The sequence below is a fragment of the Gopherus evgoodei genome, chromosome 9 (genome assembly GCF_007399415.2).
Source record: "Gopherus evgoodei ecotype Sinaloan lineage chromosome 9, rGopEvg1_v1.p, whole genome shotgun sequence".
Taxonomy (NCBI): domain Eukaryota; kingdom Metazoa; phylum Chordata; order Testudines; family Testudinidae; genus Gopherus; species Gopherus evgoodei.
Genome location: NC_044330.1, coordinates 103546493 through 103668388, shown reverse-complemented (window position 1 = coordinate 103668388; position 121896 = coordinate 103546493). Strand labels below are relative to the sequence as shown.

General features: G+C 41.9%; 1 protein-coding gene and 1 non-coding gene across 5 annotated transcripts; one reads left to right on the top strand and one right to left on the bottom strand.

Annotated features, from left to right (window-relative positions):
• Nucleotides 1-455: 455 nt before the first annotated feature.
• Nucleotides 456-66478, bottom strand: MAP7D3 (MAP7 domain containing 3). Of its 4 annotated transcripts, none has more exons than XM_030574490.1 (22): nucleotides 66354-66404; nucleotides 54189-54315; nucleotides 44715-44816; nucleotides 43829-43909; nucleotides 41591-41754; nucleotides 36988-37102; nucleotides 34537-34566; nucleotides 30824-30925; nucleotides 24881-24979; nucleotides 24337-24435; nucleotides 23069-23194; nucleotides 20933-21078; nucleotides 20335-20465; nucleotides 19893-20143; nucleotides 12023-12158; nucleotides 9788-9947; nucleotides 8327-8431; nucleotides 7961-8014; nucleotides 7504-7591; nucleotides 6758-6971; nucleotides 4662-4957; nucleotides 456-1953 (listed from the first exon to the last, which is right to left on the bottom strand). In XM_030574490.1, exons 2-22 carry the CDS (start codon nucleotides 54262-54264, stop codon nucleotides 1946-1948), a joined length of 2583 nt encoding a protein of 860 aa, XP_030430350.1. In that variant the 5' UTR covers nucleotides 54265-54315; nucleotides 66354-66404; the 3' UTR covers nucleotides 456-1945. The 4 variants fall into 4 exon arrangements, with proteins under 4 accessions (XP_030430350.1, XP_030430349.1, XP_030430352.1 ...); XM_030574489.1 differs by lacking the exon at nucleotides 66354-66404 and adding an exon at nucleotides 64468-64488; XM_030574492.1 differs by lacking the exon at nucleotides 66354-66404 and adding an exon at nucleotides 64468-64488 and having other exon boundaries at nucleotides 6758-6884.
• A 26859-nt stretch (nucleotides 66479-93337) lies between these two features.
• On the top strand, nucleotides 93338-93526 carry LOC115658135. The gene has a single exon (XR_004002170.1). It is a non-coding gene; the product is annotated as a U2 spliceosomal RNA (small nuclear RNA).
• The last annotated feature ends 28370 nt before the right edge of the window (nucleotides 93527-121896 follow it).

Here is a 121896-nt window from a genome sequence, read left to right as displayed (position 1 = left end):
CAAAAGACATTTAACAAACTGAGGTTACTATGTGTATTTAGATCTCACAGCAGCAAAATCCACCGGCAACAGCCATTTGGAAAAGCAAGATGCATTGTCCAGTAATGTTCCCAGCAGTCACTGCTTTCCTGTACTGAGCATAAAGTGCTGCAAAAAAGGAAGTCAGAATGTAAGTCACGGGCTTCTGTGAACTTATTCTTTTCTTTTTTAAGCATCAATAGATTTGTACATGTGCCGTTACAGCACCTAGCACAAGAGGCCCACCAGGACTACCCAAAGAAAGACGACTCTAACCATTCACATTTTATTTTAATAGCAACACTTACTTTATGGAGTCTATTGTATATTAGAGTGGTTGTTTTGGTCAACATTTGACTGCATCTCCAGGAAAAGCAGTTGGGGAAAAGTTTTGAGATCCCTAGTAACCTAATGTTCAGTACTGCAAAAACCAAACACATTGTTCAACTGCAAAGTTTATTTAACAGTGCACACATATTTACATACAGCTGTAACAGAGCATTCAACAAATAACATCTGCACAGAAAAAAATATCAGCATCTTGTTTGTTAGAATGATTGTCTCTGCCAGAAACAGCTATTATACAAAAATACATGTCTTTTTACCTAAGGCACTGCTCTAAGTCTAAAACAGTTCTACTATACTTGGAATAGCAAAGGGTTGAGATAGTAGGAAGGATGAGGGTTTCCTGTTTTAACTGAGGTGTCAAGAAAGGAACTCATTTAGTTCCAGCAAGAACATTCGCATTTTAACACTGAAAACGCAGCTGCCATTCAGATGATTAATTGGTACTGAAGTGTCAGCTAAGGATTCAAGCAGGGTTTGAAAAAGCAATTCTTGAAAAGAAATCATTGTCCCGTATCTCTTACAAAGGCATAAGAACAGGACTGCACTTACACTTTTTGTAGCAATCATTTGCAAAAGATACTCAGTTAATCTCTTCATGCTGTAAAAAGCAAGTAACTGTAGATGTAATTACTTAATGCAGCCTTTAGGAAAGGGAATACATATGCTATTTGCAGTCATTGTTATAAAGCTAGCACAGGAACATGTAGAATAATTAACATGAACAAAAAAATAGGACTTGAATGGCCTAATACTGTTATGTACACAACATAATACTTACATGAGTTTAGATAAACTTAAATATGTAATTCAAATGAAAACATTTTAAAAAGCATGACAAATGTTAAACTGCACTATAACAAACACGTTTAGGTACTCAACATTTTCGCAGTATATTAGTGCATACATACTTGTGTATATTGTAAAATTTTAGGATGTTCCAGTAATATTAAAATGTATGAATGATTGTACAATACTGTATTTTGAAGCTACTAATATTTCATATTAGAAATAATCAAAACAGTTTGCTTAACCCAGTGTTGGATCAAAGAGATAACGAACAATTTAGCTTTTCTTAAATATCCTATTAGTACCACCAACTGTACAGAGATGTTACAGGAAAATAACACAGATGGGATTTGGTTTTAATATGCATGGAATGCATAATTTTTATTTTAAATTTGCAAACTGCCACTTCAGAAACACGCAAAAATATTTGTCAGTGGACAGCTGGTAGATTTTCAATGGCACACGGGGATTGTACATCACACTAATATGAAAATAAAAGGACCTGCAGACAGGTTAGCGGAGATTTTGTACAAGAAGAACAAGCAATATTTAACAAGGAAAGCTTGTCAAACAGTCCGCTAAACAAATGGAAAAGGAACAACAGCAAGGAAGGCTCCCTGAAAGTTTTCAAGGTGCAAATGTAGAAGTTTATTATTCCTTCCCTGCTGGTCTTTTTTGCAAGCTTGAAGACAGGTAAAAGGTTAACAAGCAGCTTTTCAAAACAAGGCCTTCGGTACTTGATAAAATACTGGATTACTGAAGTGCAATCAGGTTATTTCCAGGACTCTAGTGTTCACAGTTCTGTCCAAAGAGCAAAGAAGAGGTGGTTAATGTTCCCATGCTGTGCAATATGTACTGCATACAAGACACCAATACATCTAAGTATGTAAATATATGTACATACCTGCTACATCACACTACCTCAAAACATATGCAGCTGAACAAGGCCCAAAGCCCAGCCCAGAGACTGGGGTTTCTTTAATGAAATATACTCATCTTGTGTTTAACTGCATTCGTTATTAGCAGGTTCAAAATACTGCCATTCTATTTAGACTAACTTTCAAAATGCAGTAAGAATCTGGGGTAAACATTTCAAACCTCATTGGGGTTTATGGAAGGAGGTGTGAAAGCACCCACATCTGATGTCCTCCAATTACCCACAGAAGCAATATAGCGCTGGCACTGTGTAGCCAGCTACTGTATCTGAACTCCAATCTGGAAGGACCATAGCAGGAGCAAGCCCTTCGCTCCATTTCCATGGCCCAGTCACAATCTTTGGTCTCTCACCTAAGTGGTAACAAGGGTGCACACTGCAATGGCATATACAGGTCTGTTGCATCTTAGGCGCATTTAACATGCGTGATTTCAGCTTTGTGGGTTGGCAAAAACAAGAGAAAAAAAAAAGAAAAACAACAATTTAAATACTGTTTCTGTAGTGCAGGCGATTCCGCCCACCGTTACACTCAATGTAATTTTCACTATATGTGATTTTTGCTTTACGCGCTGACTGCAGAACGTAACCCCAGCGTGAGATGAGACAGACCTGTATGTGACAAGTACATGAAACACATACACAAACATGGACATCTCTCCTCTGGGAACTGGACACAGCAGACAGCTGTGAGGAGTTTGGAAATGTTAAAAGCTCTAATTTTTGTGTCATGTCTGAAGAGATGACTCGGGTAGTGTAATCACCCCATTTCCACTACACAGCTTTTCCATTATGAACACTTGTCCACATGAGTTGTGGGGGAGGGATAGCTCAGTGGTTTGAGCATTGGCCTGCTAAACCCAGGGTTGTGAGTTCAATCCTTGAGGGGGCCACTTAGGGATCTGGGCCAAAAATTGGTCCTATATCAGCTAGTTTCACTCAAGTCTCTGACTCACCACCCTAATGATCAGTCATGGACATGGATAACTACAAATGATCTGTGATAAGACAACAACTTTTGGAGGATTCCCACTATTAGACTGGTAATTCTTCTCTCCCTCACACTTCACACTCAGGCCTGTCAACTTGATGTCTGTAGACTCTGGTTTCTGTAAACCTGTTGTGCAATTAAGATTTGTTTCAATAACCTCAGAAGTGTTGCTCGGGATGAAACACTGATTTTGATATAGCGGTCTCTGCATTACAGATCTCTAACCAACCACTTTTAAAAATCAATGCATTCTGTACTGAGTTTACCGGGAAGAAATCACAGTTCCAGTCCAGCAAAGCACACCACAGTTAACACTTCCTCCCTACTGCTTATTGTCTAGTGTTTAGAGGGGAGGACTGGGAGTCAGGACTCTTGGGTTCTTTTCCCACCTCTATCACTAATTCACAGTGTGACCATGGGCAACTCTCAACTTCTGTCCACTCATCTATAAAATCAGTACAACATCTACCTCAAAGATGTACAAGACTATTCTTAAATGAAATGCATCAAGTGCACAATATTAATCAAATAATCATTTGCTCTAGAAACAAACGTTCATTTTATCCCCATATTAATGGAACATCTTTCATTCAGCACTAGCACCAAGAGTACGCCTACTGTCATGTCTATTCAAGCTCACACAGCTTTAAGCTTGCAGTGTCAACTTGTGGAACTCCTTGCCTGAGGAAGTTGTGAAGGCTAGGACTATAACAGCGTTTAAAAGAGAACTAGATAAATTCATGGAGGTAAAGTCCATTAATGGCTATTAGCCAGGATGGGTAAGGAATGGTGTCCCTAGCTTCTGTTTGTCAGAGGGTGGAGATGGATGGCAGGAGAGAGATCACTTGATCATTACCTGTTAGGTTCATTCCCTCTGGGACACCTGGCATTGGCCACTGTCGGCAGACAGGATACTGGGCTAGATGGACCTTTGGACTGACCCAGTATGGCCATTCGTATGCTCTCCCAGAACATGAAGAATTATTATTATTATTTTACAATTAAAAAAAAACAGGTGTCAAGTGGACGATTGTCCTGCCACAAGTGCCAAGTAGCTAAAAGCCCTACAGCCTTAGAAGAGGTAATTTTTAAGACTCAGAACAGCTCAGCCCCAGCAAAGGGCAAGAATATACTTAAATGGAAGGGCTTAAGTCAGAGAGGTCTAGCTCAAGAAGGGTTTTAATAGTAACCAGCAACATTTCAAAAATTATCTTTTTTTTTAAAAGAAAAGATCACTGTAATCATTTAAGAGATTTAAGAACAAAAACAACAAATCAAAAAACAATACAATAGAAAAGTTGTAGTCCTTGAGGGAGGTGCAGAGGCTTCATAGTGATTGAGCTGTACTTTTAGAAGAGCACTCAGCGGGTGTGTTAACTAGCTGTAGCAGTTAAGTCCCTTCAAAAGTCATCGACTAGTTACTCCTCTGACAAAAGGAAAACAACAAGCACAACAGTAAGAGCCTGTTGCTAGTTTAGAGAATGAGAGATTCTCAAAAAAAAAAGGCACAAATATACAGTAAATATTGAACAAAGCGACCTTAATTTAGTGGGAGCAGGAGGTAGAAGGGAAATCAGCATACATTACCTGACGCAGTCTCTATAGGTTTGGTAAAGGAATTCACTGTGCCATCGTCCTCAAATGCCAATTTTGGACTAGAGAGAACCGTAGCAGCATCATTCAAGTTTTCATTACAGTTATCAGCAGTGATGCTGTCTGAACTCAGTTTGGTTGACTTGGAATGTACTCCAAGATCAATAATTTCTTCAAAAGTCCATGCATTAGATTTTCCATTGAGATTCTGTATAAGTCCAATCGTACGATCAGCTTCATTAACGTGTAATATTTCTGAATCCTGGATAACCATTTCTTTTGCTGAAGGACTGGAGAAAGAACAAACACATTTGTTAAGAATGCTGGACCCCTGACCCTTATTTACCAATAGAAAAGAGGTCAGCCAATTAGAAATCCCCATATTCTCCCCAAAGAATATTTTTTGGGATAAGCTGCCCTACCTGCCATGCGATTGTTATAGAAATCAGATCAGAAGGAACAACTGCAACAAGATCCATTCAGTCACTTCTGCACCAATAACCATCAGATAAGAGCACAACTCCACAGAATTGGTATAAAAAAGTCACAGGATCTATGTCCCTGCTTTAATAGTCTGTGTTTCTGCTTTGTTTTCAGATTCATTTCTGATAAACACATGCATTTACTGAGTCACAGACTACTCTGTAAAAGTGTTATATTCAAACCATCAGTTTCAAGTCATTTCTGAAGTCATGAAACATTAACATTTTATATGCAGTCACTAGACACATGTGGCAAGAACAGAAACTTAATTTAATATCAGAGAATTTTCACAATGCAAATTCTAAAGCATCATTAGGATTTGGACAAGCAAACAGAATTGCCCATGAATCTAGAGATTCTTCAGAGGACTGGATGGAAATTCTCTCTTTAAAAAAAAAAAGATGAAAATGAGAAATGTATTGTTAAAAACTTCACTTGGTGGGAATTTTAGTATTAGTTTTTAATACTGTTTTAGCTGAATTGAAGGTGTCTTAGAGAATCGTGTAGATACTCTCCCTTCTCCCTATTCCAGGGGTAGGCAACCTATGGCGTAGGTGCTGAAGGCAGCATGCGAGCTGATTTCAGTGGCACTCACACTGCCTGGGTCCTGGCCACCAGTCCGGGGGGCTGTGCATTTTAATTTAATTTTAAATGAAGCTGCTTAAACATTTTAAAAACCTTATTTACTTTACATACAACAATAGTTCAGTTATATATTATAGACTTATAGAAAGAGGCCTTCTAAAAACGTTAAAATGTATTACTGGCATGCGAAACCTTAAATTACAGTGACTAAGTGAAGATTCAGCACACCACTTCTGAAAGGTTGCCGATCCTTGCTCTATTCTTGTTTGGGGATTTAGTAACAAACTGTCATCCAACCTCAGGGAAAACAGTTTAGGTTGTTGCTTTGCTTACCAGTAAGTTAGCCATGTTTCTGTTTGTTTGGCAACATCTCAGTCCACTTACCACCACCACTATTATTGACATGGCACTATCAAAAACAAGCAGCTTATGCATTAAATAGCAAACTGACAGTGTGATCATGCAATGCACTTGAGGCAGTGGGCACTGATTCATAACGGAAAGTTTTAAACTGATATTTTTCTTTATCAAGATACTGATGCTTTAGTAAGTTTTGAAGCAAACTAACAAAATCTCTGGATTTAGTTTCTGTACATCAAAGTAACTGATCAGCTGTGGGCTGGTTCAATTTCACACCAGATTTACACCGAGCATATCTCCACTGACTTCATTAGTGTTACTCCAGACTCACATTAGATTCAGAAGAATCACAGTCAGCTCCAAAATACAACAATGTATAATTATACAAGAAGGAATAATTTATATTTTATTTTATAATTTATTTTTATGTTTTATATATTTAAAGTGGCATATATCATTTTTTAAATACTAACTTGAAGTTTTGCCTAGAGTAAATCAGATGTTTCCTGACAACTACAACAAAACTGGACAGTCTCAAATTAAATTTTTGGCAACCTATGATCAGTACTAGCCACAAACTATATGAAGTGTATTTAAGGATTTATTACATAAATTACAATCAGATGCAACCTTTACATTAGGACACCATCACAAAGGCTCACCTGTAATCCTTTAGCTGCATAACATGCAAAGACCCCTCATTCTTCTTCTTCTGATAAAGGTCTTGCTCATCTCCATTTATAAGTACTTCATCTGCCTCCATTTTTGACATATCTTGCATTGAAGATTCTGTAGAAGTCAAATCACATGCAAACTCAGAACTATATTTTCTCTGCACCTTGATTTCTTGAGACAGATCAACACCATTTATCTTTTCTGAAAGAAAGAGTTGCAATATATTATAGTTCCTATTCCAAATTAACAACACACAAATAAATGCCTAACTGGTCTCTCTCCTACCTGGAATGTTCTGAACATACAGGCTCATAAAACAAACATCTCTAATGGGAAATTGGCTATAATGATATGGAATAATACATGTATTTTTAAAGTGCCAAAACAAATCTAAAACATTTTTATTGCATAGTCATTTTCAAATCATACATTTTTAGTTAACAATTTTGCCTGTCTTCCACACAATGGAATAAATAATCTATTCTCATTTTTATGCACAATGCTTCCACGGCAATTGTGGAAGTGGTGTACTCAAAACATCATACATCAGCATGAAAATTACAGTAAATATTGCCAACTGCTGGAAATGGAGTAGGGCCTTTCAGAGGATGAGTGAAGAAATAAAATCCTTTGTTTATTAGGGAGTTCGGATCCCATTAAGACAATGACTACCCTGCTTTAGAGTATAAGTGATTTTAACCACTTTGGACCTCATTTACCAAACGCTGTTTACCTGGTTGATATGTTTTTTCAAGGCTCAACTCTTCCTCCTCTTCAGCATCCTCTTCCTCTTCAGCCTCATTAGCAGACTTCTCTTCATTCTGTAACAGAAATCTGTATTACTGCTGACTTAAACTGTTGTAAGTAACAACACCACCACCCAATATGTATTGTGAACCGCCCACATATTATCACATAGGCCATGATTCAATACATTTTAAAAGATGTACATCCAGCTTACATGCTGCAGAGACCCTCAGGAGTATCTAAGAATTGCCCTGAGTATACTGAGAGTTACTATCAGTCATTGCACAGGATTGTTGTGTTATGGCTGGAAGCCATTTCATTTCAGTTAACAGAACATAACGATGTATGTTATTTTTCTGAAAGTGAAGCATTTAATGGAAAGGTTCTGAAAGCAAAACACGAGAACTCCTTGAATCTATATAATGTCACATATAAACAAGTACCTTGGCTTCATTCTGATCTGACTTCCGAGTTCTTTTCATTATTTCTTCAATTCTCTGTTAAAGCAAAAAAAAAAGTGAATTTGTCACAACATGAAAAAGGCTAAACTTTGATCATTTGGCTTCTTGTATCAACTGTTGTATTTAAAAGGATTTAAGAATTCCTTACTCTATTTACCACTTTAAATTGTCATTTTTTAGAATAGAAACCAAAAATATACATTCAAAAACACAATTTGATTTATTCAAATACATGCGACTGTTCCCAGTTCAGATAGTTTGTTTAACTTTATTCACCAAATTGCTTTAACATTAGAGTCTCAACACACTTTAGGCTCACTTAAAGGCTTGAAAGCAAGAACTATGCACCTTTTTCCTTTCAAGTCTCTCCTGCATATTTTGCTGCATAATTCTCTCTCGCTCCTGCCGTTGTCTTTCAGCTTCTTCTTGGGCTTTTGCTTCAGCTTCCTCTCTCTAAAATTAAGGCAGAGTATATGGGATCCAATACATAAATCAATTTTAAGATGTCAAGAGAGCTATTTTATCAATGGTTATTTTGTAGATGAAATAAATGATTCATACCACCACTTAAGCATCTAGCGTGCAGTACATGTAAATACAGATTATCCTAATCCTGAAAATCTGAATTACAGATTTGCCACCTGATTCTGAAATTCACAGAAAAAATACTTAGTTAAATGATTATCCAAGTTTTTTAGATGGCCCCAGAGCTATCTGAATAGTTAGGTCCATTTAAGGAAGATACTTTAGAAATCATGAGGAAAGCAGTTAAATTGCAAATATAGCAAAATAAATTAAAGACATTTGCAGTCAGATATTTCTATTTAAGATAGTTGGCACTGAATATCTTAGTGCTCCTATTATAACGGAATCTGTTTCTCACTATGATTGCAAGCCTTGATGGGGAGATAACAGGATTCTTAACACTAGCTTACTTTTATAACAATTGTTCAGAACAGTAAAGTATGACAGAGACGGAGAATAAAAAATTTACACAACAGTTACAGAGACAATATATACCATAGATACAAATAGCTGTTATAAATTCACCATACATTGAACAAGGTCCATATAGCATGAAAATTAGCATATAGCATGTAATTTAGCATATAGCATATAATTAGCATATAGCATATAATTTCTTTCATTCATTAGGAAGGATACTTTTTCCAGGTTATATAGACATTAATTATCCATGAAAGGCTATATTTAGGGGTTGTTAGTATTTTCATTCATAGTTTTTAGGGGCCATGGATCAGCATTCAAGTCACACTGCGTGCTAGCCCCTGGCCCAGGAAAGCTAATGATCCAACCACTGGACCAAATTCAGTGATGAATCCTGGTCACGAGCCACCCGAGGCACATTGCACATACACTAAGAAGTATTTTAAAATCTGCTGTATCAGTCTTTTAGCTATTACCATTACCTTTTATAGAGAAGTTACCTCGCACAAGGTGCCCCAGACTCCTCTCTGATCTTTTAAAACAGGAAGCTCTGTAAGTGGCCCCAAGAAGATTATGAAGAAGTTCTATTATACTTTGGCTTTTACAAAGTTCCTTGCATCTTACCTACTAAGCAGCTTTCAGCCACCAGTGCACTGAACATGACTAAATGGTTATGAAATATTTGCTTCTTTCCCAGACTCAAAAGCCACACAATTTAGGAAGATTTCAATAGTTTTATCTATGGTATCCTATGTCCCTTTATGACTGGGCATTTTCCAACGTGAACTGATTCAGGATCTAAAAAGAATTAGTTAACAAACAGAGTCATGTTCTACATCTAGCAAGTAAACCTGTTAAACCTACTAGTTTTTCCTGCTCCTCCTGTTCTTTGCGAACTCTCTCTTCAGCTTGTCTTTGCTGTTCTTCATCATCAAGCCTTTTTCCTTCCTCCAGTCTGCGGAGTTCCTCCTCTCTTTGTGCTTTATCTTCAATCATTTTCTTTACCATTTCCTCTTCTCTGCTCCTAGTATTTCCAAGAAATGGATTACACACTGGATATTATTTATTTGAAGTGTGAGAGTTTAAAGCTTGTAAAAGATGCCAAAAGGTAGGTCTACACTGCAGCTGGGAGCATGCTGTACATAACAGCGTGGACATTGCCACAGGGCTAGTAACACAGGCTTGGACCCAGGGGATCAGGCGGGCTTGCTCTTGGGCAGCTAGCAGAGCCACAACATCCACACTGCTATTTTTAGCACACTACTTTGAGTGGAGCTAGGGCAGGTCTGTCTACCTGAGTTGGGAGGCACACTCCCAGCTGCAGTGTACACATATCCAAACTCACAGACAGCTATAGAAGATTCCACTTATTGCCAACAACCAAGGGGTTGCCAGCAAAAAATTGCCATTAATTGGCAGTTACCAATAAGCTGAAGGCAGGTTTGTGGGGCTGCAGCTAGGGAAGGAAATACTGGGACATGTCTTGCCAACTTGGTTGCGAGCAGAGCAGCAGCCAGGAAGAGGTTGCAGTCCAAAAGCCAGGGCTTACATGGGGAAGGGAAGCTGCAGGCAGAGCAGCAGCCAGGAAGAGATTGCAGTCCAAAAGCCAGGGCTTACATGGGGAAGGGAAGCTGCAGGCAGAGCAGCAGCCAGGAAGAGGTACATGCAGCTCCATGGACCTCCCCCACCCCAAGCACTCCTGCTCCCCATAGAAAGCCCTGGCATCCAGGCTGCAGCCACCCACATTGCCCTGCCACAGCCCCCTTCCCAGCAAACAGAACTGGGACTCCAGCAGAGGTTACCCCATTGGGTGGAGATGCTGAGGTCCCTGCCTCTTATCTCCTGTGTAGTCCAGGGTTGCACATAGATTTATGGGACTGTAGCTGAGGAAGGAAATGCTGGGATGGGGTGAGGTCCAGCTGCAGGGAAGTCATGTCCCAGTGCTTCCTTGATGGCAGCCAGGGCCTTTCTTCCAAAAAAAGTTTTCAATAAGTGGCATGCTGTTGCCAATATCTGAATCTCGTTAACATTAAAGTCAACAGGATGGGATTGATTCCCGGCAAAATGTTGCTATTAAGTGGTATCCACCCTGTCTAGCCATAGAAGAGATAAACATTAAGCAGCAAACTGTAAAAGTTTACGAACAGCGCCATCCCACCAGTGTCTCTTTCAACTGTGAGCTGGAGGAACAGAAAGGTAATTCATCCTTCCTGGACAGTTAATTCTTTGGACACTAGTGATAACAGATAATAGTCCAGCCTCAGTACAGAGAGCTGGACTACATGACCTATTGAGATCCCTTCCAGTCCTACGTTTCTATGATACTGTCAAGAAGGGTGCCAGCTGTTCTGGTGATGTGGACACTTGTCCACTGAGAACTGGACTAATAAGAGAAATGCATTGCATGCAGGCTATCTGCCAACCATCATGTGGCATCTCAGTCATCATCAATCTGGGATGAATTTAAACTGGGAACCTAGAAGTCAACATGTCTCCCAAACTTGCCAAAGAAGAGTTTAAGAGGAATACAGTAGAACCTAAGAGTTACAAACTGTCTGGTCAACCACACACCTCATTTGGAACTGGAAGAACACAATCAAGTAGCAGAGACAAAAAAAAACCAAATACAGTACAGCACAGTACTGTGTTAAAGGTAAACTTCAAAAAAATAAAGGGAAGTTTAAAAAGATTTGACAAGTTAGGAAACCATTTGTTTAATTTAAAATAAGATTGTTAAAAGCAGCATTTTTCTTCTGCATAGTAAAGTTTCAGAGCTATATTAAGTCATCGTTCAGCTGTAAACTTTTGAAAGAACCACCATAAATTAAACGTAACTGGAGTAAGAAGCATCTCTTATATTTTTAGTAGTAGAATCACTGGAGACTTGAAAGAAAGAGAAGCAGTCTGCCTAGAAAGTGACATCCCATTTCACACAGACTTCTGACATTCACAAGGATACGTATTTCCAGCAAACTCTGCCATATGTACCTGCCTCTCTGTAGAGTCTCGCACGTGTAGCTACAATACATGCCAGCCAGGTTTACATGCCAATCAAATTTGCATGACAGAAAATATTGTTTTCCGGTATTTACAAGTTACCTTTCCTCCTCTTCTCTCTGAATTCTTTCCTGGCCCTCACGCTCTCTTTGCTCCCGTGCAAGACGTCGTTTCTCTGCTAAGATTTTAGCAGCTTCTTCGGCTGTTGTGGTTCCTGGAATATTTTTGCTACTAGATTCTGTAATTTGAAAGAAGGTGGTTATATAGTACCATCCACTTCAAAACACGCCTTCACCACTGTGATATAAGAGGTGAGTAACACTGCTTTGTCCAACTGCCCTACCATCATCAACGTAAGTACTCAACTAGTCAATCAAAGCACTCTGTATTCAACACACAGAGAAACTGGAAGAAAATCCTAAACAGTTGAAAGAAAGCAACAATAGGAGCCCATTACCTTATTTACATTGCAGACATACTACACTAACTCCTTCCACCAATACACCTTTGGCTGTTTTCAGATAATGTAACTAACTGAAAGTGCATTGTGGTATTCCAATAATTTGAAGACCACTCCATTTAAATGCAAACAAGAACAAACTTTATTCCAGGGGTCTGACTGGCATCCCCTCTAGGTTTCTCTTCCTCATAACCCCCATTGCAGTGTCTTCTCCTCCGCCTCCTGGTTCCACTTCCTGGTCTCTTAAAGGAACCACACCTCATAAGCAACCATTCCCAAATACTTCATGCATCTCTGCTACAAATAATGCTGTAATAATCATAATAATCCAAAGAATATTTCAAAAAACTAATATAACTGCGTAACCTTCAAAGAATATTCTATTAGTGCTTTTAAAAAAAATCTGGAGAAATATTATTGTATGAGCAATAAGCTTGTTAGTCTTCCTTATAATGAACAGGAAAAACATATTCTGGGCTAAAAGAGGAAGTATCAGTTTTAAAAATCCATTTTTCAAAATTAGCAGTATTTTTAGAATATTAACAACTATGCCTTTGTTTTATCAGACAAAATCAACTAAAGGACAACACACTAAGATCTTAAATCATGTCCACACAGTGACATTGCTACATTCTCATTTTACATGGAGATCAAAACATCTCTAATCAAACTTCTTATATAATATCCACAGTTATAATATATTACAAGGCCTACGGGCACAGCCAAACTCTCTCTTACAACCCCCCCCCCCGCGGTGTTTGAGTACAAGAAATATGTTCATAAAAATATTCTGAAAAGCTACTTGACTAATTTATACTGTAAACAACCCTCTTGTTTTTAGGAAGTATCCCCATCTTCTTGAAGTTTAACTGGTTTTAATGTAACTGATGTCTGACCTTGAGAACATTTAGGGCCTGATTTTCAGTGGCTGTAAGTCAGCACAGTTCCACTGAAGGCAATATGCCTATACCAATTAATATTAGCCGAGATTCTTCCCTTAATTTATTTTTAACATCCTTATATAGGGGCAGACAACTGCAGGTGTAACACTGATAAATCCTTCAAGTCCAAACGATTAACAATTGGAAAATTCTTCAAATGTTACAAATATTAGACTTATTTCAATAAGCATCAAAATCAATGTACTGACAAAAGTATTTCGCTTCTAGCCTGAAAAAAAACAACACACATTACTTCAATATAATGGGCCAATTTATGTGAAATTCAGCCACTTTTTATAAGTTTAAGACAGTACAGTGGGAAAGATTTTCCATGAGCTGGGTATGGAGTGTGAATGTGAAGTCATTGTCCACAAACTGTAGCATGAAAGCATCAACGGCACTTATACAGCTGTAGAGTCAATACAAAGTTTGTGCACAAAAATTGTGCTTGCAAAACTGAGGGAGTGTAAGTGTGTACACAGGATTCCAATTTCCCAGCTGGCATTGCTGGAGAGTTTTTTTTCTATGTATTTAAGATTTATACAATCTCCAGAGCCTCTCCAGGGCTTTTACTACCTTTGATTTAAGAAATGCAATCATACCGTACAAGCAAGAATAAAACTATATCATTGCCAAACCTAGAAACAAGGCAATCCAAAGAATACCAAAATACTCAACCTCCCCAAGCAACACCAAACCACACAGACCATCCCTCTGCACATACCTACCTCCCAAATTGCACAGGAGAGCAGTCAGGACAGGTGCAAAGACTGGTTCTGGTACCAATCATCTACCTTCTCAAATAAAAGCTTTGTCTGCATAGCAGGAAGATTGACTCCATTAAAAACAATACTATGGGAAAGTATTTTCCTTCAAATAATCTTAAGCTATTTGTTGTATGAAACATTGGGAAAGAAAACACTTAAGTTGATAATACACAGAGCACAGCATGTATGGGCAAAGAGTCAGCTTTCTAAACCTCACCGAGAAGCTACTGCGTGCATCAGGGACTGACGTTTTTGAAATGGACCTGGGGATGCAAACCTACAGAGGTAAGGGGTTGTTCACTTCTGGTCATGAAGTCTGGCTGCTGCGGGCTAATGTATAGGACACTGGACTGGGAGTCAAGACACCTGGGTGCTAATCGCAGCTCTATCACTAGCATGCTGTCTGACATCAGGCAAGTCATTTCAGCTCTGTGCCTGTTCCCTTGCCACCCTTGATCTGCCTCATCTGTAGGCATCATAAGCTGTCTGAGGAAGGTACTGTTTCTTACTACAAGTCTGTACAGCACCTAGCACAATGGGCCCTGATCTAGGCACTACTATAATATAAACAATAGCAGCAGCTGCTAAGACAACGGGATTCTTACACCTGCTCTGTTTATACACAAAGCCAAGTCAATAAAACAGCGATGCCATCAATAATCAATCCTTAAACTTGGGCAAACTTATCACAAAACTGAGCCTGACTATGCAGAATGCAGGCCCTCAGTGTAAAATCTCTACCTGAGGCAATACCATTTTAGGATTACAAGCTACACGCTTCCACATAAAATACTGTCTGAGTACGCAGTATCAAAAAGATAAAGGAAACCAGTCACAGTAGTGTTCGGAATAGCAGATTATTGTGATAAATCAGGATGGAGAAGGAAATAGGAAGAAGATGGGAAGCCTGCAGGGTGGGAGAGATGAAAGATGTGTATTTTCCCTCTTGAAGGTAGATCATAGTTTTCTGTAAGGATTTCAACACAAAACTCACTCTGTGCACTCAAGATTAGGAGCACACATTTCTGGGCATACAGTAGTGAATGTACAAACTTTGGAATACCCAAAATCTCAGATATGCATGTACCAACATCATTTGGTGCATGGGTAAAGTATGCAGACACATGGGTACCTGAATTGTATGTGGTCAGTTTTGGGGCAAAATTTAAGTCTTCCATGATCTCTGTCTTGCTCAATTCCTCCATCTGCACTACTTGGAGTTTCTTGCGTCTGTAGAGCAAAAGAGGTCATTTTCCAACTCAGGAAAGTGCTTCTTCAGAGGGCCTGTATAATCCTCCTCTGTCTTCGCATCAGTGGGGATGGAAGATGATGCACTTCTTATACTCCTATGTCACATATTCCATGTACCCACAGCCAGAGTTTTAGACAGATTTAATCGTTACAGAATGGCCCCCCCCAACATGAACACGTGCATTAGCAATGTTCTCCCATTGTAGCTTTGTGTGCTGTTTTCCTACAGTGATATTCCTGACCATCGTCTCATTCCTTTGCTGTACTTTTAAAAACAAGCTGCTCAGGATTTAAAATTAATCCAACAGGACTGCTGTTCAGTTGTTGGTGTCACTCGCTGTCAGTTTGTGGATTGTAAGAAGCATTCCTTGAAAGGAAGCAGAAATTGTGACACTTCCAGCCCCATTATGTGTGTAGGATTCCTTCAATCAACTCCTTCTCTGAGGATTCACAGTCAGCACTACTTGACCTGTGTTGGTTAAGGGGTGGAAAGAGTGTGTTAAGCAGGGCCATGGAACTGTTGTCTTGTGAAGAGCTGGTGGTGGTTTACCCTCCTCTCTAGGTCCAGTGAAGTTAGTTTCCTGTATGATGGATGGAAGAATGTTCCACATTACAGCTGTCTAAGGAGGAGCCTGCAATCTCCTCACTGGAATTTGGTTTTTTTACCTAGCCACTAAGATAATGTGTACCTGTGCTAAAACAGTGTGATGTGTGGCATTAGATCAGGGGTTGGTAACCTTTCAGCAGTGCTGTGCCGAGTCTTCATTTATTCACTCTAATTTAAGGTTTCATGTGCCGGTAATACATTTTAACATTTTCAGAAGGTCTCTTTCTATAAGTCTATAATATAGAACTTAACTATTGTTGTATGTAAAGTAAATAAGGTTTTAAAAATGTTTAAGAAGCTTCATTTAAATTAAAATGCAGAACTCCCTGGACTGGTGGCCAGGACCCAGGCAGTGTAAGTGCCACTGAAAATCAGCTAGCGTGCCATCTTTGGCACACATGCCATAGGTTGCCTACCCCTGCATCAGACAGAAGGTTATCACCCATACCTCAATGTGGGCTATTTGTTTTATTTTTATGCCCTCTGACTCCTCAACAACCCAGACATATAATTATTACATTCAAGTTTATTACTCATCATAGCACACAAGGTGACAACTCATGAATGAGCATTTCTTATGTTTTTAAGTTGAAGCAAGCCTTTTAACTCAGGAAGAGAAGCTGTGTACGACTGCTCCAAGTCACTGAAAAATAAGACGTGTTTTATTGCATAATAGCATATTTTAACTACCTACCAATGTAGACACAAAAGGAAACAAGCAAGACAAGGAGTGTTGATAGGCAATCAAGTCCACCATAGGTGGAAAAGTGACATGAAGATCCAAGTGTGACGAATTGGGAGATACCTGCATTATTGTTATGACTATTATGTGTTTCCCTGTTCAGTTTTGGATGGCTGCCGTCTTTAACTCCAAAGCTGAAGCCCAACTGGAGCTGGGGCTTGGCTGAGGCAGGAAACAAAACAAGGACTAAGAACTAAGACAACCCCTCAGGTACACTTTTCAGGCCAAGTTAAGTATTCAGTGGGGGCTTTTACTGGGAGATGCCACTGCCAGATACCAGCAAAGCTAACAGGACTTGTTTTGCCAAGGCTATCATAAAGATCAAAAGTTTAAAAAGGTTCCCCTGGCAGAAAGGGAGAGAGAAAATGATCAGCAGGCCATGGGGCTGACACAGACTGGGAGAGAGATAGGAGCTGTGGGGTAGGCAGTCTCACCTTACGCAGGGCCTAAGCATCTGAGCTAGGATCGACCTGCTGAAGTAGTCACAACTGGTAACTCGGGGGCTTTAACCCAGGTTCTAGTCTAAAAGTGGGTGAACTACAGAACTCTACCCCAGCAGAGATAAAGGCTTGAGGTCTGACATCTGTGAGAGGTGCACTCAGTGAGACCCCCAAGAAGGGACAATGGTGCAGCTAGTACAGACACCATGACACCAAGTACACTTAAAGCTACCTTGAAATTAAGGTTGAGCCCAGGACTTGATAGCAACTCAGGAGCCACGGGACAACTCGGTGGTGAAGGCCAGTGTCTTTGCGCGGAAGCCTCAGGAGCTGGTTGGGGTATGTTATTGTGCCAAAGCAGTGAGGTAGCCTGGCTAGATGGCCACTCACTGCCCTCAGTTCTTGCCCTCTGATTTCAACTTCACAGCACATGATTTCGAAAATGTGAAGCAACTTTTCCAGAACAGAGGGATCTGCCTCCATGTTCACAGGTAGGGCATTCACGGAGACTGTCTGGCCAGGAGTGGACACCCCATACTCACAAGGAAGAAAGAAACCAACACCTCTGTGTTGACCAACTTCCATACTATCTCTCTGCCTTATAAACTCTACAAAGAGTTAGGTAGAGAACTACTCCCAGTCTCCTACTATCAATGACTGCAAAGAAAGCGATAATCTAGTGAGCAGCAGAGCAAGATGGAAGGAGATGAGCTGGGTAAATACAGTTCTAGAAATTAGCATGGGAAGAGAGAGAAGAAGTACCCAAGTAATGAGCCGAAGTGGCAACATGAGATTCAGGGATGAGTTCCAAATACAGTTTAGAAGAGGCAGCAGAGAAGGCGGGTCAAAGTCCTGGCAATGAGAATGTAAAGCTTCAGAAGATGAGAGGCCCAGAGATAGACGAGGATATAGCAGGTGGGTCTGTGAAGGACAAGGATGATTCTGTAAAGGAAAACATGCATGACTGAAGCCAAAGAGTAACTGGCAGATACCTGTGAATAGGACAGACAGCAGGGATCAAATATCAGTGATGTGGATTACTGATCTATTTCTCATGCTCTAGACAGGTCTAAGATACACATTTATTATAATTAGGAGCAAGGGACACTGTTGAAAGATTGGTATACAACTCCATATGACACCACCACGACGACATCTAGCTATCTTTCCACAAGAACGTGTGTGTGCAAAGCACAGTACAACATATGGGATCCCAAAGAAATTCTTGCCATATTTCACACCCAGTTTAAAGTGTTAACACAGGGAAATTTTCAGACATTCCCTCAAACTTACACACATTCAGGAACACACAAGTATCTTTACATGCAGTGACATGCATCAGGCATATGATCCCACTTACCCATGGTATTTGAAGGATTTTCACCCTCAGTATCGCCACCAGTTGCCTGTTCAAACTCCTTTTTCTGTTAAGTTTCCCCTATGACCTTCTCCACAGAGAAGTGCATGTGATACCTCATCAGAAGTCTTTCCCAGATTCTTTTCTGGAGATTGTAGAGAGTGTTCTTCCTGGTTGGAGGGGTAGAGGATGTGCTCATTTGGCACAATGAATGGGGTCAGAAGATTTATTTCCAACCTGAGAGAATTATGCCTGCTTTATTCTCCTCTGTGTGGCTCATTGTCTCCTGATGCTCTGGCGATTGCACATACATTGGAATAAAAATTTAGGCAGGTCTCTAACCATTTGGAAGCTAGGTCTCATGTATGCTACGATGAATGAGCTGTTGATTTTTCCTCCAGGCTAAGGCATATGCACGCAATTTTTAAAGTGACAGCTGGCTCAATTTCACAGGTATCTGGTTTATAGAACAAGGTTTCAAAAGTGTGTGCTTTAATTTGTATGCATTGCCTGCTATTTGAAATCACTTTGCATGTGTGTCTTGGATTTGAGAATCTAATCCAGTATTTCTAATATACAAAGCGGAACAGGATTTAGTTTAGAAGTTACACTGTAAACAAGATTAAAAGTCAATACCTTTAGCTCTCTAGTCAAATGAACTGAATACTATATATGGTATAACCCAGCAATTTATAAAGCTACTGTATAATTAACAATTTGCAAATAACATCTTTTAACCTGAAGCATCCCAAAATCCCCTACAAATTGTTTTACAAACTACAGTATAAAGGGACTGTTTCACTCATCCTTGAAATGCTGTCAATTCTTGGGTAGAATAACCACTATTCAGTTGTATTCAGTGAAACTACAAGAACTGAATATCAATACTTTTCACTTCTATAGCGCCTTCTCTCCAAGAAGTTCTAAATATTTTACAAATACTCATGAATCTCCATTTTACACATGTAAAAGTCAAGGCACAGAGACGTTCCAGATAGAAAGGCATGAAGCAAGATCACACAAGAGTTTCGCAGAAAGATCAGAAACAGAATCAGATATTCTGACTCCAAGTACTCTTATTCAACCATAGAGATATCCCTTCCTCGCTCTGAAGAATACTGTAAGAAACCAGAGATGCTGGAGAAATTTAGGAAAGGAGATGGAACTTGGCTAGGACTTTTTCAGGAATTGCCAAGTCCTCTTTAGTGTCTGCAAGCAGTCAGGAACACAATTTGTGTCCATTCCAAAAGATGTAAGTTTCTTCTAGATTGCTTTAAATTTTTTTGCATACTTACAAAGATCTCTCTAATGCTATTTATAGGTAATTATCATCATTAAACTTCGAACTGTAGTGGACCATCATCAAGATAAATGGAATAGACAAGTGGATCACTTAAAGGCTCCTACCTTCTTTGGTCTTTGCAGCAATTGCGACAGTTTCCCTCTCAGAGGTTGGAGAAGTGCCATATTCTTGTCCTGCTCCTTCTTTGCAATTGTCCTTTGGTTTGCACTCCATTTCAGGTTTCTTTCTGGTAATATTCATAACACTTGGTGTGAGAGGCAGGCGTTGAATAGGTGCTGGTTTGGAGACTGTAGTAGGGGATGATGGCCTTTGTTTCAATAGACTAGGTGAAGGTGGACGGGCCTTTTGATTTTGTCTGCAGAGAAAGGAACACTTATTAGGGCTTCACTGAAAGCCTGAAGTATTTAACTGATTTTATACACATAGCAACAATATGCACCTTCTGCATTCATACTGGACAGTATCAGGACACCAAACCTGTGGCACAGAAAGTAGTGCCCATTTTGTTTTGAATATGGTTTAGGATGAACACAGATTTAAACATACCTAGCTGTAGAGGGAGATGAAGGACGTTTTGCCAAGTTAGCAGGGGACGGAGATCTTCTACGAGCTGACACAGATAGCGATGGAGGGCGCCTCCCAGCAGGACTTGGGGACTGCTTTTGTGTCGCCGATTTCTGATCAGATACACAAACAGCGGTAATGTACACCTTCTAAAATGCACAGTCTAGATCCAAGCTGATTTAGGTTTGGCTTTAAACACCCTGAAATTCTGGGGTATTTGAAATTTTGGTTTGGAGACACCCTAAAATAAAACTCTCTTTTTTAAGAAAAGAAGTGACTTTTTAGTATACCTATTCTTCCATTTGGAATTATTTTTACTAACTTGCATAATTAGTAACCAAAGATTATTAAAACTTTAAAAAGAAACATCAACTTGCTCTTATCATTACAATAGTATTTTGTGACATTATCTAATGTTTATCTACAATGCAAAATAAAGAAATTTAACTAACATTTAAGTGTTCTGATGCAATAAATAGTGCAGCTAACCAGGATTGCAAACTGTTATAACATGTCCCTAATCTGACCTGTCCAAAAAAAGAAAAAAACAAGCCTTTTGTAAAAGGAATTTTCAACAGACCTGTGTGGATTCTGGAGAGCTGGTGTCAGATGAAGATACAGTGGTCTTCAATCTGTCGATGCTACGGCTGCGCACGGGCACTTTAGGAGTTTGGTTTGGAGAACTGATGGAACTGGCTGAAGCTGAACGAGGACAGAGGTGAGATTCTATAAAGTTAGGAATTTGACAAGACAAAACAGAGAACCAAGTGCACAGCATCAGAACAGGAAAAAAGGAGAGAGAGAGAGTGAGAGAGAGAGAGAGAGAGAGAAAGAAAGAAAGATTGTGTGTGTTAGAACCCATACAGAGAAAACACCACTGGAAGTGCACATTGCAACAGGTCATGGACACAAGACACCATCACCACAAGATTAGGAGTTCAGAAGCCACAGCACCAAGAATGAAACCATTCCGAAAGCAGCAGTCAAGTGTAGATAAAAAAATAAAGTGCTTTTCCAAACTCTGTCTACATTAAATTTTCAATACCTAAATGTAGTTTCCAATTTAGTCAAACTGTAGCTTGGCATGATTATTTCTAGACTAACAGAACTCTGATGGCCAAACTCTTGCACAGGGTGAAGAAGCGTATCTCACAAATGCTTCACAATGCGTAGATAATGCCGTCCTAGTTATAAAATGTTTTGTTTTGTCCAACCCACATGGAATGATTTTTCATAAAACATTGTGTGACAAACTGCAGTTACTATATCAAATATTTTAACCTTGTTTTATGCACTTCCTTATATATCAAATGCCATATAACAGCATTGGTTATTTTTACTTTTTTCCCCAAATCACACACTTTATCCACATTAACAAAACAAGATTAAAGTATGTGAAGAAACTAGAAGTGTAAAGGGTTAACAGCCAATTATAATTACTTTACCATCTCCAAAACTGTCAACCTCTTCACATATATTAAGATGTGATGAGAAAATATGATCACTGTATGGATCCTTCACTAAACACAGTAGTTCATATATAATATACAAGAAGTGTATACAGTAATGTAAATTGAGATATTTGCAAACAGATTAAAACTAGCATATCTAAGATTTTAAAATATCTAGGGATACAAAAATCTAATGACAGATGATAGCTCTTAATCACTGTACTCTTATGGATAAAACATTTTATTTAAATATCTACAGCATTCTTGTAGAGAGAACTGCATTCTTATGATATGAACTAGAATAGATCAAGGATATTACTACTGAAATTAAGTGTTAATGCTATTGAAAGTACCATAAGTTTGCTGATTGTTAAAGCAAAAGTCCTGAACTTTTGTTTGAATAACACTGAGTCAGAGCCACATCCTGCCTATCAGTACAAAATAAGAGATTTCCCTCATATAAAGTGAAGTAAAACATTTTGTGGAAAAATAAAATGCACACAAATAGCTGTGCAAAAACATGAACATAAATTATGAATCAGCAAAAGCAAGGATTAATTACAGTCAGGTCAGCAGTGTAGAAGTCTTGTCACTATTAGTGAGGTCAGTTAATTAGCTTAAGTTATACTAAAAAAATAAAGATGGAGGAATGCATTTGAAAGGATAAAAGGCAAACAAAATGTTGATTGTGAGTTGAAAGATTAAAAAAAAACAAAAAAACACACGAACAAGGGGAATGAACTCCAGTTAGGTGCACATTACATTGAACATAGTACTTTCACTGGAACTTTCTTAGATTCAGTAAAAGTCACAGGTAACCTAGGTAATTTTTTTACCTGAAAAAATTGCTCTCCCTCAGATAAGTCAGTTTGTGCCCCATGCTTACTAGTCTCTTAGGCCTCCTATGAAATGTTACTAGTTTTCCAGTTCCTCCTCCTAAGCCGTCACTTAAATTCAAATACAGATCTCAGAGACAGCTCAGTGCAAAAATAAATACCAGTATACAATTCCCTGCAGAATGAATGAACTGGTATTGTAGTTTAAAAGCCAATACTATCCTATGAAATCTCAAAATAAACATGCAACATAAAATATGTATTGCATTTATTTTACCAAAGTAAATGTTAGTGAAGTATTATTCATAGTGATGTGTTAACTAAATGTATGAATTGTGTTGAAAGGTAACATAGTTAGCAACTGTCATATCAACTCTTGCTTTGAAAGCAACTACTATTGCTTTCAGGCTTTTACTGCACTCCTGTTACCTGAGGGATCTTGTCCATCAGCCGATAATGTAGCAGCACTTTTACTCCTAGCTAAGGAGGCCTGTGTGGGGGCGAGGAGGCGACTGATTACATTACTCTCCAGAGGACTGATCTGGGAGCGACGAGCTGAATGATGGGAACAAATCAAAAAGGATTCAACATGAAGTCATATAATGAAGAACGCAAGCATCGAAGAGAAAAGGAGCTTTGGGAGTATTGTTGCAAATCATAACATTTTCAGAAGAAAATATTAAAGTAATGAAGAGGGAAATACATAGTAATAGTATAGCAGGATTAAACACTGCAATCAGATATGATTGCATTTGTTGTCCTTGATTTATTACTAATTGCTATGTGCAGAGAATGATATGCAAACAGACATAAAACACAGATGGAGTGCTGAAATATGTCAAAACATGGAAAGCTTTGGATTCAGCTTTGCAGAACTTAGGATGCAACAGAGGATATTACAACAGATTGGTGGCACAAACCAGAGAAAAACCTTGGAAATTATTGCCAACAACTGTTAGCTATTGTTAAGTCTTATTTGCACACACAAGCTCTCATATATAGTAATCATTGTCAACTCAATATGAAAAAGGGTTCCAAGCATTCTACTGTAGTTTCTTATCAGGGCAAGAGCTGCTAAGAAGGAAAATTTCAAATATGTTAATTGAAAAGGAGATGTTTGTTAAAGAAGCTGGCATCCATTAGTTTCAAGTAGAAAATAGTTATTAGAAAGAAGTTCTTAATAAAGAGGTGTCTTGTACTTTAAGGATGGATGTAAAGAAAAGCAGAGACACATATGAGAACAGATTTCCCCCCTAACTTGGGGGCACTAAACTCAGTCCAGCAGCAGGAACAGAGAAGTTGCTTGTAAACTGAAAAACTAACAGAGCTTTTAAAGCCAAACAGAAAAAGATACAGGAAAAAAATATTAACATTTAAAGTGAAATGATTTCTTCAGCTAAAATTTATCAAGACTATCTTTCTAAGCTTTAGCTCTTTGACTTGTATATATAATGGTTTTGCTCATCTACTTCTAGCATGATTAAGTATAATTCACAAAAACCCTGACAGGATTTTTTGTCAGAGACAAGAAATTTAAAGAATTTAATCTTTACTACTAAATAACTAGAATTCTCACTAAGTTTCCAGATGTAGAGGAACCAGAAGAAACTACTCAAGTAACGTAATCCTATCCAATTTTACTGTGCATTGCTTTTAAATAGCAAGATTAGGATTCAGTTTTATAAATAGCTAACCACCTGGTCTTTCTTCCTTTTTCACCTTCTCTAGTTCAGGAGAAGAATGAGGTTTACTACTTATTCTATTCAAAGACGTGCTCCTCTTCTTTTCTGTTCCTCCTAGAGACCAAGCGCAAAGGAATATTATTTTTAACAAGAGATTTGCATAGTTGATTTCCTGAATTGCCCGCTCCCTTTCTTTAAAAAATATATATATTTTGCCAAAAATACCTATAAACCAGAATTGTTAATCATTATGTAATACTTCGGCCACACAAGTTGTACCTATTGGTTTACTTCTCACCCACCCCAAGTACAGCTTCAGAGAAAACACACTTGCATATAGAAACAGCAGAATTCTGGATACAATGTTTGATATTGCTAGTATGTGAGTAATGATACCAAAGTTCAAATGGTCACATTATATGCACAATAGTCTACACTGTTCAGAGTGAAAGTATTTCTAAACAAAGTTTGGAAATTTCAGTTTAAACACAATTTAAATTTAAGAAATACTCAATTTGCTAACCCCTAGTTTAAATTAAAAAAAAAAAGTTTCCTGCACCTTTCTGTTCCACCTGTGAACCTTTCAGTGGTGGCTGTTCAGACTGAAGAGAAACTTTGTTACTCAGTCTGTTTAATGAAACACTTCTCTTTGTGGTACCTGTAAGTGACAGTGCAAATTATATGATTACATTTTATATAGAATCCTAAAGTGTTCCTTTAACCACCTACCCCTCTTTTCTATATACAGTATAAGCCATAGTAGCATAACCAAATCTGACTGATTTATGAACCATACAGAACCACCTTGTGGCAAGAAATAAAAAGTGCATCCTCAAATAATTGGAGAGCACAAATAATCATTTTGAATCCTTAAATTTCTAATTGATACACCAAATTTCTGTTAACAATAAATAAAGAAAGACAGACAGACACAAATCAATCAAGATTCAATAAAGTAGTATATGATAAGGCTCTAGATAAACTGAAGACAAATGTGTTTGATTGAACTGATTTAAAAACAAGTTAATTTAAGAGTATAAAAATATCTATCTGGCCACTATTACCAGGAATATAAAGAGTGCTTAAAACAGGAGAAGTTCTACATAAATACATATAGGTCTTAAAGGCATAAAACAAGGTTCATCTGAATTATACTATTACATAGAACAAAACTGCTTTGAGAGCACATCCCAGTGTGCAAAATGGTTGTTATATTTTGACAGCTGGGTTCTAGTGGTGGGAGGAACTTGAAATCTCATATTTCATATTTTCCCTAAGTACGTACAGTTAAGGCAACTAATAAAGAAAAAATGTTAAATCAGATTAAAATTTTTTTTAAAAATCCCAGCATCTCAGACGACAATACATCAGGCTGGGCCCAGCACACAAGTTACAACCATCCTATGTGGGCACCTCTCTGAAGCTGTGATGGGACATAGAAGAGTTACAGCAGAACCTGAAGAGCTGTGCACATTCCATGCACCATTCACCTAAAGATTAGCTGCTCTCTGGAAGCCAGATCAAGAGTGTAGAATTGCTCTGACCTGTTCGGCTGGTATAAGCAGAATCTTGGAGTCTTGATCTAAATCTCTCTTTGTTGTTAGAGAAAATAAAGGTGAGTACTGGACATTTTCCCCAAAGAGTCTGAATATTCACACCGTTTCAAGGCAATTGAACTTGTATTCCTACTCTGTGGTCCACCAAGGGCACCCACTTAATATTTCCGGCTCTCAGTCATCACCTCTCTTGGGCAGAGACCCACATCTCACTCTCCTATAACCAGAGATTATGAAGCTGCCTCACTCTGTGATATCCCCAGCAAGTCAGACTCCCTAAAAGGCCAGCATCGGTGCTTTCCTTTTCTCTCAGGGCTTGGCTACACTGAAGAGTTACAGCACTGGTGGTGGCTTTACAGTGCCGTAACTTACTCCCAGTCCACACTGGCAAGGCACATACAGCGCTGTATTCCCCTCGACAAGGGGAATAAAGAGAACAGCGCTGGTGCTGCAGTGCCAGTGTAAACAGTGATTAATATTACTACGCTATAACTGACCTCCGGAATTTTCCCATAATGCTTTTAAGTAAAGATAACATTCTCTGTTTTGTTGTGAACTTGGGGCTCCCGGAGCTGCTTATCTAAAAGACAAACACAGCTATTCTTTGCTCGAGCAAAGGCAGGCAGGGGGATGAATGTCCACAGCTAGTGTTTGCTTGAGCAGAGAAGCAGCGCGGCTTGCGGGGGTGGGGTGTCCGTTTCGGAGCAGCAGCTTATCTGGTCTGTGAGGAAAAAAACCAAAAGGCTATTACATTTAGTGAATGAGAGAGGGGTGGGGGAAGGGATCGGAACTTGCAAGGCAGGGAGCTGACACACAGTGTCAGCTCCAAAAATCCACTTTGTCTCCCCCACACGCCCTATCACACTCCACCCCACCCCCCTCTTTTGAAAAGCACGTTGCAGCCACTTGAATGCTGGGATAGCTGCCCATAATGCACCACTCCCAACACAGCAGCAAATGTGGCCACACTGCAGCGCTGGTAGCTGTCAGTGTGGTCGCACTGCAGCGCTTTCCCTACACAGCTGTACGAAGACAGTTTTAACTCCCAGCACTGTACAGCTGCAAGTGTAGCCAAACCCTCAGATGGCTTTTACCAATGTATTGTCCGCAATTACAAGATACCACACAGCTCCTTCTAGGCATGCATATTTATTCTTAAGGTAAAAGCATTACAGATAAAACATTAAAACAATAAAATAATCTTCATGCATGTAAAAAAAACCTTACCACAGGTTACCCCCAACTCCTACTGCAACCTAGGGCTTTGATAGGTTTTAGTCCTTCAAAACCCACAGCTGGGTTTTCCCTGTGGTTACAAGTTCATCCATTTTAGATCCAGAACCAGAAAGAAGACTCCGAATCAGTTTAAGCACCTGCTATTTATCTAAAAGTCCTATTGTAGTCTGGTGATATCTAGAGAATCCAGTCTGAACCAGACTATGCAAGCCTTCATACGACATGATATCTCTCTGGAAGTGTTATAACCTGAGTGATTTGCAATAATTAGCCCCTACTGTTTTCATTTTCTGAAATAGCTGTAGTACGTCATTTAGGAAAGAAAAAATCAAATGCATAACTACAGAATAGGGAATAACTGCCTACTGCTTCAAAGGATCTGTGGGTTATAGTGATCTACAAACTGAATATGAGTTATTAATATGATGCAGCTGCAAAAAAAGGCAAATATGACTCTGGGGTGTATTAACAGGAGTGTTGTATGTAAAACACAGGAGATAATTGTCCCATTCTACTCGGCACTGGGGAGGCCCCAGCTGGAGTACTAGGTCCAATTCTGGGCACCACAGTTTAGGAAAGATGTGGACAAATGGGAAAGAATTCAGAGGAGACAACAAAAATGATGAAAGGTTTTAAAACCTGACCTATAAGGAAAGACTGAAAAAAACTGAGCATGTTAGTCTTGAGAAAAGACCAAAGGGCAACCTTATAAAAGTCTTTCAATATGTTAAGGGTGGTGATAAAGAGGATGTTGATCAATTGTTCTCCATGTCCACTGTAGGTAGGACAAGAAGTAATGGGCTTCATCTGCAGCAAGGGAGATTTAGGTTAGATACCATGAAGAACTTTCCAACTAGAATGGTAGTTAAGCTCTGGAATACGCCTCCAAGGGAGGCTGCGGAGTTCCCATCATTGGAGGTTTTTAAGAACAGGTTAGACAAACACCTATCATAGTTGCTCTAGGTTTGTCCTGCCACAGAACACAGGGCTGGAATTGATGACCTCCAGCCCATTTGCAGGATTATATGATTTCTCTTAACAAGCTTAATATAATAGTGTTTCCCAAAAATACTGGAGGAAGTTGCTCTGTCAGAGTTTCTGTTACAGAACGGCAGTAGGTTTAGTAGAATCCCTTTTGGCTGATAATTTATTAAATATTTTTTCCTTTCTGTGCTAGAGTACATATAAACCAACATTTTATAAACCTCTTGGCTTCTGGTTCATACCTAGAGCCTAATCCTACAAACAGAAATATTATATATTATATATAAAAATAAAAAACACATAATTCTATTTACGAGTAATCCCAGTTGAAGTCTGGGACAATCACACATGTAAAGTTACCCACATGTATATCTGTTTGCAGGATTGAGCCCTTAATCTGTCTTCACGTTAGGCTTCAGAAAAAAATATTATCCTTTCTCCTCAACTTATACATGATTTTTGGAACAATACAGGGACAGTTATTTCTGGAAGGAGGGAAGCAGTCCGCTAGGACTGCCCTCTAAACATGTTAGCATAGCATTGCAGAGGGTTCAGAGAAAGAGAGATTCAGAAGGTTAGCCTTGAGAACATAAAAGAAAAAGGACGTTATTTGTGGTGGTGGAATTAATTTTTAATTTTCTCCTCTAAAAGCAGAATAGCGACCTTCCTAGTATTACTATCAGCTTTTTGGTCTGGAAAAGGCATTATGACACATACTTCATAGGAGGATTGCAGTCAGACATAGAACTATAGCATTATTGGTAATATTTACTGGTGCTTGTTCAGTTTGTTTTTTTTTTAAATAAATCACTTCTGTCTGAAAACGTACTTAATGCTACACGTAACACTTATGCCCCCTATAAAAAAAAAAAGGAGAAACATTAATTCCATTTTCCCAGTTTGTTTACTTTATGCATTTGATAGTATTTCCCCTATTGGTATGATTTTACACAGCAACTGGAGAAAACCTTTTAAAAATATAAAATGACTGTAAAACCACTAAAATTTGCAGGGGGACACTGGAATAAGCGTTATATCAGCAACTCATTTTTAAAAACTGAGTGGATTTCAGGTTGATTACGTCCCTCAGCAGTAGTAGGCTCAGCAGTGTTTACCCCAGGGTTTTGGAGAGAACAAAGATAAACATCAAGAAAACAAGCAATGCTCCGTCCTGGGAAAAAACCAAAAACTTATGTACATCATTACAGAGTTTGTAAGGTGCTGTAGTTTAATACAGTGGATTTCAACCTGTGGTCCGCAGACCCCGGGGGTTTCACAGACTACGTCTAAGATTTCCAAAGGGGTCCACACTTTCATTCAAAAATTTGTAGGGGTCTGCAAATGCAAAAAGGCTGAAAATCGCTGGTTTAATACCTTGGAACTAATGGCATAGGCATTCTGCATGGCTAGTATGAAGATACATCCCATGAAACCACAATCCCCAAGGTCAACGTGAAAAAGGGAATAGCAGAATTTTCACACTTTTTTGCCCGTTTTATGATACAATTGTACATCATACAAAGTATCAGGGCTCTACAATATGTAAAGCATGAGTTCAGGGCCTGCTACAGATTTTTAATGCCAAGATGCAAATTTATTTTTGTTGTGAATATGCAACCAAATATCTGAATTTATTTCACTCAGGAAAATACTATATATACTCTATCACAACCCTCCCCAGATGGATAAGCAAAAATGGAAAAATTTTTATAAGCTGTTCATAAGCCGACCCTATAATTCAGGGGTCAGCAAACTTTGGCTCCTGGGCCATCAGGATAAGCCACCAGGGGGCCGAGATGGTTTGTTTACCTTGAGCGTCCGCAGGCACAGAGGTAAACCTAAGTAACAGTGTCCCAGCGTGCCAGCTGCTTACCCTGATGGGCCAGGACAGCAACTGGTGGGGAAATTTTTTGAGGGGTGGAGAGAAGCTGGGAGTCAGGAGAGTAACCCCTGTGACCACCCCCCACATGACCTCACCCCTAGCCTAGGACCCTAACACTCTCCCCATTCTATCCCTTCCCACTTTATCCGGGGAGGGTCAAGGCAGGATGTCTCTGAACTGGCCACAGTCGGCTCAGGTGGGCTGGGCCGCGCAGCGCGGCCCAGCCTGCCAGCCCCGGAGCTGCAGCTGCTTTGGAGGCTGAGGGGAGAGCATACTGGCCAGAAGCGGAGAGACTCTGGCCCCGCCTCTTCCCTTCTGTCTCTGCTGGCTGTGCTGCCTCTCCTTGCGCCCTCTGTTTGGGGGAGGGGCTGTGTCCCACCTCTCCCTCTCTATACCCATTCATAAGCCGACCCTCTTCTCCTGTGCTTCCCTTTTTTACTACAAAAAATTTGGCTTATGAACAAGTATATACGGTAGTTGTCTTCTGTGCAATTTAAAAAAAACCCCAATTACTATGTTTAGTATTATCTAAGTCTGAGATTTAAGGCATGCAAACCCTTAGAATTGGTGTGAAACGGTTAATTCATAAATCGTTCATCAAGATTTGGCTTTAATAAAACTGAATCCTAGAAATATGAAAAGTGATCTTTACTATTATTCTCCTGCTGTAACATAGAGATCACAACCAAGGATTGGGTCAAAGACCTGCACAGTTTGCTGGATTAATAAATTGGGTAAAATGCATTTGAGATCACATGAGCAATGAATTAACAAATAGGTCGGAGGAACAGTACACATTATCTACCTTCAAGAAACTCCCTCCCAAAAACCTCAACACACTTACTCCGACCAGGAGAGTTTAGAAGTGCTGCAGAAGATGACAAACGTTTGTTGATGACAGCTTCTGTTTGTTTGAGGTTTGCTGTGGATGTGGAACGTTTGTTGGCTGCAGAAAGAAACGTTTATTTTAGCATTCATTTTCAGTCAGAAAAAGTGTCCTTTAACATATTTCTCTGGCGATAAATTTGGAAGTGCAAGTATTACTTCCCAAAGCCATTTCCAGTTCTACTCCCATTCTTTTACACAGTACTTCCCACTCAAGGATCTCAAAGCACTTCAGAAACAATTCATAAATCAAAAATCTTTTTGAGGTAGGTAAGTATTTCCTGGTAGTGCATGCTAAAAGTAGCACAAACCAGCATGGCAAAATCCTAAAATTCTGCACATTATGTTGCATGCATATCAAATGTTAATAGCAAAGCTGGTTAACTTATTAGCAAATAAAGCCATACTAAAGGGAAAATAAGGATACTAACCTTGGAAGGAGCTTCTTTTCCCTTTTCAAAAGGCTCACTCAACATGCTATGGCAGTTTCCTCTAGAAGCAGCCAATATATGAGAATCTGACTGGATTGGCCTGCATGTATGTATGTGAGTGAGCAAGTGTACAAACCCCAGAACTGCTACATTGCTACCCTCTCTGATACACCAAGAAACTGCTTTAAGGAGGTGCGAAAGGACAGCAAAGTAAGAGCAGACTGAGAAGTTTCCTTTTTTAGGACATTGCACTCTCACAGCATGATTTGAAAGATCTACTGCATATCACCTGAATAGTAAATACCAGAAATGGAGATTTAAGTTTGGGATACTTTTTCTAAGGCAGACACAAAGGTTATTTTATAAGGGAAAATGGCAGAGAACTGGGATAGCTGCAACTGCTTTTGGAGTTTTTAGATGAACTTCAGGAATTTTCTAAGGGAAATTACATCCATGAATAGTTATTTTCTATCACTTCCTTGCTAATCCCCTTTCCTTATTATTATTATTTTTTTAATATAGGATATGTGCTAGGAGTGGGATTTTCAAAAACACATCGCAATAGCCTGACTATTCACATGAACTTGTTATCAAAAAGTCAACTGACTCCAAGTATGAGTGATATACAACATTGTAAAACTAAACCTTATTAGGAACAAGGGGATACCTACGTGGTATTTGCATTTCCATTAGCAAGAAAGCTTTAAGTTACACTGATCGTTTAAAATTCTAATGAACTCTACTTAACCTGTCTGGCCGACACAATTTTAATGACTTGATAAATGGCTTCAATTATTTAGTCTGGCCATTAGCAGGAAGAATTGCTTCTGAAGTCCTCGGTAATTATCTGAGAAAAAATTTTCATTGTATCAAATCAATGGTTTCTTAATTACTGGTATGACTTCCTTCTGTGTTTGTAGGATTTTCTTTGGAAAAAGAGTTATAAATCATTTATATATGAAAAATTGCAAGAACTGCGGCAAGTGTGCAACATAATGCCAGAGTATTTTTTCAATGTGCACACAGGGCCTACGTGGGTACTAGAGAGTGTGGCATCAAACTTCATATTCTCTAAAGGCATGCACTTTTGTGTCTCAGGCACTTCATCATCTGGTTTTGTGATAGGGAACTGTTCTCGACTGCTGGGATTTCGCCATCAAGGACTATGTATTTTATTATGCAATGTTGCCATTTCTCCCAGGCTTCCTGACAACAGAATCTAACCCTGCACCAAGTGGAAACCTCTATAAACTGGCATTTCTCCCGCACTCAAACTCCCTCCCAGAGCTTGCATCCTCCCCATGCCCAAACTCCCTGCCTCTTAGTTAACCAGCATTTTTCACTTATTGGTCCCCCCCCAGCCCCTGAACATGCCGGATAAAACAGCTTTTACTGTAAAATGCTTGATTGTGGGTTTGTTTTTTTTTTAAATTCATTTCAAACCACCAATGGGGAGTAATCCTGAATCATGTGCATTATCTCAATGTACATTATTTTCTGTATATAGGATTTTATCTTCCGTATGTTCTTGAAATGTCTGATTATATATGGTGTTCTTTTCAGTACACTTGTGAATCTACTGCTATCTCAGCCAGAGATTTACCTTGCTTGATCAAGAGTTCTAAATATTTATGTTCACATGAAACCGATTCTGATCATGACAGAATGTGCCTGGAAAGAAAGACTGTTGGGATACATTTTCTTGGATCATGAATTATTAAACACAGAAGGCTTTTCTGCAGTATCTGGAATAGCTTTGGTCTCCCAGCATATTTAAAACCTCATCAACCTATCTCTGAATATGCCACATGAACAGACAGACAGAAGAGAATTTTGCAAATATTATATAACTCTCTTCTAATGATGTTAGAGAAACTGAGACATTATTAATCAATAATGTGATAATACTATAGCAACAACAACGTTAGATACTGGGAAACAATTGGAATTAATACATATACTCAGGATCAAGTTTAATAGAGGTGAACCAATCCAATCAAAACTGGTTAATTTTGGAGAAAACTTCCAATCCATGCGGAGGGGAGCAGGAGAAGAGGGAAAAAAATGTGCTATGGCTGCCAGAATAAGCTGTGGCACTTAAACCACGCTCAGTTAAACTTTCATTGAGTTTTCAAGTCTCATATGGTCAGCATTATGAGACAGCTGGACTAGATTAGTATAGCTATGAGCATGCACAGATTTTTCAGTGCCGATAGACTTAGCTGGGTCTCAGATGCAGGGGCTGTCATTTTAGCCCTCAGTTACAAAAATGAAACATCCCTGATTACACATAGCTATGCTGGCAAAGGTTTGGCGAGGACATGGCCTATGTCGCTCAAGGGCATGAAGATGCATGATCCCTGATGGATGTAGATGTGCCGACAAGAGTGTCTAGTGTAGATATAGTTCTACCAGGCAATTATTTTGCTGGAATAAACTATACCAGCAAAAACAAGTTTGGCTGGTGTAAATGATGTCCGCATTGAAAGTGCTTTTGCCAGTTATAATATACCACCAAAGCCCTTCAAGTGTAGACCTGGCCTTAGAAACCATGTGAATTGCTTATAAGTTAGTCTATGAGTGTGTCTCAACCTGTTCCACAGAAGGTGCTAGAAAGTCAATGAAAAATGAATTTTAAAAGTTTGGAATCACTATCGCTCATTGGAATAGCTGTCACTCATTATTTTTGCAAACTCCTTCCACAGAAATTAAATGTAGTTAAAGGAAAAGGTTGCCCTATATATTTATATCATGAAAATGTACCACGTGTGAAACGTACTAAATTCGTGCACTGGAGAGTTTCTCCAGCCATTGTTTAAACTGTTTGCAAAGTAAATCACTGTTTACAAAATTCTGGTTTACAGAGTACCATATTAATATATAGTCAGCATATATCCAGAGCCAGAAAGACTGCCCAATTTTTCCCATGCTTTATATCCTCATCCTTGAGGCACTAAACTGCAGATAATACCCTGTCTCAGACTCGATGATGATCTCGTCAATGGAAAGGCCCATCTTAATTGGCTGGGAGGAATTGTTAAATATATAGGGCATGCTCTCCACAGAGGACCCAGTGTGCTGCTTCTGCAGTGCTCTGAGCCCTGCTGGTCCAGATCCAGCAATACAGCTATATCGAAGTAACTCCCCTGAACTCCAATCAGTGAACGTGAGAATTCCAGTTCAAAAGGTTAGTGGTTAGTGTAAAGTAACAGCAAAAGGCCATTTTGGAAATCAATACTACCAGCTCCACCTTCATCTGCAGTCTGTGGCTCTGTAGAAGAACAAGGTTTGTAAGATCAATCACAAGGCTGGACACTACTTAATGTAACAGATATGGGGAAAGTAGAAATAATACTTATAATTAAGGTAATTATTATTTCAACAAACACTTTATAGGACTTAAGCTCTAGATAGAGCCTGATAGCCAACACCACAATTAGTTCCAGACTGAGCATTTCTGAAACAACTCCAACACTAGAGCAGAAAGCAAAAGTGAGCTCAGGTATGTTTTTTATTTCTGCACAGTTACTTTTAAAATTCCCATTGACTCGCATGTATCTCTGTCCTTACAACCTCCCTCTCTTCAACCGGAAATTGAGACGTTGTTATTAACAACTCACTACACCAAATCTGATTTTCCCTTAAAATATTTTTATTGCTCACGAAAGTCAGGGCCTGATCATGATTAGTGCCATGCACTGTGAAGACCTCCTTTCAGTTCCCATTATTTTCAATCCATTTCAGTCATAGATGCCAAGGCCAGAAGGGACCACTGTGATCATTTAGCCTGACATCTTCCATAACTCTGGCCATAGGACTGCCCCAAAATAATTCCTAGAGCAGCTCTTTCAGACAAATATCCAATTCTGAATTAAAAACACTGAGTGATGAAGAACTGACCACAACTCTTGGTAAATTATTTCAATAGTTAACCACCCTCACTGTAAAATGTATGCCTTATTTTCAGTCTGAAATTTCTCTAGCTTTAACTTCCAGCCACTGAATAATGTTGCACCTTGCTCTGCTAGATTGAAGAGCCCATTATTAAATATTTGATTCCCATGTAGAACTTAGACCAATCAAGTCAACCTTTAGCCTCTCTTTATTAAAGAAAGTAGACCAAGCTCCTTGAGTCTCTCACTATATGGTTTGTTTTCTAATCCTTGAATCATTCTCGTGGGTCTTCTCTGAAACCTCTCTAATTTATCAATATCCTCCTTGAATTGTGGGCCCCAGAAGTGGACACAGTATTCCAGCAAAGGTAGCCAAATACAGAGGTACAACAACCTCTGTACACCTACTCAAGATTCCTGTTTACGCATCTCAGGATCACATTAGCTCTTCAGCACATATCACCACACTGAGTCAACACAGCCTTGTCGCTACAAGTCAGCATCTATAAACGCTCTCTATATTTTGTCAGCACTTTTGCTGATGAAATGTTTCCAGCGCCATGAGCGGCATTAGCTTTGTCATCAGGAGAGCGCTCCTGCCTACAAAGCCGCATTCACACTGCCATTTGCGTTGGCAAAACTTTTGTCTTTTGCATGGGGGAAGGGAGGGGAGCTTTTTTAAGTATCTGTGAAAGACAAAAGTTCTGTCGACAACATTTCAGTGTACACAAGCCCTGTGTCCTTCCGCTTCCCTTATCAATTTTCTAAAATGCCTAACTTCTGATTTATATGCATTACTATCAATTTCACCTCTCTTCTATTTGTTAAATATTATTAATTTTTTTTTAAATAGCTGTCTTCACTTCCCTTCTAAAGCAGATTGATTAACCAGTACAGCCATCTTCCTCGATTGTGGTTTTTTGTGTTCTTAAATGACTCCCCATTATCATTCAGTTTCCAGACCAAAGCCTTCGTCCCAGCTGATCTGGCTCATAATTATTTTCAAGCTTTGTGAAACTTGCCCTTATAAGGGACCAAGTATACATACTACTGGTCTGGACTTAATTTAGCTTGTATATTATAAATCTGATCTAGTCATGAACACTTGTACCTAAACTGCCATAAATTTTTGTTCCATGATCAGTTCATCTTTATCTGCTAGGACAAGGTATAAAAGAATTCCCCTGTGTTGGTCACAACACTTTTTGAGTTAGGAAATTTTCAACTATAATGTTTAGAAATTCCAAACATGTTTTGATACTGCCTGAATGAGACCATCAACATGTGTCATTCAAACTCAAGTCCCCCATGATCATTCAGTTTTTTTCCTATAAATTATAGATAAGTGATTAAGTAGGCAGGTCATCCTGTTCTACTATTCTAATGTTGGGCTTCTGATCAGCAGAAATTGCTAATTATGTCAAATTACATGATGGTTTAATAAGGACCTGTTTGAGACCAAGTACATTTAAAATGTGTAACCTCGGTGGTATTCAGCACGGACTCCAAAGCTGAAAAGTTTGAGCATTAACCCCGTGTCATCTTACCCATTTATTCTCTATTTAAAATATGAGCATCATCAATTAGTATTCAAAGCAAGTCTATTAAAGGATGCATTTTCAAGGCATTTTACATGTCATAGCTGCATATTCATTATATTAAACAATAACAGTATTAAATAGAAATAATTAAAACAGAATTATAAATACTACTTTTGAATTAATCTTCAAGGCATCTTAATTATAAAATGAGACAACACTATAAATCAACATATTGCACTAAATTTTAGCTACCCTTACCAGTCTTGCAGTCCGAATTTGAAGTTACAGACCCTCCCCATGACCATCTCTTTTGTCGTGTTTCCAGCCGTTGGCTCCGCTCCAAAGTACGATGCACAACTGCTTCATATCGCTCCTATTTCAAAATTATATCTCTATAAGGCTACATAAACCATTATTAAGCACAACTATGTTCAACACAAAACAATCTTTCTTCCCCAGAGAGTTTGAAATCTATCAAAAACATCTGTTTTACCTGCACCATGTGACCATAACTAATTCTAAAACAAATTTAATGGGCAAAAAGGCTGAAGACACCAATTAATCATTTTAATATAATGCACAAATATTCCTCTAATATTTCACACAGAGATGTGCTACACTGAAGTGAAATTGGACTTTTAGGTTTAACACATTCAAAGTGCATTTGATCAACAATCTGGTGTAGCAACTATGTATCAGTTCAGTTATATTATACAGAACACCACTTATTCACAGGTGTCTTGATTACCAGAGACTTATAAATAAATATAAAGTGGGAGGAAGGATTATAAAATCTCAAGTGTTTAAACTGTCAATTCTAGTTTTCCAACGAAGCAACCATTAAGGTATGAAACTTCAGAATTCTCCTGAAATAAATTACAATTGTTTAAGTGTTCATATATTAAACAATCTCAAAAATATTTGAAGTAAACTAGTAGAGATCTTTCTCTGTGAAAAAAGGCCTTTAATTAACATCCCACTGGGCTTTAAAAAAAAAAAAGTTAGAATGTTGGCTAGAAGAAGATTTTTTTAGAAAAATAATTAATTCTCTTGTAAGAAGAGAACTCATGAACTTCAAAGCACAACTGCTGACAGAAAATACTGTTGCTAATTGAAATATCTAAATAAAGTACATTCTTTTTTAAAAACTGTTTAAAAGTCTGCATTAACAAATATTAAGGACACTATCTTTTCAAAGTACGATACAAACATTAACCCATCTCTCTAAACATGAAGGAATTTTGCCATCGACTTCAATGGAAGCAAGATGGAACCCAAAAGAAGGTAAAACTTAAAAGGAAAACTTTATGACAAGCTGAAAGTCCGTTTTTACTTGTAAACTCTGGATATCAGCAATAATTGTTGACATGACTAACATCTGGAACAGCACTGGAGTACAGCTCTCCCCTGTCTCAGGTATTTGTATCAATTGGCGGAGAAGGAAAACAAAATGCAGAACACTGAACTCCAGTCCTATCATATAAAAAGGGTTACACAGTTCACTTTTTAACAGACCTCCTCTTCACCATCCTCAGGGTTTATAAGCATATGGGACTGCCTGGCTATGAAGATCAACAACAGAGTCATATCCTGGAATAGCTACAATTGAGAGCTCCTTCGTCAGTATTTATCACCAACACGCTACAAGATACCAAGGGACCAGTTATCCAAACAATTCTCTCTCCTTGGGACAGAAGGCTTCCATTCTCTCTTAACATGCATTTCATAACAACAGTTTAAAAGTTTTTGCATGCACTTTAGGGTTTCTTCAGTGACAAAAAACTTGGAAGGAAAGGATAAAAATGCCCCAAGCTCTGAAGAAACAGGAGGTCTTGTTTGCCATGCAAAGCTTTCCAGAAAAATATTACACTTCTACCTTGATATAATGCTGTCCTTGGGAGCCAAAAAAATCTTACCAAGTTATAGGTGAAAGCGTGTTATACTGAACTTGCTTTGATCCACCGGAGTGCGTAGCCTGCCCCTCTGGAGCACTGCTTTACCGCGTTATATCCAAATTCGTGTTATATCAGGTGCCGTTATATCAAGGTAGCGGTGTATTTGGACTGCAGATTATCTACCTCTAAAGAAAGATAAGACAACTCCAATCTGGTTTATTTTACTGACTTTTGGTACAATCTAGGACTGATATCCTGTAATCGCATCCATGTGGACAGAACTCTAAGGTTCAATGACCAAAGTATCTAGACAAGGATCTACAGAACACACTGTTCCTGAGATTCTTTGAATTAATTTTATTGCAGCAGAATTTAAAGGTCCCAATCGGGGATCAGGGCCCTATTGCACCAACATAATGAGAGTATCTCAATAAGATTACAATCTAAGCATGGCTGCACACACAACCTATATATTTTGCATAGCTAGTAACAATGCACTTGAGTCTTAATTATTGTCATTAAACAGAATAATGTTTTTAATCTTAGTAATGAGGCTTTCATGATTAGTCTCAGGCAGGTCGCAATTAATTCTTCCACCTGTTCTCACTATGGCGATTCCTTTTTTAAGTTACCTGTGGGAGGTGACTAATCAGAAATGATTTGGCTGAAACATAAAACAAAGAACGAAAAAACATAGTTTGCTATGTCCTTTATCATCCATTGTGCTCGGTAAATCTTGAAGTGGAGGAAGAGGTCTTAAATGATTTATGTCAAACGATCTGGAAAAAGGGGTAAACAGTGAAGTGGCAAAATCTGCAGATGATCTAAAACTACTCAAGATAGTTGAGTCCTAGGCCGACTGTGACGAGCTACAAAAGGATCTCTCAAAATGAGTGACTGGGCAACAAAATGGTAGATGAAATTCAATGTTGATAAATGCAAAGTAATGCACATTGGAAAACATAATCCCAACTACACATATAAAATGATGGGGTCTAAATTAGCTGTTACCACTCAAGAAAGATCTTGGGAGTCATTGTGAATAGTTTTCTGAAAACATCCACTCAATGTGCAGCGGCAGTCAAAAAAGCAAACAGAATGTTGGGAATCATTAAGCAAGGGATAGATAATAAGACAAAAAAAATATTGTCTCTATATAAATCTGTGGTATGCCCACATCTTTAATACTGCGTGCAAATGCGGTTGCCCCATCTCAAAAGAGATATATTGGCATTGGAAAAGGTTCAGAAGAGGGCAACAAAAATTATTAGGGGTATGGAACGGCTGCCATACGAGGCGAGATTAATAAAAATGAGACTTTACAGCTTGGAAAAGAGATGACTAAGGGGGGATACGATGGAGGTCTATAAAATCATGTCTGATGTGGAGAAAGTAAATAAGGAAGTGTTATTTACCCTCTCTCACAACACAAGAGCTGGGGTCACCAAATGAAATTAATAGGCAGCAGATTTCAAAACAAACAAAAGGAAGTATTTCTTCATACAATACAAAGTCAACCTGTGGAACTCCTTGCCAGAGGATGTTGTGAAGGCCAAGACTATAAGAGTTCAAAAAAGAACTAAATAAGTTCATGGAGGATATTAGCCAGGAGGAACAGAGATGGCATCCCTAGCTTCTGATTGCCAGAATCTGGGAGCGGGTGACAGGGGATGGATCACTTGATGATTACCTGTTCTGTTCATTCCCTCCGGGGGACTTGGCATTGGTCACTGTCGGAAGACAGGATACTGGGCTAGATGGACCTTTGGTCTGACCCAGTACGGCTGTTCTTATGGGTACATATCAAACACTTTATTTTAAATAATTTTCTGATCATATTTCTCATTTTCCAGCCCCTGCCTTCACTTCTTGGTTGAACGCAGTTTGTATGGGTTAGACTCTCATCATTAGGCAAAACTAGAAGATACTCTTCCAGGTGCTAGGTTCTGTGTGTGTAAATGTCTGCATCTGATCCTCTTCTAAGGAGAGGATCTGGTGAAGCTCAGGTTAATATCAGTCAGGGACTGATTTGTCAGGGATTATTTCCTGATAATCAAATAAATGGTTTCACCAAAAGCCACTGGTGTTGCCTTCAGGCTAAACTTTCTTTGGAGAAAGTCTGAAGCTAAAAACAGTGCTTTTGTGTTCCAAGAGATGAAGTTCCATTAGACTGCAATTCCATTTTGAATCACCAACAGTACAGGACAAACATTTCTGCTTGTTTTTCAGCAATGTAAATTATTTCTTTAGCTGCTACACTGAAATACCTGGGACTTAAATTATCTTCAAATAACATGAGCGTAACAGCATTCAAGTTAAAGAGATGCACAAGAGGAACATCGGGTAGCTGAAAATAGCACAAAATGTAAGTGTAACCAGTGTAGGATGATGCTTCTAAGAGTGCAGAATGCCCATATTAGATCAGAGGGAGGACAAAGTGACAGTCATAAAAGGATGGCCAATACATAGTTCAAAGTTGCAGAGGATAACTAGATAAGGCAGAAAGTAGTCTGATCAGCAGCACAAAAGAAGGCATCATGAGTAGTAACATAGGAGAACTGAGAGACAGTGGGAACCAGCCAGAACCCAGTGGGAAACACATTAAGTCAGAAAACCATGTTAGTTTACTAAAAACACAGCAAAACTGGTCTACAAAATGAAAGTGAAAATGTCAGGGATATTTTCACACTCTATGTTAAAAATGATTAAAGAACAAACTAAGATAACTAGCTAATGTTCCCTTTGGTACAGGGAGAGCTAGGACCAACTGGAATTAACTGTGAGACTAAATAATGGATCACCATTGAAAAAGGTAAAGTGTGTGCTTTGAATACTGGAGTAGGAATTCCAACAACTTTCAAAAGAACTGATCAATGTACTTTATACTATCCTTAACTAATCTATTTCACAATAAGGATATAATTTAGACAATTTTCACAATGTTACATAATAGCCATGAACAATACCTTTTCCGCCTCTATTTTTTGTTTTCTTTTTTCTTCTACTGCAGCTCTTCTCTGTTCTTCTTTCTGTTTCTGTTCTTTCAATTTTCTCTGCTTTTCTTCCATCTGTTTTTCATACTGGAGTTTTGCTTTTTTTTCCTTTTCAAATATCTGTGTTTCTTTGGCAGCTATTCATGTTAAAAAAAATTAAATAAGTAAACTTAAATCAAACTTTAAAAAGTATTCACAAATACTACAATTGACAAAGATGAAAAGTATATTAGTTCACCTCTACAACATAACACTCTAGCTGATCTAATTCAGATGTATAGTTAATCTTACATCTTAATCAAATAATGTTGCATGTGACCTAATCTTCCATTCCATTGTGTCCCCACCTCTGGGAACAGACTGGAACTTTTTCTGAAGTATTACACTTTATGATCAGTATGTAAGTTCATAGAGAACATACCTTATACTATGCATACTTTTGCGGTGCTGTCATAATGCATTTACCAACATTGAATTTCAAAGTAATGCATACTGGAAAACAATCTCAACGACACATATAAAATTATGAGGTCTAAATTAGCTGTTACCACTCAAGAAAGAGATCTTGGAGTCACTGTGGATAGTTCTCTGAAAACATCCACTCAATGTACAGCAGCAATCAAAAAAGCAAACGGAATGCTGGGAATCATTAAGAAAGGGGTAGATAGGACAGAAAATATCATATTGCCTCTATATAAATCCATGGTATGGCCACATGTTGAATACTGCATTGTTGCCTCATTTCAAAAAAAGATATATTGGAATGGGAAAAGGTTCAGAAAAGAGCAACAAAAATTATTGGGGTACGGAACAGCTTCCATATGAGTAGAGATTAATAAGACTGGGACTTTTCAGATTGGAAAAGGGATGACTAAGAAGTGATATTATAGAGGTCTATAAAAATCATGACTGGTGTGGAGAAAGTAAATAAGGAAGTGTTATTTACTCCTTCTCAAAACACACAAACTGGGAGTCACCAAATGAAATTAATAGGCAGCAGGTTTAAAACAAATGGAAGTATTTCTTCACACAACACACAGCGAACCTGTGGATCTCTCTGCCAGAGGATGTTGTAAAGGCCAAGACTATAACAGGGCTGATAAAAGAACTAGATAAATTCATGGAGGATAAGTCTATCAATGGCTATTAGCCAGGATGGGTAGGGATGGTGTCCCTAGTCTCCGTTTGCCAGAAGCTGGGAATGAATGACTGTTCTGTTCATTCCCTCTGGGGCACCTGGCATTGGCCACTATCAAAAGACAGGATACTGGACTAGATGGACCTTTGCTCTGACCCAGTATGGCCGTTCTTATGTTCTTAATATTAAAGCCTCACTAGGAACCTGGGCATCAGAGGAAAACTTAATATGGACTTCTGTGTTGCATTTCCCACCCATTTATTGCAATAATAAAAAAAAATTCTAAATCACTGAATGAGAAAATGAGAAAACATGGCAGTTAACACGTCAGAGTTCAGACTACATGTACTTTCTCAAAAGTTCAGAATTTTCAACAACATACTTCTGGAAATTACTGTACAGTTTAAAGGCAAGCCCACAAAATAAAATAAATGAGCCCCAAACTGAACACAATGGCAGAGAAGCCTGAGGCCAGCAGGAAGATGTTAACTACATGGATAAGCCACTGTACTAGTACGCAGACCGTCTCTGAGCTTTACCACACTTGTAGATGCATGGCCCACATTTATACAACTTTTCCTGGATGAGACCCTGGATTCTTATCTAAAATGAAGTGCAATACAAATTTATTTGATAAGGACTCAATCCAGGAGCCTTTTATTCTTTCTAGAATCTTAAACAAGAGATAACGTTGAAGGCCATCAAGCAGATGGCCAAACGTTTTTGGATCATCAATAATATTGTCTGGATGGTATTCTATACACAATATAAACACAGAATCCGTCAAGGGTCTTTTGTCTACCCTGATACTTTTCTCAAAATCTCTCACTCACCAATACCGCCGCATTGGTGGGTTGTAAAAGTGGGGACTGGGTGCTTGCAAAGATTGGCCACTAACATTTTACCACTATGTAATCTACCCCACACAGGCTGGAAGTGGAAGTTTAAGGAGAGCGCCACTGTACACAAAGACAAGACGACTTTGGGAAAGAACTAATGTGTGGCATTGTATGTAACTTATACCACAAGCATTAATACATATTATTTTAACACATAATTAAACGTGAATACACCATTTTGCTTTTCACGCTCTTCTCTTCGCTCCCGAGCTAGTCTTTGTCTTTCTTCTGTTCTCAGAATGGAGCCATCTATCACTGTCAAAAACAATGGGTTGTAATTGTCAGTCATTTAGAACACAGATTTAAAAAGAAACAAGCTGTTTTAAATATAGATTGTTGAAATAATTACTGAACTCATTCTGAGAGGCACTCATTCACCACAGCATAATGTACTTCATGCAGGTTAGAAGATTACCAACAAGCTTGTCCTCCAGTACAGCATGTACTCTGGAACTCCCCCCCTGCTCCCCCAATAACTAATCCAACAATTTTAAGAGGCCCAGCAAATACCAGACATAAGATTAAATGTCCCAAGACATGAAATTAATAGAAAGCCTAAACAAAGAGGTGGGCCCTGCATTATGCTCTAACCACAGCCCATTATTTCTGGCAGGTGTAAATTCCAGAGGTGAGAGGCTGTGACCAAGAATGACCTGTCTCTGGCTCCCACAAAGGTTACTACAAATGCAATTAGCTGAAGTGCTACAATTATAAAAACCACGTGTTGTGAAGAGCCAAGGAGAAAATGGTCTTTCAGTTGAGCAGAGCCCAGACCATTTGGGTCTTTGTAGACAGTACCAACACCCTTAATTGCACCTGGAAGCGAACTGGCAACAAGAGCAGAGTATAGAGCACAAAAATTAATTTGCCCTATTCAGAGTGGGCAAGCTGCTAACTGAATCCTGGGAAGGGCAAGAGTGGAAGCCTGAGTGATGTCCTAAAGTTACTGAGTTATCTAAAGGAAGAAAGCAAAGGCACTTCAGAACAATCCTATCCAACCCTGTCAACTCCCACCCGTGAGGTAACAACTTTCAAGATCAACAGTAGCCAGAGATTACACCTGGTTTAGTTGCAGTCTGTAGGTTTACTGCAGTTTGGACTGGAACAGGGCTAATACCACTTTGGTTTCTTCTTTCTTCTGCTATTGCTTGGGCTGCAGCAACTGTAAAAAAACAAAACAAAAACTAAAAACAGTTTAAAGAGACAATTACTACCAATACAATTGTCATCAACGGGCTCATTTATTTATTTTATTCCTGAAATCTCTGATCAGGTTTTCTTTCCCATCATTTTGCATGGATACCCCTTCATGTCACAAGCTGTAGACTTGCCTACAGCTCAACTGCCTGTCCAGTATAAAGGCTGGTCAGGAATGTGGACTTTTGCAGTCTATGACAATTATCCTATCCCCATGCTACTGGGGGAAGACTTGGCCAACCAGGTGAGGCGGGCCAAGAGAGTGGGAATGGTTACCCGTAGCCAAACCAGGCAAGCTCCCAGACCCATTCCTGTTCCTGAGCCGTCCACAGAGGCCCCGTCTGTGTTACCAGAAACCCAGACAGAGGTAGTGGACCCGGATTCCATGCCTACCACTGAAACAGCCACAGCATCTCCAGTCCCAGGCCTGGAACTGGAACAGCAACCAGCACCAGCAAGTGCAACCACATCTTCAAACTCAACGCCAGAGGGCGCCAGCGAGTCAGAACTGGCAGAAGCACAAGACAGCCATACCCAAAAGGCTCAGCCAGAGCCTGAAATACCCTCAGGTGCACCAGCGGAGAGCGGTTCACCAGCAACGGAAACAACCCCATCACCTACATCGCTTCCAGAGGGACCAAGCCCAAGTCCACAGTCTGAGGAAGAACTGGTGACCCCAGCCTCAAGGGAACAGTTCCAGACTGAGCAGGAAGCAGATGACAGCCTTCAGAAAGCTTGGGCGGCGGCACGGAGCACCCCACCGCCTCTCAGCTCTTCTAATCGATCCCAGTTTGTTATAGACCAAGGACTTTTATACAAGGAAATTCTTTCTGGTGGACACCGGGAAGAATGGCAGCCGCAAAAACAGTTGGTGGTTCCAACTATGTACCGGGGGAAGCTCTTAAGCTTAGCCCATGATCATCCCAGTGGCCATGCTGGGGTGAACAGAACCAAAGACCGGTTGGGGAAGTCCTTCCACTGGGAGGGGATGGGCAAGGACGTTGCCAAGTATGTCCGGTCTTGTGAGGTATGCCAAAGAGTGGGAAAGCCTCAAGACCAGGTCAAGGCCCCTCTCCAGCCACTCCCCATAATTGAGGTCCCATTTCAGCGAGTAGCTGTGGATATTCTGGGCCCTTTCCCAAAAAAGACGCCCAGAGGAAAGCAGTACGTACTGACTTTAGTGGACTTTGCTACCCGATGGCCAGAAGCAGTAGCTCTAGGCAACACCAGGGCTAACACTGTGTGCCTGGCCCTAACAGACATCTTTGCCAAGGTAGGTTGGCCCTCCGACATCCTTACAGATTCAGGGTCTAATTTCCTGGCAGGGACCATGGAAAAACTGTGGGAAACTCATGGGGTGAATCACTTGGTTGCCACCCCGTACCACCATCAAACCAATGGCCTGGTGGAAAGGTTCAATGGAACTTTGGGGGCCATGATACGAAAATTCATCAACGAATTCTCCAATAATTGGGACCTAGTGTTGCAGCAGTTGCTGTTTGCCTACAGGGCTGTACCACATCCCAGTTTAGGGTTTTCACCATTTGAACTTGTGTATGGTCACGAGGTTAAGGGGCCATTACAGTTGGTGAAGCAGCAATGGGAGGGGTTTACGCCTTCTCCAGGAACTAACATTCTGGACTTTGTAAGCAACCTACAAAGCACCCTCCAACACTCTTTAGCCCTTGCTAGAGAGAACCTAAAGGATGCTCAAGAAGAGCAAAAGGCCTGGTATGACAGACATGCCAGAGAACGTTCCTTCAAGGTAGGAGACCAGGTTATGGTCTTGAAGGCGCAACAGGCCCATAAGATGGAAGCATCATGGGAAGGGCCATTCACGGTCCAAGAGCGCCTGGGAACTGTAAACTACCTCATAGCATTTCCCAATTCCTCACTAAAGCCTAAAGTGTACCATGTTAATTCTCTCAAGCCTTTCTATTCCAGAGACTTACAGGTTTGTCAGTTTACAGTCCAGGGAGATGATGCTGAGTGGCCTGACGGTGTCTACTACGACGGGAAAAAAGACGGTGGCGTGGAAGAGGTGAACCTCTCAACCACCCTGGAACGTCTGCAGCGGCGACAAATCAAGGAGCTGTGCACTAGCTTCGCCCCATTGTTCTCAGCCACCCCAGGACGGACTGAACGGGCATACCACTCCATTGATACAGGTAATGCTCACCCAATCAGAACCCCACCCTACCGGGTGTCTCCTCATGCCCAAGCTGCTATAGAACGGGAGATCCAGAACATGCTACAGATGGGTATAATCCGCCCATCTACCAGTGCATGGGCATCTCCAGTGGTTCCGGTACCCAAACCAGATGGGGAAATACGCTTTTGCGTGGACTACCGTAAGCTAAATGCTGTAACTCGTCCGGACAACTATCCAATGCCACGCACCGATGAGCTATTGGAGAAGTTGGGATGTGCCCAGTTCATCTCTACAATAGACTTAACCAAGGGGTACTGGCAAGTACCGCTAGATGAACCTGCCAAGGAGAGGTCAGCATTCGTCACCCATGCGGGGGTGTATGAATTCAATGTCCTTCCTTTCGGCCTTCGAAATGCACCCGCCACCTTCCAGAGGCTGGTAGATGGTCTACTAGCTGGACTGGGAGAATTTGCAGTTGCCTACCTCGATGATGTGGCCATTTTTTCAGACTCCTGGCCCGAACACCTACTACACCTGGAAAAGGTCTTTGAGCGCATCAGGCAGGCCGGACTAACTGTTAAGGCCAAAAAGTGTCAAATGGGCCAAAACAGAGTGACTTACCTGGGGCACCAGGTGGGTCGAGGAACCATAAACCCCCTACAGGCCAAGGTGGATGCTATCCAAAAGTGGCCTGTCCCACGGTCCAAGAAGCAGGTCCAATCCTTCTTAGGCTTGGCCGGATACTACAGGCAATTTGTACCACACTACAGCCAAATCGCTGCCCCATTGACCGACCTAACCAAAAAGACCCAGCCAAATGCCGTTAAGTGGACTGATGAGTGTCAAAAAGCCTTTACCCAGCTTAAGGCAACGCTCAAGTCTGACCCTGTACTCAGGGCCCCGGACTTTGACAAGCCATTCCTAGTAACCACGGATGCATCTAAGCGTGGTATAGGAGCAGTGCTCATGCAGGAAGCAACAGATCACAACTTCCATCCTGTCGTGTTTCTCAGCAAGAAACTGTCTGAGAGGGAAAGTCACTGGTCAGTCAGTGAAAAGGAATGCTATGCCATTGTGTACGCCCTGGAAAAGCTGCGCCCATATGTTTGGGGACGGCGGTTCCAACTACAAACTGACCATGCTGCACTAAAGTGGCTTCATACTGCCAAGGGGAACAACAAGAAACTTCTTCGTTGGAGTTTAGCTCTCCAAGATTTTGATTTTGAAATTCAGCACATCACAGGAGCTTCTAACAAAGTAGCTGATGCACTCTCCCGTGAGAGTTTCCCAGAATTCAGTAGTTAAAAAGTGTTCTTAAAATGTAGAAGTCTGTTAGTTATATACTTAGGAGTATATGTAAAGGTGCATGTGCTGTATTAATCTGTTTATTTTCAAGTTCTAGAAGGAAATCGCCGCCAGTGAGCTTCCCCACTGTCTGCAATTTGGGGGGCGTGTCATAAACAGATAGCTAAGGGTTAATGTCTCTTCCACCTGAAGCACCTGACCAGAGGACCAATCAGGAAACCGGATTTTTTCAACTCTGGGTGGAGGGAAGTTTGTGTCTGAGTCTTTGTTTTCTGTCTGCCTGCTTTCTCTGAGCTTTGGAGAAGTAGTTTCTACTTTCTAGTCTTCTGTTTCTAAGTGTATAGACAAAGAGATCAGATAGTAAGTTATATGGTTTCTTTTCTTTGGTATTTGCATGAATATAAGTGCTGGAGTGCTTTGATTTGTATTCTTTTTGAATAAGGCTGTTTATTCAATATTCTTTTAAGCAATTGACCCTGTATTTCATCACCTTAATACAGAGAAACCATTTGTATGTATTTTTCTTTCTTTTTATATAAAGCTTTCTTTTAAGACCTGTTGAAGTTTTCTTTACTGGGAAATTTCAGGAAAATTGAGTCTGTACTCACCAGGGAATTGGTGGGAGGAAGAAATCAGGGGGGAGATCTGTGTGTGTTGAATTTGCTAGCCTGATTTTGCATTTCCTCTGGGTGAAGAGGAAACTGTTCACTATGGTGTCATTCTACACTTAAACTAGTCACTCTTCTTCCCGCTACAGTGAAGCAACTGTGAATGGGCAAGTAAATGCAAGGGGAGAAATATTCAAAGTTAAGGACAAACAACCTATCCCCATATCTCCACACACAATTAAGAGGGAAAGACCCCTTTCAGGAGTGATCTGTACAATACTCCCAATCTTCCCACATGTAAACCCCTACAGCCAAAGTAATGAACATAGAGCTAGAAGACAGTTTGTCATCTTTTGGTTCCTAAAACAACCCAATATCGAGAACCACCACCAAGAAACTAGAAACAAACATGTAAGACTTCATATACATGAAAATGTTTTTTAAAAAAAATCTATACCCATTTGTAGTAAAAGTTATCCTAGTCAAATGATTTAAAAAGTTTATAGTTAAGGATGGATGATTATGAAATTTGGTACTTTTCCTGAAAGAAACAGCATTGTCAATGGTCTGTGGCTTTCCTTTAATTGGGTACTACAAAATGCAAAGGAAGGAAGGAAGGAAGAAACACTTCTCTTCTCCATGACAACGAGTTCTGTCATGGTAATAATCCTTCCTAAGACTGTGCCCAGGAACATTCACCTCAAAGTGTGTAATCTCACGTGGTATCAATGATAAATGCTGATTACAATACTTATTCAGCAACTCTAAATTGACACCCACAGCTGTTGCCGGCTTGAATACCTCACTGCAGCAGCAAACAGCCTTCTTCAATCCTACCTATGCACTCTATTACATCTTTGAGGGTCTTTTAATATAAAAAAGCAATATCACATATTGCAATACGATATTCTGGTCAGTTGGCAAAGTATAAAAATGGGTACGATGCAATTTCACTAAGTACACTAAAGATTTAAAAATCAAAAAGCTAATTTTGTACACTGTGGCATTTGGCATGCAGAAAATATTAATCCAACTCAAAGCAGTGAACAAGGAACACAATTTTTCCAACCACACAAGGGCTAACATGAGAAAGAGGCATAACACAACATAGGGTATAGCAGGCATATCTGAGTATAGGCACAGATGCAGCAATTACTGCACCAGTGAAAATGACCACAAAAGCCTTCAATGAATAGAAGACTAGAATTTGGTCAATCTTACAACACAATTGAAGAATAAAATTGAAAAGCCTTTTGATAATGATACCAAGCTACATATCCTCATCTCTCACAGAGACAAGGATGAGGGGGTATGATGATTTGTAAGAGGTAGATCAAGAGAATTCAAAATTAGTACAGGTGGGAAATGAACATTGCAGACCAAATCCAACGCTGGAACAAAAGGTTAAACATCCTATGACTTCAATCACACCAAATTATGTACACCAAGATTGACATTTTTACCTCAAGACTCCAAAACGTAACTTAAACAATCATTCTGCTGTGTTTTGCCTTTGGTTTCAAAACCTCATTAAAGATACATCTTAAATGTTTTAACATCAAGTATTTTCCATAAAATCTATTCATATACTCAATTTAACTTTTATGAAGCTGAAATTAACATATGAGAAAAGTTGGTAAAAATAGGACTACATAAGTATCACAAAGTTATTAGTTCTACCTTCTCCAACATCTTCGCATTGGCATCTTTGCAAGTGAATTGTGTCAACAATCTCTTGAGCTGGTATTTTTGTCTCGCTCCGCATGAGACACAAGAAGAGCTGTTTTAACTTTTAAAGAGGAATATTTGGGGCCTAGCCACAGTAATGCCACATTCATAAGTTTCCAATGTGCACATTTAAGATCCTATCCACTTCACCCATTTATTTGCATGAGCTTTTGGGGGGAATGTGAGGAAACATGGTTATTGATCACTGGTATTTTTGTGCATTTTCCTTTAGATTAATTTCTTCTGGTTAAGTGGCTGGAGCCAGGCTGCTACATTTGGGAGACAGCTTGGTATGTATTTCTAAAGGTTTGACTAGGGCATACAGAACACAGGATAAGCACTTTTAATCTTATATAAAAATCCAATTAAATGTATTCCCTAAATGGTTATTTTTAAACAAACACTTAATTGTTTAATGTAAAAATTAATTATCCTAGTATTTTTCCATGACACCTATCACCAGTATTCTAAGCACATTTTAGCCATGGCAAACTACTACCCGAGATTATCCTCTTTTTTCCCCAGTATGAAAAAGGCATTACAGGACAATACTCCCTAATAATGAAGGAACTAGAGACATTAATTCTTCTTTCTCACAAGTACAAATTCCTCTTAAGAATAGTCTTGACAAGTTTTCCTTAGTGCTAAATAAACAAGCAGCTCCAAAACTCTATCAACACTCCCGCAGTATTTCTAAAATTTCAACTGAAGTCACTTGTTTTTAGAAATGTGTATTTTAATTTAGCGCTGGTGAAGGTACCTGGGGAATAAAGCCCTCTATTCCACACAATGTGCCTCCTAATTATGATCTGGAGCCACCACTTCATACCCATTCAGCTCTGAAGCATCTCAGCAAAGTTGTTAACCACGCTGTCATTTAGTATCAGTGGAGTGGTAAGTTAGTCTCTGCGCAAAAGGGCCACTTTTCCCATTGGGAAGTGTGCAATAATCTAAACTATCCAGATTATAAAAGCAAGGATCAGAGTATCAAGGTTTGCATCTGAACGGAACAGTGGCAAAAACATCATCCCAGTCAATGCTGCTATGATTGTCTAACACAGGGGACCTCAGACTGGGGGTCGACTCTCTTTAGGGGGTTGTGAGGTTATTATGTGGGGGGGTTTAAGCGGTCAGCCTCCACCTCCAGACCTTGCCTCACCTCCCGCATTTATAATAGTGTTAAATATAAAAAAAAATGTGTTTTTAATTTATAAGGGGGGGGTCACACTCAGAGGCTTGCTTTGTGAGAGAGGTCACTAATACAAAAGTTTGAGAACCACTAGATTAACAGAAGCTATGGATTCAACATCACTTCCAGGTTAGAAGTTAGTTACAAATGGTGGGAAAACACTCTCAATTAAAGGAGCATATATAATTGTTGCCCCGTCTTCCAATTCCCTCCTCCATCCTACCAGTGCAACTTCGTTCTTACTCAGATTACACATCAGCTGGCTAGCCCTCATGCGTGCTTCCCTCTCTACCAAACAATAAGTAAATCATTTTCCACACTGGCTGACCCAAGACAGAGGGCTTGTCTACATCAGAAAGTTGCAGCGCTGGTGAGGGAGTTACAGCGCTGCAACTTTGAAGGTGTACACATCTGCAGGGCACCACCAGCGCTGCAACTCCCTGTTTGCAGCGCTGGCCGTACTCCCGTTTTGTCTCGGGTGTAGAGGATCCAGCGCTGGTGATCCAGCGCTGGTAATCCAATGTAGACAGTTACCAGCGCTTTTCTTGACCTCCGTGGAAGGAGGAAGCCTCTGGTAATCAAGCTGGTTTCCTTTCCCGGTTTGCTCTCTCGGTCCCGGAGCCAGCCAGCAAACCGCAGGGAAGGAGACCTGCTTGCTCGGGGTTCCGGGTCCGAGAGAGCAAACCGGGAACGCCGCGGTTTGCTCTCTCGGTCCTGGAGCCAGCCAGCAAACCGCAGGGAAGGAGACCTGCTTGCTCGGGGTTCCGGGACCTAGAGAGCAAACCGGGAACGCCGCGGTTTGCTCTCTCGGTCCCGGAGCCACCCAGCAAACCGCAGGGAAGGAGACCTGCTTGCTCGGGGTTCCGGGACCGAGAGAGCAAACCGGGAAAGGAAACCAGCTTCGCCGCGGTTTGCTCTCTCGGTCCCGGAACCCCGAGCAAGCAGGTCTCCTTCCCTGCGGTTTGCTGGCTGGCTCCGGGACCGAGAGAGCAAACCGCGGCGTTCCCGGTTTGCTCTCTCGGTCCCGGAACCCCGAGCAAGCAGGTCTCCTTCCCTGCGGTTTGCTGGCTGGCTCCGGGACCGAGAGAGCAACCCGCGGCGTTCCCGGTTTGCTCTCTCGGTCCCGGAACCCCGAGCAAGCAGGTCTCCTTCCCTGCGGTTTGCTGGGTGGCTCCGGGACCGAGAGAGCAAACCGCGGCGAAGCTGGTTTCCTTTCCCGGTTTGCTCTCTCGTCCCGGAACCCCCCTTGAAGCCGCCCAACAGCGCTGCAGTGTGGCCACATCTAACACCACTTGCAGCGCTGGTTGCTGTAAGTGTGGCCACTCTGCAGCGCTGGCCCTATACAGCTGTACTAATACAGCTGTAACAACCAGCGCTGCAAAATTTTAGATGTAGACATGGCCAGAGAGAGAGGCAGGTGCTACCAAATTTGCTGCAATTACTGGAGTTCCATGCTGCTTTACTAATCCACCTAGGAGTCCCATATAAACACTGAACAATGAGGTGACAAGCCAGAATCCCACAAGAGAGTTTTCAGCACAGAAGGGTAATTGACCAAGCTATATTTTGGGAAAAAAACTCTCCAAAATATGAGTATGATGCCACAGAAGGGCACCCTGTCTACACTAACTATGGTTCTCAGGCAAACTGTTGCAACCATCTGCATGAAGCAGAACTGCAGCAGACACTCTTCCAGTTGTTCCCCATTTCCTTCTTGGCTCTGCTTCAGCCCATCCAGCCTCTCTACTGTTGCCACATCCACTCTAGTGCCTCTCTCAAATTTAACACTGAGGCTTTGCCTCTAATACTGCATTTGGAACGTGTTCCAGTTTTTCTATATTCTGACATTAGACCAAGTGTCTTAATTAAATCCGATTTACAGAGCACCGGGTTTTTCTAAGGTATTTGATATGATAATGTATATAATAAATAAAATATATAACAAAGTATTTTAAGAGGGCAACATCTTCCCCTCCAAATCCACACATACCTCTTCTAAAGGATTGGGGAATATGTAAAATAAGTTATTAATAAAAAGAATTGCCAAAGTGAGAGGGGAAAGTAAGTTTATTGCATTCTGTTTACAAACATATTTATCTATGCACCAACCTTCTGCTATAATTGAAGGTGGCCACAAAAGAATACTCAGCCCTACAATCCCAACAGTTTCAACAGCAAATGGCCATGCACTATATAATATTTCTTCTTTGTCTAAAAGCATAGTGTGATTTAAATGATGTTACAGGGAAGCAGGGAGAATTGGACAGGTTGACACTGTTCACTGTGCTTCTTTGTGAAAGAGTGATTCATCAAGAAACATTTGTACTCTACATGAGATTCTTCACTAGAACATACCAATATTATAGAAGACAAAAAACTTGATCCAAAGAGGATGCTGTCCCACACAGTTTCCATGGGTCAAAAACCACATAAGCCTCTTGTTAGCTAGAAGTCTCCCACCAAAAGCCACTTTCACCTCCCCCTAAAATAAACAAACCACAGTCACATTACATACTTTTAAATGTGTCTTTTTAAAACAAGATACCAGATTCCAACATAACTATCCTTGCACAACAAACTTAAATTCAGTTGGGATATATCTTCATTACAACTATTTATGTCATTTACATACAAAAATAGGCACAGTCTAAAATGCCCTAGTTCATTAATTAGCGTGAAAACAGTTTATACACTAAAACCACACATTATTACATCATTTCAAATTGCTTTAAAAATAAAAGATGAAAAGTTACTACCCTACAGTACAATAATTAAGGGCAATATATCCACAGAAGTGGATCAGACCCCTCATACTTTGACACTGTAGGACACCAACTTAACAAGTGCAAGGAGGAGCAGAAAGTTAAACTGCAAAAGTTTAAACCTCAACTCTGAGTGTGGAATTATTTTTAATATTTTTGGGGGTTGTGTATGCACTCAGATTCACTTAACTCTTACAGATGTTTCAGGCTCCTAATTCTATTCTCTTTACAACACTATTTCTTGTGCATATTTCTCACAGTACGAGCTTGTCTTCAGCACAGCATGAGCTCAAGTTATTTACACTCAAATTAACTAGAGTTAGGCCAAGTGAGAGCAGTCACAATGCAAAACACCACCAGAGCCACACAAAATGACTGGATTAGCAGCAATAAGTAACCTGAATCCCAACTGCATTACTAGCTCAAGTGTCAGCAGCACTCAACACACACACCTAAAAGTCAGCTAGCTCCAGTTTAAAGCAGCACTTAACTCAAACATGAGATTTACACACAGCTGCAAGTCAGACTGGGGAAACGCTCAAGCTATACCCCAAGCTAACAGCGCAGTGAAGACAAGCCCCATGATCAGGAGCACCGCCAGCTTTTTTGCCATCCTAGGCAGCAGAAAGTCCCGCCCCCGAAATGCCATCCCCGACAGAGGCGGCTGAAGATTCAGCCGCCGCCCCCAAATGTTAGCACCCTAGGTGACCACCTAGGTCGCCTAATGGGTTGCGCCGGCCCTGCTCATGATAACTTTCTGCCTCCCTTTCATATCTATTTTTCCTTTGTAACATCCATTTACATTTTTCTTCCCCATAGCATTATCTTCAGCACAGGGAAATGGGCTAGCTTCCTCGCTTCCCACTGTCTCCCTTTCCATCATCTGTCTAGTTTCTCCTCTCTTGCTCTGATTATCCCCTTCTAAATGTTGTTTGCATGCTAGTTATTGTTTAATACATGAGAACTCAAACAAGCAGCCATCTGTACAACAGAGCCTAGCACTGCAAATCACAAGTGATTCAAGTCAAACTCTGTGAAAGCTGAACTTTGAGCTATTCTTAAAGAGAAAACAATGTCTCCGTTATGTGATATAAGTGAAAACTACTACTAGTGCATTTTTAATCTTTATCCCATCTGGTCCTTCCTTATTAGGGTGACTACACTACTTGTTAATGTTATTTTTGCTTCTCAGCAAGTGAGCACGAGGTGCTACACAAGCAGTGCATCCAAGATGTACAAGAGGAGGCTAGATCCCAACACTCTTCTCCATGCATGCAATACCGATGGGCTTAAACCCAGTCATGCATCAGTATGTCCTTCATGCTGACCTGTTACTTTTTTATAGTTTACATTGTCCTTTTGCAGCACCAGAATAAAACATTTGCTTTTCATTACCTTCTGCAGAAGAGAATGATATGAAATTTAAAGAATTAAACTCCAACATTTATTAAAACTGAAAATCACTGCACCCTAAAATCTTTGTTAAGGTACAGTTTAGGTTGCAGGCACATCTTATTTCTAATACAGTTACACTTACAGACCCCAAACACGTAATAAAGAGATGGTCTCCACCCCAGAGTTTATAATCTGGATGTGTGAAAAGACGACAGGAAAATGAAAACTAACAAGGAGAAGAGGACAAGGGAACACTTAAAAAAAGCATGTTTTGCATAATAAATCAAGGTCTCAGTTCACCTTGCCTAGCCATTGTCAAATAGAAGAGATGAGTCTTAAGGAGGAAAACAAAGGAGAATAAGGTGATGTCCGCCAGTTTGGTCAGGGGATTGATGATCAAGGCCTATCATATCTAGAATGTAATACAGACCAATAATCTGTAATGTAAGTCAAAGCATTACATTTCTTTCAAACAAGCTTGAGAAAGCTAAAGTGAAAGGTGAAAATTTTCAACTATAACAGGAAATTTGTTTAATTACTGGTATCTACAGATATATATCTCTGTAGATTCCAACTCCTGGGTCTGATGCCAATGGAAAATAAGTCAGGGGTTCACACTGTTTTAAATTGCAGAGTCTCTGAGGCACCTTAGTCAGAGAACGTAGTTATATGGCTACTGCAATACCTATGCACCCCCTTGAATTCCCAGGGCGGCTCATTTCAATTGCAAAAGGTGACATGCTCAAATTAAAGCCCAGTAAAAGGTACTAGGAGAAAAATATTTTCAAAGTTCTCTCCAAACTCTGAAGGAAAAAAGGTGGAAGAGCTGTAAACTAGAGATGGGGTATCTTCTAGGAATAACTACTAATGATAAAAGCGGCAAAGAGTCCTGTGGCACCTTACAGACTAACAGATGTTTTGGAGCATGAGCTTTCGTGGGTGAATACCCACTTCGTCTGATGTATTCACCCACGAAAGCTCATGGTATTCACCCACGAAAGCTCATGCTCCAAAATGTCTGTTAGTCTATAAGGTGCCACAGGACTCTGCTGCTTTTACAGATCCAGACAAACACGGCTATCCCTCTGATACTAATGATAAACTAACTGCAAAGATAACTCTCTCTGTGGATCCCTCTCTTGGATATCAAGAGCTCAAAGAATATTTGAAAAATAAAATTCAATAGAAAACAGACACCATGCAAATAGAAGGTTAACTTGCTTTAAACAGAAAACAACAAATGTATGTATATCATAAATTACACACATACATACCACATTGACATTTATCATGGAAAACGAGGGTATTATTACAGGTATTTCCAATGCCAACTAAATGATTACAATTTTCAAATAAAAATACACTGAGTGATAACTATGATTTTCCTTTTCTTTATGTGTAATTGGCTGCCTGTGCTCAGACTCAACACTACTGCTCTCACTTACACACCAGATATTACTACAAAGGTCTGTGTGATTGGATGATCACGTGTACACCCACCAAAAGCTAACCATGAACTAAGAAATTATCTCTGGTATCCAGTTGGAAGTATTACCGAACCTTGAATTTTAGCTGCAGTAAACTGGGAAATTGAAATGTATGGAAAAAACCCAAATGAAACATAATATATATTATAAAAACTTTTTTTTTCATACTTCACATTTTAGAATGACAGGTGTTGAACTGTATTATAAAAACATAACAGGGACTTTTTCTTTTACAATTGAACCTATGGTTTCTGAGAGTCTGACAGGTATTAGTATTTACTCATTTTAGGTAATGACTTCAGGAAGACAAGATCTCACTATTGCACTGCACAAGCCCAAACCCCTGGCAATGTACAATACAATGCTAGTTTACTTAAATAGGTATCATTAGCTACTGCATAAATATTGATGCTACAGATAAACAGGTTAAAAAAACAACAGGTGTGTGATAACTATGGCATCTTCTGACCATTATATAATCATCATCAATAACTGGTTATAAAAAGTATAAAGTTTAATTAAATGTTTACAATAAAAACATTACTGATGTGAGCACATCAGAGTCCAGGACATACTGAGAACAACCTGGCAACTAACCTTTACATGAGGTTTTGAAGTGCGCAAGACTATTGACTCAAAAGACAACTTGAGCAGTACTTCACTGCCACTTCCCTCTGAACTTTGAATTAGACTTAGCTAGGCAGTTAAATTCCATGATTTGGTTTAGTAAAGGGTAGCACCCCAACAGATTTACAGATTGGAATAAAACCAGATATATTTTTAAATGGTATCCAGCACAGCATTCTATGGTATTTTTCCTCACAACTGCAGGAGGGTTTTAAATTCTCAAACAGAAATGCAATAAATAAATGCCTCCCAAATGTTGTGAGATTTTTTGATAGTAAATGATAGGCATGAGAAACAGATGGAAACACTGAACACACAACTGATTTACATCTTATTTATTCTAGACTATTTTGGATCCACAATTCCCAATACCAACAGAGGCAGAGATCCACCAATGACAACACCAGCAGAATGTACAGTTTAGACAAGATGAGACCAGAGTCTCTTCTAAACTACTGCTCCATTTAGTACTATCACTGAGAGACCCACAGGAAATTATGGATCTGAAAATTCTAGTATAGATGAAGCCTTAATGTGAAGGCAGAATGGTTCTGCGAGGATCAGTTAAAGAAAAACTGAATTAAGATTTAAACATTGTTAATAATTTCACTTGTCACTGAAGAGCTATTTTAAGCCTTTATTTTTATTTATGCTCAGCTGTGGTAGAATGTTATGTCACTTTGAAACTATTTTTCAGTCAGGCAAAATAAATAGCCTTTCATAATTTGGAGCAATTGAGGGAAAAACTTTCTATTTGCTATTTAAATAAGTGCTATTTAAAAGATAGTTAAGTGAGCTAAGCTCTGGGTAGACATTGCTAAATTCTATCCTATGCATTTCTGAAACTTGTACTCAATTAAGCAATTGATGGGTTTACAGAAATCCGTGCACAGTTCGCAAGCTTGTTGGTGTTTTCCCTACCCCCCAGAAGTACAGATCTCCAAATCTGCAATCTATTTACACTCTTACAAGAGCGGGTAGAGTATGGCCTGCAGGGTGCAGATTTAGTTAGATAGGTTAATTCTGTGTGCAGCTCCTACTGAAATCAATGGCAGAAGCTGGCCACCAATAGATACTACGGTGACAGATGTGCTAAATCAGGCCTGCACAACATGCGGCCTGTGTGGGCTCACTGTGCGGTCCACAGGGGGTGAGTAGGTGGGCTCACTGTGGGGGATGAGTAGGCAAGCAGTGGGTGAGGGTGTGGGGCTGAAGAGGTGGGTGGGCAGCGGTGGGGGGTGAGTAGGTAAGCCGGGGTGGATGGGGGGCTGAGGAGGTGAGCAAGGAGTCAGTGGTTGACCTGTTCTACTAATCTGGTCTGGATCCCATCCCCTCTCCAAGGGTTGCAGCTGTCTGGAGGTGCTGCCTTCCACACCTTTCTCAGTCACACCTCATTCATTCAACAGGGCAATTGATTACAAAGTTGGGGGAAGATCTTATTCTACTTCTAGCAAAAAGACATTTTTCTTTTACTTTTATTACACTACCTTAGGGGCCCGCTATAACATAATACCAAGGTTCAATACCGCTGTTTCAGTGGGGCAGTGCTGGGGAGGGAGGGTTTCTTTCCGTGTGGCGGGCAGTGCTGGGGGGGGGGGAGAGTATTTCGAGGCGACTGGGTGGCATTGGTGGAGGTGTTGTGTTTCGAGGGAGGGCTTGGCGGCGCTGGGACGGGGGTTGGCAGGGACGGGGGGGGGATTGGCCCTCAGCTGTTTTCTTTGGAGTAATATGGCCCTCGCCGTCTTACGAGCTGTGCAGGCCTGTGCTAAATTAATTATAGAAAAAACCTGAAATTGAGTAAATTTACTCAAAGTTTTCCAAGTGGTTGGGACCCAATTATGAGGGCATACTTTATAAATTTTGACCTTAGATGGAACAATCTGTATTTGAACTGCATTCTCGGTATTTTACCCAACAGGAATTGTGCCACATGTGTTCTAAATGCCTGATTAATCAAACGCACATTTAAAGAATTAAGTACTTAGGGATATCACTGTAATATTGACTGCAAAGGGATATTTCTGTACATATACAATATATATCCTAGAATTTATCATCCAAGTTCTCAGATCCCATTCATGAACATTTACGCTCAAACACGCTGTTGTAGGCATTACAATTTCTATTTCAAAAATGGGTGTGCTAAGAAAGAGGACAAGTGACCTACCTAAAGTCATCACCAGAGTAGGAGAAGTAAGCATAGGACACACAGGTAGTAATTTATACTGCTGTGCTTTTACCACATGACATGCAAGACTAGTGGTCTATAAATCTAACACAGTAGTCTATTGATGACGTTACCTTTTTAAATAGGAGATGGATCAAATCTTGATCGCATACTTTCCATTTTATGTTACTTTCAGAGAACAAGATGCAGAGACAGGCATTGGAATTAGTCAGAGGAAGGCCTGCCACCCCACCAAAAAAATAAATAAATAAAATAAAATAAAATTGGAGGCTTGAATATCATCAGCAGGAGGCTGGCAGAGGGGTGTGCTAGAAGAGATCTGGGAGAGGAGCACAGAGAAAGTTTTGGAGACTGCTCCTCAGTGCTCTGCAGAAGCCAGCAGGCTCTGGACAATACAAAACAGAAATAGCTCCTTCCCTCTTCAAGCAGCAGCAGATTGTGTGGAGATTAATTTATCGAACACCGAATAGCCAGGGACTGATCTGTAAAATAGAGCCCAGAGCCTAAGGCCTGGTCCACACTACGCTGTTAAACCGATTTTAACAGCGTTAAATCGATTTAATGCTGCACCCGTCCACACTACACTGCTCTTTATATCGATTTAAAGAGCCCTTTAAATCGATTTCTGTACTCCTACAAAACGAGAGGAGTAACGCTAAAATTGATATTACTATATCGATTTAGGGTTAGTGTGGACGCAAATCGACATTATTGGCCTCATTCTTTTACAGTAGCTACCCACAGTGCACCGCTCCAGAAATCGATGCCAGCCTCGGACCAGGGACGCATACCACCGAATTAATGTGCCTAGTGTGGACGCACACAATTGACTTTATAATATCTGTTTTATAAAATCAGTTTAAGCTAATTCGAATTTATACTGTAGTGTAGACATACCCTAAGACAGAACTCCGGTACAAATCTCATCATCCTTCCATTTTTCAGTTGCAGTACTTGGACAGCTCACTGGAACACTGCCCTTGGAATTCACTAGTACCTCTCTCTCTCTTTTGTATACACCTCTGACTTGTTTCCACGGCAGTAAATTTTTCAAATCCAACTGGAAGTCATAAGATAGATATGAGAATTGAGGTCAAACAGGGAATTTGATAGCCTTGTGTGTTCTGGACTACCTATCTGAGCACTGCAGGTTTAAGACTAGTTATACATCCTTCAGACAATTATCTGCGCTATAACTACTGAAGAAGTTAATAGAAAATTTGTTCTGAGGTAGACAGACAAAACCAGGCACATAACCATCATTCTGTGCTTCTGAAGTACAGTTCTACTACGAAAAAGGATTATGTAAAAGTGACATTGTTAAGTTAAATATTTATGTCAGTGATTCCTGAGGAAATTTGTTCAAAGCATTTTTTTTAAACTAGCCATGCTGCAAACTAAACTTAAGATTAAAGTTAAGATGGGGTGTCTTTCTTTCTCACACATCTACAATAGTACCAAAAATGTGCTGGTTAAGTGGAGCTGCAAAGGTATAACTAATTCCTTTCAGTTGGCCTGGACAGACAATTTGACCTTGCAATTTGAACACAGGCCCCAAGCCTGTAAATTACTCTAGGCTGGTGTACCCCTTCCTGCACCTACACAAAATTCCACTGACTTCTATGGAGGATCCATTCACGTATAACAGGGGTCGGCAACCTTTGGCACGCGCTCTCCAGGATAAGCACCATGGTGGGCCAGGATGGTTTGTTTACCTGCTGCATCCGCAGGTTCGGCTGATCACTGCTCCCACTGGCTGCAGTTCGCCATCCCAGGCCAATAGGGGTGGCGGGAAGCGGCGGCCAGCACATCCCTCGGCCTGTGCCACATCCCGCAGCCCCTGTTGGCCTGGAGCAGCGAACCACGGCCAGTGGGAGCCGTGATCGGCCAAGCCTGCAGACGCGGCAGGTAAACAAACCGGCCAGGCCAGCCAGGGTGCTTACCCTGGAGAGCCGCGTGCCAAAGGTTGCCGACCTCTGTATACATGAATGGATCCTCCATAGAAGTCAGTGGAATTTTGTGTGGGTGCAGGAAGGGGTACAACAGCATAGAATTGCCGATCCCTGACACAGAACAACCTGCAGGATCAGGATCCTGGTTAGTATACATTCTGTTGATAGGTGAGAAGCAACAGAAGCCAGCTCATTCTCCAATTGCGCTGATTCTGCAGAGGTAATTGGAGGGGGGGAAATAAACTTTATTTTTATGTCACTAACAAAGAGATGATAATACACAAATGGAGCATATTTTAAATGCGCTATTTTTATTCAGTCACTTTTCTGATTAGAACCTCACATTTTATTAGCAATCCACATGGAGCAAATTTATGGGTTAGATATTGAATGACTTTACTAATTTTTTTTAGTGGATATAAGCTCTGACCATATAGGTCTTGACTAGCCAAGAGAGATGAAAACTGTGACCACAGCAGATCTGTCAAAATATATTCACAGGAAGAAGGCACCGTGCTGCTGGCCTAACTCAAATTTGCAAAGATTTCCCACTTGAGCATACAGAGCTCTGAAAAAAAACAGAATTTGGCACTTAAAAACAAAACAAAAACACCAATGTAATAATACCCATTCACACATCACGGAGGGACATTTCTCAATGAAGCAGAGGTGAATGGCCCCAAGTTCTTGCAATGTAACAGCCAGTTGCCAACAAGATCACAACAGTCAAGATAAAGCATTTCATGACTCTAATAGACTAAAAAGGTAAAAGCAGCCTATTATAATTTAAAATAATTTCAAATATTAATCTGATTACCATATTATTCAAGAAGTAAATGCCTTCTAACAGATTAACGCCCTCTCTCAAATCTGCGCGAGCTCAGCAGTGCTTACAGAATTAAAATATCAGTAAAACCCTTTTGTCCACATAATAAGAGGCTATAACTTTGAAAATATCCAGAGATCAGATCAATGGAATTAGGTGGTGCCATTTATATGTAGTTGTTTGAGTATAAAATCATATTTTAGATCTAAGTTTAATACATTTCCTGGGCAGGCATCATTCACTGAAGTGTTAATCAAATTCTATTTGCAGGACAAAATTCTGTTCTCATGCTGTCTGGCTGAAGGCAACAGGCTGGACAAATGAAGGAACTTTGAACACAATGGAATTGCAGACCTGTTATTGAGGGCATGATTTGGCCTGCATGACCTCTTTATTCTAGGCAGTGCATGGAGAAAAAGCATGCTTTCCCTCAGATTGTGTAGGCACGGTTGAGAATGAGAAAAACCCATCGCTTTACTTTAAACTTAAATGTGAGAAGGAAGCTATTGAGAAATAAGAAGATCAGAACCCTATGATGCCAATTTTCAGAGCTTGAAACAGTGACCAGACTTCTACCAGCCAGAAGACTAAACCTACAACCAGAGGTTGCTATGAAAGACTGGAGGCATGGAAGAAGAAGCTAGTAAGGTCCAGAGTAAATGTTCTGCAAAGAAACCCAGACTCCATACCAGCAACTAAGAAAGAGGAGGCTCTTTGGTTTCTTGGCAGGACGCTGTCCATACTGCATATTAGCATCTGGCTACCAAGTATTAGATAAATCTGTAGCTCCTCTCAATCCTCTGTCTTTTGGAAGGCAGAAAGTTACATTCCTGCACTCTTCCCTTTACACACACTATCAACGAGCCTCTTGAGGTCCTCTTTGTTGCTGTGCAAATGCTGGAATGGGGATAGGGCAGAAGGGTCTTCGTTACTCTATTGCTCCTACTGCCTCCTAGCCTCCTATTTTTCAGTCCTCATCTGCAAATAGCTTCTGTGTCTGACTTGGTTGCAACTCACAACTTTGTCAAACAGCAGAAATAAAGTGTCATGATTCTTGTCAATATCACTGCTTCCCACAGAGTCCTGGATATAAAGCAACATCACTCTAGTCACTTGGAAAAAGCCATATTGAAATTGTCTGTTTGCAGACTCAAAAACACAGCACTATATTAATTCATGTTAGTTATCTTTGTAGCCAAAGTACTAAAATATGTTTTAGTTAAAATTCAGATTCTGCTCCATCAATTTTCACCTCCTATGGGAAAAATAAGGAAGAGGGTTTTTCAAGCCCTGCCATTTTTAGTGTCACATTTTAATTTGTTTTCTTAAAGAAGATCTTCACTTTAGAAAGGGTACCTAAGGCTGGACGGCCCTAGGTACCCTTCCCTTCTGGTTACCTGCATCTAGTCCAAGATAGCTGTTAAAAAGAGTGGATGCCATCTGCCTGGTGGTCTCTGGAAGGATTTTGATGGTCTCCAGTTTAGTTTCCATCAGATGAGTGTCCATCTCACAAAGCGCCATAAAAATTAGTAATTTCAGCAGAGAGAACAAAAACAAAGTGGACTCATAAAATAAATGACCCTTTCACTCTTAGTTAAGGTCCCTTCAGGTCAGGACTGAAAATTATGCTGGTGAAGCTGTGTTGCTACTACCTGTGCTCTCTCTAGTCTGTGGACAAACAGGTCTTGAGTCTAATGTCTTCTGTCAAATAATTATCTTCCACAAGCACTACATTCATCTTAAAATACTGGAAAGGGGAATCAACACACAGACAGACACACACAGAGTCCATATCTGACTTCTGCATCAAAGGAGGAAGAAAGACTTCCAGATCTGAGCTGAAGATTCAAGATCTTAAGACCAATTTGTAAGAGTCACCAGAACTCTTACATCAGTAATGGCACTGGTAGTCACAGAAACAGACCGATCACTTTACACACTGACAAAGTAAGTTTGCACACAGTTTAGGTTAGTTAATTTTTACATCAAACCAGAAATCATAACTCTTTCTTTCCTTTAGTCACTTCATTATGCTTAGTCTGGAATTATCAAAATGTTTTCATCTGTATTGAGTCACCCACAAATCTACTGTGTGCACACATGCACCTTGACAAGCAAAACACTCACTCTACACAGAACACAAAATGGATTAACAAGGACTCCAATATACATAACAAAATCTCCAACAGAAAAGAACAAACCAAAGCAGTTTCTAACAAACTAAATTGAAATATTTTTAGCCTTTACTGGAATCTTAATTCCAAAAAAGTGTTAAAGCAGCATTAAGAGCTTGATTAGGAAGCAACATTTCAGAATTCAGACCGTCCTGTCATGCCAACTTTGCAAGATACTGCAGCAGACACTGGGCATGACAACTGTGATGAGCTGTCTGCAAAAAATCTAGAAAATTGAGGCAAGACTCATTATAGAAATATAACGGTTTGGACTTTCAACAGATCACAAAAGGCAGACAATTCATTTTAAGATGAAGTCCTCAAGTGGCATTCATTCCTGTCTATGAATTGCAGATATCTCATATCAGCAGCTAAAGTCTTGTAGGAAAATTACATGCTGCAGTTTTATAGGCAAATGAGGGTGAGTGTAAGGCAGAGTAGGTATTTTTTTTTAATGTAAGTCAGACCCTGCCTATTAATACAACATCTATGCATTGGAGGGAGAAGAGGAGGGGGGAGAGATTTGTGTTTCATATTCCACTCAAGAAATATTTTGAAGTTAAAACCCAGGCGTAGGAAGGCCTGGGATTTTAAAGCTGTGAGAGACTCAGCAGAAGCCCTCGATTTCTTTTCCAGAACGCCCTTCCCATTGCAAAGCCGGCCCTGTGGAAGTGAGCCAGACAAGCAGCTCAGAGAAAGGAGCCGGGCAGGGGGAGATCAGAGGCAGGGTGGGGGGCAGCACAGACAAGTAGGGAGGAGTGGGGAACCCACAAGAGGGTCATGGTGTGGGGGGTGGGAGAAGGGGAGTTAGGCTGGGACAGGGTGTGGGGCTCAGGCCAAGGAGCGGAAGGGGGGACAGACACGATCTCCCCGAGGCCCTCTGCTCCCCATTCACCCCAGGGCCAGCGGGGGGCTGGGATCGCGGACCTGGCTCTCTGCTCCCGGGGGGGCGGGGGGCTGGGCCGAGAGGAGCCCGCCTGAGGGCCGCGTCCCTGGCCTGCTCTCAGGCCGGCCCCACGGGATCAGAGGGGACCGCCTCTGCAGCCCGGGACCCCGCTCCGCCGGCTGCAGCCAGAGCTCCGGCCGCGAGGTGCGCTGCCAGCTCTCACCCATCTGCTCCCGCAGCCCCTTCAGCGACGAGCCGCCACCCTCCGCCATCTTCAGCCGAGTGAAGGAACCGCGGCCGGCAGAGCCTCGGAAGAGCGGGAGCCGCAGTGCGCAGGCTCCGGACTGCCCGCGCCCGGCAGCGCCGCCGCGGGGGGGGGAATAGCGCCCGGAGCCGGCTCCTCCGCCCCGCCCCTCAGCGCCCCGCCCCCTCCCGCCGCCCCGCCCCCGAGCTCCCGCCATGGCCCCGCCCCCAGCTCCCGCCCGTCCTCCTCCCCGCCTGAGCCCCTCCCCCGCCCACTCAGCTGCCGCCCCCCCGCCCCTTTCTTTCGCTCTCCCACCCCTCCCCTTCTCCCACCCTTCCCGCCTCTCCCGTAGCCCCCCATCCTTCCCCCTCCTTCTCCCTTTCCTCACCCCCTTCGCTCTCCCACCCCTCCCCTTCTCCCACCCTTCCCGCCTCTCCTGTACCCCCTTATCCTTCCCCATCCCCCTCCCTTTCCGTTTCCTCACCCCCTTCACTCTCCCACCCTTCCCGCCTCTCCTGTACCCCCTTATCCTTCCCCATCCCCCCTCTCCCTTTCCTCACCCCCTTTGCTCTCCCACCCCTCCCCTTCTCCCACCCTTCCTGCCTCTCCCGTAGCCCTCATCCTTCCCCATCCCTCTCCCTTTCCCTTTCTGCACCCCCCTTCACTCTCCCACTCCTGCCCTTCTCCCACCCTTCCCACCTCTCCTGTACCCCCTCATCCTTCCCCATCCCCCTCCCTTTCCCTTTCCTCACCCCCCTTCGCTCTCCCACCCCTTCCCCTCTCCCACCCTTCCCGCCTCTCCTGTACCCTCATCCTTCCCCATCCCCCCTCTCCCTTTCCCTTTCCTCACCCCCTTTCGCTCTCCCACCCCTCCCGTTCTCCCACCCTTCCCGCCTCTCCTGTAGCCCCCTCATCCTTTCCCATCCCCCTCTCTTTCCTCACCCCCCTTCGCCCTCCCACCCCTCCCCTTCTCCCACCCTTCCCGCCTCTCCCGTAGCCCCTCATCCTTCCCCATCCCCCCTCTCCCTTTCCTCACCCCCCTTCGCTCTCCCACCCCTCCCGTTCTCCCACCCTTCCCGCCTCTCCTGTAGCCCCCTCATCCTTCCCCATCCCCCTCCCTTTCCCTTTCCTCACCCCCTTCGCTCTCCCACCCCTCCCCTTCTCCCATCCTTCCCACCTCTCCTGTACCCCCTCATCCTTCCCCTTCTCCCTCCCTTTCCCTTTCCTCACCCCCTTCGCTCTCCCACCCCTCCCGTTCTCCCACCCTTCCTGCCTCTCCTGTCCCCCTCATCCTTCCCCATCCCCCTCCCTTTCCTCACCCCCCTTTGCACTCTCACCTCTCCCCTTCTCCCATCCTTCCCGCCTCTCCTGTAGCCCCCTCATCCTTCCCCCTCCCCCTCCCAACCCTCCCCTTCTCCCACCTTTCCCGCCTCTCCTGTACCCCCTCATCCTTCCCCATCCCCCTCCCTCTCCCTTTCCTCACCCCCCTTCATGCCCCCTCTCCCCCTTACCCTTTCTCCTACCCCCCTTCCACCCTGCCCCGTCTCCACAGCCAGAGGAAACCTCTTCCCACCAGCTGCAGGATGGGCACAGTTCCTGCCAGACGCTTGGGGATCCTTTCAAGTCTAGCCCCCCTTTGCTGCACGTTTGCAGCCAGAGCAATCTCTGAGCTGCCAGGACAGTAGGTGCCATTCTCCCGACTTACGGTATAGTAACTGCAAAAACCGTGACGCTGGGGGCCCCAAAGCACAATGTGGGTTAACAGTTATAAAGGTAAAAGCAGCAAAGAGTCCTGTGGCACCTTATAGACTAACAGGCGTATTGAAGCATGAGCTTTCGTGGGTGAATACCCACTTCGTCGGATGCATGACATAAAGGGGGAGGGGGTTATTTGTTGGCTGGTTTCTGTGCCTGGCTGCATGTTCTGCAGCTTTTTCCCTGCAATTCTGAAGACCAGAAATGTCTGGGTTTTTTTTAATGAAAGCGGAGATTCCCCATGCAATCTCTTGATTCCAGCAGTTGGGGCTTTAGAGAGACACCAGCTATCGAGAGGCTTGTGATAAAATCATGAGCTGGCACCAGGTCACATGGCAATGTCACTAGTTATACACTAGCACTGATCTCCACTGGAGGGTGGGGTGAGCCTTTGGGAAGAAGGCAGGTCCATAGCACACAGCTATTTATTGGCTTTAACAGCAAGGAATAAAACAAGATTATTAACTTTGGAAAAACAGTTGTGTTATTATGGGCCTGATCCTGAAAGGTGCTTAGTGCCCCCACATACCAGTAAAATCACCACTCAGGTTCGGTCCCTATATAGGTACTTGTGGTAATAGGGTCCATATTGGCAGAATTCATGAACTGTTCAATAGCAGCAGTGAACTGTAAGTCTAAATATAGGCAGCCATGTTGGTTAGTTTCTGCTTCACTAAGAATACAGGAGGGAAATTAATGTCAAACGAAGAAGTAAACAGTAAAAAATAAGAACCCTGTTAAAAAGAAATTATACCTTTGATAATGTTACACAGGTTTATACAACCCACATCAAAAGCTTTTTGCAAATTAGCTATGTCAGCCATCAGTACATGACAAGCATCAAGGTTTTGAACAGCATTAACAAATTCAAAGAGCTGTAGATGTACCCTTATTAGGTCTAAAACTTAATTTTTAATTAATTAACTTATTTAAATTATGAAGTCCTTGCATGTGACCCACACTTTTAAGCATTTGTATCAAATATTATAATATATGGTAATTGGATTATACTAATTGTAATAAATGTCACACAATTTTAGAAGCCAATAATCTATACAACTAGACGTCCAGATATTCTGGACAATTCATCTACCGTATTTGTTTCCCACAAATCTAGCTTTTCATCAATGAGACTAAATGAAAGCAAACATGAAACAGGATAATTTTTAGACAATGGGCCAAATTCACTCTCAGTTTACGTAGGTTTAAATCTGTAGAAACTCAGTGGAGTTACACTGGTATATTTAAGAGCAGAATTAGCTAAAGATTATAAAATACTTAGCCAACTGGAAGACCTAGTACGAATTTGTAGCCGTTGGCACTTAGGGTACCTGTGGCCTAGTTAAGCATTGGGTATTTCTCACTGACAGAAACGGGGTACTGGACTTGATTGACCAGTGGTCTAAAATGTACATATCTCTGATTTGATCAAGCATTCTGCATTACTGAAATGTAGGCTGATTGGAAGGTAACTCTGTGAACTGAAAAATCAACAGCCACAGATGTGTTCAGTCTTTAGAAACATTAAAATACCTGGAAGTAGTTTACAATATATAGTGGGAAATGAGCACAAATGTCATAGATGGGTTAGTATGGCCTGGTCTACACTGGGGGACTGGGGGGAGGAGTATCGATCTAAGTTATGCAACTTCAGCTACTCACTGTGGTGTCTTCACTGCAGTGAATCGACTGCTGCCGCTCCCCCGTCGACTCTGCCTACACCTCTTGTGGCAGTGGAGTACAGGAGTCGACGGGAGAGCACTCGGGAGTCAATTTATCACGTCTTGACTAGATGAGATAAATCGACCCTCGCTGGATCAATTGCTGCCCACCCATCCGGTGGGTAATGTAGACATACCCTATGAGTTCTCCAAATTTGCCAGTCCAGCTTGAGGGTATAAATCCTACTAGCAGAATGAAGTGAAAAAAGCAAAGAATCATTTTCTCTGTCAAAGATGCCGGCAGGCAGACCCTGCTCATTCCTAACATTTTACTGTCTTTTAGAACAGTCTAGGTCAGGCTGGGCATCAGATCTCTGGCCATCCAGTGACTGAGAGCCTGGTACTGAGAACTGAATCATGATCCTGTGGCAGCACAGAATACTATCACCACCATACTACCTAGTGACAGCATTATGGTTCTTGTGGGTTCCCTACGCAAGAACATGGCCTAAAGCTGCTGGAAGGGAATATCAAACCATGGGTTGCTGCCTAGTCAGGTAATTTTACTAGAGGGGATGGGTCTGGTGGATGGTGTTTCTGCCAGTGTCTGCTCATGAGTTGCATTATTTCCATGGAATAATGGGCCAACAATATAGGGAAGACACAAGAGACTGCTTGCTTTGGGATTAAGACTAAACTCTATCCTACTGAGCTGGTCAAAGTTTTTTAAACAGAAGATCTCATAATCTGAAAATGATACTGCACTCAGTAGAAGAGTTGTCTGCTCATGGATTTGATTGTGCAACCCATATTTTGGTGGGCACCTTACTGTCACAATTAGTACCATATCTCCATTGACCTCAGTGAGACTGCTCAAGTGAAAAGGTGCTCACCAACACGAGTCAGAGTTGTACAGTCTTGTCCCATATATTTAGCATTGCTGTTTGTACACGGTTCCAAATGAAGAACGAGGTCTGAGTAAAGAAGTGAAGCCATTCTGGTGATATTACTCAGGGGCAGGCCTACACTGAAAATGCTGTATCAGCATCGTTGCACTTAAGTGAATAGACTCCTATGCCAACAGAAGAGCTTCTCCCATCTGTGTAGTTAATTCACCTCCCTCAGAGGCGGTAGCTATACTGACAGAAGAAGATCTCCTGTCAACATAGCTCTGTCTACACAGGGGGTTAAGTTAGTATATCAATGTTGCTCAGGGGTCTTTTTCACACTCCAAAGTGACATAGTTATACCGATATAGGTCTGTATTGCAGACCTGGCCTCAATAGCTTGGTTTAGTAGAACTGGCTTAGTCCCCTAATAATATTGCTATCCTACAATAGGTCAGGGTTCTTTTTCACCTGTTTGCTGTTTTGCTGTCTCTTTGCATATTTATTTCTCTGCTGGCATAATTTCTGCACAACTTGCATCTGGGTTGTTACTACTTGGGAAGAGTGTAAGGATTGTATTGTAGCAGTGCCCACATTAAAAGGTAGACAGACCCTGAAGTTCTGGTGGGAAATCTGCCTCAGAAATCAGCAAAACTTGAAACCAGGGCGAGGTTGGCCTGCCTGAGAGCGACTGGTTAGGCCATAAATGGGAGAAGTGGAGAGGAAGCAGTAATTAAATAATGCAGCATTTCAGAGGTGACTGCAAATAGAATGGTTAGAACTGTTTTACAGATAGGCTCTATCTTAGCATTAGGATTCTGAGAGCAGATTTGCCTTTGTGTTATTCTTTGTTAATGTTGCTTTCCCCTCTCTTATTGTCTGTGCATGTAAAATTACACTCTTTTGTTTTCTTTGCCTCACTTATTTCTTCTTGATTTTATACAATGCCATTTAGTATTTGTTTTCTTTAATAAATGGGCAATTTAACAGTGGGAGAGACCAGAAAATTACTGAATTCCCAAAGATATTTTGATGTTTAGAATACGTAATAACAATATTTTGAATTTATAGATTGCATGCAATTTGAAGATCTGAGAGTGCTTTACAAACATTAAGGAATTAAATCTCACAACACCACTGTGAGATAAACAATTGCAGTGCATTACCACCATCTTCTACAAATGAGGAAACTAAGTCACAGAGAGATTGAAGTGTCCTACTTGACAAAGTCACCCACAAAACAGCATAGTGACAAACAGAACCCAAGTATCCTGACTTCCTGTGCGGGGTTCTTCTATTTTTTCCATCTTTCCTTTCCTCATAGCTATTGTAGAAGATTTCCAAAATGTTTCTATGAGAGTTTTATATAATATCACAATGGGGAACTACAATGGTGGGACTATATGTGATTTAATCTAAATGTCTTCATGTCTTTGCAAGTCCTCTGAGTAGCATGCCACTGTGAGGGTGTGTTTTCATATGTCTACTGAATGTTCACAATGAATATTCACTGTGCATTTGAAATCATAGAATCATAGGACTGGAAGGGCCCTTGAGAGGTCATCTAGTCCAGTCCTGGGCACTCATGGCAGGACTAAATATTGTCTAGAGGCCAAATGCTACTGTCCTCCACGTGGACATTCTTGTAAGGCATTGTGTAATAAAATGGAGAAAATATCACTATACCCATTTTTGTGTAACCCTTCTGCCCCTCTGAGTTGGCAGCAACAAGGGCCGGGTTCAGTATCCAGGGGTTCCATTTCAGTAACACAATGCATAACCGGCTCGAACCCCCACCCAGTGACCTGGGACACTCACATACCACACCCCCCTGGGCGCCTCTAGGAGGCAATACTTCCCCTCTCGCAAGCACGGAGTCTGAGTGTAGCAAAATCTTTTAATAAAGGAAGGAATTAATGCGGCATCCCATTGGAGAAACACCACAAACAGGGTTATAGCACAAACCATAAACAAAAACCCACCTCCAAGTACTTTTGGCACTGTCCTTTTTCCCCTTAGGGTTTTAAGTCCAATCACCCCAAAGTTCAACAACCCAAAGTCTCTGGTCAATGCCACCCCAGAGTTCGAGAGTTATCTGTAGAGGTCCTCCCCCCAGCCTGGATAGAAAGGGGGCACCTTACGTGGTCCTGGGCCAACTGCCCTGCCTCTCCGTGGGTTTCTGCTTCCGCCTTCTCCACGAACTGCTCCGCTTTACCAGCCGCTGTACGCTGCTCCTCCAGCCGTCCTCAGAAACTGCTCCGCTCCACCAGCTGCTCTGCTCCTGAGCTGCTTCGGTTCTCTCTGCAAACTGCTCGGCTCCGCTCGCTCTGTGGGCCGCTCCACCTGTCCCACAGCTACTCCGCTCTGTCAGCCACTCTGCTGCCACCAGCCGTCCCCACAAACTGCTCCACTCCACCAGCAGCTCTGTTCCACAGTATAGCTTTGGGCTCCCCCCTAGTTAGCACCATACTCAGTGCTCTCAGCTCAGTGATTTTGAGCTCTTAGTGATTCCAGCTCATAGTAGGAGAGCCCCAGTGCTAGTGCACCATTAGCCCAAAGTGAGTTCAGCTCAGTAACCTGTATTTAAATTCTTGAGGGAATAAAAAAATCATCTCTGACATTCCACAGTGGAGAGAGGAGGGGGTGCAACTGGTGCTTCTAGCTCCACAAGGAGACTGCACCACCAGGCACAGATACCTGTCCCCAACCCCTCTCAATTCTCTGGGTTTTGGAACCCATGTCCCATGTCTAGCCAGTACCACCCACTGAGGGTGAGCAATTTGGTCACCAAGCAATCCCACAGCTTGGGAGTCTGGGATAGTGTGGCGTACTTATGCAAATACACTCTCTGAACTTCCTTCCACAGATGTCAGTGTAGAGCTTATCCTGACTCTGCTTACATTTGTCTTCAAGGAAAATATCCCAGGAAGAACAATTCTACTCTAAGAAACTCTTGCAATTATAGAACATGGAAGAGGCACACAGAAAGTTTTCATATGAGATGGCATCTTATGCTATTCTCCATTCAATAGGCTTAACACATCCCAACTTTAAAATAGTGCCTACAAGTTTTCACATCTAATTTTTTGCACACAGAAATGTCAGATTTGAAGGTTCAGATGGATGTATGGCTATAAACTGGGGAATTACATCAAACCCAGTTTGCACATACATATCTGAATTTTTGCATACACAAAAACTTAGATGTGAAATATTGTGGGCAAAGTTTGAGAGTCTGGTTTTACTTTTAGGTACCACAATCCAGTTTTTATGCAAAAGGGAAAATATCAGATAAAACCCACAGTTGCAAGTGTTGGATATATTTCCACATGTGAACAACTTCACGCCTATCCATACTGCCTGCTATACATGGAATGAATGCCCTCTCAATTCCAGTTAACTAGGATATCACCTGATATTCCTCCTCAGAGCCTAAGTCTTACACAATGTCCATATTTTAATTATAAGTGGAGAAAAAGGGAGACAAAAGTCTGTATCCTCCTGCGTGCTTTTCCCAGTGCATGCTGCCTCCTTGTGTATCTTTCTTTTAGACTGTAAGCAATTTGAGGCAATGATTGCATTTTTGAGTGTGCATCTTGTACACCAAGCAAATTGTTGGTGCTAAATAAGCAACAATAGTTGAGGTGACATGGCGAAATTTGCAAAACTGGCTGCCTAAACTTCATATGTAAAGCCAGCATCTGTGCATGCAAACTGCATGCAAATCTGTGCATCCCAGTCATGGATGCCTTGTGCTAGGCACTGTGCATATACCGAACAAAAATATGTTATTTTCCCAAAGAAAAAACAACCAGGAGTCCTTGTGGCACCTTATAGATTAACAAATTTATTTGGAATAAGCTTTGGGGGCTACAGCCCTTCATCAGATGCATGGAGTGAAAAATACAGTAAGCATATATATATTTTACAGCACATAAAAAGATGGGAGTTGTCTTACCAAGTCGGGGGTCACTGCTAATGAAGCCAATTCAATTAAGGTGGAAGTTGCCTAATCTCAACAGTTGACAAGAAGGGGTGAATATCAGAGAGAAAATTACTTTTGTAGTGCTAATGAGGCCAAGCAGTTAAGGTGTACTTTGCTCATTCTCCACCGTTCACAAGAAGTTGTGTAGTTGCTGGTGAGTATTTGCCCAACTAAAACCTCTCCAACACATCATCAGAGTCTACAACCTATCCTGAAGGATGATCCCTCACTCTCACAGACCTCTGACTCCTCGTGTTTTTGCCGTTACAGACTAACGCGGCTACCACTCAGAAACCTTTCCCAAAGAATTTACAATGAGTAATCGTTGAAGACATGAGTTGTAGGGGGATTTGTAGTTTAGGTGGCTAGTTTTGAAAAAATGTCTCCCCATGTCTGTTGCTGTGATTTGGAGTAGTACATTCCTCAGGTAAATAATTAAAGTGAGGAGACTTAATTGCCTTAGGGTGCAAATCTCATCACCCTGAATGACTCTGCAAAGACTGCATTTGAATGCCTGCTTTCCATCGTCAAGCTCATTCTGGCATTTCTGTTTGCTCTGCAATGCAGTTTTACTATTTTTTTATCATTGCTAAATTAATCCATATTTCTATGTGATAGCGTGTCAATGCATTGAGTGATAACAGTTTGACAATGTAAACTGTGATATGGTAATCTTATCATCCTTAACTCCATACATTGTTAATGTCATATCATGTTCTGATGAGATAATATATTCCAGGCGTGGTATTTTATTAACGTTATATTACTTCCTCTGGTATTGTAGATGATACCATTAGGCAGATTACAGGGTTTACACTAGCATGCTATGGCTCTGATTGAGAGGGGCATTTTCATTTGAGACTAAATTTCATTAGCTTGTAAGTTTCCTCAGATCTGCCTAATGGTTGAAAAATGCTTGTTCTCATCCAGAGGAGAGTACTTTATGGGAATTTATCATGCAAAGTATTTTTTTGGTTACCCGAGCATGAAAATATATTTTTCTATCAAGATTGTTCAGACTTTCCCCTTTGAATAGCTCAAGATGGCTTCGTTTGAGGGCCAGGTTCCAAAAGGGCTTCCTAAGTTGAACAAGAAGCAGGCACTTGTGCAAATCAGTGCCTGTTTGCATGCACAAATGCATGCTTTGTATCTACAGATCTCATGGGTGGCAGTTAAGGAGATTTCCCAGTAACTCTGCCTTGTTGTTACTATTGGAAAAGTGGCAAGAAGACAGAACTTAATGGCCAGATGTAGGTGGGCCTGTGGAAGGCACAGAGTTTGAGCCCTTGTTCATGGACTGAAGCTGTGACTGGTACCTGTGTCCTCCTGAGTTTGTTGAGGAGGGTGGCTTGAAACCTCTGATAGAGACTCCAGAAATTGGACTTGTCAGGAACAACTCCTAATTGCCAAGATCCATGCAAACTCTTTGCCTCACACAGCCACCTGCTTCCGCTGGCTCTCCCCAGACTTCTTGGCAGTGCTGGGTTTAAAAACCTTGTTGCATTATCTTCATTCTCTGTGTGCAGTTTCAATGTACTCAGTATGAAGTCTTGTGCGTGGGAGTTCCCATGCCAAAAGGAAGATGGACTCCAGCCAAAGAGAAAGGCATTTCTCTTTTCATTGAGATCATAATAACTTGTTCACAAGAATACTAACTATTTCTGCAAAAGGCAGGCGTTATTTTAATTCTTGTTTCAACTCTCCTAAATGTTTTGGGTGTTGTCTACCTGAGCAACTATCTTTCCATGCTGTCTTACTCCAGTTGTGATCAGAGGAGCTGCTCAGGTACGAGTCCATTGTTATAAATATCAGGGCATTTGAGGGGATGTTCCCTCAACTTGCAGCTTGCTCCCTATCTGGTTTGGCCTAAGCCAGGCAAACTGTGGTTACCTTTTCTTTCCAACATTTGGGAGTGAGTGGCTGGTGCCTGGGCAGATGAATTCTTGTCGGAGGCAGTTGATAAGCCTGGTCAGAGATGATGTTTCTGGTTAGAATGTACAGTACTGAACAGAACTGTAAAATGTGTTCATGTGAGTTTAACACTATTAGAGCTGCATAAGTACAACAATGAATGGGACTGGCATACATGGATACCTATTATACTTAGAATGGGCCAAATTCACGAGTAATGTCAGCAGGGCACATCTCCATTGCTTTCAGTGGAGTTGCAGTCTGCTTACTTTCATGGTGAATTTGCTCTACTCCATTCAATTAGCCCAGCCCCATCGGATTCAGCAGAAATGAAGTTTGGGAATGAAATATAGATCTTGGCCAGGATGTACTGGGACATATCCTAGCTGGTTTTTTTTCTGTTTTTCAGATGACTGATTTCATTTCATACCAATATAAACACCACCTTGGCAAATAAAGCAGGTCCTATTTGTAAGAAATATATTTAGAGCAAAGGCCTCAGCATTACAGTTGTTACTTTAACATACAACCCTCCTTCCTGTTTTGGCTTGGAGGTCACTGCTTTGGCAATTCCCTTCTGGCTTCTTACGTGGTTTTGAAAAACCCTAATTTTACAGGCTGCTCTTCCATAGACCCTACCTTGTCCTTGCATGAAATGGGCCCTCTACTCCTGAGCAGCTGAGGCAGATTGGAGGGGGATCCTGCAGATGAACTCATCAGGGACAAAGTGGGGCCCTCTCCACTATTTTATACTGAAATACTGTGAAGGTCCTGTGTTCCAGTATAAAAAGATGGCAAATAGATAAATGACTCTAGTGTTTGTTCATTTTGCTTAAGAAGCTTCCTTTTGTTAGCCTGTTCCACACAATTATCCTTCTTTCAGAGGAAAATGGATCCCTTGTGTCTGAATTTAAATCCCAATATATTGTTATATGTTCAAAAGCTAAAAATACTTTAGAGGCATTATCTAAAAGCTTTTACAACTTCAATCAAATATTTCTTCCAGCTCCCCACTCCTACATACATTCACATAGGAACAATAAATATAGGGCCTGATCCTGATCTGACATGCACCAGTTTTACTCTGGAATTACTCCTGATTTAAACAGATGCACCTTAAACCTCAGATTCAGGCCCTTCAGCGGATCCTCAGAACACTATGTAGCTCAGGAAAGAGTATTGTAAGAGAACAAGGCTGTGTTATCTGTCCAACCAGCTCCTTAAATTATTAAAGATATTATAGGCAATTAGACCTGAAATTGTGGCAGAGCCTTAAAAAAACAAGCTTCAGTAGATCTGTGGCTGATTTTCCTGCCTGTTGGACTTATTTTCAGAATTCAATGCTACAGAATCACAGAGTGATATTCTCTTTCAACTGTGCACTGCATTGCAGGGATTGACGTACCAAATTGTTACCATTTGCTATACGTGAGTCTCATTCATACCTCTATCTGATACATGTACTGTATCAACCTGGATTTCACTTTTCTTTAAACCCTGAATGATGATGCAGAGCAGAAGAGAAAAGCTAGGTGTTTCTTCTTGATTATTACTAAACATCTCGCTCTCTTTCTCTCCAAAACAAATAAGTCCTATGATTCCTTTTTTTTTTTTTAATTTCAATTTTGGATAGGGGCATAGTTTGCCGGGTGGCCAGGAGATGTTGCCCTCCCAAACTGCAAGCCTCAGGCAGCTGTGGAATTTGTCGCCTCACACGTGCCCCGTTGGCCTGACAGGAGCTGCCCCCCAAATATATAAGTCAAACTACACCTATGATTTTGGGTATCTTCAAGGTCAAAACATTAAAGGAAGTACACTGCAGCTTCTAACTGTAATAGCAGGCAGCTCTTTGCTGTAGTGAATGGCTGCAGAATGTATATTCACTTGGGAGCATGCACACAGTTTCCCTTTGTAATCAAAGGGATGTTTTCCCCTAACACTATACATTCTCCAAATGCATCTGTAAGCTGCACAGAATTACAAATCCTGTGCTAGGCTTTCAACCGCACAGAGAAGTGCATAATTCATTTATAAACAAGGGAATTGGTCAGTGACATTTATTTTCTAAACAAAGCCCCAAACAAATAACAATTGCAATTATTATTATACAATTATCAACATTAACATGTACAAAATATTGTACTCATGAGTAGTTGCCTGTGGGAAGTATTTGTGTGCAGTCCGTAAAGCTTTCTATAAAAGTAATAAAATAATACAGATGCTAAAAGTATTACAGTACCTACCTTTTGTGTGCACAATAACCAAATCATTCTATCCTAAACAATTAACTCACCATCAGACTAACCAACCACATGCTTTGCAGCCAGGCATCTTGCTTACATGGTTCCAATAAGAACTTACGAAGTCTGTTGCTTGATGGATGACTGTTTAGCTAGTATTGACTTTAGTTCTGGGTTTATTTGTTTTTATGGCTTCTCACATAGGAAGCGAGTCCAATCCTGTATTTGCAAATGCAGTGTGCATGTCTTGCAAGTGTAATTGTTATTGAGGGGAGGGTGTGAGGCACTGGCCTTACCATGTGCTCTTCTTCTCCTGCAAAGACCTCACACACCACTCCTTAAAAGTGGACATGGCCACATGGCACAGACCTCACCATCTGGTCTGTCAAGTGCAATGAGTTCCCAGGTTTGCATGCTTGAGGTGTCTTGTACCTGAGGATGGGTTAACCCTTAGAGCAGGTTCCCATGCTCAGTTGGCTTTAGAACACTACTTTTGATATATGGAAAACCTCTGTGCAGACTGCATGTCCGACCAGCAAAAGCTGAGCCCTGATGAGCATATCCTCAATGCCAGAGACTTGATACTTCTCAAGATCTTCTGTGTTGGGCATCCTGTCCTGCACTTGATGTTGCAGATGGATCTTAGGCAGTGAAAGTGGAAGCTCTCCAGCTGTTCGATGTGGCACTGATAGAATGTCCATGTCTTGCAGCTGGAGAGGAGTGAGGTGAGTACAACAGAGTGGTAGATTTTTGTCTTGGTTTTGAGGCAGAGTCCACTCTCCCTCCAGAGCCCGTGGGTGAGCCTGCCAAATACCAAGCTGACCTTTGCCTGGCGGTGAATGATCTCGTCATCTGACATGGCCTTGCTGGAAAGTATGCTACCCAGGTAGCAGAATTTCCTGACCGAGTTGAGGGGTGTATTATTAATTGTGACAATGGGATCATTGTGCTCATGATGCTGATGTCTGGTGCTGGCTGGTACATGACCTCCGTCTTTTTCAGGCTGATTGTGAAACCAAAGCATTTGAGGCTTAGGCAAAGTGGTCACTAAATAAGCTGAATGTCCTTGAGCGTGTGTGCAATGAGGGCACAGTCATTAGTAAACAGGAGCTCTTTTAATAGCTGTTTAATTACTTTGGTGAGGGCCCTGAGTTGCTGTAGATTGAATACACCCCTATTCAATCTAAACCTGATGTGTGCACCTCTGTCAAAGTCTTGGAATGCAAACAAAAACATAGCTGAAAAGACAATGGCAAAGAGGACTGGAGCCATTACACATCCTTGTTGGTAGTGTTGGTGACAGGGAAGGCTTCTGATGAGTCACTACACTCCATCACTCTAGTCATCATGCCACTTGTGAAACGAGTGATGACAGCAATCATCTTCTCTGGGCAACACAATTTAAGGAAGGGGTTTCCATAGAGGCCTTTGCAATTCACCATGTTGAAGGCCTTGGTCAGGTCAACAAACACTTCGTATAGGTCCTTGGTCTGTTCACCAGCCTTCTCTTGTATTTGTTGATCTGCAAAAATCATGTCCGTGATGCCATGGCCTGCACAAAAGCCACACTGTGACTCTAGATATACTGAGTCCACGAGGTGAGAGACAGCCTGTTGAGAACAACCCATGCACGGATCTTCCCCGCTATAGACAGCAGTGAAATTCTATGATGGTTGTCATAGGAAGATATGCTTCCCTTCCTTTAGTATGGATGGACTATAAAAGCATCATCATACGTCTGGGGAACAGTACCCTGTTCCCATATAGTCTTGAAAAGGCTGGTGAGTCTCCTGACCAGGTGGGCACCTCTATATGTATACACTTCCGATGGAATGCCCTTGGGGCCTGGAGACTTGCTCACTGACAGCTTGTTTGAATGACTTTAGTAACCTCATCTACAAAAGGAGTCCATGGACAGTACCTCCAGACAGGACACTGGCGGAGTAAGTCAATAGCTTCATCAAACACCATGAATTGACAGTTCAGGAGACTATCAAAGTGCTCTGCACTGCAAGAGAAAATATCACAGTTGTCTGTGAGCAGCCAGTTACCATCTGCTGTGAGAACAGATGCTGTACCATTAGATTTTGGATCATACACAGCACAAAGATCTTCACAGAAGGCCTTCATGTCATGCTCGTTGACTGCTTCCTGCAGTTCTGCAGCCTTCTGTTCCCACCAGTGATTCTTCTTTAGCCTTAATCAGGCTTGTAGTGTATATTTGGCCTGATGGTACTTTGCCTTCTTCATTGTTGATTTCTTGACCCATATGTAGACTTATGTAGGTCTCTAGAAGCCAGCCTATCTCAGGATCATTCTCATTGAACCAGTCTTGGTGTTTTCTGACTTACAAAGCCAAGAACCTTGAATGCTGTATTATATGTGATATCTCTGAGCACCTGCCAGGTGCTTCTGTAGCCCTGATGATGTATGTTACACATGTAGACACAGTAATGGTCTGGTTTTCTAGTAAGTGGAGGCTTTCAGTACTATTGCAATTAGGACAGGTCTCAGATAGGGCCACCCTTATTACAAGTGACAGTGAATGGAGTTTGTCCTTTATGTTATTTGCTAGAACTTCTGCTTTCAGATCAGACGTTTCCAGGTTCAAGTCTCAGTCGTGGTAAGCCTACAAGTGGTTTGAGAGCCTTCTGTGGCAAACAGCATGATATAACACACCACAACTACACCTATCATGAGCTCTGCAGGGAGGGCTCTTTCTTATCTTTGTGCAGTTGAAGTCTTATGGGTTGTCCAGAGGAGGGAGGGAATGGGGGTAACTCCATGGTTTGGCCTTGGGAGCCTGGAGACCTGCGATGATCCTTTACCTCAGTTGGTACAGCTCCTGCTCTTGGGTCCTTTGATCTCCAGTTAAAATTGATCCTTCAATGCTGGATCAAATCAGTCTGCTCATATGATGGCCCTTTGAAGCTTGATCTTCTCTAGAGAAGAAAAAAAGAATTAGCCAGTGCATAATGTGAAGAGATTTGAATGTGTACTCCTTTCATTCTACCAGCCCTACTTACCATTATTTTATTCATCTGTATAGTGACAATAATATACTCAGCCTTGGCTTTTGTGGCACTGCCTCATGTCAATAAGATATATTGAAATGAGGCAGTGCCTGGGGTATGATTTTTAGAGATGCTGAGCCCTCTTGACTTTAGCTGAGTTTGTGAGTGCTCAGCCTTCTGAAAATCAGGTTGCTGGTGATTTTGCAGCTTTGCCAACTTTGCCCAGTTAGCAGATGGAACCCTGTATGTATATATATTTCTCTACGTAAAGTGGTACCCACTAAAATGCCAGCATTTGCCACTATTAATGCCTAGTGGTATCTGAGCTACCCTAGTTATTTCCTTATACTAAGCATAGGGATATAACCAGGGCTGGCCTTAGGATTATGGTGCCCTAGGCGAGATTATTAAACTGGTGCCCCTGTTCCTGAACCTGCTCTTAGCAACCAAACATAAGCTTATAAGTATTGGAAAACTTGCCACATTCGCATTATTAAAACCAGTTTAACTTAATTAAGCACACTGTAATGCTGATGGACTAGCACTAAAGAAGAAGCACTATAGAAAAATTCTGATATGACAGAATGATGCAAATAATATTTTTTTTAATTTATCAAAATTTATTGGAAATTTATATGAAGAGGTAATGAAACAAGGGTTTGTTTTAATTAAAGCAATCTTTCAGGCTTTTTGGCTGCAAAATCAGTAATAATGTCATCGTATGACAAAGACAAAGTCATGTCTTGTTCGATCGCAAGAATAGCAAGACCAGTCAAGCGTTCCTGACTCATTGTAGAGCGGAGATAGTTTTTAATGAGCTTTAGTTTTGAGAAACCTCCGTTCTCCTGATGCTACTGTTACAGGAATTGTCAGTAGAATACGAGTGGCAATGTACACATTAGATATATGTCAACAAGTTTGCGGGTATGAATAAACTGTACAATGTCCATCACCGATTTTGCATGTGGCAACATTGATGACAGTGTACTCAATTCTTCGTACAGTTCAAGTCCATTTAAATCAAAACTATCACCGTGCTTCAGGAAGCTCTCTAGATTCTTGCACTTTGTCCTTAGTTGCTCTTGTTTTCCTATTTCGTTGAATTTAGTTATGTCATACAAAAATCCAAACTGTTCATGGTGTACTTGCAAGGTATTAAACCTTTCATCAACAGCAGATACTGCTTTATCCATCACAACATTAAAAAATTCAACCTCAAATTTCTTTCTGGATCGTCTATGGGCATGATCTGCTGTACAGATTCTTCACAAAGAAGTGTCCCTGGCCTTTTAACTCATATTAACTATGTATTTACTTTATGAAAGTTGGAGAAAACATTGTGAAAACGTAAAACATTGGCTGCCCAACTTCTGGGCTGGCAAAAGTTATACTGACTCACAGGGAAAAAAAAAAGCAGGTGAATCTTAGTACAACATATGGTCACTCTATACCAGGGGTCGGCAACCTTCAGAAGTGGTGTGCCAAGTTCACTGTAATTTAAGGTTTCTCATGCCAGTAATACATTTTAATGTTTGTAGAAGGTTTCTCTCTATGTCTATATTATATAAATAAACTATTGTTATTATCTGAGGTCTTGGCCACCGGTCCTGCTCAGCACTGCCAGCTGAGTAAATGAAACCCCAAACCGGCAGCGGGCTGGTGGCTGGAACCCTAGACAAGGATCCCAGGCCCTGCTCAGCCCGCTGCTGGTCTGGGGTTCTGACCACCAACTCCTGCCAGCCAGGATCCCGGCCGCCAATCCCCCCATCCGCTACCAGCCTGGGATTCTGCTCACCCAGGCTGACAGGAGGCAGAGTGGGGCTGGCGGCTGAGCTCCTGACTGGCAAGGGGCCAGCAGCCGGAACCCCGGAGTAGCAGTAGGCTGAGTGCTGCTGGCACCCCAGACTGGCAGCAGACTGAGCCACTCAACCCCCCACTGGCCCTGCTCAGCCCGCCACCAGCCCACTCAGCCCGCTGCTGGCTGAGTGAATGGAACCCCAGGCTGACAGCAGGTTGAGTGGTTCAACTGGCCTGCTCACCCACTGCCAGCCTGAAGTTCCTTGGGGGTCCCCAGGCCAGCAGCAGGTGCTGAGTGGGGCCGATGGCTGGTATTCCAGCTGGCAATAGGGCAGCAGCCGGAACCCCAGAACAGTGATGGGCTGAGCCGCTCAGCCTGCTGCTGCATACCATCAAAAATCAGCTCACCTGCCACCTTTGACACGTGTGCCGTAGGTTGCTGAATCCTGCTTATACACTAGTAAGGAGATGAGCATATTACAGTTCCTAACTGTCAAAAAAAGTTCCTAACTGTCAGGGTAGTTAAACACTGGAATAGATTGCCTAGGGAAGTTGTGGAATCTCCATCTCTGGAGATATTTAAGAGTAGGTTAGATAAATGGTCTATTAGGGATGGTCTAGACAGTATTTGGTCCTGCCATGAGGGCAGGGGACTGGACTCGATGACCTCTCGAGGTCCCTTCCAGTCCTAGAGTCTATGAGTCTATGAGTTGTTGGAGGGCTCTTATCAGGAGTCACAGGCTATAGGAAAGTCAGTCAACATTTTTTGTTTCTCTGATGAAAAACTGACCCACTCCCTGCCTCAAACCAAACCTGTCACTAATAATTGTCAACAACTTAATTTTCTGTTTTTGGCTAAGTTATTGATTTTTAAAAAAAAATATTGAAATTGGATTCAGGATTGTTAGCAAGAATTTTTGGCAAACAAAGTTGTTAAATGACAATCTAAATGGCAACACAGTACTGCTTTCATGCTTGGTTCACCCCCCAGCCTGCTGGTCCAACAGCTGCAGTAGAGGAGGAGACAGGTGGAAAACTGCAGGACCCCAAAATCTACCTCTTGGGGTGCAGAGTGGCAACAGCAGCAGCAAACCCTCAGGTCCAATCACACGCCAATGGGCACCACCGCCAGCCCAACAGACCATGGTGAAGTTAGCACAGCATCTGATCTCAGGGACGGGGCACCCATGGAGCCACAGCAGCTCATCCTGCCCTGTGCAGCTCCCCCTGGATGAGATGGATCGCTGGCAGCTGCCAGCCCGGGAGAGAGGCGCTCCCCAGCTAGGGTGGCCAGATCCAGATGTCCTGATTTTATAGGGCCAGTCCCGATATTTGGGGCTTTGTCTTATATAGGCACCAATTACCCCCACCTAGAGTGACGAGACAGAAAGTGTGTAAAATCAGGACAGGGATGGGTGGGGGGGGGGGGGGTAAAAGGAGCCTATATAAGAAAAAGACCCCAAAATTAGGACTGTCCCTATAAAATAGGGATATCTGATCACTGTACCCCAATCCCCTATCCTGATTTTTCACACATCTGGCTAACCCCAGCCAAGCCCTGTGTGACATTCCAATTCTGGCTGCCTGCCGAGGAAGTGAGTTACTTTCACTTTCATTCCTCAGCAGGCAGCCAGCTGCCTCCTCTCCCCCCCCCAGCACCTCACCCAACCCAGCCCTGACGGAGGGGAGGGAGGAGAGAGAGAGGGGTGCTCCTGGGGAGGAGGGGAAAGGAGGGGGTGCTCCATGGGGGCAGGGGGTAGAAGAATGGATGTTATGAGAGACAACAAAGGATACTGGTTCCAGAGCCATAGAGCCTGCCTCACCTCACCTCAGCCGGTGGGAAAGAGTCACACTCACAGGTGAGCTCCTTCCCCAACCCCCACCCCCTCCCCTTCCCAGAGATCCCAGCAGCCAATCCCATCCCTCAGACTGTGCTGCATTCGGCTCTCTCTAGGACCCAGCAGCCCTGCTTCTACACTGTCTGGGCTGCCTGGAGAGTGGTGCCCACAGGCAGAGTGAGGCCCTATGCGGCTGCCTATTCTGCCTATGCCTAAGGACAGCCCTGGATATAACTGCGGTAGTTCAGACACCACTATAACTGTTGGCAACCACTGCCTTTTTATGATAACCACTCCAGCAACTAACAGGGATGTCCACAAACCTTAGTTAGTTACAATTTGTACAGTGTTTCTGGCCCTGTAAAGCACTAAGTCCTTTGTATTATTATGAAGTCAGCTACTGAACAAATGGGAGCTTCTGTATACAGCATGGTATTGAATTATAGCTCACAAATGCTGCATTAGTAACTTAACCCAGCACTTTCTGTCCCAAAGACACATGTCCCTACCATGAATTGAAGGAGAATCTCCATTCGCGCTAATTTTCTTCTAGAGATCCTGATCTAGAAAAAATGTAAGCGCATGCATAACTTTAAGCATGTGACTAGTTCAATTGAAGCAAATGGATTACTACATGCTTAAAAGCTGAGCACTGTATAAGAACTTTACCATGAGAGGTGCCGGTGTGAACAGCGCTTTTTCGGAAGGAAAAGCTGCTGCCGCTTCTTGGGGGTGGAATTTTTTGGTCGGCAAGGAGAGCTCTCTCTTGTGTGACAAACAGGTGCTATACTGCCGCGTTTTTAGTGGCACAGCTGTAATGACACAGCCGTGTCGCTAAAAGCTGTGTTGTGTAGCCATAGCCTTAGTTATTGTTTTAGTTTTCAGACGCAAAATGCATATCTGCAGACTCCCTTTGGACACTTTCTCTAGCACGCTGTCACTAGAAATGGCTAACTTAAAACAAAGCTAATTTCCTGGTAGTCCTTTGGATGATTTGTTATCTGAAGCTTGACGTTTATTTTTGTGCCAAATGGTATTTCTGTTGTGTGCATTTTCTTGTTCCATTATCTGTGAATTACTCAATGTGCATAGTGTGGGATCCTACTGAAAATAACATTGATTTTCCTAGGAAGTTCATGAAAGAACTTTAATAGGTCCACCAATGCTCTGTCAGTGAAATCATTGTGTCACAGCAGTATATTAACTATTGTGACTAGATAATGCTGTAGGTTGCCGATCCCTGTTGTAGAGTTAGAAATAGGCTCAAGTGCAAAATTTGGATACAGTTTCTGAAATCCCCAGACACTACAAGTGTGAGTATCTGGGAGGTATGGGTTGGTCCATTACAAAGATTAAAGTAGGGTGACCAGATATCCTGATTTTATAGGGGCGGTCTCTATATTTGGGGCTTTGTCTTATATAGGCACCCCCACCCCCTGTCCTGATTTTTCATACTTGCTACCTGGTCACCCTAGATAAAGTACATTTTGCAAAAGTCAGATCTGGATTTGTATTTCAAACATCTCCATAGTCTGGAAGGGGTAGACAACTTATGGCACGTGTGCCGAAGGCGGCAAGCAAGCTTGTTTTCAGTGGCACTCACACTGTCCAGGTCCTGGCCACCGGTCTGGGGGACTCTGCATTTTAATTTAATTTTAAATGAAGCATCTTAAACATTTAAAAAAAACTTATTTACTTTACATACAACAATAGTTTAGTTATGTTATAGACTTACAGAAACAGACCTTCTAAAAACATTAAAATGTATTATGGGCAGGCGAAACCTTAAATTAGAGTGAATAAATGAAGACTCGGCACACCACTGCTGAAAGGTTGCCGACCCCTGGGATATAGTTTGGCTCAGGGCCATTTATATCTAGAATAGTAGGAGTTGAAGGTCATGCTGCATGGTATGTCACTGGAAAAATAATTTCCCTTATATTTAAAGTCTCAGATTAAATTAATGACCTCACTGTCACAATAATGTTGGGATTCTGCATGCACAAAGGCTGGACTTTAAATATCATTAGCTGTAAATTGTGCCATATGTCTTTTGAAAGGACATTTTCCCCAGGTTTGCAGTAAAGTCTCAGATTTGAACTGTGGTCTCCATATCAGGATTTAGCAACGATCCTGGACATGGATCCACATTGGCTCAGAAGTCATGCATGAATCCATATACAGGACTCATCTCTGATAGTAAATTTTATAGGGCACAGACTATATATTATTTGTACAGTACCGCACACAATGAGGCACTGATGCAAACTGGGGTCTTTGGATGAAGATAAAGTTGATGATGATAATACAAATAACTGGTATCCTTAATATGCCTTTTTTTCAAGCAGGTATCTCTACTAGTAAACACCTAATTTATTATGTACATAATAACAATCTTAGATAATAACTAATTAAAAAGCTAAACCAATACACATAAAAAAATTGCAAAGAAAAATTGATGTTTTCCTGGTGCAAAGATTAAAACCTGCTGAAATCAGCCACTCCTCAAAGCCCTGCTTTATTGTTTCAGATAGTTTGCTATGTCAGAATTATTTCAGAAATATTTCAAACATATGGTTCTCCCAAATATGTTAAAGATGTTCTCAAGCTATTCAAAACTTCATGCATATTTACAGATAGCTGCCTCTGCATATCTACTTTCTTTATCTTGGCCCAAATTTAAACTATACTTATGTAACAGAAAAATTGGATGCCTTTGAGAAACAAGGCTTCAGTGTGACTTTAGCTGGTGGTATTGATTTTATGGACACAAACACTGAAACCCAGATTCTATTTTTAACTGTCTCTCTTGGTTAAAAAGAAAACATATCAGGACATTTAGAAAATGTGGAGAGGAAGTAATGTAGCTCAAACTCCGGGGACTGTTAAAGGAAATGAGTCAGCGAGTTGCTAAGTAAGGGAAGTTGTCTGTTTACACAGGAGTTAAAAGAGTTAAAGAGCCTGTTTATGAAATTTCCAATCTGCTTTTCAGACCAAAGCAGATAGAATATTAGGATACATTTGGGATAAGCGTGTCCAGACCCCTGAACCTTGTGAGGTTTGTCTATTGCTAGCACAGACACCAAATATATGATCTGCCACAGACATGGGCAAAAGTCAGAAGCCACCACAAGACAAACTTTCCTGACTGTTAGCAAACAAACAAATAGGTCATGAAATCATTTTTTTTCCTTTGCAGATCATCTTTAACCCTGTCCCAGGGTTAGTACCTGCAGGAGTGATGAGAGTAGTTGTGTATCCATGGCACAGTCTCTAGCCTTTTCTTTAGAAACTGACAGAAGAGGATCCATAAAGATGAGCTGAGGTGGAGTATTTTGAGTGTGTGAGATGGACACCTCTGCGTGGGAACTGGGCTGAGACTGTCAACTCATTATTTGGTCTATGGCTAGTTAAAATGTTACTACAGCTTTAAGGCACTCCTTATATGCCTTAGTCTCAAACATGAAAAAGGAGAAAGGCTTCTTCTGCTGAAATGGATTGAATTCAGACTTTGGAAAAAATCTTGGCTATGGCACATGTCTATTTGTGATCCAGTCTTCTGTACTTTCATAGCGGAATAGCTCACATAGTTCAGTCAGCAGCCCTGATTTCCCAATTGGAAACAACAGCTAGTGAAGAAATCCTTCCCGTTAGTCTGAGAGAGTTGCTGCAGGAATTGTATGCTGCTGTCTTTCTCAGATCCACAGTCAGATGTTGATCTGAATACTGCAGAACTGAGAATTGAAAGTAGCCTTGTCCTAATGATTGTTTTTTCAGGCCCCATAGCTGGCTCTATTCATAAGTGTATAGTTTAAAAAGTCTAACAGAGCAGGACGCAAAATGATTAATATTGGAACTGGTTTACTGTCAGAACATGAGAGCATCTGTTATTTTGACCAGCTACTCCTTGGCCACAGCAGAAATCCTGCCATTAGTGCAAATATAGTTTGTGGTCCCTATTAGTGCAAATCACAAAAACTAAAACACACTTCAGTTCAGCAACTCGACTCGAGGAAACCCATGGCTTGGGTGGCAGAAGTGGAGGCACTTTGGCAGAAATGGCAGGAAGTTTACACAGCACTAATACAGTCAGCAGTGCAGTCCACGATCACAAATCCAGACAGGATTTAGGGACTACTGTGTGGTGATGCTAGAACCACAGTATCATAGTGTGCACTCACCCCTAGAGTGCTTCCTTGGGTCTCTAGCACCCCCTTGTGTCCTGGTTCCACAATGGTCTGCCACCTCTGCGGCCTACTCCTCCACCCAAGTCAGCTTTCAGTCCAATCCCCTTCCAGTATTAACAGCAAACACATTAAATCTTAACTCAAAATAGCCACCTGGGCGTTAAATACCACTCCTTCGTAGAGATCCAAGGTTAAGCCCCTGATTAGGCCAGGTCCCCTGGGTTAGGGCAAGGACAGCAAACCTTCCCTGTCCTGACTTAATCCAGAATGGGCCCATAGTAAAAGCAGATAGTTGTTTATATCGGGCCTGCTGAGCTCTGAGTGACCTCTATCTGCTCCCGGCCCTTCTAGACACCTGAGGACCAACTCTCAGTGGGTTTTGTCTGCATCTGCTCATGGCAGGACTCCTTAGACAAGCCCTGGAGATCTGAATTCCTAGCCAGACATCCAGAGCTGTCCCTTGGGTAGGCTAAATCAAAGTGACCACTCTGGGCCCTGCGTTGGCACGGTCAGTCCCGGAAGAGACGAAGCCATCCCTTCCGCCCTGGGCCCCGCATCCCCCTAGGGATGGCTCTCAGGCATCTTCATAGGATGGGGTGTACCAAGGCAGTGGCTTATCTGATAAGGGTAGCAAATTCCTGGTACACCCCATCACATATAGGCTTTGGAATTATAGCACCAAAGAGAAGGACAAGGTCTCAGCAGCCTAAACTAAGATCTCCTTTTACTGTGGAGTCCTGTCTCTCCTGACCCCTGCTAGAACGCTACTATACTGTATCTGCACTCGCTCTGTTTGAGGGCTGTTGCTCCATCACTTTCACAAACACTAAACGTATCCCTATGTCTTTACACAAATGTGTGAGTAGGTGGGGTTTTAAAGAGTGAAGAAACTAAGCTTAAAGACATTGGGCCAAATCCCTGGTGTAACCCCATTGGTTTGTAACTTCTGCAGGATTATATCAATTGATGAATCTGGCCTATTGGCACCACTGATTCTGAAAATGGCTTTAAAAATTAATATTGTAATGCAGTTTATAGCAACATTTGCTGCTATTTTTGAAGAGGTTGCTAGTGAATTATGGGGAGTAGTGGTAAAAACTGTTGACTCCGATTGGTTGGGAAGACAAGGGGGCTACTGTTGTTGGCTTATCGTCTTACATGTTGTGTTTGATTTTTACTGTTCTTGCACCTGGAGCCTGTGATAGTGACAGCTTAAAAATGAAATAAATCCTGTCCAGGTGATGAGATGGATTGTATTGATGCAATGCAGATAACAGCGGGGCTGCAGCCGGTCTCATTTTGTTGATGAATCATATCATGGACTGCCAGTGATGCCTGAGTGGCCTTTTAATTGTCTTGGGCTTAAGCAATAACTCCTACCTGAGAGATCTGTGTTATGTGATCTGTTTCTAGTACATGTCACTTGACAAATACTATGTTTCATAGGGTGGTGAGAGAGTAGTGTAGTTGGATTCTGATTTCATGCTGGTGTAAAGCTGGAGGAACTCACATGAAGTGACTCTGAATTTGCCTCCAGAGCAGAATTCACCCCTCATTCTTTGAAAATTAACTTCCTAACAGCCTCTTTTTTCTTGACTTGCTTTCCTTTTTTTAAAAAACAGTTTGTTTATTTGGCTTTTATTCTTTCTTCCATTTCAGTACTTCCCTGGCAAAAAACATCTATTGGGCACTTAATAAAAGTTCTTTCAGCTATAATTGTGTGGGGAAACAGTGACACCCAGTGGGTACTAAGGTTAGTGTATAATTCATAAACATCCCCTGGCTATGGTCTATTTTCCCATTTTCCCATGCTGTGTGTTGGACAGAGTAACTATTATCCTGGCACATTTTGTGTAAGGTTATAATGGATAGCTCCAGCTCTAACAATGCAAGGATTAGCATCCCTTCAGAATAAAATAAAAATGAAACCCCAAGAAATATTTTTCTTTGCATACATAAATGCATTATAAGAAAAAGCCATTACTGATATTTGACACAGTTATATTAAAAAGAATAAACAAACTGCTGCTTTGGTTGCTTATATATACAATGCTAAACAAATATACTGCCATCGTCTGTTAAGGCGATCTTGTTAAGATGGAAACTCTTGTACTGCATGTTCTGATCTCAAGGACAAATGTCAGGGCCTAGAGAGCTGTATCTAAGGTCTGCCTCACAGTGCACTTAATTCAGTCACTTGCACAGTAAGAAGAGTTGCCACTTTTTCCTAAAAGCCCTAACTGGGCTGGTGCCCAGCCTCATGGCCACCTTAATTCAATGCCTCTTCGTGGACGCACTCAATGGATGGGGCTGAGGTTCAAACCCCTTGGTAAGGGCCTTGAGATCCTGCTGTTACTCCAGTAGCAGAACAGCTGTGGCAGTGTCATGGGCTAGCTTCCTAAGTACAACACCTCCTCCACATCCTCAGACTTCCAAGCAGCTAGCATGTGCCCCAGCTCATGCTGCTGTAGCTACACCACTGTTATTATAGCTACTGATCGAGCTGATCGAAGCCAGCTCAGATATATTTACATGAGCTGCAATTATACCTCCTGATCACCTGAAGACATACATGCCCCTAGTGCCACACTGTGGAGTGGAAGGTGGTAGCCAGCATACTCTGGGAACTGGGCCAGCTGGCGTAAATCAGAGTAGTTCAATGGAGGTGTACTGATTTATACAAGGCCTCTTATCTAGATTGCTTCCATCCCTCCTACGGAACATTTCCTCCATTTAAACAAAGTCTAAAGCTAGTGCCCATCAATCTCATCCCTAACACAAATCCCTACAAACTACATTTATGAATATACAATAGAGAGGTCTCTAGTCTGCCTTTAGCATAATGCTCCTCAAGAGGGTTGAAGATCCTGGAGTCCTTTGTGGAGTTAATCCCATATTCTTCTCTTTGCTATTTATCTTGGGGAATTTATATGCAAAAGCTCAGTTCTCTCAACCCCTCCTGGATTATTAATTATTAGTATATTGCACTTTTAGCACCTTTAATCCAAGGCTCTCAATGTGCTTTACAAACATTAATTAATAAGGCCTCCCACAGATGGAGAAATGGAAGCTAAGTGATTTACTCAATGTCACACAGTAAATCAGTGCTCAAAAACAGAGTCTAGTAGTCTTAACTCCCAGTCCCTGGCTTCAGCCACAAATCATGTATTGCAACAGGATTTCTTTGGGAGATGTGATGTGATAAAATGGAGTATTACTGTGCATCACAGTGTAACCACAGATGGCCAGCTTGACTGTGGGGGAAAGGAAAGCAAGAAAGCAAAAAAGAAAGACCCTCTTAAAGTATGTCTACACTGGAGCTGGAGGTGTAATTTCTAGTGTAAACAGACACACCTGTGCTAGCTCTGATTGAGTTAGCTTGCTAAAAATAGAAGTGCAGCCACAGCACCATGAGTAGTGGGAGGGGCTAGCCACGGAGTACATTCCTAGGGTCTCAGATGGGATCATACTCGGGTTGACTAGCCCATCCTAGTGCTCGGGCCACTGTGGCTACACTTCTATATTTAGCACACTAGCTTGATCAGAGTTGGTACAGTGATGTCTGCTCAAACTGGAAATTACACCTTTCAGCTACAATAGAGACATACCTTAGGTTGGTGTGTATTGTAATGGGAGAGGAGTTGCATGACCTATATCCAGTAAAGATATAAGCATGTGCCTAACTTTATTCACTGTTCTTGGCTCGTTAGAGCTCAGATCAAAGTGTAGTCCCTGTTCTTATTAGTTTAATATCTGATATGTTCTTTATTTGAGAACTGTATATTAAATTGATTTATTCAATGCGAGCAGCCCCTCTGACTTTCAGGGTGGGGGCCTCACATTAATGGGAGTGCCAAATGTTCCCCTCAGGCCATTTAGTGGGCCATACAGCACAGATCTCTGAAATAAATGACATTTATTTATTCATTTTATTTGCAAGTCACTTTTCAAACATTCCCCCTTTCTCATCAAGAAGTCATGCCTCTTAGGTTTGTAATGACTAAAATAACTCTAATCATGGGAATCTCAGTGTCTGTATCCTTATCTCCCGTCTGCTTTCTCTACTGTTGAGAAAAACAAGCTGTAATGTGATGAGGTCAATTGCAATTTGCCTGAATTGAATGGATAGTCTGCTTTAGGCCTCAATCAATAGGCTGCTCATATCAAGCAAGGAGTGTTTAATAGTTTTTGAGTAACAAATATTTGTTAATATTTCTTTTTTTAAGTCAGCTTTTCCCCACTTTTACCCAAGTACCAGTCAGAAAGCAATCCTGGAAAAGATTCGCATGATATGATGCCTGCTGCTTTTCAGAGAACTGCATAGTAGAGAGCTTTAGTAGGGCTTTTTGAGTGTAATAATTCTGAAAGGGGTCTAATGAAAAATACAGAAAAGTGAAAAGAAATATTGGTAAAACCAGGGCTCCGGGGATGGTAATAAGATTTGGGTTGTGAGCTGATGGAGACTCCATCCAGCTCCTCACAAAAACTATGCTATGGGAGAGCCAAAAAGTTACCCATCTGGAAGCTTGTGGATTTAAGAAAGGCAGTTCAAAAATAAAACTACATATACCTACAAAAGGAGCATCCCCATAGATTTGGCTATGTCAAAGGGTCCCTCTCCTTTCCCAGACCCTGGTTCTCTCTGTCGGGGGGTCCCCGGGTCCCTCTCCTTCCCAGAGCCCGATTCTTTCTGTCAGAGGGCTCACGGGGTTCCAATCCTCCCCTAGAGTGTGGTTCTCTGTCAGAGGGCTGTTTTATCCCCAATTATCAGCATCTGCCCAAGTGAATCAGCAGTAATTAATCTGCAGCTGCCAGTTGGATTCCAACACCTGCTAGTAGAATGGGCAATAGGAGAATCTTGCCAATAGAAGAATAGGTCCCCTGGCTAGTGGCTTGTCTCTGACCCTGTTCAGATGTGAATGGCAGAGTTTATCACCAAAGGAATTTTTTGGTGTCAGTTCTGCTCCTTTTTAGCCAATACCTACATTACAAAACCACCATCACAGCCAGCTCTAACTGGCTCCTTGGATGGCAGTTTCAGCAGATAGAGAAAGATTGAACGGGCCCCTTGCCCTTACACTCCCAGAGATTGCTCTTCCTATCAAGGTCATAGTTCACTGGAGTGTTGATGGAGCGACTGCTTGTACTATTGCTGTTCCCCAGGTTCTATCTGCTCTGTGGGCAAATAGAGGAATTCAACTTGCTGCTAACTTTCATCAGTTCTAAAACCGTGGGAAGGAGAGTCACAATGTTGAGTAATTTAAAGATATCAGATATTATTAAATGCAGATATTTATCTACCCAAACTCCAGTAAGGATCACTGAAGGCCTGGTCAGTGGATGTATAAGTCAACTGTACGTGTAAAACTGGTTTTAAACAGATAATTTGATATTATGCTTCTGCATTTCACTTAACTCTCCTTACTGACCTGTAACCCTCTCCGCCCAGCTCGCAAGCATCTTTCCCACCTCCACCTCTGCTTTCCCTCTCTTTCCGTGTTGTCACTATTACATATAAATCTCACCCAGGATTAATCTAGTGCAATATTTGCTTCCAGGGCAGTAAATGTCTATTCCAAGGTCTCATCACATCAAATTCTTTCCAAGGCAACACTGTATTCAGAATCCATGATTCCCGCAAACCACAAAGAGACTGTCCTACTAAAATCAGGTATGAAACTGATCCCTCACCAGCAGGACCTACTTTGTCATTCCTATATATTTTGTACCGGTATTAGCACATCCCACTGATTGTCATCATTATACCCAGTTTCTGTGATGCCTATTATATCAATATCCTTATTTAATACCAGGCACTCAAGTTCACCCATCTTAGTATTTAGACTTCTATCATTTGACACTTTCACCACATATACACCAAATACACTGGAAAATATTGCCATTTTAGACTGACATTGTTCCTGCCTAGCTCTACAACACATGCTACCACAAGGGGGATGCAGCGCTGAGGCTCAAAACTTGGAACTTTACACCTGGGACAGGCCGGGACAATAAGTGTTATGTAGGCAAAGTGCTCAGCAACACTAACCCTGGGACCAGTGGTCACCCCTGCCCATCTGACATGAGTCCTATAGGTCAGAGCTGCGGCTGTTTATGGATGTCATGGGTTCTTGGCTCTCTTGATTCCCCTGCTTCAACTGGTCTCAGAATGTGGAATTTGGGGAATTGAAGAGACATACACACTGTGGCACTCCTGAACTCTACAATGAATGTTAAGGCTCTGGTTTAGCTGGTCAGACATGCTTTATAAGGTTCACATGAGGCCAAAGGTTGCATTATGAAGTGTGCATGACCAGTTGTCCATGCTATCTTTTTAAATGATCAACATGAATCAGCACTGTTGGTGTATAAAATGTTCAGTGTGAGTGGATGCTATAGAAAACTTCAGTTAATGGGATGTGAAACCTTCAATGCCAGTTAATCTCACCCAGGAATAACTGATCACCATGATCAGGGTTATCCATAACTGATAATTTTTTTTAATCAAATTAGAGGATTCATTCATTTTTCCTTGGACTTTTAGTATGCATACAGTGACCTGCTAAAACCAAGCTGTATTAACATTTAAGGGACCCCAAAAAGCTGAATCTTTTGTCACATTTTTAAGCAAATAATTCTTAACGAGCTGTAACAATAAAATGATTTGGTTGATTCCTTAAAAATTTCCAAAATAATCTACTCTGGTTCAAAAGATCCACAAATTCATTGGTGAAAAGATTTTCTCTGTCTAAAGTTATAAGGTGAATGAAAATTTCAGTCTTACAATTGAAACCTATGTATGACATTAACAGCTTGTATGGAGCAGCTCCCAAATGGTGGTACAATATGTTATTATTTATAGCTTTAAGAATTTTGAAGGAATTTTTCTTCATAAAAGCATGCATCTTTCCCCCTTGCTTCTATTTTATTTTATATTTTTCAGTAAACTAATCTAATCTTTTACAATATAGCTCACTAGCTGGGTTCTGTTTTATGATCTAATATGTTACTTATAACCTATTCTTTTGCAATCGTTAAACACTTGGAATGTTAGTGATCAGAGGTCGCTCTAAAGTTCCATCCAGCCTGTTAGTTCTGCATATGGGCCCTAATTCAGTAAGTTGCTTAAGTGCATGTTTAATGTTAAGCACATGAGCAGTCCAATTAACTTCAGTCACTGCAAACTTGAGTGATGATTTTGCCATCTTCTCAGCAACATCAGAGAAGAAATACACAACTCAGAATTGGTCCTGTGGGGGCATGAGTAGCAGTGGTTATTAAATTTGTCTCTGTAATATTGCTCTGCTACTACATGAGAGCTTTGTTTTGCTCTTCATTTTGAGCCAATGATGTGAGGGGACTGCAGATATTCAAAGTACACTCAAAACCAACAACAGCATTAGGTCAATCTTTTCTCAATTCTGTAAATATTCTCTTAGGGAGATGTGGCAGTCACTCCTTTGATTGGCACTGCCGTTTTTTGAATTTTTAGATTAATTTTTTAACCCTTTTTCTCATTTTATTTAGATTATTGGTATTCCACAGTGCAAAACCACAATTTACCTTAATTATTACTTCTACCTTAATTACTGGCTCTCCACATATTACAGAAACATGGTAGTAACATCAGCATTTGAACTTGTAGGACAGTTTCCATTAGAAATGATATTTTGAACCTACCTCTCTAATGTTCTGTCTGAAGTTGAGTTTTAAGTCATATGAAAATTGTGGGAAAAGATGGATGTTATTGGGATAAGCCATTTTTGTCTAACTTTTTCTATTCGTAAAAGTATGTATAAAAATATCTTTATAAACTTGTATGCAGTGTAGTTGTAGCTGTGTCAGTCCCAGGATATTAGAGAGACAAGATGGGTGAGGTACCAACTTCTATTGGTAAGAGAGACAAGCTTTCAAATTACACAGAGCTCTTCTTCAGATCTAGGTAACGAACTCCCAGCATTACAGCAAAATGCAAGGTGGGATAGAGTGTTTAGCATAGGCAGTTAGCACATATTGTAAGGGACCATTCAAGATAGATGGCTCATTAACACCTCTGCAGTCATAGGACAAAAAGAGGCGGTTAGTGAGTTACAGATTATTGTAATAAACCATAAATCCATGGGTTTTAGTATCTAGAGAGTAATGAATTTAAGTTTCCAGGCTCATCTTTTTAAAGAGCTGTACAGGTTTCATTTGAGGATGAAGACTTATATATCTGGAGCTGATCAGATATAGAGTGATCACTTTCTATGGGTCATCTTAATTATCACTTCAAAAGTTTTTTTTCCCCTGCTGACGATAGCTCATCTCAATTGATTAGACTCTTCCAGTTGGTATGCATACTTCCATCTTTTCAAGTTCTCTGTATGTATAAATATCTCCTGTCCGTGTGTTCCATTCTGTGCATCCGAAGAAGTGGGCTGTAGCTCACGAAAGCTCATGCTGAAATAGATTTGTTAGTCTCTCAGGTGCCACAAGTACTCTTGTTCTTTTTGTGAAAAGTGTTCACCCACAGGTGATAGTTTGTTTTTGTCTTTTATCATTTTCCTGTGTGAGTTCATTCGAGAGCGCAGTGATTGTCCAGTTTTACCCATATAATTGTTACTGGCCATTTAGTGCACCGGAGGAGGTATAGGCATGCATGGGAGCCAGGGGAGTGCACAAGAATAAAAATTTGGCTGCTTTTGGAGGGGCACTGGAGCAGCTAGCTCTCCTCCCCCCTCCCCAGGCTGGAGGAACTGTCTCTTCCTGGCACCTGAGGACCTGGTTCTCCCTGCAGCAGTCCCAGGCTTTCTCCCCTTCCCCCCTCAGCCCTAGGGCCAGAGGAGCTGTCATCTCTCACCCAGGCCAGGCTGGAAGAGCAAACTCTCCCTGGCCCCAGAGTTCTGTGCCTGCCCCTGCTCCTCCTGACTCTGGGGTGGGAGCCATGGATCTTGAAAGGTGTTTTGTGGAGGGTGTTGTAGCAGATATTGTAGCAGCCGAGATATGTCTGCAGGTTTTGCAGCTGTTGTTCTGGCGGGGTCTGGTGCTGCTTTGAGTTGGTATATCTTGGTCTGTGTGGAGCTTTCTTCTGTTGATGAGCTTGGAGAGATTGTGGTGGGGAGGGTTGAGGGCCAGAAGTGGGGGTTCAGGAAATATTTATTTCAGGATGGGGTCCCCATTGAGTATGGATAGTATTTGTTTGATGATGCCCCATATGGGTTCCAGTGTGGACAACTAGGGATGTGCTGTCAGAGGGGGCCTTGTTTCTGTATTGAAGCAGGTTCTCTCAGGATAGTTGGGTGGCCCATTCCATGATGCAATCTACTTGCCTGGTGGAGTGTCCTTGTTTGGTGAAGGTGGCTTAAAGTGTGTTAAGTTGTATATCCCAAACTTTCTCCTCAGAGCATATTCTGTGATATCTGAATGTCTGGCTGTACATACAGATTTCTTGGTGTGTTTGGGGTGATTACTGGATCTGTGAAGGTAGGTGTGGTGATCTGTGGGTTTCTGATATATGGTTATCTGTAGGGTTCCACTACTGAAGTTGATTGTGATGTCCAGGAAGATGATGCTAGCGTGGGAGCATTCCCGATGGAGTTTAATGGACAGATGGTGGTTGTTGAAGTTGTGGTGGAAATCTGTAAGGCAGTTTAAGCCATTTTTTCCAGAGGATGAAAATATCTTCAATGTATGTCAGGTATATAATTAGTTTTGTGGGGCCATTTGCCCAGAAATTCTTCTTTAAGGTGGCCCATGAAAAGGTTAGCTTATTGGGGAGCCATCCTAGTACCCATGGCTGTTCCCATGGTTTGGACAAAGTGTTTGTTGTTGAATGTAAAATTGTTATGGGTGAGAATGAAATGGATCAGTTTGGTGATGTGTTTGGAGTGGATATCTGAGGGCTGTCCATTGTCTTGTAAATATCTGAGGCAGGCAGCTATGCAGTCATTGTGAATGCTGTTGGTGTACAGAGATGTGACATCCATGGTGACGAGGAGGATCAATTGCTTCTTTGGCCAGAGACAGTTCTCATGCATGTTCTGCCAGGCTGATTGCGATTTCCACTCCTGTATGTCATGCTGAGGAAAATAATAAAACAGTATGGGCTGTAGCTCTATCAAGATGTGCATGGCACACACAGTTCTATGCCTCTGTTCCATCAAACCCAGATGGTGCAGCATCTCTGCTTTCCTACTGCCTGGTGGAAAGCAATACATAGATAGAGGCAAGCTGGCAGAAGCTTAGTTTGGACAAAAGGGAGGCACTGATAAGTGTGTTAAGGGAAAGTGGGGTGATTGTCCTTCTTAACCTTTTTTCATTTAAGAAGTTTTTAATTTCGGGTGCTGCTGGATCCTCAATGTACCTGGAAGTACAGGTGGCACCAGGGGCCCAAAGCATCATTTTACAACTGCATTAGTTTAACAGATGCAGTTGTAAAATTTTAGACAGGTAAGGGGAGTATCAGAGGAGACAGGGAGAGTGTGGGGGCCCTGAGCTACGGGCGGAGTGGAGAGGAGTCACATGGAGGGTCATGTGTGAAGTCACATGCCCCGCTTTGTGTCCCTCCCATGAGTGCAGTACTGACAAGAAATGACTTCTGCTTGCATCACTGGCTCTGCCTGGGTTTCCTTGTTTGTGAAGCATGCATCTTGGGAAGCATGTAGACAGTCCCTGGGGTGGGTTCCTAGAGGATGAGTTTGTAGACTTCTCTTGGAGTGGTTTATAAACTTTGTTTTACCCATTTGTGCTTAATAAGAATTAATGTATTAATAAGGAGGGTGAAACATTTTGGAGTTATTAGATGCAAATCTGAGTCTCTGGAAGTTGCTTAAATATTTGTGCAAGCATTATAAAGTCCTTGAGCTCTGGTGTAGAATTTGTAAGCAACAGAAGAGAGTCTGAAGAACTTGCAAGTTCCCATGGGACATGGAGTAAAAGAGTGAGAGAGTTTCCATTGTAAGCTCATTTTTACACTCTGTCATATACGTGTACCATAGTGGGACAGTGGGCTATGGAAGGTTCAGGTTTCTTGCATATATTTATCAAAGTTACAAAAATAAGATGTTAGTATATCTGATCCATAACAAGTGTGTAGAGTGGAGGAGGTTTGGGGGAGTGGTTGTTGTATGGTGGTTCTCAGATCAGTATATAATTGTGGGAAGGGATAAGCCTGATCCAAAGTCCACTGAAGTCAAGGGAGACATTCTGTTGATTGCAAAAGGCATTGGATTAGGCCAGTGGTTCTCAAACTGGGGCGGCTGCTTGTGTACAGAAAGCCCCTGGCGGGCCAGGCTGGTTTGTTTACCTGCCCCATCCGCAGGTCTGGCCAATTGCGGCTCCCACTGGCCACAGTTTGCTGCTCCAAGCCAGTGGGAGCTGCTGGAAGTGGTGTGGGCCGAGGGACGTACTGGCCGCTGCTTCCAGCAGCTCCCATCAGCCTGCAGCGGTGAACAGTGGCCAGTGGGAGTCGTGATCGGCCAGACCTGCAGATGGGGCAGGTAAACAAACTGGCCCGGCCCGCCAGGGGCTTTCTGTACACAAGCGGTGGCTCCAGTTTGAAAACCACTGGATTAGGCCTATAGTGAGGGACTTTAACTCTTATTGGAAATGTACTGTATGTGGGTGTAAGCAAGCTTCTGGCCTAGAAGTGGAGGGTGAGTATGGATATAGGCTCAGTAAGCTTTCTGGGGCAGGACTGGTGTCTTTGTTTGTATATGTCTGTATAATGTACAGCACAATGAGGCCTCATGGAGCTACTGTACCATAAAGATAAAATAGAATAAAACAATAATATTAATACAGTTTAAGGCAAATCTTAATAAAGATTGTTGAAACTTAATGCCTCACTTCTAAACATTTAGTGATATCAATATTTCCGGCTACAGCAATCTGAGTTTTTTTGGCTTAAAAGATATATATTTACAAGCTTAAAAATGCATTTTGTCCAGGGATATGCATACAGCTACAGTAGAGCTATCTACTAGAAAATATAGAGAATCTAACAAGAAAGCTGTTTGTACGCAGTCATGCTTTCAACATTCAATCAGTTTTGATCAAATTAAATAACAAAAGTGAATAAATGTGATAGCAACTCTCCCATAATTACATATAGTTTAGTTTGGGGATCAAATATAAATGTCCGGCTGTATAAAGGAAGCTCAGTCCAACTGGGAAATGAATGTTCTCCAAACACCATTAACTGCTGCATAATGCAGAGTTGAGGTATTCTGAGAAGGGCACACCTATTTACTTAGACAGTGATTCATGGAATTATTTGAGAAGGATGACAGCCATTCTGTGCTGAAAGGTCTAACAGAAACAGAAAGCTGCTATTAAGGCTCGGAGCATATGAATCTTTCCATTTCAATAAAATGGCTAGTGGCAAGATATTCTAGTGAACCAGACACCCACATTGCTCATCCTGACAATCAGACTCCCAGCAGACAGGCTTTCAACATAATTACAGTACACAGAAGTTTGGAAGATCTTAAAAATCTCCATAGCAACCTCCACCGCAAAAAATCTTTGCATATCCAAAGAGGAGTGAAAACACCCTAAGAAGGATTGTGCATCTGAACATTCTATTTGGGTCTGAACAGCCAAACATAGTTTTTGTGGTGGAGCCATTTTGTACTAGGCTTCATTTCATTACATGTATTGCATAAGGAGATTTTTTAGCTTTTTGTCTCACATCTTCCTCTAAGCTTCCCAAAGAGATTTTTCACTCGAGAGCCTGGGGCTGTTGGATATTACACCAAACCTCTGATGTAGTTTGTCAGAATGACGGGTAATTGATATTAACAAAGCCTATCCCAGCATGGTTCTCAGGCTCTCTCAGTCACCTCTAGTGAATACCAAAAAAACATTATTTAAAGCAGGTAAAAATGTCGATGTGATTAAACCTACCTCTGAACTAAACACCAGAAAAAGGAATATAGGGGTATGGCAAAAGGGGGAAAGAGAAGTCCTGTGTGCTTTGTGTAATGGCACATAGAAATCACAATAAAAATACTTACTCATAAACTCATAGACTTTAAGGTCAGAAGGGACCAATGTGATCATCTAGTCTGACCCCCTGCACAAAGCAGGTCACAGAACCTTACCCATCCACTTATATAACAAACCCCTAACCTATGTCTGAGTTATTGAAGTCCTCAAATTGTGGTTTGAAGACCTCAAGCTGGAGAGAATCCACCAGCAAGTGACCCATGCCCCACGCTGCAGGGGAAGGCGAAAAACCTCCAGGGCCTCTGCCAATATGCCCTGGATGAAAATTCCTTCCCGACCCCAAATATGGTGATCAGCTAAACCCTGAGCATGTGGGCAAGACTCACCAGCCAGCAGGAAAGAATTCTCTGCAGTAACTCAGATCCCATCCCATCCCATCACTGCCCACATGGCATACTTATCTGCTGATAATCAAAGATCAACTGCCAAAATTAAGCTATCCCATCATACCATCCCTTCCATAAATTTATCAAGCTTAGTCTTAAAGCCAGATATGTCTTTTGCCCCCGCTACTCCCCTTGGAAGGCTGTTCCAGAACTTCACTCCTCTAATGGTTAGAAACCTTCATCTAATTTCAAGTCTAAACTTCCTAGTGTCCAGTTTATACCCATTCGTTCTTGTGTCTACATTGGTACTAAGCTTAAATAATTCCTCTCCCTCCCTAATATTAATCCCTCTGATATATTTATAAAGAGCAAGCATATCCCCCCTCAGCCTTCTTTTGGCTAGACTAAACAAGCCAAGCTCTTTGAGTCTCCTTTCATATGACAGGTTTTCCATTCCTCGGATCATCCTAGTAGCCCTTCTCTGTTCCTATTCCAGTTTGAATTCATCCTTCTTAAACATGGGAGACCAGAACTGCACACAATATTCCAGGTGAGGTCTCATCAGTGCCTTAAATAACGGTACTAACACCTCCTTATCTTGGCTGGAAATACCTCGCCTTATGCATCCTAAAACCGCATTAGCTTTTTTAAAAGCCATATCACATTGGTGGCTCATAGTCATCCTGTGATCAACCAATACTCCAAGGTCCTTCTTCTCCTCTGTTGCTTCCAACTGATGTGTCCCCAGTGTATATCTAAAATTCTTATTATTAATCCCTAAGTGCATGACCTTGCACTTTTCACTATTAAATTTCATCCTATTACTATTACTCCAGTTTACAAGGTCATCCAGATCTTCCTGTATGATATCCCGGTCCTTCTCCGTGTTAGCAATACCCCCCAGCTTTGTGTCATCCGCAAACTTTATTAGCACATTCCCGCTTTTTGTGCTAAGGTCAGTAATAAAAAGGTTAAATAAGATTGGACCCAAAACCGATCCTTGAGGAACTCCACTAGTAACCTCCTTCCACCCTGACAGTTCACCCTTCAGTACGACCCACTGTAGTCTCCCCTTTAACCAGTTCCTTATTCACCTTTCAATTTTCATATTGATCCCCATCTTTTCCAATTTAACTAATAATTCCCCATGTGGAACCGTGTCAAATGCCTTACTAAAATTGAGGTAAATTAGGTCTACCGCATTTCCTTTGTCTAAATAATCTGTCACCTTCTCAAAGAAGGAGATCAGGTTGGTTTGGCATGATCTACTTTTAGTAAAACCATGTTGTAATTTGTCCCAATTACCATTGACCTCAATGTCCTTAACTACTTTCTCCTTCAAAATTTTTTCCAAGACCTTACATACTACAGATGTCAAACTAACAGGCCTATAGTTACTTGGATCACTTTTTTTCCCTTTCTTAAAGATAGGAACTACTACACCTCTAGGGATGCAAGGTAGCCATAAAGTTGTCTTAACTGGTACAACCTGTAGGTGGCTTTTAAAAGCCTTGTCCAGGGCTACATTTGGAGAGTACCTGAACACAGCTGCCAAGTGTTGTGCAGCTCCATGAGGGATAGTTTATGCAAATTATTTCAAAATATGCAATTTAGCTCATTAAATATTTTGCATATTTGCAGTATTGATTTTTTAATAATGTGCATATCTGTAAATTTGTATGGCCATAAACTTCAACCTAAGGTCAACAACTCTGTCCAAGCAGGTGTGGGAGCAGGACATGGCACTGCACAGGGCTTGGCAGCTGTGGCAGCTGGATGAGAGCTGAAGGGTGTCTGGGGAGTAGAGGGTGTTGGGTGGCAGCAGTGAGGGAGGCAGCGGGTTTTTGAGGGTATCCAGAGGGAAGCCAAAGTAGCTGGGAGCTGGGTGTAGTTAGGTTTGTGGAGCTGTCCAGGGGAGAGCTCAAGGGAGAAGCTGGAGACAGTGGGGCTTGTGGGAGGTGTCTCTGGGAGAAATGGGGGTACCTAGGGAAGGAAGTTTTGTGGGAACTAGGGTGGGATGCCAGGGGAAAGATAGAGGCAGATGGGTAGAGTGGCTGAGGGTTGGGTAGAAGCTGGAGGCATCCGGGGCCTGTTGCTGAATGAGGGAGCCTGGGGCCAGTACTGGGTCCCCTTCACCTTCCTGGCTGCTTCTTCCCTGCTCAGGTCCAGCAGTGGGAGCTAACTGAAGTGTGACATTTGGGAGCAAGAGGCAAGGCATTCTGGGTGGGATACTATCCACTCAGTAGGAGACACGAATGAGCTCCATCCAGACTCCTTTCAGGGCTCTGTTCAAACCTCACTTTTTCTCCAAAGCCCACTAACAATAACAGCAGTTGGAAGCTGGAGATGCCAAGTGGAGAGGAAGAGGTAAAGAAATGCCAAGCTCTAGGATGGCAAGAACCGATCCATCTTGAATTAAAATGTTATGTCAATCTTCATACTGTATCAGATACCTAGATACCATGGAGAGAGAGATGTTATTCTTTTCAGAGGCTGTCATAGGGCCGCCCGGGGGGGGCAAGTGGGGCTGGGACCCCCACGAGAGTTTTTCGGGTTCCCGGGAGCAGGGTCTTTCACTCGCTCAGGGGCCCCGTAAAACTCTCGTGGGGCCCGGGCCACCGGAGCTTTTTCCACTCCGTGTCTTCAGCTGCAATTTGGCGGCGGGGAGTCCTTCTGCTCTAAGACCCACCACCGAAGTGCCCTGAAGACCCACGGCGGGGTGGTCCCTCCATCCTGGGACCTGCCACCAACGTTCTGGATCTTTGGCGACAATTCGGTGGTGGGGGGCCCCCCACCACCGAAGACTCCAGGCTCCCTGAATCCTCTGTGCGGCCCCTGGGCTGTCAGCCTCTGATCCATAGAGTCTTTCCTGGCAGCTGGCAGAATTAAATGGTTTTAGAACCAAGTAGCAAGGAGAATGAAGTATTGGAAGGGCAGATGGGCCCAGGAGAGGATCTCTGTTATGAAGTAATGAACAGAGAGAAGAGGTTGGAGAACCATTCTGGGGAAATTACTCAGACCTCTGTCACTTTCTAAACAGAACTAAGCAGAAGATGCCGTAGCTCATCTTTTTTCAATTCCACTTGATATTTCACAATGTTGTAAACTCTGGACTTTGCTCTTGCATGCACATCAAATTTTATCCCCCATGGATATGCCCGTGCCATCCTATAGGCTGCAGAGAAGGACAAAATGATTTGTCAATGAAGAGTTATGGCAGGGGTCAACAAATCACAGGTAGGGTAATAAAGAAGGTGGCTGGCAGACAGGTTTGTTGTTACAGCAGATTTTTCAATAACTCTAAGGGGTGAGAACTCAGCTGGAGATGGTCTGCTGTTCCCCAGCTGATCCACATAAAGCCGCAAGGCAGCCCGTCTGATTTCCATTTTGTGCCAATAATGCGCTTTGTTGTTTGAAAGGGTGAAATGTGTGCGACGTTTGGCAAAAATCTACCTTGATTTTCATTTGCTACCTCCCTATCAGGTGAGTTTTTGAAAAGTATCTTGTAATGGCTATAAAGTTTTTATATGTAAATGGAGTAAATGTATAAGAACAACTGCTTGTGTTGACACTAAACAGAAAGTTGAAGTTAATTTTTTTCTAATTGCTACATTTTATAAAATCTTTTAAATGAGTTTCGCAAGTGCAGTAATCTGCTTTTTTCACTCGACTGTGCAGATATCAATTAATAGCTCAGTTGCTTTATTGAACTAAATGTCTGTTTAGTTCATCTGGCTACAGAGCGACCATTTCCATTTTCACAGTGCTAAGACTGTAGTGTCTATTAGCACAGAACGCAAGGCAATGTCCTCCGCTGGCACAAATCTGCACACTCCCCTGAAATCACTGAGGTTATTGGAGTTATACCAATTGGATCTGGCCCCACAATTTACAAGTTAAATACAACATTGGAAATTAAGGGCTCGATCCTGCAGAGCTCTGAGCTCACTGGCGAGGTGGTGAGTGCAGTGGAGTCCCACTGAAGTGAATGCGGGAGATGCTGGCAACTCACAGGGGTGCTCAGCACCGAAAGACAAAGCTAGCTGCTAGGGGCTTTTCTAGACCCAGGATAGAACAGCTGTAAGTACGTTATTTTAAATTGACTTAGTGAAACTGATGTGAAGCTCTGTGTGGACCCACTTGTTTCAGTATAAATCAGGCTTCCTTTGGTTTAGCTTAAATGTACTGAGAACAGGTTTAAGCAGAACAGAACTATAAGCCTCTCTTAAACGAAAATAATAGTGGCATCAAATTACTAAACTGGTGAAAATTTGTGTGTAAAAATGAGAAGAGCTGATTTTGTTTGACTTAGTTCTTTCCCATATTTTCTGTGCTAAATTAAATCGTTGATTTCTTTCTTCCCCCCTCCCTTAAATTAAAAAAAAAAAGTAGGACCCAATCCTCAGCTGGTGTTCCTGACGTGGTCCCCCGCCCCACTTTAAATTGTTTGTGCAGCTCAGTAGAGAAGAATTATTTGTCCAATCTAATGAAATTATGATGTTTACAAATACAATGTAGACACAGGTCCTGATGCTGAAAACACTTAAGCACATGAGTAACTGTACTCACATGGTATCCCCATTGAAGCCCATTGAGCGGAAGCATTATGGTACTTTAAAGCAGGGGTAGGCAACCTATGGCACGCGTGCCGAAGGCGGCATGTGAGCTGATTTTCAGTGGCACTCACACTGCCCAGGTCCTGGCTACTGGTCCGGGGGCTCTGCATTTTAATTTAATTTTAAATGAAGCTTCTTAAACATTTAAAAAACCTTATTTACTTTACATACAACAATAGTTCAGTTACACACTATAGACTTATAGAAAGTGACCTTCTAAAAACGTTAACATGTATTACGGGCCCGCAAAACCTTAAATCAGAGTGACTAAGTGAAGACTCGGCACAGCACTTCTGAAAGGTTGCCGACCCCTGCTTTAAAGAATAGCTTTTGAATGAATGTAATGCTCCTGTGAGTTGCCCAGCTGTCAGCCTTGGACACTGAGGCTGAGATTTTAAAAAACAGAGACCTATGTTGTTAGGCTCAAAGAGCCACATTTAGGTAACATATGTAATTAACTGGTCTGATTTTCAAACGTGCTGACTCACATGCAGCAACTCTCACTGAAATCAGAGAGAGTTTTGCCATGACTTCAGCAGGAGCAGAAGCTAGTTCACGATGCCCAACGACATCACTGCATAAAGGGTCTGATCAGCCCCCAAGTGCCAGTTGTGCTAGTGCAGAAGTTGCAATGTACTGTGTGTGTCTCCTGCACTAGAGAATAATGAATCTGCTACTTGCACTGAAGCAAGATCTTTAGTGCCATGATGGAGGCCTGGGGATGGATTCACAAGCTGGACTTAGTCACCTAAATCCAGCATTAAGGCACCACTTGTTTTCAGCCAATGCTCAGCTGCCACCTAACCCTGTAGGTACCTAAATTCCACCGTACTGTCCTATACAGGCCTACATTTCTGCTAGAGGGCATGCACAGTCACCTCAGCCGTGACGCTGCCAGGCAGTTCAGCTCCGCTAACTCACAGCAGGATTCACAAGGTAGGTTCTCCCCCACCTATCTCACCTGCAAGGCCTGATCTGGCTGATGCACTCTAGGGCAGCTTCTGAGCACATCAACTGATCTGGCTCTCCACAAAACACAGAGGGTGATGGTGCAGGGAATGCATCACCCACATTCTCACTGAGTGCCCTAATCTCTGCACTCCAGAATCAATTGCTCTTTTTCTCTCTGTCTCTCTGGCCCAATGAATTAATTTTGTAGTACAAAGGGGAACAACTTCAACAGGCGAGACAGAGGGCCACACCTCAGAATACCCCACAGCCCAGTGGTTAGGCCACTTATTAGGAAGCTGGGAGACCTGGGGTCGAGACCCTGCTCCACATCAGGCAGAATGGTGTCCCACATGCTTGGTGAGTGCTCTAGCCACTGACTGTTGGCTAGAAGGGAGATATGATCTCCACTGTCTCGTCCTCCTTGATTTTTCTTGGGAAAGGACTGACCTGGTTTATGCACCTAACTCCCGGAGAGGGTTCACAGCTGTGAATCCTGGGTGGACAGAGGCACCTCTCTCCTGCTGAGGCTCAGGCCTCTAACTCCCTTTGAGGGGTGGGGTTTGCACCCTCGCCCCCACCGTCCTCAGCATTTCCTGTTGGCTAGCTTAGGCAGCTCCCCACTCAGCATGTGGGCTTCTGTGAATCCTTTTTAAGTTCCTAGCTATCCTCATGCATTCTACAGGGAGCCGGGGTGCCCTAACTCGGGGTTGTGAATTCCATTTGGCAGAAGGGTACGTAAGAGTTAGGTGCTGCAATGCTCAGCCAAAGTTCTCTTTGGGAATCTAGCCCTTGGAGACGTTTTGGGAAGATGAAAGAGCAGCATTCTAGTCCTGGCTCTCCAGGAATCGGTGTGTGATATAGCCAATAATGTTGACACAATTAGCCAGTAATTTTGTCTGCAGTGTGTGAATTTGTTATAACAACGGTTAGGAAATGGGTGGAGGTTACCAGTTCACTTTTCATCTGCTTTGAAGAGTCTTAGGTATATGCAACACATGGACACAGACTAGAAGTAACATCTTTTTAGTATCAAATTATTTGCTAATAATATTTAACTATTGCAAGGTCCAAGGACTTTGACCTAAATGAAAAACATTTTTTTATCTAGAAACAAGAAACTTCTAAACTTGATTCTAGTTATCTCCTGGGCACATACCATTTTTAATACACAGCATTATCTATGTCCTTGAGTTAAGACATTAGGGCTAAGAGGTTCAAATGAACCTAGAGAGCACTGAAATTCAATGGGATTTGGGTGCCTAAAACTCTTAGGCTCCTTTGAAAATGCCAACCTAGACTTACACAGTTAACATAAATTTTGCTAACAAGAGTTAAATATCAGTTGTGTTAGGCGATGATAGAATCTCCAAAATATGGCCTAAATTGGAAGCAAGCAAGGTTGTTACTGAAAATATAAAAACTAGGGCTGTCAAGCGATTAAAAAAATTAATCACGATTAATCGCACTGTTAAACAACAATAGAATACCATTTATTTAAATATTTTTGGATGTTTTCTACATTTTCAAATATATTGATTTCAATTACAACACAGAATACAAAGTGTACAGTGCTCACTTTATATTTATTTTTTTATTACAAATATTTGCATTGTAAAAATACCAAAAGAAATAATATTTTTCAATTCACCTAATACAAGTACTGTAGTGCAATCTCTTTATCATGAAAGTTGAACTTACAAATGTAGAATTTATGTACAAAAATAACTGCATTCAAAAATAAAACAACGTAAAATTTTAGACTCTGCAAGTCCTACTTCTTGTTCAGCCAATCACTCAGACAAACAAGTTAGTTTACATTTGCAGGAGATAATGCTGCCTCCTTCTTGTTTATGATGTCACCTGAAAGTGAGAACAGGCATTCACATGGCACTGTTATAGCCAGCAAGATATTTATGTGCCAGATGCGCTAAAAATTCATATGTCCCTTCATGCTTCAACCAGCATTCCAGTGGACATGTGTCCATGCTGATGATGGGTTCTGCTAGATAACAATCTAAAGCAGTGCAGACTGACGCATGTTCATTTTCATTATCTGAGTCAGATGCTATCAGCAAAAGGTTGATTTTCTGTTTTGGTGGTTCGGGTTCTGTAGTTTCCGCATTAGAATGTTGTTCTTTTAAGACTTCTGAAAGCATGCTCCACACCTCTTCCCTCTCAGATTTTGGATGGCACTTCAGATTATTAAACCTTGGGTTGAGTGCTGTAGCTATCTTTAGAAATCTCACAGTGGTACCTTCTTTGCGTTTTGTGAAATCTGCAGTGAAATTGTTCTTAAAATCAACAATGTGCTGGGTCATCATCCGAGACGGCTATAACATGAAATATATGGCAGAATGGGGGCAAAACACAGAGCAGGAGACATACAGTTCTCCCCCAAGGAGTTCAGTCACAATTTAATTAACACATTATTTTTTTAATGAGCGCCCTCAGCATGGAAGCATGTCCTCTGGAATGGTGGCCAAAGCGTGAAGGGGCATACGAATGTTTAGCATACCTGTCTATGCCTCACTTTTCTCATCTGTGATATGAGGATTATACTGTTCAGTCATCTGTGTAAAGTGTTTAGAATTCTTACGGTGCAATGAGTAAGTGTTACCATCTCTTTCAGAATATGTCTAGAAATGAAGACACCTATGTGGAGTCCTGAACACCACTTTCCTGACAAGTTTCTTTGTGGCCTGATTGTCACAGCCAGTCTTTTCCTTCTCTCAGGTATAGTTATTTCTAATCTGTGAACACTTGACTCTAAGCTGAAGCCCCCTGGCTGGTGCACAAGGACTTGGGAGGAGGGTGTGAAGAACCTCTACTACTCACACCCTACCCCCGCCAGTTGGGCAGAATACCCCTAGCACGCAAGGGGAGAGAGGTAATTGGCCAGTCACCCTGCCCCTGCTGGCTCCTGGCACATGCTGCAGTTAACAGCAAGTGCTAGAGCTGGACACGGCATGTTTTGACCCTGCTGTAAGGAGCAGGAAATTGAGTTTGGCAGCACTTCCCGCCCTCAGGGATCCTGCCTGGTATCAGTTGGATGTATCTGCCAGCTTCTTGGTTCTTATTTGCTATGTTGGCTGCCTCTGCCTAGGGCAGGAGCAAGGCCCTGCTGCCATATGTTGTGCAAACACTGCATCTGCAAAGCTGTTTCTCACCATGAAGATGTTAGTAAGTGGTTTGTGCCCAGGTGTGAATGCACTTTCCTCTTGCCCTGGCAGCCTCACGCCTACATATTTTTCTCAAAGCTTTCCTCTCTTCCTTCTACTCAAAACTATGAGCAGCTATTCTTCCTTGGCCATTCTTACCCTCACGTCCTCCTTCCCTGAGCAAATGCTGGGCCAGCGTCTCAGCTGTGCTAGTGCACACCTTCACCCATGCAGCTGGGCCAACTCTCCTGGCCTGCAGTTGAGAATCAGGGATGCTATTCTGCACATCTCAAGGTTAGGAAAAACCCACAGCAAGGGTATCTGAGTAATCCTTGTTTGCAGCTAGTGCATCATCCTGCCATCAGTGCACCTCCCATACACCATGATGATAATTTGGGGCAACACAGAACTGGAAGTAAATGCCTATTTTTGACTCATCCATAACTACTGCCCACACTTAGGAGGTAAAGTGCCTGCTTGTTGGGCTTTTTTCCTGTGAGGTTTCCTTATCCTTCCACACTTGAAGGGCTAACATTTCCCCAGTATCATTTTACTCATCATAAAGGGAGATCATGTATTTGATTTGCTAGCTTTATCATGTTCGAGGAAAAGCCAAAAGCTAATGCTTGTGCTGAATTGCCTTGAAATAACTCAGGCATTGAATCAGCTACTATCTGTTCTGTTTCATGAACACACCAGACCCCGTGTCATACACTCCTGGATATGACATCTGCACAATAATTGTTTCCAGGCCATTTTTGCTTATTTAATTTATCTCGGCTTTCACATTCTAGCCTCAAGAATAATTCCAGGGGCAAGGATAATTCAAGATTTAAAAATGCCTCCTACTATATAATTCAGCTGGAGCCATTGTCAACACCAAACCACTTCCTAGTCCACAAAAAACTGAGCTCCTTATTCCCGGCTTTAGCCACCTCTGAAAAAACAAGGTGGGTAAACATCTGGACTTCACCCTTGTGAGGAAATGTGGATCCATCTCTCTGACTACACTACAAATTACTTCAGTATAACTTAAGGTTGCTCAGAGGTCTGAATAATCCACACCCGTGAGCAACGTAAATTATACCAACCTAAGCACCTGTAGACAGCAATATGTTGGAGGGAGAGCTTCTCAGATGGATATAGCTACTGCCTCTCATGGAGGCAGGAGTTATTAAGATGAGGGAAGAGCTTTCTCCAGTTAGCGTATAGTGTCTCCACCACAAGCGGTGCAGCTGCGCCACTGTAAATGCTGGAGTGTAGATGTAGCCTCAATTGCTGCTGAGGTGTGTTCTTCACAGCAGGGCAGAGATGGATTTATGCCACCTTCTCCCACACTCCTGCCCCAGTCTCAGAACTGACCAAAGGTCAAATTACCTCCTGATACAGTTTAGAGCAGCCTGAGGGCTGCTGTAAGTTATGGTTGGCTGGAGTGGCTCCTAAGAGGTTGCTCTATGATCTGGAGATTGCTGGAGCACAGTAGTGCTCTAGCCACCCACAAAGAAAGGATACAGAGATCAGATTAAACTCAGAAGGAACCATCATGATAATCTAAAGTCTAAGAGTTCTGCCACCCTAATGCCACCTGGGGGTTACCCTAGACTGGGGGAATTCCAAAAAGCTGGATTCAAAGCCCTTTTATAACTATGCAAAGGATGACCAAGATCTGTGTTGTGTTCTCTTGCACAGTTTGAGAACTGAATCCACTCTTCCTGGGCTGAAAATTATGATCTCCGTCTGTCTGTCCCTTTTTGTTATGGCACCACTATGGACCTTATTCTGCAGTCCCGACAGGTGAAATGTCCACTGACTTCATGCCCAGTATGTTCATGGGGATTCCCACTGCTGGGTTGGGCTCTATGTTGTAAACCAATCCAATTAGAAATAAGGGCCCAGATTTTCCTGTGCCTTGAGCCTTATTTATTCATTTACGCCTCAGCCCAGTGGGTGTAAAATGCTGCCTTTCTGATTTCAACTCCCATACACCCTTACTCACAGGTGTCAATGGTGACCCCACATGCAGTCCAACAGGCCTGATTCTAATCTGGACTGATGTAGGTCAGGAGTAACTCCATTTAAACCAGTAGAGTTGCACTGGTGTAAATGAGATCAGGACCAGCATACTAGAACATGAGGTTGGTACAATGACTTGAGCTTTGGAATTCAGGGGCTCCCACACACATTAGATATCAGGCCAAACTGTGATTATGTATCATAGCAAGTACTGTATTGACACCGTGGGAGAAAGAGGCTTTGGTAGAAAAGCAACGCTTCAGTTTTAATTGGCCACAGAGAGTGAGACCATAAATCAATCAGTGCTTCTAATCTGAAGCATATGTAGCAGATGGGGGAAGTGTCTCCTGGTTTCACAAGTTCATGACGTGTAACTTTTATTCAAAGTGCAAACAATCACTTGAGATTTACAGGCCGGCTTTGACTCGGGATTTACAATGCCTGCTGTGTATGGCTAGCAATCAGGGCTTGGTGTAAATGATGTCATTAGAGAAAGGGATTGGAACAATCCTTGAGATATGGTAATAAAGGCTTCAGCCACATGGCAGTTCTCTCCTAAAAGGAATAAATCTTTAATTAATGAAACATATGTAAACATGTTAGGACGATAGTAAGGCAAACCAGTAAATCATCACTCCACGGACAGCCTGACTTATACTTTGGATCAAAACAGGCCTCATTGTCCCTATGCCTTGCTACATATATGGGTCCAAATTATCTGCTGGTGTTAATATGCCAAATGGAGCAGTGATCATTTACACCAGTAGAGAATTTCGCTCATGGCCTCTCTCAGGCGAGCACAGAAAACTTGATGCTTCTATATGAAAAGATTGTGGCATGTACTATGTTCTGTGGGGCTTTGCACAGAGTAAAGAGTTCAGTTTTGCAGACTAATTTCATTCTCTGATGGCAGCAGCCACCTTAACTCTGGGTTCTTGGAGGGGAAACAGAGTTTTCTTGCTGGACTCCAGCTGATGTTTTCTTTTCCATTAGCGCTTATTTAGGTTCTAAACAGATCATAAAGATAAAAGAAGCAACAAAATATTCCTGCCCTTCTTCCTAACCCACGTCATCGTATTTAATGACCACAGTCAGGTGGTGGGAACAGCTAGCAGCACCAAGCACCCACATTGAGTAATGACTTCCTCTTTGGGAGTGTAGCGCTAGGAAGTCATGGCAAGGTACGAGTGCCTCTTGTTTTTAGCATCGCTCAGGAGAGGTTCTCTGCCTTGTGCTGGCAGCCAGGGCTTCTCTGATGCAAAGAGCTGGAAGGGGAGTACCCAGCCTTGCCCCCATCATGGAACTGCAGCAAATATTACACGCTTTCTTAATGGTGTGCAGTACAGGGGATTTTAATTTAGACACGTTTGGGAAAGGTTATGACTCCAGTGGGACTATTTGTTTGCTACTTGGTCTGATTAAAGGTTGCAAAATCAGGAACTTTCTGACCCAGGGCTGGGCAGGTGCATTGTTACAGACATGCTGACGATACTGCAACAGTGGGGCTAGGGCGATAAGGGCAGCAAGCAAGAAAATAATTAAAAAGAAAACGATCCCATCTTTTCTGAGTACGCCCAAGGGGCCGATCCTATTATTGTCACAAACCCTAACTTGCATGAATGTGCCCGTGGAAATCAGGGATACTAAGACCCTCAGTTCTCCATTCTGCTATGGCTCCTTTGCACCTCTCTGATGGTGCACAGGGACTGGGAGCCATGAGGACCCGGCCAGCCATTAGTTCCCATTGTGTAGGGAGGGACCCCCACAGTACAGAGTTAGGTGAGCAGGGCAAAAGGGACAGTGAGTAACGGAGAATGAGGCCCAGGTGGCCAAATTCTGCCCTAATTGGCACCCATGGGGTCTCATTGAAATTTGTGTGTGGTCTGAACTCCAAACCCAGATCCAAATTCTGCCAATAGCATCTATACTCAGAGTGGGCTGAAGCAGGACCTCTGGTACAAACACCTGCACTCAGTGTTATGGCCTTTGAAATCCAGAGCTGAATTCTGTGCCCATTTCAATTTAACAGACTTGAAAATCCCTGGCTTTTCTTTGTTCAATCAGACCCATTTCAATTCTCTTTGTCAGTGGTGTAGGAGGCCTCAGCTCTACATTTCAAAGAGAGAAGGAGCCAGAAATAGAATAAACCTTTAATTTTTTGATCATCTTGTGATATTGCTAAAGAGAGTGATCTGGCAAACGGCTGTCATATGATGGGCACAATCCATTTACATGCAGCAATTATCCTAACAGAAAAGTACCTGAATGAGGTCATGTTGCAGCTTTCTCTCTGAAAAGTGAGATTTTCTTCTTCTTTTTTACCCTTTCCCCCTTCTTTTACAGAAACAAATTTCCTGAAAGGAAAAAAACTGGATTTATTTGGAAGGAACGATAAGTATGTATCCTTGGCCAACACCAGCATCCCCTCACTCTGCCAGTTCACTGTATGCATTGATCTATACAGAATCACAAATGTCAGTTCTTGGACAGCATTTTCGTACCATACAAACAACAGCAACTCCACTGACATAAATGATCTCGAGCTCGGACTCTGCGGTGAAAACAAACATCTAAGACTGTATCTTTTTGGCACAACGATAGACATTGAACTTGATTTAATTCTTTTTATATGGCACACTGTGTGCTGCATATGGGATGGTAATAAGGGACTGCTGCAAGTCTACCACAATGGCAGCTTATTGTCTGATAAAGTGATTAATGGAACCACATGCCTGGAACCAGCCGGGAGCTTGGTGCTAGGGCATTTGCACAAAATCCGGAATGGCAATATTGTTCGGGGCAGCAGCAGCTTCATTGGCAGCTTGTACTACTTTCAACTATGGGACAGAATCAGAGAGCAGAGTGAGTTAAACACATGTTCCCCAGGAAATATCGTCAGCTGGAGGGAGGATTATTGGCACTTTGAAAACATAGTTCCAGTCGCTGACCCTCAACTGCGCTGCGGTGAGTAGTGTGCAATCATTTTTTCTCCCCGACGATACAGGTGGTGATAAAAACAGGGCATCCGTAGCATGAAACATAGAAATCTCTTGGAGATGACATTCTGCCATTCCACAGTGATATATAATGACAAAGAACAAGTACACCTGATACACTGTCTGAGGCCAAGAATGTTACAGTGCTGTACACGGACACTTTGAAAATAACTGAATGTAGTTACACTAGAAATTGTAATTCCTTCAGAGCCTAACGTCGGACCCTAGCATGCCCACTTGACAAACACTGTTTGCTTTTTCACTTGCATTTATTAATAACAACTCCTATGTAACGTACAGATGCTAAAGTTCATGGCTATCCAGGTTCAGAAAACAAGACCAAACCACAAAAACAACCTGGGCCAGATTCTGACCTCTATTAGGGACCATCAACACCAAACTGCTGCTGGTGCAGAGCAGCTTCAGTGCTGGCATAACTGGCCACAGGAGGATCACTCCAGCGTACAAGCATCCTCCAAGTGCACAGAGCTGCTGTAGATTCTCCTTTACCTACCTACCGACCGACCAACCTCCCTCCTTGAGGGTGGCCTAGGGGGAAAATTGAGTGGGGAGGGATAGCTTAGTGGTTTGAGCATTGGCCTGCTAAACCCAGGGTTGGGAGCTCAGTCCTTGAGGGGGGCCATTTAGGGAACTGGGGTAAAAAGCTGTCTGGGGATTGGTCCTGCTTTGAGCAGGGGGTTGGACTAGATGACCTCCTGAGGTCCCTTCTAACCCTGATATTCTATGAAATTGGTGTAACCAGGCCCTCCCTGCACCTTGACTACTCCTAGCTACTGTAATGGTTCCTCAGGGATCACTGGCAGCTGGTGCAACTTAGAGCAACCCCTCAGGCTGCTGTAAATTGTGCTGAGGGATTGACCTGGCATACAGCTGGTCCAGCACTGAAGAAGGTAAAAGGAGTTCAAAGACATTTCTGTATCTTCACTGTTTGAGTTGTGCTGAGTACCCTTAGGCCACAGCTCAGGAGCTGAGCCCTTGTAATGATACAGTCAAAAGTGACTGACAAATTCTCAGGCAACATAGCCTCTTTGACTTGATGGGTCACTTTCACCACTGGCCTAACTCTATTCATGTCCTGACAGGCTTCCGCATGGCATGGGGCACCCAAAAACAAACACTTTCCCTTTTAGCCTGTGATAAATGCTATATACTAGGAGTGCGTGTGCTAGCAAAAGGGGAGGGGTGAGGCGTGGGGACTATACCCAATCTAAACAGTATTGCAGACTATTGATTTATATTGTCTTGTTGGCACCTAGATATTACAATTCCTCAAGATATTTTAAAATGCTTTCTTCTAACCAGATGGGATGGCAACATCATAATTGGAATGTTAAAACCAATGGTTATAACTGATTTAAATGATCATGGGGACCTTCAATTTGAGTGACATACTGGAGGTCTCATGCCATCAGCACTAAAACATCCTTGAAATTTCTAAACATTATAGAATATCATCTAAATTATAGATTACAATTTCCTAACTCAAAAAGTATGGCAGCCAACATGGGGGAATTCTTTATTCAACCTGGTCCTAGCAGATAGAGGAACCAATCAGAGAACTAAAATTAATGTTTGCTAAAGTACAAGTGATCATACTTGATCACACTTTTAATGTGCAAGCAGAATAAAGTCCAGAGTAGTAATATGTATTCTTGGTGTTTTAAGACTGCCAGTTTCACAAAGCTGAAAACAGTTGAGCCAAGTCAGCTGGGAGCAAAAATTTAATCAGAAAAATGTGAATGATAATTGGCAGTCTTTTAAGAACACTTACTTAGATGCTGAAAAATCCACAACAGAGGAAGATGTTACCAGTTAAAAAGCCAAACTGTTGTAGAGGGGAAGTGAAGGCAGCTATTAAAAAAAAAAAAGACAATGGAAGAAAGAAGAAGGAATAAAAATCAGAAATTAGAGATTGTAGAAAACTGATAAGGAAAGCAGAAGGACACAAGGAGAAATTTATGGCCAGCAGAGTGAAGGGGGAAGAAAAGTTTTTTTAAATATGTCAGGGGAAAAAAGCAACCTAAAATGGTATTGGTCCATTACTAGGTGGAAATGGTAGAATTTTCAATAATAATACAGAAAAGGCAGAACTGTACTTATTTCAGTTCTGTATTTATGGAAAAAACAGATAATGTCATATGGTGATGAGACATTCTTTCCATTCCACTAGTCTCTCAGGAGGACATTAACAGGGCCGGCTCCAGGGTTTTGGCTGCCCCAGCGGCGAAAAAAAAAAAGAAGCTGCGATTGCAATCGGTGGCAGCTCCACCGTCCTGCTTTTTTCTTCGGCAGCAATTTGGCGGCAAGTCCTTCCATCCAAGAGGGACCTGCTGCCCCTTCCTCTTGGCCGCCCGAAGCACCTGCTTGCTGAGCTGGTGCCTGGAGCTGGTGCCAGGCTGGTGCCTGGACATTAAACAGAAGCTACTAAAGTTAGACATTTTAAAATCATCAGGTCCAGATAACTTGCATCCAAGAGTTTTAAAAGAGCTGGCTTAGGAACTCACTGGCCCATAAAAGCTGATTTTTAGTAAGCTTTGAAGAATTGGGGAAGTTCCACCAGCCTTTTGCAAATCAAACCCCAGGGTATCAAGCTGGGCACCCCAAAAATGAGGAACACACAATTAATAACCCTCTGTGACAGGTTTGGCTTAAGTGACTTGCCCAGCATCACATAAGAACTCCGGGCAAGGAGGCTATCCCTGCAGAGGACTCCACTTCTCCAGGGCAACATTCAACTGCATTAACCTTGAGAACATCCTCTCTTCCACCAGTCCTTTGCCTCCTTCACTACATACCTTCCAGCTTCTGCAACAAATGAAGCAGGGCATCTACAGACAATAGCCTCCCTTATTACACAACCCTGATTCACCCCAGAGCAAGTCCGTCCTGTGCACTCAATGAGGCAGGGGTCCTATCGGAAAAATAGTATGTGAGACTCTACCATAATGCATAGACATAAGGGAGCCAAATTAAGGCAACTTGAATCTTGGCATTTCCTAACTTTTAAATGCTTTACTCTGCATCTTTATTAATGTTGTTTTAACAGTTTGATTTGGGGGAGGGTATATTTTCCAGGTTGTTTTTTTTTAAAAAGCAAACTGAAAAATCATAAACAGAAATTCCCTCATGTGGCATCATACTGACACCAACAAATCATCAGCAGGGCTGGAACCTCTAGGTCCACCACACAGACCCATCATTTGAGCTAACAGAGTAACTTATAGCAGTAGTAGGTTGTCATCCTCTATGTGGACCAGCACTAGAGAGAGATGAGATACACACTTTGCCAGTGGGATACATGGATATCTGCTAGCAGCTGAGAAATGGTCTGGTGGGAAGTGTTCTGTAGCGGGCACAGACTCTTCCTCCCATTTCCCCCAAACTTGACCCCTTCTGCCCCATCTCCTCCAGGCTGTTCTTGTCACAGTCCTCAGGCTTCTCATCCCAGTACCAGTCGCACTGCCCAGCCAGTCCTTGTTTCCCACTCTGGGCTCACTGCCCAAATCCAAATCTCCTCCCTGACTCCTACTCTCTCCACCACATCACATCCAGTCCCAGGATCCCTTCTCAGCCATCCCAGTTGCCCCCTCCTGGCTCCTTAACCAATCTGACTCTCCCTCCCCTCTCCCTGCTCACTGACTATCATTCCCAGTCTCCTGCTCTGGGCTCCTCATCCAATCTCAATCTCCTCCATCCTCTCTTTGACTCCTTGCCCCAGTCTCTGCCCAGCTAGTCCTAGTTCTCCCCCTCCCACATACCTAGCTCCTTATCAGATCTGTCTCTTCTAGCCTGCCCCACTGGGTCCTAGTCCCAGTCTCTTTGTCCAGCCCTCCTCTACTCTGCCTGGGTGCCAGCTGCAGGGTCATTGAGAGCACATGTGAGAAACGGTCTCAGTTCTGGTATCTGGCCCCACTTGTCCCATAGCAGCTGGCAGCAGCAACTACAGGGAAAGTTACTGAGTTTCCCTAGCTCTGGGCTGGCGCATGTTCAGCACTCTGTGGGGTCAGTGCATGCGTAATCTGTTCAGCACTAGGAGCTGTGAGGGGATGGAGCACGCTCACTGAGGACAAAATCTTCAGGGGATTTAGTGGCAAAAATCTAAGTTTCCACTAAGCGTCTGCAAGCTGTGATTTTTCAAACGTTTATAACTTGGCCATATTTGGGCAGATTTTCACAGGGAGGACAAAAGGCACATTCCTGACACTGTGTTTAACCCCCCTACCTAATTTTAAGCCCCAACTCTAAGGTTTGGGGGTGCTAGATTTATTCCAAGAAAAGGTCATCAGAATTTTCCAATATGGGTAACGCACGGTACTTTCCCCCAGTCTTCTTCTTGGAAACGGCTGGACTTTTTTTCGCTGGCATGGAAGATTTCAGATCAAACATTTAAATTCTGGCAAAGTTAAAAGCAACTGAAACCAGAGTTTTATAATGGGCAGTGTCAGGTAATCTTGTGCCACCGCACCTGTAATGTTAGTAAGTTCAGAAAACAAGGTAGATGTTTAGTTAGAGTAAAGGCTATGGAATCCTGTTTTGCTCAAAGACTAAGACTATAGTTTTGTAAACCTACTTACAAGACGGCTGTAAAGTTTAATTATATTTGAGAATCGTGTCAGATCTTGGATATATTTTATAGGAACATTGGTATACACCATATATTTCTTCCTTTGCTTTTTATTACCACTTTAACAACTGAAATTTCTGAGCAACTTATTGTGCTTAGAGACACTAAATAGAAAACAAACAAACAAAAAGGCTCATTTGGGATAGCAATGGCTGTTATAAATATATGTGTTGCAATTTATGTGCCATTTATCAGAATTACAAAGCTTCAATGAGCACTAATTTTTATGCACGGTTTGTAGTGAACTAAGGCACAGAGGCTCTGTGAGAATGTTTGTAGCACTGATATCACTGGATTTTAGAGGGCAGAAGTTGGAAATAACCTTGCAGAGTAGATGCTATATAACAAAATGCCATGCCACAGAGCTATTTAAATGCTAGTGACCTCCCTTGAATAGGAGTTTTGCTTGTGCATATGCTGTAGGATTTATGCTCTGAAAAAACTATGATTATTGGTGACTGCAATAAAATTTGTTCCCATTTACAGGTGTTTGTATAGCTGGACATCACTTCAGTTTACTGTGTTCAGTTAACCATAAAACTAGATAGCAAA

What these genes read in the sequence shown, in the direction of transcription:
- MAP7D3 (XM_030574489.1), bottom strand. An exon ending in ACAGACTGCAACTAAACCAG is followed by an intron (nt 43,910 to 44,714) that starts GTGTAATCTCTG and finishes TGTTTTTGACAG; the next exon opens with TGATAGATGGCTCCATTCTG. An exon ending in AGGAGGAGCAGGAAAAACTA is followed by an intron (nt 8,432 to 9,787) that starts GTAGGTTTAACA and finishes CCTTAATTTTAG; the next exon opens with AGAGAGGAAGCTGAAGCAAA.